The 142825-nt window shown below is 50.2% G+C and overlaps 1 protein-coding gene and 1 non-coding gene across 2 annotated transcripts; one reads left to right on the forward strand and one right to left on the reverse strand.

Moving 5' to 3' along the window:
- The first annotated feature begins 564 nt into the window (after positions 1-564).
- PHF2 (PHD finger protein 2) lies at positions 565-89592 on the forward strand. The gene is given in 24 exon segments (XM_032477428.1): positions 565-835; positions 46002-46087; positions 51519-51568; positions 51570-51634; positions 63689-63849; positions 66651-66792; positions 67601-67787; positions 68862-69024; positions 69974-70061; positions 70508-70614; positions 72138-72229; positions 73427-73516; positions 74133-74492; positions 75413-75532; positions 75982-76002; positions 76004-76101; positions 77875-78053; positions 78196-78266; positions 79083-79243; positions 83335-83609; positions 85189-85284; positions 85810-85919; positions 86501-86906; positions 87590-89592. Coding segments are annotated over 24 exon segments (3315 nt in total). The 5' UTR covers positions 565-737; the 3' UTR covers positions 87679-89592.
- TRNAA-GGC lies at positions 30572-30643 on the reverse strand. Its single transcript has one exon. It is a non-coding gene; the product is annotated as a tRNA-Ala (tRNA).
- Positions 89593-142825: the final 53233 nt, after the last annotated feature.

Raw genomic sequence — 142825 nt, forward strand, 5'->3', positions numbered from 1 at the left:
CAGGGGGTCTCCCAGACCTGTCTTCCCCTTGTACCCTCAGTCCACCTTCTCCTCCGGGGAATCCCTCGGCCCACCTTCTTCCAGGTGAGGGTCTTCCAGCCCACCTTCTTCCCTGGCGGGAGTGCCTAGCCCACCTTCTCCTCTGGAGGGGTCTCGCAGCCCACTTTCTCCCCTGGCACGGTCTCCCCCCGCCCACCTTCTCTCCCTGCAGGTCCCCTGACCCACCTTCTCCTGGAAGGGTCCCCCGGTCCCTCTTCTCCCCCAGCAGGGTTCCCTGGCCCACCTTCTCCCTCGCCGGGGTACCCCGGCCCGCCTTCCCCGCTGTCCCCGGCCCGCCTTCCCGCGGCTGGAGCGGCGGCCCAGGCTGGCGGGCGGAGGCGGCGCCACCCGGGGCGCTGACGTAGAGGCCGCTCGGCGGCCGGGGGTCCCTTCGGTGGGGCCGCGGCTCCCCGCCCGCCGCCCCCGCGCGTCCATTCCCTTTTGTGTCCCGCGCGCGGCCCGTCCCCCGCGCACACTCGCGCCCTGCGCCCCGCGGGCCGGCGGGCGGCTCCCGGCGCGGCCCTGCACCGCGCGCCCTGCTTTGTGTGGACGCGCCGGCCGGGTGCGCGCGGGCTGTCGTGCGCCCCCGGCCCCGTCCCCGGCCCCGGCCCCGGCTCCGGCCCCCGCCCGGCCCGGCCCGCCCGGCCCGACCCGGGAGCGCAGCGCGGGCCGAGGGGCGGGCGGGCGGCGCGGCGAACATGGCGACGGTGCCCGTGTACTGCGTCTGCCGGCTCCCCTACGACGTTACCCGCTTCATGATCGAGTGCGACGCCTGCAAGGACTGGTTCCACGGCAGGTGAGCGCACAGCCGCCCGCCTCCGGCCCCGGCTCGGGCCCCCCAGCTCCCGGCTCCCGGCCCCCCGGGCCCCAGCCCGGCCGGGTGAGCGCCCCGCAGGCCCCCGCCCGCCGCCTCCCGGCGGCCGCGCGCCCTTTTGTGCCCGGGGCGGGGGCTGAGGCCGGGCGGGCGCCCCTCGCCGCCGCCGCGCACAAAGCGGGCCCGCGGGGGCGGCGGGCGGGGGCCGGGCAGGGAAGTTGGGGCGCCGGGGCCGGCCGGGCCGACTGACAGCGGGGCCGCGGAGGCCGGGCTCCCGAGGCCCAGGCCCGGCGCCCGGCGCCTCCCCCGCGAAGTTGCAGGAACTTTCCCCGCGCGGGCCCCGGAGAGGCGCGAGTGGCGGGCTCGGACGCTGGCGGGGCTGGGACGGACGTGGGGCCCGGCCAGGTGGCGGCCGGCGCGCCCACCCTCCGCCGCGGTCCGGAGCTCCGGGACCTCGTCCCGGCGGCCGGGACCCCATCCTGGCCCCCGCGGGGCTCGCGGAGCCAGCCGGCCTGCGCTTCCCCCGGTGGGAGTGTGTGTGACAGAACGGTGTCTGTGTGTGTGTGTGGGTGGGTGGGGGGTGCTGTGGCTTTGCTGCCTCCTCCCTGGCTTTCCCCGCTGCCCTCCTGTCTGTTGCAGACCACAGGCCCACCCGGGTTTTCACTTGACCTTACGCTCTCGGAGGAAGGTGGGGTAGGGGGAGATACAGCTTGGTCTTTGCCCGTGACCATGACCTGGCCCTGCGCCGAGTTTTCAAAAGCCCGAGGCCCCTTCCCACCCAGAAGTAAGTGGAGGAGGAGGAAGAGGAGGTGACACTGGTGCCCAGACTGCTCCAACAGGTTCTCATGTGTTCGGGCCTCAGCAGGACCCGCCAGGGGCTGGCCGGGGCAGTGTGCCCTCCTAGGTTCCAGTCTTAAACGCAGCCGGGCTGGGGGCAAGAGACAGAGGTCTGGGATGGTAGGTGGTCCCTCGTCCCCCAAAGAGGAGAACCTCCCCCTGGTTTTAACTGTGGATGGGCCAGTGGCCCTTAAACGTGGGCTGTGGTGTCTAGTCCTGCCAGTTTACATGTGGGCAGCCAGGCAGCTAGATGTGACAGGGCCGGCTCAGGTTGGCAGCGCCAGGCCTGAGTCCCCGGGGCTCAGTGCCTGTGACAGGGACCCCAGGGGGAAGGGGCTGGGGATGCACGGGGCAGGGACACCCACTGGAATCTCCTGGGCCTCTTGGGCTGCTTTCCTGTGGCTGTCCAGGGCTGCGGAGACCCCAAAGAGCAGCGGTGCCTGGAGCGTGAACCCTAGGCTCTGCCCAGAACAGTGCTGCTATGCACACCCACCAGCTGGCATCCTTTCAGAGTTCATGGCTGGATCAAGGGTGAGAGCTGCTATATGATCTTTCATGGCTCCATGGTTGCAGAGATGCTGAGAAGCTGGCCTTGAGTGCTCTGACAGTGGTGGGGCCTCTCCCTCCTCCCCCACCCCCACCCCGGACCTGCAAGAGCTCCCTAGGTACCCAGGCTGGAGGAGTGTGAGGGCCTGGGGGGACCCTTGTCTGGCTGCTCACGGGTCCTCTCCCCTGGATTGAGAAGGCAAGGCCGGTTCTGAGCTAGACTTTGAGAAGAGGGTAGGGAGTGGGAGGAGTGGAGGGGGTAGAGGGAGTCCCAGGAATGAAGGGCAGGCAGGGGAAGGGGGCTGAGGGCTGGCCTGAGGGTCTGGTGGCATTTGCCGGATTGGCTTAGGCAGAGGCAGGGAGAAGGATGCATCCTGGCACCTTAAAGGGCATGTTTTGGGGAGGTCTTGTTTCCTTGTTTCTTGTTTCTCATGTGAGGTCTTGATCTGGTCTGACACAGGCACAGATCACTTGATCAGCGCAGATTCACGTCCACCTATGTGGGGTCGCTCCGGGGTCTGTGCTTCCCCCCTGCCATGGGGCACATCTTTTCTGCATCTAATCAGGGGTCCCTTGTGGAAATGAGCCTTGAGGCCGGAACGCCTTCTGGAGTCCCTAGTCCCCTGCACGGCTCAGAGGAGGTGCTGTGATGGGGCGACTCAGGGTCAGGGATTGGGACTTTTGTGGGCGAGGCTGGGCAAGGCCACGTGTGGCCCCCACAGCCCTGGGCAGACCCCCCTTGGCTGTGCCAGGAAGGTGTGTGACGTGATCCACATGTTTCCTGACCTCCAGATACTCCCAGATGGATGACCCTTCACTCCAGATCCCTGTACACCAGTATTGTTGTTTACTTCACGTTCAACAGCTCGAGTCACTTTTAAAAAGTTTAAAGACTTTTTATTTTGAGAGATTTTTAGACCTACAGAAGAGTTGCAAAAATGGTATAGTTTCCCTAGACCCCACATCTTCCGTCCCCTGAAGTTAAGGGTCTTATCAAATTATGCTGTAAGCATGGAAACTGAGGCAGAAGCCTTAGCTTAGTGCTGCTAACCAAGCTCTGGGCCTCGGGCAGGCTTGCTTAGTTCCAGGACCCCACGTTGCATTTCACTCTCATGTCTCCTTCCTCTCCTGAATATTTCTTAAAGAAGGAAACTTCGTATCATTCCCTGAAATAGAATATTAGTATAACTTGCCGTAGACAGTACCTGTAAAAATAAACATAGCTGTTAAAGTAACAGGCTCCCTCTTGTGACCCATCACATTCCTCCAGCGCACCTCATTTTGGGGGGATTGGAAGGGGATCTCTGACACTCACAGTGGCCAGGCCTTTGCTGGGAGGACTCCGGCAGCGTCGCCAGCCGAGAACGTGGTTGGGGCAGCCTCTTTCTAGGGGCAGAGCCTGCTCACAGCCTGCGCCCACCTATGCAGGAAGCCTCGGGTACCCTGACCACCCCTCCTTGCGTTCCCCAGGGAGGCCTCTCCGCCGCGCGGCGCTGGAACGCAGTCAGCCAGGTGTTCCTCCCCATCTTGACTGTGGCTGGTCACTCTTGGGGCTGGGGTACCGTGTCAGCCCAGCCTGCCTTCACTGGCACTCGCTACTGCGTTGCCTGGGAATTGCCTTTGACTAGGAAGGGATGGATTTTCTGGCCACTTGTCCTCAGAGCTGTCTCATCTGTGTATTTGGCAGGAAAGTGTGGCACTACTTGGGACTGGGGACTTTCCTCCCCAGTTAGGGTGCCACAAAGCCACACAGGCCAAAAACGAAGTGGCTTCTCATTCCTGTGTCTTCTGCCAGACCCCGTGTGTCCCTCCACCCCTGCCTTCTGCAAGGCGCCTGGCTGTGGACCAGTCACTCTGGGGAATGGTCTGGGCGTCTCGCCTTGTCACCAGCTCTGTCTGTTGTGGGAAACAGGAATGATTCTGTTAAAGGGTCAGATATCCTAAATCTTCCTGGCCCTCTTTAACTTCCTGTTGTATCGAACCTGAAGGGTTTTTGGAAGCATAATCAGTAAAGTTGATTTGAAAAGGTCTGAAAGCTGAAGGTGCTGTGCAAGGCCTTCAGTGGTGGAAGTTTGGTTTATTCTGTGTGGGTGCAGTGCTGGCTGTGGGGGTTCCTGGGGTAATAAGGCGGGTCCCTTGCCTCTTACAGGGTTTTTTTCTATGGGAGTCAGACTTGTGGATGGGGAGCTCCATGCCAGCCTGGGGAGCCCTGTGAGAGCCCTGAGGAAGCAGCGTGTGGGAGCAGGAGGCTGCACCAGGGATGGCCTGCGGGGTGGCCGGGAGGTGAGAGCCACGCTGGGGGCTCAGCAGAGCAGTGGTGGGAGGGCACTGAGGGTTTGACAGGGTCTCTCTGGCTGCTGTGGGCACAGTTGGAGAAGGGAGCGGGGACAGGAGCCACCGTCCAGGAGAGAGGTGACAGGCAGGACCTGGGGGTGAGGACTGGGATGGGGAGAAAGGGTGAAATTCTGCAGGTATTCAGGAGGTGATCTGACAAGCCTTGCCTGGTGTGGATCCCCTCTGATTCCTGTGTGTCCATCCACCCATCCGGGCTCCACCTGCCCTCCCCAGCAGGGCCCTGTCTCTGTGCCCACGTCCCCCAGGACTGGTTGGCCGTTGCTGGCTCTTGCCATGTCTTTCACCACACTCAGCCTTAAGCTTCTTGGGGCAGAGCCTCTTCCCGGGCCCTCGGCCCTCACGGGTGCCCAGTACCACAGAGTGGGACTCATGCATGGCTCTGTTGGCCAGCGGAGTGTGTGCACTTTTGAAGGGGAAGGTGGGACCACCAGGGATCAGGCCTCAACATCACAGTCTGGGTGATCAGATCTGACAACTAAGTCCTCAAGCCTGGATTCCCTGAATACTGCGGGGAGCGCCATTCACATGGAGATGGAGACGTGGCTTGTTTGACGTGTCTCGAAATAACGATTCATCGCTTTTTAATGAAGAATTCTCACTGTGTGAGTTTAAGAAGTTCCAGAGGAGGATGGGGGAATGTCCTGCCAACTTACAGAGGGCAGAGCAGATGTCTCCTGTCCATCGATCCTCTCCAAATGAGATGTCTAAAGGGAAGCGATTTGGAGTCGAACTCATGGTAATCACCAGAATGTTTGCTTTTATTGAAAATTTTGGCCTGGAAATGTACTTGGTGTGAGCCTCTGCACTGCCCACGTTTTGTGGGGGGCTACTTTGGCTCAGGGGCCGTTGCAGATGGTCTGAGATCCGCAAAGGCTTGGGGTGCTTGGCGCGGACCCTGCCACTCCCGGGGGCCCCATCCTCTGGGGCCATCCCCTCGCCTCTGTGCTTGTGGCACCTGGCCATGTGGCAGGGCCTTTTTCCAAAAGAATGAGGAGAGTTGCTGTTGGGAGTGAGTATCGGCCAGAAAATAATGTTCCGTGACGGAGCATGCGAGAAGACTCTAACTCCTAAGATTCCGGTGTGAGTAAAGCAAAGCCATCAGTTGACTTCTGAACGACTGATGTGAGTAATGGCGCTGCAGGGCTCGCGCTCGGGCTGGCCTGTGTGGTGTCAGGATTCACAGCCGTCCTCTTCCCTGCTTCCCACCGTGACCTGGGTGGTGGGCCGGGCGGGCCACCTTGTCCTCCCACTGCTGGCAGAGGTGGACACCCCTCCGCCAGGTGCAGGGGGGAAGTGGTGTCTGGCTTCTTCTGGCTCACAACCAGATGCTGACAACCCCGTTCCTGTCCATGGTTTCGAAATTGCAACGTGAATGGAAACACCTTCTCAGGAGGAAGGTCCCGTCCGGTGCCAAGTAGGGAAGCTGGACCCTCTGCATCTCAGGTGTGCCCAGTGTCCTGCTGGCCTCGCACTTAGAGTTGTGTCTCCATCTCTGTACTTGTCCTTCTCTGTCTCGCTCCATCTCCATTCCGCCACGCTTCTTGGTTCTCAGCTTTATGGCTTGGTGGGAAGTGAGCTTAACCGTGCTCTTTGCAGTGGGGCTTGGCCCTGTGCTTTAGGGTGTAGGGTCTTTTCACTTCCCCCCGAAGTGCGGGTCATCCGTGGAAAAATATCTGTGAAAAGACATAGTTAGAATTTCAGCCACTGACTGGCTTTGACCTCAGAGCGTAAGAACTGAAGGTCCTTGTGGGGTTTGTCCAGGCAAATGGAGAAGCCAGCCTTTCATCTTTTTAAAAAAATTTACATCCCATAAAATTAACCAATTTAACAATCTATAGCATTGAGTGCATTCAGAATGTTTTGCAGCCATCACCTCTGTCTAGCTCCCAGATATTTTTATCACCCTAAAAGTAAACCCATTAAACAACTTTCCCCTCCCTCCTCCCCCGAGCCTTGGACAACCACCCGTCTGTGGACTTACCTATTCTGGACATTTCGTATGAATGGAGCCATACCGTATGTAACCTTTTGTGTCTGGCTTCTTTCACTTAGCATAATGTTTTTTAGGTTCATCCATGTTGTGGCGTGGATGAGAGCTTCACTGATTTTTTATGGCTGAATAATACTCCATTGTAAGGATATATCACAGTTTGTACATCCATTCCTCTGTTTATGGGCGTTTGGGCTTTTTCCAGCTGTGGCTATTTTCATTTGTGCTGGTGTGAACATTTGTGTACAGATGTTTGTTTAAAGACCTGTTTTCAATTTGGGGGGACTTGCTGGGTCATGTGGTCACTCTCTGTGTAACTTTTTGAGTAACCAGCAAACTGTTTTCCACAGCGCTGCACCATTTTACATTCTTCCCACTGATGTGGGAGCAATCTGATTTCTCCTCGTTCTTACCAACACTTGTTACTTTCCGTCTTTTAAATTATGGATGTACTAGTGGGTGGTATCTCATAATGGATTTTGTTTTGCATTTTCCTCATGGCTGACGATGTTGAGTGTGTTTTCATGTGCTTGTTGTCCATTTGTATGTCTTTTTTAACAAATGTCTGTTGAAACAGTGCTCATTTTTAAATTGATCTATTTTTTTATTGTTGAATTGTGAACAGCTCTTTATATATTCTGGACACTAGACCCTTATCAGATACAACATTTCAACATATTGTTTTATGTCTGTGGTAATGCCCATTGATGCACAAACATTTTTAATTTTGATGAAGTCCAATTTATCTTTTTCTTATGTTGCTTGTGCTTTTTGTGTCCTATCTAAGAATCCATTGCCAAATCTGAGGTCGTGAAGATTTACTCCCTTGATTTCTTCTAGGAGTTTTATAATTTTAGCTCTGATATTTAGTGTTTGATTTATTCTCAGTTAATTTTTGTGTATGATTTGAGATGGGGATCCAACTTCTTTTGTCTGCATGTGGATATCCAGTTGTCCTAGCACCATTTGCTGAAAAGACTGTTCTTTCCCTATTGAAAATCGTGGTAGCCTCATTGAAAATCATTTGACCATATACCACAAGGATTTGATTCTGGACTCTATTCCATTCCTTTTGTGGATTTATGTCTATCTTTATGCCAGTGCCGCACTGTTTTGATTACCGTAGCTTTGTAGTAAGCTTTGAAATCAGGAAATGTGAGACCTCCAACCTTGATCTTTTTAAAAAAAAAATGTTGTTTTGACTTTCGGGGGCTCTTTGCAATTCCATGTGAATTTGAAGATTGGCTTCTTCATTTCTGCGATAAGGGCTATTGGCATTTCAGCAGGGATTGTATTGAATCTGTAGATTATTTTGGGTAGTATTGACATCTTAAAATTACATCTTCCGATGCAGGAGCATGAGATGTCTTTCCATTTATTTAGATGTAGGTTTTCCCTGATTTCATTCAACAACGTTTGGTAGTTTTCAGTGTACAGGTTTTTTATTTCTTGATTAAGTTTATTACTCGGTATTTCATTCCTTTGGATGCAATTGTGGGTTGTTTTTGTGATTTCCTTTTTGTATTGTTCATTGCTGGTACTTTTATCCTTTCTATTAAAAAAAGAAAAGATCACCTTTTAACGTGTGGCAGCTGAGTTTCCAGAACCAGACACGTGAGGGGTGCAGGTGTTCATGCCCGTGCGGGATGTCACACACCCAGCTGCAGGCCTGTGGGTGCTCTGTGTCCAGAGTGTGTCTGCAGGCCCGGGGAGGGGGTGCTGCTCTCGTTTTTAATCATCAGTGTTTGCCGAGCCTTGCGTCTGCCACATCCTGGGCTAGGCATTTTCCATACATTGTGTCCGGGGCTCCTTCCTGTATTGTCTCTGTTGCCTTCACCCTGACCATCGAGGAAGCCGCAGTGGAGGAGGTCAGGGCCGGCTGCTGGGCACGTACTGCGTGTGCTCTTACTGACCTTCCCACTGCCCTTGAGGGGCTGGGTGGTGGTGGGCTGTTCTGATCGGGAGGGGAGCAACCTGAGGCTGAGGAGATCAGCTTGCTGAGGTCAACATGACGGACAGGACGGCAGCAGTGTGTTTGTCCTGGGTCTCCCCCGACCTGGCGCCCTTTCATTGATGTGAGTGATGGGGGAGTGGTGCCCAGGGCCCCGGAAGTCAGGCAGGTCATGGCAGATGCGAACCTGCAGGACGGGTCAGCACTACTCCTGAGCTGAGCAGGCGTGAGGGCAGTGGATAAGCCCCTGGGACAGTAGTCCAGGCTGCTGACTAAGCCGCGAGCTGTATGCTGGAGTGGGCCTCATCCCCGGGAAGCTCTGGGCGCAGTCTCTGGCTGTGTGCATCTGGGGCTGGGTCCCTCAAGTGGGGTGCCATTTCATGCTTCACATGGATGTGCGGGCTGGGCCTCATTTCTTCTTGTACCCGACACACCGTGGGCTGCGTGATAAGTGTGCGTGGCTACACAGGCCTTGGGAGTGCCCTGGGGCCAGGTCTGAGCCCACAGAGGCCTCCCCTGGGGCAGCCAGCCTGGGGCTCGGAGCCCTAACCCTCTGTGGCCGGAACCCCAGACTGACGTATGACTAGCCCAGCTGCATGAACTCTGACACCCAAAAAATCTTGTAACTTTTTGACTTTGCCACACATCTTGCCCATCCCGTAGAAACCCTGCCAAAGCAGAGTCTGGGTGTGATTCTCTGGGAAGCTGGGCTGAGGGCGGTGAGAAAGTGCTGTCCCAGGGAGGGCACAGGGGCCCTTCCCTGCCTGGGGCCCGTCTCACCATCCTCCTGGGCTGACTTGCCATTGACTGGAGAGGACACAGATTTGAGGGGTTCAGTCCCTATCTCCTGGAGAAGAGACTGAGGCCTGGGGTCGTGGTGCATGGTGACTGTTAGCATCCTGGAATAATCCAAAGCTGCAGCCTGAGCCGGTCTGCCTCCCAGAGGAGCGAGGCCCAGGGAGGCGTGCAGCAGGGCTTCCTGAGAGCCCCCCAGGCCCTGTGGGGAGGGGGTCCCACAGTGTCCCACGAAGCAACAAGAGGCCGTGCATCGGAGCAGGAGGTGGGTTCTCACCAAACATCCTTCTGCTGATGTTTGCAAACTCCAGGATTAGTTACCATTGGTGCTTGTGGGGTCTCTTCTCTGCAAAGTCTAACACAACTCTGGCTAAGCTCCCAGCTGTTTTTGGAGCTACAGCGTGTAAAAAAAAGGGGCGCGCAGGTGGGTGAGGGGTGTTTGCTGCCATTTGTTTGCTCCCAGCATAAGACACTTTTCTGTCATCCTCTAATTCCTTCAGCAGCTTCCTGAGGGCATCAACAGTCTGGCCCAGAGAGGGCCAGCAGCTGGCCTGGGTCACCCACTAAGTGGCACATGGGGCTTTGCCACTCTGCCCGCCCCTTGGGAAGTTTGGAGTCAGCCGGGCACTGCTTCTTCCCTGAGCTGCGTCCGTGCTGTTGGAGGATGGAAGCGTCAGGTGCTCATTGGCCTCGTTGATTCTCATGGTACCATGTCATCACGGTGACCTTTCGATCCCAGTCTGGGTGCTGGTGTTGCCGGCCCCCACCTGAGCCCAGCACTGCCCACGGGCCTCTCCAGCATCCGCTTCCACAGCCTGGGCCCCCTGTCTGCCAGGGCCCCTCCCACCTGCCCACTGAGCAGGCGCCAGGCATTTGCCTTCTGGTCCCTGGCTCCTATGTGGAGGTGGACGGGTGAGCCTGGGGGTGGCCCCCTAAGTGCAGGCAGGATGTGTGAGGGTGGGGCCGTGTCATATCGTGGGGCCCCCTTCTCTGAGCCGTAGCTAGGTGTGGGACTAGGGCTCTGAGGACCTTTTACTGGAGTTCTGCCTCAAAGGACAGGTACAAATGCTTTTCCCCCGTGTCCTCAGCCCAGTTCTGCCCAGCCTTGTGCCACGTGATCCTCTGCTGGCCTTGCGGTGCCCCTTCCCAACTCCCATAGCCACCTCCCCACCCCCGACTCTCTCAAACCTCTAGGGCCTGAAGGCAGTGCTGGCAGTGGCTGAAGGGATTCAGTTCAGGGAATCCCTCTGGCCATCTGGGCACGGGTGAGGGAGACGCTTTGGAGCAGGGAGCCGTGAAGCCACTTTCCCAGGGTCCCCCATGCTGTGCCCCAGTCCTGCCCATCCGTGCCCTTCTCCAGCTCGCCAGGGCGCGGGGTTCCTTTCCTTTCCTCCACAGACGATGTGACCCTCTAGAATAGAAGGTGGGTGTTGGTGGGACCAGAGAACCCCATGTGGTTCTGCTCCTGCACACACTCGGTGGCCACGCTCCGGAGGTGCAGCCCTGTGTGACTTCCGTCTGCGGAGCAGCCATCCCGGCCTCCAGTGCTGGATTAAAGCTTGGAGAAGGAAGCAGACAGATTTGCATTCAATTTGAGAAAAGACTTTCTAATAATTGAAACTGGCCCCAGACCCGACACGTCTGGGGAAATAGTCTTTACGTTAGATCAGGGTTTCTCAGCCTGGCTCTGTGGACACTGGGGCTAGAAAATTCTTTGCTGTGCGGGATGTGGAGCAGTGTCCCTGGCCTCTGCCTGCTAATCCAGTAGCACCCGCCCCCCCAGCTGTGACAGCAAAAGTGCCTCCAGGCATGGCCAGTGTCCCCTGGGGGGATAGCTGCCCCCAGTTGAGAATAAGAGGTGACTGAACTTCGTGGAAAATGGAGTTTCTGACCCCTTTTCTTTTCTTATATTTATTTATTGTGATAAAGAATAACTGCATTTTATTCACTTGAAAGTGGTTAATTGAATGAATTTGCAAATGGAACACTAGGACATGTTTTTTCAAAAAAGAGCATTAAAGAATATGTAGTGAAAAACTTGTCTTCTCCCTGGAACCAAATCATTTGCAGCGTCTTAAGAAAAACTCCAGAGAGATTTCTGTTTATACAACATTTGTGTCGCACAGCCACCCCCTCTCCCTTTCCCCAGGCGCACGGGAGCGCGCTGCCTGGGACGCGGCCCCCACCCCGGACTCCCTCGTGCGGGTGCCCCGGGGTGCTTCCTCCCGTCTCCTGTCTCCTGGTTGGCGTCTAGCTTGCTCCTCCTCTCGAGCTATGCAGTTTCGCACAGGGAGCACCCTGTTGCATCCAGTTATGTGTGTGTACACGTGACTTTTATCTGGCAGATAAATTCCAAGACACAAAGGTGCCGAGTTGAAGGGGGCAGCATTTCAGGTTTTAAAATTGTCCGCTAGGTTGTACCAATTTCTGAACTTTTTGATCTTTTGTCAGTTCAGTCTGGAAAGTGAAAAGTTGTATCTCACTGTAGTTTTAAGGTGCAGTTTCCATATTATATTGTGTATTATATGTTATTATATCATCATTTCAGTTTGCAGTTGTCTGACTTTTACATCCCTTTCTCCTTACGATGGTAGGATTTGGGAAGCGGTCTGGATGCTTTTCTAATAAAGTCAGAAAGAGCAGGTTGAATCTGAGAAGTGGAAGGAGCAGCTGCCCTCCTCTGAGGCATGGGGGCCGCGGGGGCTTCCCCCCATCCTCCCCGTCCTCCTGCTCCAGCAGCGCTCTGAGCCCCTAAACTTCCAAGGCTGGCAGACGGTGGAAGCTCGTCTGTTTGTTAAATATCCACCCCCACCTTTCTTTTGAGTCCTGTTGTGAGGTCAGGCCTCATTTGCTTTTATTTCCTTCATAGACTTTTATTTTAGACGTGTTTCAGGTTTATGGAAAAGTTGCAGCCATGGTAGCACTGTGCATACTCCTGGCTCAGTTTCTCTGATTGTTACCATCCCACGTCGCTGCCATACCCTGGTCACAGCTACGGAGCCCACGTGGCTTGGTTGGTCCTCCTCCTCTCGGTCCTCCCCACAGAACTAGGCTTCCTGGAGGCCGTGCGTGCGTAGCTATCCAGCTGTGATGGCTTCTCGGACCCCTTTGTCCTGTAATCGTAACACTGAAGTCACTTAAGGGTTTGTATACCTCTGAGGAGCCATGTCTCCAATGCATGTGCCCCCATCCCAGGCACCGTCACGCACCCTGGAGCCTGGGGCCCCAGCCCAGTGTGGGCACCCCGACAGCTCACGGGGCTGCATGTGATCCTCTGAGGGAGCTGGGCACCACTCAGCAGCCCCGAGGTGGTCCCTGAGGCCCAGACACGGGAGTGTTCTCCGCATCGTCCGGACCACGATGCCGTTCCCTTTCGGTTTCTTCTAGATCTCAAACTTGTATTAGATTTCAGACTACTCTTTGGAAAAGAAAGATGTAATTAGACTGGTCTTTGGCACCTTCTCTCTGAAAAGCTGACCAAGAGAGCAGTTTGGGGCACCCCGCGATCTGCCACCATCCACTTAAGTGGCTCTGCCATCTAGACGCACCATTGGAGCAGGATGTGTGAGTGGGGGCTTCTTAGGAGCACTTGGTCTTAGCTCCCCTTTCACAAAAGGGAAATGGAGGCAGCACACCAGTGTCCTCCCGCAGCCTAGAGCTCTTTCCAGAGGTGTTCCCCACAGACGGGCTGGAGCCTTCTCAGTTGGTTCTCCCACCCGGTCCTGAGCAGCACAAACCTGATTGCGGGAAGCCCTGTGCCTCCTGTGACTGGGAGTGATGACTGTGGGCCCCTACTCAGGGCCACCTCGCCGTGTGGCCGGGCTGGGCTGCCCGTCTGCAGCGGGAGGCTGTGACCAGCCGGGCTTGGGGTCCCGGTGTTGAGTGGAGGCGGCCTGACGCCTTCCCTGCCCTGCGGTCGTCCTGCTGGGGCCCCGCCTCCTCGCCTGCCCATTTTCCTTCTCTGCGGGGCACGGGCAGCCTGGCCAGCTCCCTGAGGTCTCTCGTTGGAACTAAGGATCAGGATCCAGCCCATTTTCAGCCCCTCTGAGAGCCACTGGAGGCCTGAGGAGTGGCAAGGCAGGCCTGGTGGTCTCCTTGTCACTTCCCTCCTGACGCTCAGAGATTCCAGGACTCTGGTTCATTCTTAGACTCCCAGGGGGATCCCTGTGCAGACAGTCCCTGTGCTGAGGCCGCTGGTCTGGACGACAGCACGCAGGCGCAGAAGCCCTGTTGGACCGGAGTGTCCTCCTCGGGGAGCGCGCAGTCACCTCCTGCGCTGGCCTGTTGAGCGTGACCTGTGCGCGCTGCCAGTTAGTGAAGGAAGGCTCTTGGCGAAGTCACCCGGCAGCAGTTGGCGGCCTGCCATTCTTACTGGTCGCTTGGCAAGAGAACCCTTCCAGGCCTTTCCGGAAGTGTCCTGACTGTGGGGTGGAACTTACGGGTGAGGAATAATTCTGTGCTTGCTGGTATCTGTCGGTGTGAGTCCCACGGATGGACGGAGGGCCCTGATGTTCCCTGCGTGGTGACATGCCTGGTCTGGGTGAGCCTCTTCTTGTCCTCGGGGCTCGTTCCGTGAGCCAGGCAAGGTCCCTGATTCAGGGAAGGCAGCACTGATGCTCAGTGTTCCTAACACACCGCTAGGTTGGAGGCGGTCCAGCCCAGCCAGTGTCCTTTCACCGTGCTCACTGCCCACTAGCCATGCTGGCTGCTGGTGAAGTGTCCCTTGGGGCCCAGCTTGCACCATCTTAGCCTCATAGTCCCGGTTGCCTCTGAGATAGGGCCCATCAAAAGGCACATCCCTCAGGGGGCCGCGGGGGGGTCTCTGCTTCAGGCCCCACACCTCGCGTCTGTGTCTTCTGGGAGTCTGGGCCAGGGGCCCGCTGGAGCCCATGCACGTTTCCATATCCTGATCTTTGCTTCTCTTGTTCTTTATGGTTAAGAAAAAAAAAAAAGGCAAAGATCAGATACTGGAATGTTCCAGAAGGACAGGACCTCGTATCCGTGAGCCCCTCTCACCTGTAGACACCGCAGCAGTGAGGACCTGAGCCCACCCCTCAGTCTAGGGCTGCCCCCTGGAGGGTCACAGCACAGAGCTGGTCCCCAGGTCCCACCCCTAAACACCCTCCCTGTTGCTGCCCTCAGGCTGGTGGTGGGGGCTGAGGCCAGGGGCCTCACCTCCCTTGGTCTAGAGTTCTACTTCTGTTAACATGACCTTGGACTGCATTTGCTCTCAAGTCAAATTTGTCTTCCCAGCCACCTTGTGAGTCTCTGAGGGCTTTATCCAGATGGAAGGCTGTAATTCCCAGGGCTTCCTGACAGAGGTATTTGCTCTTTATCTGCATACAATTGGTTTCCCTAGAAACTGCTAGAATAAATGTTCCAAAACCTGCTTCTGATTTTTAAAGAGACCATGCCGTGTATCTGGAATATCTGTTAAAAATCCACTGGAACAGGTTTAAAAACATATAAAGAGACATTTTGAATATTCATTTAATACGACAAGGATTGTAGACTCTTAGAGTTGAGGGGATGATTAAGTAAATTATAATGTACTCACAATAGGAAATTATTCAGTCATCAACAGTGATGTTTACGACAAGATTTTAACGATATGGGAAAATGTTTATGCTATAATGCTAAATGGGAGGGAAAAAAAAAAGCAGGATTCTGCATTGTCTATACAGTGCATCAGTTGGTGTGAGGTAGGAGCCAGGCTGGATGCAAATGTGCTGACATGTTAGAGGGTTGAGAGCGTTTTTTCCCTGCTGCTTTCATCCTTCTCTGCACTTTCCAACTTGTTTTCCAGCAGCATAATATTAGTTTTATAATCAGAAATGACGAAGCATGAAAATTAGATTGTCAGAGTGTAGAGGTCACCCTGCCCCCACCTCCCATTTCACAGATTTTGTGGACTATAGATTTTTATAGACACTCAGGCTGGACTGTCTCCCTAGCACCGGGGGGCACAGCTGAGGGATGCCTTCTTTAGGACCCTGACTCTACTACTTAATTATTATTTTTTTATTCTGGGCAGGAAGGTAATTAGGTTTTAAAATTTATTTTTAGAGGAGGTCCTGGGCATTGAACCCAGGACCTCATGCATGCTAAGCACATGCTCTACCACTTGAGCTATACCCTCCCCCTAGGACCCCTGACTCTAAATGCCCTTCCAGCAACCCAGCCCTTCTAAAGAGATGACCCCCGAGGAATGCACGTTAGCCTGGCCTGCAGCCTGTCTGCTGAGAAGGGGCTCTGTCAGCGGCTCAATGGCCCCATCTACCCCAGGGGTCTTTGTGCAGGTGGAGTTTTAAGCCCCATAGGACCCTGCCCTGTCAGAGCCCCCCCTCCTTTGGGGTCATCCCAGGAATGGGGCCTCAGGTTGATGGGTCGGGGTTGGGCCTGCACCTAACTGGGAGCAGTGACTGAGGCCGCGTGACCACTTCCCAGAGCAGCAGGACCATCGTGCCCCCGGCTGCTCCCCTGACGGAATGTCCTACCCTAAGTGGGACCCAAGTGCACGGCCAGTTTTGGAGGACGGAGCCCATAAGGCAGACTCCTCCTGGTCTGTCCTGACATCTCTCTCCTGCAGACTGGCAGCTAAGCCCCTAGTTACCGCACGCCACATGAAGGGAGAGCAGGTGGCGCCTTGGTGCCACAAAATGTGTGGTTTGCAAGGCTGATGCGGGTGTGACCCAAGAGGGGGCCCTTGGGGAGCCCAGCCTTACCAGATGGGCTGAGGGCAGGGGCCAGTCTAGGCTCGTTCCAGTCTGGGAGGCTAAACACTGCTCTGTAAACAGGGAGTCCTCCTGCCTGGGGCTTTAAACCATTACTTACAGATACCAAATGATTACTCATATACTCTCGGATACTTACAGATACTAAGTAATTATTTTCAGATGCTCCACCTGAAGGTGGAGAGTGGAGTAACCTAAGGGCAAAAAATGGGGAGCCTCTTTCCACTGGCTCTGCTTTAGGAGTGGCAGCAAAGCATTGTGAAAATAAAGCATAAGCATTGAGAAATTTAGGGTTTGGTGTTACAGAAAATATTTTCTGACCACATTCACTGTGTGACCATCCACTTTCAAAATGCCCAGTCTGGACTGCCCTGAGAACACGTGCATCTTTGTGTCTACGATGCACAGGATGAACGTTCCTACAGGTGCACCCACGGGGGCACACGTCCTTTACAAACAGGTGTATCCGCACGGCTGCCTTGCACCAAATGTGTGCGTATCCAAACATGCCTTAATTCCTTTTTTCTTACACATTTTAGAAAATTTAGTTTTATTCTTTCCAGCTTTATTGAGTTATAATTAACACAATTGTAATATATTTAAAGTGTACAATGTGATGATTTAATATACGTATACATTGTGGAAAGAGTCCCACAATGGAGTTAATTAACATATCCATCGTCTCACAGAATTAATCTTTGTGTGTGTGTGTGTATGTGAGAGAGAGAACACTTAAACTCTACTCTCTCGGCAAGTTTCAATTATACAATATAGTGTTATGAACTACAGTCGCTGTGTCATATATTGTATCCTCAGACCTTTCTCATCTCACAGCTGAGTTTGTACCCTTTTACCAGCCTCTCTCCATTTCCCTTCCCCCAAAAGATGCCTTGATCTCGGAGGTCAAGCCACATTCCATCAAACAGAAGTTCAGCCTCCCTAAGTTGCCCCACTTCCTCTGCTTCACCAAGCTTCGTATTACTGTTAGTTTTACTCCCGTCTCATAGGCACGAGGTGATGCTGTACTATTTCGGATTTGATAACTAGTCTCTGTTTGAACTATGTCCACAGCAGCCCGCAAGAGTGGACATTTTTCCAGTTGCTCGTTTACCAGCCGTCCATCCTCCTGGCTGGGCTGCCCCTGGCTCTGCCGTTCCTGGCCTTTCTGCTGAGCGGGCTCCTCCTCTCCTGTTGTCTGGATCTGGGGTCCTTGCTGTGACGGCTGCAGGGTGTTTGAAGCAGAAGCAGCAGGACCAGGTGGAGTGGGTTGGCCGTCCTGGGGGGCAGCTCTGAACAGCGGGGGGCTTGGAGAAGTCATGGTTTCCTTGTTTCAGTCAGGACCATGTGCCCAGGGTAGAAGGGGGGGGAAGCTGCATAGAGCACAGGCCAGCAGCCCAGAGGGGCCTTGGGCTGCCCGTTGAGAACCAGCGCGGAGACCAGCCGGTGGAGACCAGCAGCTTTGGTGGGGCCTGCACTCTCCATCCAGGCAGACACAGTGCTGGACCTGGCGGTGCTGGGGCTCTGGGACCGATGAGCAGCGGGGGCTCACAGGCTGCCGGGGTGTGGCTGGGCTTCTGTAGGTGGTGTCTGACAGGTGGCGTCAGGTACTTTTGCAGACCTAAAATCCCCCGCTTCTTGAATATGACTGTCTTCTGTGGTGGGTTGGATTTATCCTGGTGAGAGAGAGGGCTCCTGGCGGGGTCCACGTGGCCTCCAGTGCTTTGAGGGGTTGGCGGGCAGGGCGAATGCGTGGGGTTGTTCTCGCTTCTTGGGGCTTTCTGGTGCCCAGCGGGGCTTCCCGCGCCACCCCCCACCCCCTCTCCCTGCCTGCTGGCCGTGGTCTGAGACAGAGCCCTGGAGGGAGGCGCCGTGGGAAGGAGAGCAGAGGCTGCCAGACCTCGGTTTCTCCACCTGAGGAGCTGGGAGCAGCAGCTTGCTGGGTGCGTGGGGGTTGGTGGACACACAGTGCCCGTGGATGGGTGCGGCTTAACTGCCCCGCCTGTGTCTGGGGTGCAGGAGATGGTCGAGTGTTCTGGGACCTGCTAGGGAAAGGCCCTGTTGTCTCCAGGAGGAAGCTGGCTCACCCTCCCGGGGGTTGGAACCTATCCTGCAGGTGACATTTCAGTCTCCCTGCTGCTGAAGCCCTTTCATTCATCCCCTCCTGCACTTGCGGATTCTTTCAACCTCCCTTTTCACGCAGTGTGGGAAGTATCCGTACCGCTGTGGTTGGGGGTTTTAAAGGACCCCTCTCTTCTTGGCTCTCTGCTTCTCCAATTTTCCAAATCCCTTCCCACCCCAGGAGAGTACCTCGGCCTGGCATCCTCCTCTTCTAGGCACCCAGAAGGGGGGCGTCCTGATGGGGGCAGGGGTCCTCATGAGCATCCCTCCCTGTTTCAGCCCTGCCTGTAGCTCAGCTGACTGGCTTGCGCACTTCGTTTCTCCGGAGGGCCGGCCGTCTGCTCCCGCCGCCTTCAGCTGCTCCACCCTTGGTGAGAGGCCTGGCGCCTGTCTGGTGACCACCAGTCCAGGGGGGCCCAAAAGTCCAGATGCCCCTAAGAGAAGGCAGGAAAGCCTGGCCCACCCCGGGGGCACAGCCCGCTGTGAACCCTGTTTACTCTGACAGGTGAGAACCAGACTGACTGATGATGACACGGACTCCCTGTGAATGTGGCCACACTTTGTGGGAGCTTTGCCACCTTCCTTGTGGCCAGAGCTTTGAGACTTGACTCCCGTCTTACCAGAAAGGCCATGGAGAGGGACACGTGGTGTTTGCAGAGGGTGAGCAGCCAGCAGGGTCCCCAGGGGCTGGGTGGAACTTCCACAGGTGATGGTGGTAAGTGGGGACAGCCCCTGTCCTCAGTGAGAAGTGGCCTCGCCCGAGCTGGTCCTTGCAGCTGTCACCTCTGCAGTAGGGCATGGCCCCGCATCCGGGCACCTCCTGGGAGGCCCACCCACCTCTCAGGCTGCGAGAAGGTCCAACAGGCTGGCCCCGAGGCTCGGGGTGGGGTCCCCTTGGCTGGGGAGATGGGCTGAAGAGGGGCTTGGGAGGCCCCACAGCTGGAAGTCTTGGCTGCCATGTGGTTTTTCAGGTCCCGTTCTTGTTCACGTCCCCAGGAATGGCACCTCCAGTGCTAGCCCATGTGGGCCTGGAACTCTGTGCCTCGGGACTGGCTGTGGGCTCGGGCAGAGCCCAGCGAGGTGTCCTGTTGCCCCCGGGCCCCAGAAAGCACAGTTGGCCTCCAGAGGGGTCTGCCACGGGTGTGCGCTGAGCGTGTCTGGGTGGATCAACCACCTGACCCCAGGAGCGGGTCCAGTGCAGAGGCCCCCGTGCAGGGGGACTGTGACCACCTCCGGGTTCACAGGAAGGCTTGTCCCTGAGAGGCTGCATCCAGTGCCGTCCTGTTGACCTTGCTCTGTTCCCCTGCTTTTGGGGGTCCGGCATGAGCCCCACCTTTCCCACATGTCTGATTCTGTGCTTGGCCCCTCGGAAACTGTGTCGTGTGTGTTCTTCATAAGTCATTTCACTTGTGCCGTTTGTCCTGCAGCCCCTTCTTCCCTTCAGTTCAGGCCTCAGCGGGCCGACTCCATCGGACGTGGGGTTGGAACCAGAGCCCCGAGGGTGAGGTCTGCTCAGACACCTGCCCCCGTGCACCCCGCAGGGGCTCCCAAGGGCAGTTCCAGGGGTGGCTTGTGGGGCCAGGGCTACTCTGGGGGTTAGTTTTAGTGTCCAGCACATTCACCTGCCCGTGGCAGCGACAGGCAGCGGTTAGGCAGTGGTGGCCTGGCCTGAAAGCAGATGGGCTCACGGCTGCAGTGGGCTCACGCCGCGCAGTGACGCCACTGCCCCTCCACGACCCCCGGTTAGCCCTTCTGTTCCATAAGTCCAAGAAGTGAATACCAGAGGGATCAAGGAAGGGATGTGAAACAAAGTCCAAATGAGCAATGGTGGAGGTTATACAAGAAGACAGGGTGCCTGGAGGGTGGAAAACCAAGTAAAGGACTGTGCTGCGTTCATTGTTTGAATGCCAGCGTTTCACAGTGGGACCCAAAGCCAGGAAACAGCGCACGGGGGAGCTGGCCGAACCCCTGCCACGTCCACTCACCCCTGCATTTCTCGTTCCTGGTCTGCGCTAACGCGTGAACTGTCTCAGCTGGGACAGATGGGGTCCAACCCTCATTTCACACAGCTGGAGGATTCAGTGCCGGAAGGGACTTAGAAATGCAGGTAGGGATGCCCGATCAGAAATGGTTTGAATTTCTCTTTATTGGAAATTCAAACTTGACTGGGTGTCCTGTATTTTTACTTGCTAACTCTGGCCACCCTAGGTGCAGCCCAGACCTGCATCTTTGTCAACGAAGATGTTGCAGCCAAGTACGGTGGGACCTCAGCACATCTCAGAGAGGGAATCTGGCTGTTGGGTTGCCCCGTGCCCCCCCAGCTCCAGCCTGCTTTACCAGTGAGAGGAGAGCCCTGCGGTGTGCAGTGTGTGTGTGTGTTGTGGAGTGTAGAGTGTGCATGTATGTGTGTGTGTGTGTGTGTGTGTGTGTGCAGCACAGAGCAGTGGAGGGAGGGTATGGCAGCCTGTGCTCAGCACCCTGAGAATTTGGGGGAGGTCCTTCTAAACTCTCAAGTCCCCAGATGCCTCTCATACTTTCTCCTGAAGGGATGGCAGGTGCAGTAGGAGGAGGAGGCTAGGAATTTTTCAGAATATTACCTGTGTGATTCTCTTAGTCTGAAACCTGTCCTCACCGTGGGAGCCCAAGCTGCCCGGGATGCACGGCTCCCCTGATGCGAGTGCCAGCCTCCCTGCAGTGTGGGGTGGCTTTGCAACTCAGATCCGTGCGGCCACCTTCAGCCACACAGCCTGAGCGGGCCCTCACCTGTCCCCGCCTCTCACCTGTAAAGTGAAAAGGGCAGGGGCCGCTTCGCAGGTTGTCATGCGGAGTGAGTCCCAGGCCAACAGCCGCTCTGTGATCATGCCCTGGTGCGTGTCAAGCTCAGCAGCCCAGGGGGGCCAGGGTCTCAGCCCCACCGCCTGGAGGCCTGTAGCTGGAGGCCCAATGGAGGCCCACTGGCTCAGCAGGAGAAGTTCTAGGGAGCACCGCGTCACCAAGGAGTTTGGTTTTGCTCAAGCCTGAGAGAGGGAAAGGCTGTCCTGACACCACAGCCGTGCTGACCTTGCAGCCAGGCTCTGACTGGTGGAAAACACACGAAGAGGGGTCCAATCTCTCTCTTTTTATTTTTTTTAAATGTTTTTATTTGGTAAAGAATAGAGGAGAAATTAGCCAACTATGGACTTTAAAAATCAGTGTTTGGGATTGCTCGGCATTTCGGGAGAGGCAGCTGTGTGCTGGAAGGACTGGCATCCGGGCTCCACACGTTGTTGTGCCAGGAGGGTGTCCATGGTCCCGGGAGGACCCAGGAGGTAGCTCAGGGCCCAGTGAGAGCCCCGGCCTGGTGGGCACACCAGCAAGGCCCTCAGGAGGGTGGGAGCAAAGCCCAGACATTGTTTCTGGAGGACGAAGGAATCGTTTGCTCCCCGGGACTTCACAGGTGGCGATGCAGCTGCCCCCCACCCCCCAGTGACCATGGTGGCAGCGGTGGGAAGAGGGTCTTGGAGAAGGGGAGGGGGCCCTGGCTAAGGGGTGCAGCCGAGAAGTGGCTTCTCTGCTTCTCCAGCTACTCGTAGTCCCTCCTTTAAGTAGGATGGCTTTGCTCCGGGAGCTGAGCCAGGCCTTCCTCCTGTTCCACCCAGCCCTCAGCCCCCGTCCCTTGCCCTTCCGTCCAGTCTCTCCTTCCCTCCTGGAGCTGTCTTTTCTCTTGTGCTGGACCTCCTCGTTCTCTTCCACGGGCCTTAACTTTGCTATCGCATTTCCCCACGTCTTTTTCTCTCTGGTGACATTCTTGGTAACTCAGTTTACCAGTTCTCTGAACTCGATGGACACATGAAACAAATGTGTCTAATTTGTTGCTGAAACTGTTAATGGAGTTTTAAATTTTAATGTCATTTTTTATTTCTGGAAGTTCTAGTTTTTCAGATTTGTCTGATCATTTTTTTTTTCTCCAGAGTGTGTGTAAGTGTGTGTTTCATGCTTTTGAATCTTTCTTTTCTTCTACAATCATTTAGAATTATTTTATATCTTCTATTAGATGGCTCTATTATTCTATGACGTACTTGGAAGTTAAGTCCTACTTTCCCTCGGGGTAGATCGTCTCCTTATGTTTGGAGATCTATCCTCCTGAGGTCCCAGGGAGCTGCCGTTCCCACCCAGGTCTGTGGTGCACAGCTCGTCCCTGCCCCACGGTGCAGTTTCTAGGGGGTGTTGCAACATCTGAGACAGCCCCCCAGGGGTGCCCCTCTTCCCTGCTCTGTGGGCTCTGGAAACCCTACCCCTGTGCGGCAGCCTTTAGCCAGCTTCTGTCTGATGTCCCGTGGGTCTGGGCTAGCCCTGCACTGATCTGCATATTCAACAAGGCCTTTCAGGGACCAGTGCCGTGGCTGAGCAGAGCAGGGCTGTGAAAGGAGGTGTTGATCAGCAGAGACACCTACAGTGTCATGGGAAAAGTGAGGCCCAGCGGCAGGTCCACCCGCAGGCTGCCACGGACTGTGGCCCTGCTGCTGCTCCCCCAGCCTTCGGGCCCCCCATGCTATTTCCACGTGGCTGGAGACACATCCCGATGTTGTAAACGTGTTTTCCTGCGGCTTCAAATGTGGCTCGCAGTGAGTACCTTGGTTAGTGGTGTCCCTGCCTCAGGCCTCCCTGTGTGGGGCACCCAGAGTATCGGAAACATCTGTTTACGTCTTTGGAATCATGTCTTTGGGGCAGAGTCCCGGCAGTGAATTTATCTGGTCAGAGGACTTGAGGCTGGCCGAATGGCTCCTTTATTGTGATACTGCCCCTCAGGGGTGACTCTACTGCTGTGACAGACTGGCAAGGCTGTGGGGACACAGAGCCTTCCCATTCTCCCAGAGCCTGGGGCCAGCAGCCCTGCCTAGGGGTCTTTCCAGCAGGGAAGGGGTGATGTGGAGCTAAGAGGACCCCGAGTCTCCTGGACCAGTGAGGGCACAGAGGTGGGAAGGAAGCTGCGAGATGGAGCTGGACTCCCGGGTCTGTGGCTGCCCTCCCCAGGGCCCACGGCTACAGAGGCAGCTGGCCCAGATGATGACATGAGCGCTGGGAACCTGGGCCACAGTGCGAGATTGGCACAGGCCTCCCCCGTCCCGGGACCTTTCACCACTTGGTGGGAGCAGCCAAGTTGGGGAAGGAATGGTTGGCTCCTGACTGGGGCTCATATTTCCAGCCGCAGAGCACAGGGCATTCACAGGCGACGGACGCAGCCTGTCCTTGGTTGACTTTGAGGTGCTGTGGGCCCCCAAAAGTACTGCTGGTGCCAGTCTCCCACTGTCTGCACAGCCGGGGTCCCAGCAACCCCCTTCCTGAGGCTACCTCTCACCTCGGCTTCTGGGGTCTTTACAGCTGATATCTGCCTGTAGCTTTTCTGTGCTCAACTCTTCTGCACCTGTTTCCAGAACATTCTCCTGTAGGGCTGACCAGATGGAGCCCAGGACGCCCCCACTGTCTGCAGATTCAAGTGACACCCTCTGCCTGGGTCAGGACGTGCTGGGTGCACCCTGAGTCCCTGCTGGCCTGTCTCAGGCCAGGACCACACGGGCTTCTCGGTGCTGCCCTGCACCTTTGCCCAGTGCACCCCTTATCTGCAAACCTGCTTGTGGAAGGAAGCCTTACTCTTCTTTCAGGGCGGCTTGTCCTGGGTGTTCCCAGAACTCCTGCCCAGCAGCATCCTCATGGGGTTGTGCCTGGGCCTGGCTGGTGGGATGGTGCCCTCACCTTAAATGCTCACCTTGACATTGCCCCATTAGTTAGCCCCTGGAGGCTACCCAGTGGCCACCTCTGGATTCCCCAGCCCTGCTGCCACTTCTGGCCCTGAGGGGCCCAGGGTCCAGGTGTGCCAGCCAGCACCCACTGGACACTGCTGGGCTGTCTGTGGTTGTCCCAGAGCCTGCCGGCCGAGGAAGCATTTCTGCTGTTTGCGGGGGAGACACCCTGGCCTTGATCTGGGAGCATATGTGTGAGCACGAGGAGGCTGGAGGGGGAGACCCCAAGATAAGGAGGCCCCTCCAAGGTGGGAGAAGACAGATGCTGCTCCAGAGATCAGACCAAGAGGCAGGTTGTGGCTGGTGGTGGAGGCCTGTGCTCATGGGGGTGGAGTGGGGTGGGGTGGGGTGGGGGAGCTGAGGGTCAGGCACAGTGGAGGCATCAGCCTGGAGCCCTGAGCGCTGCTCGTGGTGTTAGGGAATCGGGGGAAGAGTGGGCTTGGTGATGGTGAACAGGAGGCCTTGCTTTTAAATTTAGAGAGCTGATTTACATTTGCACTTGTATGGGATTTCAAAATTAAATAGCAGAATGCTTCACGATCTCATTACCCAGCAAGTCAGCATTTAGTCGCTGCTAGTCCTTGCCCATTTGCTTGCTTGTTTTAAACTTATTTTAATATCTGGGAGAGATATTGTTTCTGCAGGTTTTTATTAGTATTTCCCTCATAAGGTGTTTCCATAAGGTCTTGGCAGCTTTTCTCCAGCCTTCTCACCGAATGGCTCCATGTGTCTCTCCAGGAGCCCACAGTAAGCCTGTGGACACACATGGAACTTCTCCTGATTAAAAAAAAAGACTTCTTGAAAGAGTAGTTTCAGATTTACAGAAAGACTGGGTGGAAAGTGCAGAGAACTCCCATGTACCCCTTCGTACCTGCCCCCAGCGCCCCAGTCATTAACATCTTGCATCAGTGTGGAACGTTTGTTATAATTCATGAGCCAATGTTGATACATTATTACTAACTAATTCCATAGTTTACATTCAGGTTGACTCTTGGTGTTGCACATTCTGTGGGTTTGGACAAATGTATAATGACATGTATTCACCATCATAGTGTCATACAAGAGTATTTGCACTGCCTTAAAAACCAGTCCTCTGTGATCCCTCCCCCCATCTCCCCTGGCAACCACCGATTTTTTTTTTTTTATTTGAGTAAAGGTAGATTTATTTAGAGAGATGCATACTGCATAGAGTGTAGGCTGTTTTGAAAGGCAAGAGAAAGGCCACAAGGTGTGGGGGGTGGGTGCTCAGGTTAGAGTAAAAGTAGGTACACACGCCATAGACAGAGTGCCGGCTGTCTCCGAAGATGAGGGAGCGAGAGGCGGCCGCGAGGGATGCTGTTGCCAGTTTTTGCCAGTTTTTAATGGGCTCGATAGCTTCACATGCTAACAAGTGGGAGGACCATTCTAATTAACCTGGGGAAGAGGCTGGGATTCCCAGGAAGTTGGCCATTGCCCACTCTCTGACCTTTTGTGGTTACCCTTGGGACTGTCATGGTGCCTGTGGGCACGTTATTCACCATGCTAATATGTTACAGTGAGCGTATAATGAAGCTCAAGGTCTACTAGAAGTCAAATCTCCCACCATCTTAATCCTCAAGGCCAACTGGGGGTTGGGTCTTCCACCATTTTGATGTTAATTGCTGCGTTACTCCCTGAATGGCTGTGCCCTGCCACCTTCCTTCCTGTCTCACTCCCCGCTCAGAGATTTTACTCCCATAATCTTATGGGGTTGCAGAGGGGTGACCGTACGTCTTCTGAAACTGCTTCCAGGCTGAGTAGGGACGTTGACCCTGCCTATCAGGGCAACCAATAATCTTTTTACTGTCTCCGTCGTTTTGGCTTTTCCAGAATGTCATATAGTTGGAATGATACCGTATGCGGCCAGTTTCAGACTGGCTTCTTTCACTTACTAATGTGCATTTAAGTTCCCCCCATGTCTTTTCATGGCTCGAAAGCTCATTTCTTTTCAGTACTGAGTAATATTCGTTGTCTGGATGTACCACAGCTTATTTATCCACTCAGCTACTAAGGGACATCGTGGTTGCTTCTAAGTTTTGGCAATTATGAATAAAGCTACTATAAATGCCCATGTGCAGGTTTTTGTGTGGACATAATTTTTCAGCTCATTTGAGTAAATACCAAAAGACTGCCATTTCTGGATCAAATGTTAAGAGCACTCTTAGTTTTGTAAGAAACTGGCAAATGGTCTTCGCAAGTGGCTGTACCATTTTACAGCCCCCGTAACAATGAATGAGAGTTCCTGTTGCTTTGCAGACTCATCAGCACTGGTGATGTCAGTGTCCCAGATTTGGGCCATTCTAATAGGTGTGTAGTAGTATCTCATTGTTTTAATTTTCATTTCCTTGATGACATGTGATGTGGAATACCTTTTCATATGCTTCTTTACCAGCTGTGTTATCTTTTTTGATGAGGGGACTGGTAATATCTTTGACTTATTTTTTAATGGATTGTTGGTCTTATTGTTGAGTTTTTAATAGTTCTCTCGATATTTTGGATACTAGTCATTTTTCAGATATATGTTTTGCAAAGATTTTCTTTCAGTCTGTGGCTTATCTTTTCACTCTCTTAAAAGTGTGTTTTGCAGAGCAGAAGTTTTTAATTTAACGAAGTTCAGTTTATCAATTTTTTCTTTTAGGATTGTGCTTTTGGTATTTTATCTAAAAAGTCATAAGCAAACCAAGGTCATCTAGGTTTTCTTATATGTTTTCTTCTAGTAGATTTATAGTTTTACATTTAGGTCTACCCTCCCCCTCCTTTTTTGCATGTGGTTGTCCAGTTGTTCCAGCACCATTTGTTGAAATGACCATCTTTCTCCATTTATTGCCTTTGCTTCTCTATCAAAGACTGGTTGGCCATATTGGTGTGAGTCTATTTCTGGGAGCTCTCGTCTGCTCCATTGGTCTGTTCATCTGGTATTTCACAGATGCCACACTGTCTTGATTACTGTAACTTTATAGTAAGTCTTGAAGTTGGGTAGTGTCAGTCCTCCACCTTCACTCTTCTTCAGTATTGTGTTGGTCATTCTGGGTCTTTACCTCTCCATTTAAACTTTAGAATCAGTGTGTCAATACCAACGAAGTAACTTGCGTCTTTCTGATTGGGATTGCGTTCAATCTATAGATCAAGTTGTGAAGAACTGATATCTTGGCAAAACTGGTTCTTCCTGTCTGTGAATATGCAGTATCTCGCCATTTATTTAGTTCTTTGATTTCATTCATCAGAGTTTTGTGTTTTTCCCATATAGATCTTGTACACATTTTGTTAGATTTAGGTGCTAATATAAATGGTGTTGTGTTTTTAATACCAACACAGTTTTTAATTTTAAATTCTAATTGTTCATTGCTGGTATATAGAAAACAGTTTACCTTTGTATGTTAACCTTGGTGTCCCACAGCCTTGCTATAATCACCTGTAGGTCAGTTCTTTTGTTGATTACTTGGGATTTTCTATGTAGACCAGCATGTCATCTTCAAAAAAAGAGAGTTTTGTTTCATCCTTCCCAATCTGTGTATCTTTTATTTCCTTTTCTTGTCTTATTTTGTTAGCTAGAACCTCCAGTACCATGTTGAATAGGAGTGGTAATAGTGAATATTCTTGCCTTGTTCCTGATCTTAGAGGGAAAACATCTAGTTTCTCATATTAAGTATAAGTTAGCTGTAGGTTTTTATAAGATGTTCTTTATAAAATAGAGGAAATTCCCCTCTATTTCTAGTTTTCTGTGAATTTTTACATGAAGGAGCGTTGGATTTTGTCAGAAACATGTTCTGTATTTATTGATATAATTATATAATTTTTCTTCTTTAGCCTGTTTAGGTGGTAGATTACATTAATTGGCTTTCAAATATTGAACCATCCTTGCTTAGCTGAAATTAATCCCTCTTGTTCTTTTTATACACTGTTGAATTTGATTTGCTAATGTTTTGTAGAAGATTTTTCCATCTATGTTCATGAGAAAGATTGGAACAAAGGTTTCCTTTCTTGTCTTTGTCTGGTTTTCCAGTCTTCCTGTCTATCTGATTTGCCTTTCTCTCTCCTTATCTAGGTTGGTATTAAGGTAATGCTGGCCTCAGAGAATGAGTTAGGAAATATTTCCTCTGCTTCTAATTTCAGGAAGAAACTGTAAAGAATTGTTATAATATTGTCCTTAAATGTTTGGCAGAATATATCAGAGAACCCACATGGGCCTGCTGTTTTCTATTTTGGAAGGTTATTAAATATTGATTCCAGTTATTTAATAGATACAGCCTTAATCAGATTATTTATTTCTCCTTGAATGAGTTCTAGTAGATCGAATCTTTTAAGGAATTGGTTTATTTAATCTAGGTTATCAAATTTAGGAGCATAGAGTTAGTTGTTCATAATATTCCTTTATTATCCCTTTAATGTCCATGGGATGTGTAGTTATGGCCCCTCTTCCATTTCTGACATTAGTAATTTGTGTTTTCTCTCTTTTTCTTTGTTAACCTAGCTAAAGACTTATCGATTGATCTTTCTGAAGAACCATGTTTTGCTTTCACTGATTTTTTTTAATATTTACTGTTTTCAATTGCATTACTTCCTGCTGTAATTTTTATGACTCCCTTCCTTCTCCTTACTTTGGATTTTGTTTTCTCTTTTTCTCTAGTTTTCCTCAGGTGGCAGCAGAAATGACTGCTTTTAGGTCTTCTTTTGTAATGTTTACATTCAATGCTATAAATTTTCCTCTAAGCACTACTTTCGCTGCATCCCATAAATTTTCTAAGTTCTGTTTCATTTTCATTTAGTTAGAAATATTTTAAAATTTCTCCTCAGACTTCACCTGTGTGTTATTTGGAAGTGAGTTATTTAATCTCCAAGTATTTGGGGGTTTCCCAAATATCTTTCTTTGTTGATTTCTAGTGTAATTCCATTGTGGTATGCGAGCATTCTTTGTATGATTTCTATTCTTTTAAATTTGTTAAAGTGTATTTTATTGCCCAGAACGTGATCTCTCTTGGTCAATGTTCTGTGTGAGCTTGAGAACGTTCATTCTGCTTTTGTTGGATGAAGTATTCTATAAAAGTGAATTAGACCCAGCTGATTGATGGTGGTGTTCAGTTCAGCTATGTCCTTACTGATTTTTCTGTCTGTTGGGTACTCAATTATTGATAGAGGATGTGGAAATCTCTAATATGCTAATGGGTTTGTCTGTTTCTCCTTGTGGTCTGTCAGTTTCTGCCTCCTGTATCTTGATGCTCTGTTATTAGGCATAGATACATTCAGGATTGTTCTATCTTCTTGGAAAATGACCCCCTTTATCATTATGTAATGCCTCTATTTGTCCTATGGCTTTTCTTGTTTGGAAGTTTCCTTTATCTGAAATTAATATAGCTGCTCTGGCTTCTTTTGACTAGTATAAACAATGATACATCTTTCTTCAATCCTTTACTTCCCCCTAGCCTAAAAATTTTTATTGTTATTTATTTTCTAACAGAATTTTATGTTTTAGAATAGTTTTAGGTTCACAGCAAAATTGAGCAAAAAGCACAGAGAGTTCCCATACCACCCCTCCTCCCTCCCCACCCCAACAATGTCCCTTTCAATCTGTGACTCTGTATGTAAAGTGAGTTTCTGATACGCAACATGTAGTTTTGTTTTCCCCTGACTCTTACAGTCTCTGTCTTTTAATTTGTGTATTTAGACCATTGATGTTTAAAGTGATTATTGAAAATGTTGGATTAATATTTATTATATTTGCTTCTATTTTCCATTTATTGCATCCTTGTTATTTGTTTTGGGTTTTCTCTTCTACTCTTTTCTGCCTTCTCTGGCTTTAATGGAGCATTTTATATGATTTCATTTTCCTCCTCTCTTAATATATCAATTATACTTCTTTTTAAACTTTTTTTTAGTGATTGCCCTTGAGTTTGCTATATATATTTATATATTTATATAAAAATATATATATATTTGCTATCTATATTGCAATATATATATATTTATATTTATATTTATATTTATATTTATATTTATATTTATATTTATATTTATATTTATATTTATATTTATATTTATATTTATATTTATATTTATATTTATATTTATATTTATACCTAAGCCAGGTCCGCTTTCAAATACACTGTATCACTTGTGGGTACTGCAAGTTCCTTATAAGAGAATGTTCCCTGTTCCTCCCTCCTGTCTCTTATGACATTGCCATCATTTATTTCACCTAATCCTAAGCTATAATCATCTAGTTCATTGTTGCTATTATTATTTTGAATAAATTATCTGTTAGATCAATTAAGAATAAGAAAATTAAAGATTTTACTTTCCTTTAATTTATGCCTTTTCTAATGCTCTTCCTTTATGTAGATCAAAGTGTCTGACTTACTATGTCCTTTTCCTTCTCTCTGAAGCTGTTCTTTTAACATTTCTTGCAAGGCAGGTCTCCTGGTGACAAATTCCCTCAGTTTTTGCTTGTCTGATAAAGTCTTCATTTCTCCTTCACTTCTGAAGGATAATTTTGCAGGATACAAAATTCTAGGTTGGTGGTTTGTCTTTCAGCACTTTTAAGGTTTCACTCTACTTTCTTCATATTTGAATGTTTTCTGTCCCCCCCCCCCCCCTTAATGGAGGCACTGGGGATTGAACCCAGGACCTTGTGCATGCCAAGCACATGCTCTACCACTGAGCTATGCACCCCACCCCCTGAATGGTTTCTAAAGAGAAGTTGGTGTCATTCTTATCTTTGCTATAAATGTTGTCTCCTTCTGGCTTTTGTTTCAAAATATTTTCTTTTTCTTTGTTTCTGTTACAGTGTTTTTGATTTCTAGCATTTCCTTTTATTCCTTTCTTAGGATTTCCATCTCTGCTTACATGGCGCATCTGTTCTCACACATGGTCCACTTTTTCCGTTACAACCCTTAACATATTAATCACAGTTAATTTAGTTCCTTATCTGATAATTCCAACATCCCTGCCATATCTGAGAAAGCATATCTCATGCTTTCTGTCTCTTCAGACTGTTTTTTTGTTTGTTTGTTTTTTAGTATGCCTGTTATTTTGTTGCAAAAAAATATTTTACAGAAAAGGAATCTGTCCCCTTTATACAAAGGTATGCCACCATCCAGAGGTGTTCACTTGTAACCTCTGTAAACACTTGCCTCCTCCCATCTCTTTTCTCTGTGGATGTTGCGATGACTCAGTGTGCTGTTTCCTGTATATGGTATAAACGTGTCCCTGTCAGAGCAAACCTTTGGGTGCATAATGATCTGTTAGGCGAATACTGACTTAGCAGCTCCTCTGTTACTGGATACTTTAGTCTGTGAGTTTTTAAATCTCTCCTGATCTGGGTTTTCTTGCTGTAGTTTATGGACAAGGAGGCTGAGGGAGGCCCAGAGGGGCAGCACCCAGGCCAGCGTCCTTTCTCCTGCTCATCTGATGCTGCTGCAGGCCTGGGTCAGACAGGGATGCCCAGCACTCTGGCATCCTGGCCTTCCAGCGTCCTGTGACCACACACCAGCTATGCTCTTAGTTCTACATGTGGATGTCCCAGAACAGGCCCCGGCCTGGAGTCTCCTAAGACAAATGCGGTCCCCATTGCCGCTGGACTGCCTTTTGGTCAGGATGTGTTGCAGACCCTGTGTTGGTGGGGGAGGAGGGGCTGCTGCCCCAAACATCACCCCAGATGCCAGGTCACAGAGGGAGCACCGAAAGGCCTCAGAGGCTAGTAGGATCTCTCCCAACCCTGACACCGGGCTGTAGAGGCGGGCCTCAGGTGGGCTTAGCTGCCCAGAGCAATGGGGGACATGCTGACCTGGTGACTGAGGGGAGGGGCACAGGCTGCAAAGTGCCCACTGGGCCATAGGTGTGTGCCGGGCTGATGATGATGGTCACACAGGGTTTTCAAAACCAGTTCCATTAGCTGCATCATATAAAATCATGAGATTTCACATAAGGATGTGCATTCCCAGGTTTTCGTGACAAATCGGGAGATCTGACAGAGCCCAGCGCCCATCCACAGGGCGCCCCTGCGGGCCTGCGTGGCCCTGAGCCACGATGTTCTCACCTCCGCTGCTCACTGAGCTGAGAGGGGCCGCCCCTCTGCCTCCTCACGGCTGCCCGCCCCTCCCTGTGGGCCGCGTGCTGCATCCCTGTGCACAGCCCAGGGCCCGTCTGCTGGGCTGTTCTAGGTGACCCTCCGGTGCCTGCCGGGCGGAAACGTGATGGGTGTCTGAGGGCCGGCCGCGTGGGGACCTGTGACTGCCGGGGTGTCTGTGGTTTCCTTGGAGCTGTGTCGGGGAGGGCTGTCCTGTGCGTCGGGCCGCCTGCTTCCCACGTGTCCCAGAGAAACGCTGACCATGATTCGTGGAGAGAATTAAAGTAGGCGGGGCAGGCCCACTGTCCACGCTGGGCCCTAGTGTCCTCGTCTCACAAAAGAGAGGGCTGGACAGGATGGAGGTTCGCTGAGTCCCTTCATTTTTTGATGTTTCCAGAGCCTTCACCTCTTGCCTGCTTGACACTACTCTCAGAAAGTTCCAGCACTTTTACCATAAGCGCTCACCAGCACTTACTTTTGACCTGCATTCTATAAAGATTTATCTTTGAGAGCCAGAAGAATATTTTCGAAAAAGTCTATTTGAATATACTTTAAAAAATTCAAATAGCTCTGAGATGAATCAAATCAGTTTACTGGTATTGTAGTTCTTTATAATTTTTAAAGGGAGACAGCGATATGTACACAGGAAAAAATTCAAGAGTCAAGAATTTGTCTTCTGTGACAAGTCTGTCTCCTTCCTGCTGATCACCAGTCTTCTCCAGAGTTGGCCAGTTGCGTCAGGTTTCTGAGTTGCTCCAGAACGTTCTGATGACAGAGGAGCATGTGTCTGCTTTTCCTTCAATGCGCACAAAAAATGGGTGGGTGCCCTGCCCCCCTTTCCCAACTCCTGTGCTTTGCTGCACGAGACATCCTGGAGGCTGCTGCAGATTGCAAGTGTAGAGTCGGTGCTTCTGGGCATTCCAGACGTTGACCTAAGTGTCCCCTGGACGGACACCTGCTTGCTGCTGCGGGAAACGCCCTGTACACGCCGGCCCCGGTGTAACTGCGCATTCTTGGAAGAGGGCCACGGATGAGCGTGCACGTGTTTTCAGTATCAGCAGCTCCCATCCTGGAGGCTGCGCCAAGGTGTGTCTCCGCAGAGGGCGTGTGAGAGTGCTCGTCTTCCTGCAGCATCACCACACCACGTCCTGCCCGTCCTCCTAGGGCAGTGCCAGCTGACGGGGGAGGTGGCGGGGGAACGTCGCAGTTTTAGTTTGCACGTCTTACTACAAGCACTGTTACACCTCTTTTGGAATATTGAAAACACCACTGTGTCCCTTTCTGTAAATTATTTACTTAAAGCCATGATTTAAATCACTGTTCAGGCAGTTTCATTATGTTTTTTTTTTTTCCCATAAAAAATGTATTCCTACAATTTACTCCATCCTTGACATACGGTTCAGACCTAGACTGAGGTCTCCCTGAGGCACATGAGACTCACAGATGGCAGGTGCTGAGTTGGGTACCTGATATTTTTCACTCCTGGTACTGCTGTTCATTGTTTGGAATCATTTGGATTTTGGTGTCCACAAGGCCAGTGGCAGGGCATGGACCACGAGGAGGTGCCCCCCTCAGCGGCGTCTCTGTGGGGCGTGGGAAGGGCCAGGTCTCCATCGGGGCCTACAGCCTTCCCCGACGTGGCCTTGGTTTCTTAGTGCCATGAGCCTCTGTGTCCCACTTACTTCTCCTCTTCAGCAAACACCTACTTAAACTAAACCTGCAGATGTGGTTTTGTGCTTGAAAATGCTTTAGGGGTAAGATTTTTGGACGGCAACCCTTAGGGGGGCATTGTGTCAGCTAAGTCCACGTGAGCGTCTTGGGACCTAGAGTGCTGTCCTCTGGCCAGTCTCCTGTTCTCGTTTGCTCACGGGTGGCAGGTGTCTGCTCACTTGTGTCCTCTGCTGGGCTCTCTATGCCGTCTAGAAATCAAGGACTTCCCCCTTCCTCTGGGGTGGAGCTGCCTGCAGGTTTCTAGGTCATGGAGCTTTGGTCCCATTGGGGCTGTGGCAATGCGCTGGGCAAAGCAGTTTGCTTAGGGTTGAGTAACGGGACTCATAAAGGGTAAGTGACTTATGTCCCATGTGCAGGGGGCTCTGCTCTGTGGTTTCCGCCAGTCACGCTTGGGGTTTTCCTTCAGCAAACATAGCCCAGAGATGTGCTTGAGCAGTGAATTCCTAGGCAAAGCTGGCACCTGAGCGCAGACGGTGGCCGAGGGCCACGGGTGTTGACCAGAAACAAGCCGGGGACTTGTGCTGTGCATGTGGGCTGCTCCTCTGCAAGGGGCTGTGTGTCCTCCTAAGAAGGGAATTACAGCCCCTTATGGGTCATGGAGACCCCGAGTGAGGCCTGCATGGGGCATAGGCCCTGCCCCCCCGGCTCCCTAAGATAGACCCTTCTATATAGCAGCTCCCAGGTTCCAGCTTGTCTTTGGAAATGGGCCTGATCCAGTAAGTCAGGCGGGGCTGGGAGTCCAGATCTTCAAAACCCTCCCTGAGGCTCTTCGATATAGTCTGGACATATTGCCAAGACAATGTAATTGCCCGGGCATGTTGGTAAGTGGAAGCCCAAGGGCAGTAACTGATTCCAGCTGGATTAGCCCTGCACACTGAGGCCACAGGTCAGAGGTTGTGGGGGCAACAGAGTGACCCCTCACAGAGTCCCTTCTTCATCCGCCGATAGTGGACTTGCACCGGCCAAGAGACCCACGGGACAGAACCCGACCCGAGTCTGTGATCTGCACCAGCACCACCCATGGGGCACTCGGGCCGGAAACGCAGCTCGAGTGCTGTCGTGTGGGAACGCTCGGCAGTGCAGGACGCGGCGTCTGTAGGGGACCACTGGCTTGGAGCCTGCCAAGGACAACGCCAGCGAAGACAAAGAGCGTCCCTTGACCCCATTTAAGGAGCCCAGAGGATGGGCAGCTGGTGCCATGTGTGATCCTGCGTCAAATCTACAAATAGCTAAGAAGGATGTTGTCAAGACAACTGGGAAAATGTGACTATGTAGACACATGCTTGTGGTGTTAACTTTGATGGTGTGGCTATCGTGAAGACAGCCCTGTTCCCGGGAGGCTGCAGGCGGATGAATTAGGGGGCAGGTCCTGCTGTCTGTAACATATTTGCAAGTATTTCAGAAAAAAAATTACAGAGATGTAAAGCAAATGAGAGGAGTTGTTAAGGACTGGAGAACCTGAGTGAAGGGAACACGGCTATTCATTGTAGTAACCTTTCAACATTTTCGGAGGGCTTAAAATTTCAAAATAGGGAAAGTGGATCAGAGAGCCCTCTTAGGTGACGGTGACATTGAGCAGGCAGAGAACTGTCACCTGCCTGCCTCTGCTTTCCTCCCTCAGCTGTGTCCTGCCCGACCGTGCAGGGCACCTGCTGGTAGACTTCCCGTGGCCGCACTTGGCCCCACTCAGGCCCTTCCCAGGGCCCTGTGCTTGCCCCCCACGCCCTGCTCCTCCCTGTTCTGGCAGCCCGCACACTGCCTTTGGGATCCTTTTCCAGATGAAGGAGACGAGGGATGTGCCTCGCCTGCCCCCAGGTGACTGTCAGGAGAGGTGTGTGGACGTTCGGGACCTTGACTTCCACCTCCACTAGAGTGAGCACCATCAGTTTATCCTTGTTTAAACCATTGAACTAGGAGAGAGGAGGAAACCCCATGTGCCCTACAAGGGTACCTCTGTGGTGTCTGCTGCCATCGTAGGTGTGGATGCATGTGCTTCTCTTAGAGATGGTGATAAATTACGATAAATTGGGGAGTTAAAGAAGAACAGGGTCTTTGGGCCCTGCTTTCCTCACCCTGCGAGGGGCTTCATCCAGATTCCTGAGAGTGGTGCTCTCAGGGGTGGCCTGGGGATGGTGGAGGTTCCTCTCCGGAGTGCCTGCCAATGGCTTCCATCCCCCCATGGCTTCCACCCCTCCCCATGACTTCCATCCCCCTCATGGATTCCATTCCCCCAAGGCCTCCGTCCCTCATGGCTGTTTCCTTGTGGCTTCCACCCACCCCATGGATTCTACCCCACCATGGCTTCCATCATCCCATGGCTTCTGTCTCCCCCATGGCTTCCGACTCTCCCATAGCTTCCTTTCCAGGGAGCCCCATCCTGCTGAAAGGAAGTGTGGAGAAGCACAAACAAGAGTGTTACAGCCAGGGAGGAAAAACTTTGGGCAAGATGGCATGAAGCTCAGCTGGTCAGAGGTCACTGGCCCCTCATTATCTCCTTGGAGACAGGGAGGGGCTGGGCTGGAATCCATTTACCTCAGAGTCCTGGAAGAGTGGATATGACACATTTGAGAAGCGGAATAGATATTGACATTCTTTCCATGCAGATTCTGTGTTTCCCTCTGGAGTTTTGCTCTTTCTTATGATGGAAATGAGAGCATGTGTCATGATCCATTAGCTCAGCAGGAGAAAATAATGATGATGACAATGATGATAATGATAGTGATGATCATGGTGGTGACAATTGTAGTGATGATGGTGGTGATGATGGTGATGGTGGTGATGGTGATGATGGTGGTGATGGTGATGATGGTGGTGATGGTGATTGTAGTGGTGATGGTGATGATGGGGATGGTGGTGGTGATGATGGTGATGGTGATAGTGGTGATGACGATGGTGGTGATGGTGATGGTGGTGATGGCTATGACAGCAGTAAATGTCCTGTCAGGCCCCTGCTGTGTGCCCAGCACGGTGCTGGGCATTGTACATACAACCCCTCTTGAGTTCACCTGCCACACTGCCAGGGGCTGGGAGGACAACTGTCCTTTGCATTTTGGAGCCTGTTTTCATCTCTTCTGAGCTTTCTGTCCCTCCCCATAGTCCTAGTTACCTATGGCTGTGTAATGGTCACCCTAAACCTAGTGGCTTCTGAGAGCAACCACGTGGGTTTTTGCCATGAGTCTGCATCTAGACCCAGCAGACAGAACTGACCCCACTGAAATTCTGTCATCGTTCTGTGGCTGGGTTCCCACAAAGGCCTGGTGGAAGCTGCATGGTCTGAATGACCCATGAGGATCCTGATGTACTGAGTCCCCAGGCCGACTGCCCTTCAGGGTTGGGAGTGAGACACTCCTCAGTGGGGCAGTGTCACCTACCACTCCCAGGCCACGTCAGACACCCCCCTACACCCCATGCTCACAGGCGCCCTCCTCCCCAGGTGGGCCGGGCTCCTCCAGCTGGGCCAGGTCTGGCTGTTTCCTCATTCCCCTTTCCTGCTCCTCTTTATGAACTCATCCTGTTAGGGCCCAGCCGCATCAGGGGTCTGATCTTTCTTGTATCTCCTCCACCTCCCGAGGCAGGGTGTTTGTTATCCTGCCCTGCATAGCAAGCCCTTGGCTGGCTGGGAGCTGTGAAGGCTACTGAGCCTGGTGTGCAAGCTGCAGGGTGCAGATAGCCCCAGCTGCCCCTGCCTGTTCTTGACCCCTTCCCACGTGGGCCTGGCAAGTGCCGGCCTCTCCGGGCCTCAGTTTCTCCCTTGTACATCATGCCTGAGGCTCTTAGGGTGAAAGCAGAAATCCATGGGCAGCTGCTGGCCTGGGGGCGTCCTGAGATGAGGACCAGACTTGCTGCCCTTGCTGGTGTTTGAGAAGGGCCGCTCATCCAGCCTGCCTCTCGCCTGCGTGTGGCTCTGAGGGTGTCACCTCCCTTCTCCCACCGTGGATTCTCCCCTGTTGTGTGGAAAAGCTTGTGTGGCTCCTGGACTTGTGGCTGGGCACTTTGTGGTATAGTGATTGTTTGCACGATTATGGTCTCAAGGATCAACTCAAGTTTGACCTGTGGCTGATGGCCATCTTGAAGCTGAGTGGTGACCGAGTTGTAGTCCCCATGGCCATGTCACATGGAAATGTGCCAATGACCAGTTCCTGGGCATCTTCTAGGGACCGCAGGTGGGAATGGGGGAGGAGGAGGGAGGAAGCAGGATGGCTCTGAAGTGGGGTGGGCTTGACATGGGATGACATCACCATGAGGGAAATCACTGAGCAACCCCTGTGCTGCCCCCCCCCCCCCCCGGCCATAACTTCCCTGCAGGGTCTGCCTGTCCTGTCTCTCCCTGTCTCTCCTGCCAGCCTGGCCTCTCCCCTCCACCTGGCTCCATGAGACGGGTGTCCTAGCCTTGCTGCAGGGAGGCCAGCTCAGGAGGGCTTTTCAGTGGGACACCAGGACCCAGAAAAGACAGAAGAAAGTGAGCTGGGAAGGGGCATCATTCGATTTTGAAAATATAGCAGGACTTTGGCTGCTTCATACAAAAGGAATACAAACGCATTTTGGGTGGTTTAGGAAAATACAGAAAAGTACAAAGAGGAGATGAACATGCTCTTACTGGCACCAGCTCAAGGCCCTCCTGTGTCACTGTGTGCCGGAGCTGTAGTTTTAATATCTGCAGATTGCAAAAATGTATAAAGCCAGAGTTTTGATTGCTGCATCATATTCTGCTGTGTGAGTGCAGCATGACCTGGGTATCCGACCTCCTGGCTGGAAAAATTTATTGCTCCGAATTTTTTGCTATTTTAAATAATCCTGGAGTGAACCCTCTTGCATGTGAATCTTACGCGCATTTCTGCTTTTGGCCTTAGTATAGGTTTGTAGTTGTGGAATTACTGGCCTAAAGAATAAAAACCTTTCTAAAGCTCTTGGCACACACGACTGTATTGCAGGAAGCTTCTTCTCACGTTAGTCCCTCCATGGGCAGGAGGAGCGCCCGGTCCCTGCAGCAGCCCCTGCATCATGACCATTATTGACACGTCCACTGTGCCACCTCTGAGCGCCTCGGTGCTGGAGGCTGCGCGGGCTGCCACGTCGGGGAGGTTCTGCCTGTCCCCCTCCCCTCTTGGATCGAAAGGGGCCACTTCCTTTTTTTTGAGGCTCCTCCTATGATTAAAAAAAAATAAATGTCAAAACAGGGTTAGAGCAGTTGTGGTTTACATTAAATCAACACTCTTGACAACACAATAGAAAAAAACCACCATACAGTCTAACTGTGGATTCATGAGAAAATTCTAGCCGTAATTCCCAAAGGCTGAGCAGAGGAATGTGGTGGGGTGCTCAGGCCGGGCTGGGGGCTGGTGCCCTAGGAGCTCCTCTGTCAGGGCTGTCACCACGACGTTGGGTCCCCCATGCTGGGATTCTAGAAAGTCTTGCCAGAAGTGGCCCCGACTGGAGGGGAGAGTTGCTTTTTGTCTCTGTTCCCCTGGTCCTTGGTGTTGTGAGGGTCTGACAGCCAGAGCAGCTCCAAGGGGCAGACTCTGATTTTGCACAAAGAGCGGGGAATCCAGGCTTCCCTGGGAACGGGCATTCCTGGAGGACGGATGGCCACTCGGACAATTCTGATGTGATTTTGCTGCCTTTGCAAATGTCTGAAATCTGTAGCCCCCTGCCCCTCAGTTCCCCCTTTCTTGATCATTTTCTTCAGTGACTTATCCCCCTCCCACCTCTGCCTTTGAAAATTCTGTTGTCTTTCTACTTCCTGGACAGCAAATTAGCTTTAACTTTGGTTGGTGTTGACTTTGTGGCATGCTGGGGTCACTGGTTGCTCAGATCAAACCAGTCATGAGCCCCTGAAAATGCACCTGTGTCCCTCCCTGTTTCTCACCACCTGGCCTCTCCAGTGGCAGGATGAGTGGGGTGGACTGAGTGAGCACACAGACAGGAACACACAGGCACACACCCGTATGCACACACATGTATGTACACATGCAGGAGTGCACACACAGTCATGCACACGCACATGCACCCACACATGCACACTCACCCATAATTTTGTTTTGGGTTTTCTACTAAAAAGAATTATGCTGTACACATTCTCCTGTAACCTACGATTTTTCACTCTGCAGTTACTGTGAGTATCTTTCCATGTCAGGATGTAAAGATCTATTTCATTCTTTTTTTTTTTTTAAGTTAGTTTAGCAGTATCCTGGCCACACAGAGCATTCTGCGTTGTAGATCTGCCTGCGTCGGGCAGGTGGTTTCCAGGTCTCTTTCACGCTGTGAGTCCTGGGTCTGACCTCATCCTGTATCCCACCCTCTCCTTCAGCCGTCACATGAGCAGAGCCGTCCCTGGGCCCCTGGGAGATCTACCAGTTGGTGGGAACATCACTCATTCATTTGTGCCTCTCCTAGGGACCTGCGGTCCTGGGTGCCAGCCGCCTGGGTTCTTTCCAGGGGAGGGAAGGCAGGGTCAGCAGGGTCCATGATGATTTGGCCCTTGAAGCTTTCCGCCCTGCAGGAAGACATGTGGCCTTTGGGGCATTTGGGGGATGGCTGCTCTCACCAGAGCTAATAAAAAGGACAAACTCAACAATTGCCTGGCTGACTGTGTCTTTTTGCCGAGGTGCCAGAGCTGTTGAAGTTGTAGTTCTGTTTTAGAACCGATATCCCGGGTGACTTCTATCCCCATCCAGCCTCTGAGGTCTGTGCGGGGTTCCCCTGCCTTGGCCCCACAACGCGCCTCCCAGCTCCTGGTCTTGCCCCCTGTGCCCTGAGTTACGTGCCTCCGCGCTCTCCCTCTCTCCTTCCCTCTCTGCCTCTCTTCCCCTCTTTCCGTCTCTCACCTGCCTGCTCTCCCCCAGCTTGCACACCACGGTGTGCTCACCTGGCGGCTTAGCCCGAGGCCTGGCTGACCACCCCCCTAGGCTACAGCTGGGACTGCCTTGTGCGGATGTGGTGATCTTGGGGACACGGACGCAGCGGGGCCTGGCCGTGTCTGGGGTCTGGCTCGTGGCTGTTGCCCCGCGTCTTCCTTCTGCCCCTGGACCTTTGGCAGGTAGCTTTGAGCCCCTGCTTGGGCCTGCAGTGTGCGGCAGGTTATAGTGCCTGCTGCCCAGGAGGGCGATGCCGCCTTCCATCCAAAAACCCCTGAGTCTGGGGCCTGCTGCTGTGAGGGCCCTCCTCATCCCTTCTTCGGCTCACTGGGTCCTCACAGAGCCTTCGTCTGCTGCAGTCCTGCAGGGGACAGGGGACAGGGGACAGGCGAGGCCCTCGGGTGCCTTGCCATCGGCCCAGGAGGACTAGAGGATGCCCGGCTGTACTGAGCCCCCCTAGGTCCGTTGGGGGAAGTCCCTGGGTGCCCGGCTCTTGTCCTGTGCTAGCTGTGGTCTCCATGGGGAGGAGACCTTCCAGACCAGGAAAATCTGGCTGCTTGGGCTCAGGTGGCCCTGAGCAGGGTTCCTGCAGAGGGCGTGCCTGTGGGAGTCCACGCCTCGGGCATGTGTGTGTTTGGCATTTTCTTCAGACTGATGTTCGTTAGCCACTTGCCCGCTGTGCTTAGTGAGGGTAGAGTGGGGTTGGTTTACGTTAATGTGAAGTGTGTAACTCTTTTTTAAAGTTTGATCTTTCAAAGTATTTTAAAATAGTGATCCATCACACTGACAGCCGCCGACTAGGTGCTCGTGCATCTCTGTGCTCACTGGGTGGTGCTGATCCCGCGCTCCCGGGTGGTCACTCGGCGTGACCCCTCCATCAGAACATCAGCGTCTTTGCTCCTGGACTTAGGGCAGGGAAGTGCTTCTGCCTTTTCTGTTGCTGTGTTCTCTTCTCAGACTTTTTGATAACTTCCCAAATAATTTCTTAGGGGCACTCAGTAAGCCTTAACTTTCGGATAATGAAATAAATGAGCTGTTTCAAGAAACAGCCCGCCTCGAGGAGATGGCAGTGACCACAATGTGGCCTAACGCTCACTGCCCAGGAGCTGGTACTGAACAGTGGGTCCCTGGACCCTTGAGGCTGCCCCTCTGCTCACAGCATAGCCGGTGGGCTGGTTCTGGGGCCTTAGTTTCCATATGTCAAGTGGCCCCTGTCAGGGCTGTGGGCACAGGCAGCCAAGGCCGCAACATGTGTCCGGTTGTGTGTGGGGGCTGCTGGCACCCATTAGGGGAGGGGCTGGGCCTGCCTGGGGTCACCCCCTGGTGTGTGGCCCAGGCCTTGGGTGGCTTTCCTAGGTGAGGGGCAGCCCTAAGGTGTTCCCAGCAGAACAGGTGCCCACCTCCCTTGCCTCTCTCCCTTTCAGTCTGGGAGCCTTCCTGCACAGTGCAGCTAACAGCCAGACCCATCCTGGCCCAGGCGGGACCTGTGCCCCCCAGGGGGTGGCATTCTAAAGAGGTGGCCCCAAGGGATGGAGTGGAAGTGTCAGCATGCACATGCACAGGGTCATGACGCCTGGGCCTCAGCTTCCCACCTGTCACCTGGGCCCCACCTGTCTTGGACCTTCCATGGTGCACCTGACTCCTGACCTGGTGAAACGGCCTCAAGTCAGTGTCAGAGTTTGGTCATCTGCCTTCAGACCTCCTGGCTGCCTGCAGGTTCAGTGCCAGCACATGGAGGCCTCGCAGCAGAACCTGTCTGTCTGTCTGTCCCTGGGGTGCCTGTGGCCCCGGCACACAGGGATTCCAGACAAGCCACGAGTGTGCATGGCCCCTGCGGGGATGAAGACAGACTCGTCAGGGGAGGCCAGCCACCCTCAGTGTTTGTGTGCTCCAGGGGCCGCCAGTGAGAAGACAGCCTGGAGCCACCGCCCGGTGTGGACGTGCCATGTGCCCTGTTGACCTAAAACTGTAAAACAGCCAGTCATTTTAACAGCAAAATGGGTTTATTCAGATATAGCAAAGAACTGCAAGTTGGGACATGCAATCTCTGGCGAACCACAGGCAAGTTCAGAGAACAAAGAGGAGGGACGTTGTTTTATGAGGAGAAGGGGAAGTTGGGAGGGGCTGTTATAAAGGGTCCATTGGGGGAAACTGGGAATTCAGAGTGTAGTGGCTTTTCATTGGCTGAGCGTGACATTCTCTCGTTGTCTGGGCTGTTGCCGGGCGAGGAGACATTCCTCCTCCTGCTGAGGAGTAAAGTAGTAACCTTCTTCATCTTGGAGATGCAAGGGTACATTCTCTTCCTGTTGGGACTCCAGTTGGCATCGAGTGGTAGGGCGTAAGACTCCTGCCTCCATTCTAAATGAGGTTTCTGCTTATTAATTTTCACAGGACTGCAGGTGTGGACATGAGGTGTAGACCTGGGGTGTGGGTTCTGGGTCCAGTTTCTGGACCTGGCTAATCCTGAACAGTTGCAGGGGTCTTTTGTCTCAGCCCACGGCTCCTGGTGGGTGTGAGCGATGGGGCTCACACATGCCTAGCTCTGCAGTTGCAGTCTTTATCCTTGTGTGATCGCTGGTGTCACTTTATGGATGAGCAAACTGAGGACAGCTGGCTCAGGGCCTGTCATGCAGAGCAGGCCCAGGGTTCAGGACCCTTTCGGTGACCTGATTCTGGGAGGCAGGGATTTGAGGAGGACTAGGAGGGAAGGAGCCGGGTGGGCTAGCCCCGGGGGAGAGTTCAGGTGAGTCAGCCCTTCCTCCTCAGGAGTGGAGAGAGGCTGGCCTCTGCTGCCTGAGCCTCCAGGGCGCGTCCCATACCCGGCAGTGGAGGGAGGGGACAACCTTGGCTACAGACCCGTGGTGAGCTGGCTGTGTTTACTGTCCTCGCTGTGCCTTCACCAGCGTGGAGTGTTACCAGTTTAATGCGTTTCGGGTTTGGTTAATTTGTCAGGTGAAAATCATCGGCATCGTGATTTGAGCTTACCTTTCATGGTGGCCAGTGAGGTGGGGCATCCTTCTCCGCAGGGCTCCGCCTGCTGCTTCTGGGAGGTGCCCTTGGTGTATATTTCATGGAGGAAGGGTAGAAACACTTTGCCATGTGTGCTGTGTACATGCTTTTCATAGTTCGCACTTCAAAGTTTGTCCTCATGATAAGGAGCACTGTCCCTGTCCATCAGTGTCCTCTCCGGTTTCCTTTCCGTGTTTTTGTTTGTTTAGAAAGTCACTTGTGCATCGTGAGAACAAACACGCCCTCACGTTCTGATTTTGATGGCTTTGTCTTTTACACCTGACTTTAGACTGCTTGCACTTTATTTCCGTTTCGTTCTAAAGTGAAGAGCAAACTTTATATTTTCAAAACACTTGCAAAGGTCTTTCTGGGCTTCAGGCTCTGTTCCCGGGGCTGTGGGGCTGGGGCATCTGTGGCAGGCAGTGTCCTGTCCGGGGCCTTGGGGACGTGGTGGCCTGCAGGGAGTCATGCTTATCCTGGGCCAACGCCTGAGGGTGAGGGAGGACTGTCCCCCTGAACAGTGAGGAGACTCTGGGGCTAGGAAGACACCTAACCTCTCTTGCCTGTTTCCTCATTGTACAGCAGTGCTAATGATAATTGTCCCAATTATTGCAGGATTGTTGCAAAAAAAATACATTTAGGGTTACTGATGCTGCCAGATGTAGAGTGAGCACTCAGCCAGCCTTAGTGACGATGGAAATGTGTCACTCTCACAGGGCCAGCTTCTTTTCTTTTTCTTTTTTTATTGAGATAAAATTCACATCACATAAAATTAACCTTGTTAAAGTGAACAATTCAGTGGCATTTAATACAGTCATAGTGTTGTGCAACCATCACCTCCGTCTAGTTCCTGGAACATTTTCATCCCAAGCGGAAGTGCGCTAAACAGTCATTCCCCATTCTCCCCTCCCCCCACCCTCCCAGGTCACCCGTTGATCTGTCTCTCTGCATGTATCTGTTATGGGCATGATCATATAAGTGGACTCGTAATATGCGACCTTTTACGTCTGGTCCCTTCCACTTAGCATGATGGTTTTGAGGTCCGTCATGTCGTCGTGTGTATCGAGTGCTCCATTCCTTTTTAAGGCTGAACACTACTCCGTTGTGTGGCGACACCTGCAGTTTGCTTATCCATTCATCAGTTGACAGACATCTGGGTTACTTCCATCTTTTGGTGACTGTGACTGAAGCTGCTGTGACATTTGTGTACAAGGATTTGTTTGAGAAAGTGTTCTCAGCTCTTTTGGGTCTATCCGTAGGAGCGGAATTGCAGGGTCATGTGGCAATTCTACTGTTTAACATAGAAACTGCACCATTTTGCATACCTACCAGTGATGTAAGAGGGCTCTGGTTTCTTCACATCCTTGTCAGCACTGGCTAGTTTCCTATTTTTTTTCTTTTTTAAGTTGTAGTCATCTTAGTGAGTGTGGAGGGGTATCTCATGGTTTTGATTTGCACTTCAGTGGCATCCAGGTGGCCAAGGATGTTGAGCATCTTTTCATGTGCTTGTTGGCCATTTGTGTATCTTCTTTGGAGAAATATTTATTCAGATCCTTTGACCATTTTTAACTGATTTGTCTTTTCGTTGTTGGGTTGCAAAGTTCTTTATGCATTCTGAGTGATAGACCCTTATCAGGTATATGATTTGTAAATATTTTCTCCCATTCTTGATGATGTCCTTTAATGCAGAAAACTTTCAAATTTTGATGATGTTCAGTTTACCTATTTTTCCTCTTGTTGCTTGTACTTTTGGTGTCATACTTAGGAATCCACGATCAAACCCAAAGTCATGAAGATTCACCCCTGTGTTTCCTTCTAAGAGTGTTGCAGTTTTAGCCCTTATCTTTAGGTTGTTAATGCCTTTTCACTTAATTTTTTGTATATGGCGTGAGGTAGGGGTTTGGCTTCACCTTCTGATATCCAGTTGTCTCGGCACCGTGGTCAGGCCCCTGGGGAAGGTGACTTGCATCTGTCCCCACCATAGGGTCCGGAGGGGCCCTGCCCATGGCTGCAAACTGCCTATAGTGAATTGAGGGGGGTGGCCTGGCTCTGAGACCCACACCCCCAGCATCCCTGGGCTCTGTGGTGACAGGGTAATGATGGCCCACATGGAAGCAAGCTCAAAGGATGACCAGTTCCCTCTGCCCCTCCTGGTCACACCTGGTGAGGCCTTCCTTGACCCTATGTCCCTTTTCGAGTCTCCATCCCATCCCCATGGCCACCTGTCCCCGCGCACACTCTGCCCCGGCTGCGCTCACGCTGCCCGGCCCTTCTTCCTGAAAGGTGAGCGGGAGGTGCTGCAGAGCCCTGCAGGGGAAGCAGCGGAGCAGTTGCTGACTGCTGGTGATGTCTGTGTCTCCTGTTGCAGCTGTGTTGGCGTGGAAGAGGAGGAGGCCCCAGACATCGACATATACCACTGCCCAAACTGCGAGAAAACCCACGGGAAGTCCACCCGTAAGTATGGTCCAACACTGCTGCTCCTTGGATCTGGCCGGGGGGCAGGGTCTCCGCTTGGCCTTGACTCCAACACTGACCTGGCCCCAGCTTGCTGGAGTGAACCACCCATGCAGCCGGGGCACCCTGGTGCCTGGGTACCACCTCTCGCCTTACTTACTGTCCCTTATGGCCCTGCTGGGCCCACTGTGACTCTTCCTGATTGTCTCCTGCCTGTGGATGCAGCTGGGGCCGCTCATGGCCCTGTGCAGAGAGCCCAGCGGACTTTAAAGGCCTGAACAGGGGCCGCAAACTCCATCTGCAGTGATCAGGCAGCCTGAGATGGGGAACTGGCTGGCCCAGCCCAGCCCTGCCCAGCCGGCCACCTCTATGCAGGGCTCTGGGAATGTGCACTGCTGGCGATCTGCTCTCCTTCCCTTTTGTGGTGGCCCCTGCAGGGAATCTTAGCTGATTCTCTTTCTCAAACTTCTGTTTGTGCACCATGAAGACCCCCTTCCTTCTGGTCCTTTGGGGTTGATGGAGCCTGTGGGGCTTCTCAAAGCACAGGTTCATCCAAGGTGGCTCCAAGGGGCCTGACGTCATGGCTGGGAGGCAAGTTCCAGGGCTGAGTCTACGTGAGGGAAGTGCCGTGGTCTGCAGACACTGGACCCCTCCAGCCCTTATGGGCGAGTCCTGTGGATCCAGAGCGTGTAGGGAGAAGCCTGGCCCAGAGTGGAGGCCCACTCCCAGCGCCTCTGTGGGTCAGGGGTTGAGGCTGGCCAAGGGTGCCTTGAGGACTGCAGCCCAGCCCCTTGGGAAGCTGGGTGAAGCGGGGTCTCTCTTTGTGCCTAGCCTGCACCCCATCATCACTGAGTGACCACTGGGGTGGTATTCATTTCAGCTCTTGTGCCCTGCCCTCCAGCACATTGTGGTCTTATGGGGAAATGCTGACAGGTGCATGAGATGGGGGAGAAGAGGAGACCTGATGGCTTCTGAACTTCCCAGACACGAAAGTTCTTAAGTTCCTAACTTAGCCACATACCCCCGGGCGTTGGCAGGTGTTCACAACACATCTGCCCTACATGACCCGACAGTTCTGATAACTGCCTTACAGCAGGTGCAGGAGGAAGACTGTCACCCTGTGGCTTAACCAGCATCTCTGGCACCTCGCGAGCCTCCAGGAAAGCTCAGGGCCTGGGAGATAGGAGCAGGGTCAGACCCAGGGGCTGCACCTGCGGGCCCTGGGGCAGATCAGGGCTGGAGCCAGCAGACTCCCATCCTTCAAGCAGAGCCGAGTGCCCTGGGGAGGCACTGCCCGGGGGGTGCTCGGGGAGGGCGGGGGCAGAGCTGCCCCTGTTTTAGACCAGCAGCAGCGTGGACAGCAGCCTGGCGGGACCTGGCAGCCCTTCCCTGGCTGTGTGTGTGCACACACGTGCGTGCATACGTGCCTCATGAATTCTGTGAATCAGACGTTTCCTGCCGTTATGGAGCCCGCCAGGGACAAAGGCACAGATTCTAGCACCTTCCGCCAGTGGGTGCTCTCAGATTGCCCGTCACCATTCATCTCACACATGTCTGTGCCCTGACTGGAGCCTGTCTGTGACACACTGGTTGGTTTTTGCCACGTCGGCTTTGGTCACACCTTCCAGAGTGAGGCCCTTGGATGCCCCTGTGTGCCTGGGGGACACTCGAGCACGTGGGCCTGCCTCCCTTCCTGGCCCTGGCCTGGTGGCGGGTTGTGGTGAACACAGCAAGGCGAGGACAGGAGGGAGAGGACCAGGATGGGATGGGGGCGGGGTCCCAGAACGAGCTGGACCGAGGCCACATCCCTCCAGCTTTGCCCTGTCTTCATGAGATGGCAGGGTTCTCTCCCCCTGCTGTCGCCACCTGTCCCTACCTGTCCCTTGGACTGATTTTGGCCTGTGACCCGCGGGCCCACAGGTTTATCCAATTCACAGAGATTTGAGGTGGGAACTCGACAAGGTATCCTCATTGGCATGAAGGCGCACGGGAGGCAGGTGACATGGCCCTTAAAGTGGTTCTGAGTGCTAGCGTTGCCTCCTGGTAGCTCTGGGCCTGCTCTGGACGCTACTTCCCTCACTCACTTCTTACCGTCCTCCCCCAGCGGCTGCCGCAGCTGTCTCACCCCATGAGGGTGAGGTGAGCCACGCTTGGAGGCTGGCAGGGCCCTGGTACCAAACGCCTCAGGCACACCTGTTGCCCCCGTGCTCCGGGGGGCCCGCTGAGCCCCCACCAGCCTTCCTGATGGGCAGCCAACTTCAGGGCGCCTTGTCAGAGGGTGCTTTGGGGTACCACAGGCAGGGCAAGGGTCAGCCTCTGGGCTCTGGGGGGGTCATGGGCCCGGGGAGGGAAGGAACCCACCAGCCAGGGCTGCAGGGGGTTTGGAGGTAGCCCTGTGGAGCTTACACCCTGCCCCACAGCTTCATCTCTGGCTGATGCCCCAGCACACCTGCACCAGTCACAGTGTCAGGTGTGTTCCAGCCTCTCCATGAGACTGCTAGGAGCTGCCCAGCCCCAAGTGAGGGCCCAGAAGGCCCACGCCGGCCCAGGACAGGACTGCCCCCGGCCCCTGGTCAGCGTGGCCTTCTCAGGCCCCGCTCTTGGCAGGCACACGGAGGTGCTGCTGGCTTGTCCTGCTGCCCTCTGCTCCCCTGCCTGTTTGCTGTCGCTCGGCTGTCTGCCCCCTCCGAGACTCGGTTTCCCCAGGTGGCCTTCTGGCACCTGGCACTCCACACTGGGAGGGCTGCCTCCTTGGACCTCTGTGTACCTTCCAAGGGGAAGGTAAGGCTGCAGCCTTGGTCTTGTCCCTAGAAGTGGGGCTGCCCTGAAGATCACCCTGCCTCTCAGGAAGGGGCGTGAGGCAGATGCAGGAGCCAGGGCAGGCATCCTCAAGCCAGAGAGCTGTGCTAGATGAGCTCGTGCTAGAGGGAACAGCAGCTGGGGAGGATGTGGGCACCCCCACCCTGCTGACCTTGAGGGCCCATGCACGGTCCCTCCAAAGCACCTCCCTTCCCCCTCGCCCCTCCCTGCCGGCCCCTGCTCTGCACAGGGACTGCCTGTCTCTGTCAGCCTTCCCAGCTGGGTTGTGGCCTCTCCTGTCTGCTTTGTCACAGCTGCCAGAGTGCATCCTGGGCTTCCCTTTTCACCCCCTCCTCAAATCTCTGAATTCATTGGGCCCCCTTGTAAGTGGGACGCCCCACTACAAGCCAGGTTCGCCTCCCACTGGGGACAGTCAGAGAGGCTCCCTGCTTCGTGGACAGCCTGGATCCAAGAAGCTGGACTCGCCAAGTTCCACTCCGACCCCTCCGTGGACACACACAGCTCCCTCCGTTTCCTCGGGCCCTTCTTGGGACGGAGTGGGGCACCTTGTAAACTCTAAAGCCCTTTGCACACATGGTGCCCCAGGGGCACTTGTTCACAGGGCTCAGGTGCCCGTTCCGGACCAGCCGGCTCTTCTCTGCGGGCCCCACTGTGCCCCGCACAGAAGGATTCAGACATGTGCAGCAGCGATACGTGCAACAGAAAGGGTGGCGATGTTGAGGCTGTTTCATCGAGAAGGTTTTCCCCTTCCTCCAGGGCCCTGCGTTGGCCATGGGCACCCCCTTCCCAACCAAGCCAGCTGGGCTCTTTACAAAGCACTTTAAGAATCAGGGATGACCCCCAGGCCACCACCCCCGGCCTTGGTGACCTCTGTGCAGAGCTGAGCTGGTGAGCAAGTGCTTGCAAATTTACAGAAGAACATGCCTGAGATGGAGTAACAGGAGGGCAGTGGGGAGTTTTCCTGCTGGCATTGCCGGTCTCTGTTGGGTATCAAAGGCCATGGGTTGGACTGAGGAACTAGTATGGCACTGGGGAGACACCATCCATCCACAAATGTCCCTCAGTGCCCACTCTGTGCTGGGCATTTCCAGGCAAAGTGGGGCACCTGTGGTCTAGGTAGCCTTGCTATAAGAAAGGGGCCTGAGCTGGTGCAGTGGTGCCTGGCAGAGCTCTGTGGGGCAGGTGGGATACCAAGCGCTCATCTCAGAAGGAGCCCAGGAGGCCAGGATTAGCATTAATAATGAGGCACAGAGATACCCAGTAACTTGCCTAGGGTCACACAGCTACAAGATAGTGGGCAAGAAAGATCTGGGCAGGTGACCCTGAGGCCTTTGGATCTGGATCTGGAAGTCCCAGCTCCAGCCGTCCCTTTGCGGGACCTTGCCAGATTTCCGTAATGTCCACCCACACCTTGGTCTTGGAGACCAGGCATGATTAAATATCCCCTGTTGTAGGAGACAGTCTCAAGGAGTTATGACTTGATGAGACAGGGAAGGGGTGGCAGTTTGGAACCGAGGTCAGCTCAGCCACCAGCCTTCCCCATCCTGCCTTAGGCAGGTCCTGCTCAGGGGTAGCCGTCAGCTTGCTTCATCCCCACAACCGCCAAGACGCAGGAGGACTGCAGTCCCCTCCGTGTTCTTATCCATGAAGGACAGGCACCCTGACGGCACTGCCAGCTCTCCCTCATATCCAGTCTCATCTCTACCCGAGGGTCAGCCTGTTTCAAACCCTGCCCAGCAGCCCCCAGCGATGAGTCCCCACACCTGGCCTGTCCTCACTCACCGAGTGGCCAGTGGCTGCCCTGAATGGGGGCGAGGGCATCGGGGAAATAGCTTCCCTCCCTCCGGGCTCTCACAGTCCAGTAGGGGTGTACGTTAGTGTGCGTGCGTGCTTGTATGCCGTGTGCTAGTGTGCACCTGCCTGTCAGTCTGCGAGGGGCATGTGCACTTGTGTGTGCATGTGCACGTGTGTGTCCTTGTGTATGCACATGTCACAGCCCGGTAGGGGAGGTGTGCATGCCCAGTGCCCTGGGAGCTGGCATGAGAACCGGACAGCCTGAGGGGCGGGCAGGCAGTGGTGGGCAGGGGTGATGGCGAAGAGGGGTGTGAGGAAGACGTGACTTGGGGGTGGGGAGGGCAGCCGGTGCAGCAGGGGGCTCTGGCCTGCCCTGCCTGTGAGCTGTGGGCTGTCAGGGCAGTAAAGGTCCCAGCTGGGAGGGACAGGGTTTGTGCTATTGGAGGGCCCGTCTGAGGGGAGGCCGGGCCGGAGGTGTCCTGAATAGCAAGCCTTGATGGGCCTTCTCAGGAGATGCCTCTGATGAGTTCTCGGCAGACTGAGCGCTCAGTGGGGAGGGGTCCCAGGAGACCCCAGCTTTTGCATGCCATCAACTGAACTGGCAGGTCGGGAGGTGTGGGGCAGGTGGGGGCCGTGACCTGAGGATGGGGAGGGTGGGACCTGACCACGTGACAGGCTCAGGGCCAGGGAGCCCCGAGGACTCTGTCTCTGAGGAGGTCTGAGCCTTGTGGCGCTCATGGTGGCTGTCCTCCCAGCTGGGTCCCGGGAGGCTTGGGGAGGGCTGCGGGTGACGCACTGCCTGCTGTGTCCCCCGCAGTGAAGAAGAAGCGGACCTGGCACAAACATGGCCCAGGGCAGACGCCCGACTGTGAAGCCTGTGCAGAACGGCAGCCAGCTCTTCATCAAGGAGCTGCGGAGTCGGACCTTTCCCAGGTGGGCATGTGGCAGCCGTTCCCTCTCTGGCCTGCCCGCTCCCTCCCAGGCCGGGGCGTGCATCCCCCACGGGGGCTCCAGGGCCCCGGGCTTCCCCCCAGGGGGCCAGCACAGTGGCCAAAACCCCACGTGCTCCCGGCACGGGGGCTGCCCTCTCCCTCCTCAGCGCCTCCGTGGACAGGTGTTGGCGACCCTGTTCCTCTGGGCTCTGGGCTCAGCCCGGGGAGGACAGGACCTACCATCCCCACCTGGTGTGGCCCTTCCCACGGAACCTTCCTGAAGGAGAGGCCACTGTCCCCATTTTATGGATAAGGAGTGGGTATCCAGCCTGACACCACCCTCTGGATGTGGCAGGTGCTGGTGTCAAACTGCTGTGACTTTCATCTGTGCCCATGGCCTGGGGGGGAGTCCCTAGGCCTTCCTAGAATGCCCCCCACCCACCGCACACCCTTGTCCTGCATGAGGGCTGAGGGCAGGATCAGGGCCGTCGGGAGCGGCTTCTGGTGAGACAGGGGCACCCTGACCGCGTGTCTGTGCGGTTGTAGAGACAGCTCCTCCTCACCACCCTTGGCCCTTCATGGCTGCAGGACAATTTTTATTTGACAGAGTCTTTACTTCTTCACTTTTGAAGGGTAATTTGATGGACACAGAATTCTAAGTTGGTGGGGTTTTTTTTTTTTTAACACTTCAAATGTCTCACCCCATTCTCTACTTGAGTGCATGGTTTCTGATGAGAAACTCAATGTAACTCTTGCTCCTCTGTGGGTAAGGTATTTTTCCTCTCTGGCTTCTTTCTCTTTTATTTCCTTTCCCCCATCTTTATTGAGATGTAAGTCAGATACCGTACAATCCATCTATTTAAAGGGTACAATTCAGTGTATTCACAGATCTATGCACCACCGACAGTTAGTTTTAGAACATTTTCATCACCTCAAAAAGAAACCCGTAGCATTATTATTATCCCCATCCCTCTCCCTTCTCTTCTCAGGCCTACTGCTAATCTGCTTTCTGTCACTGTAGATTGGCCTATTTTGAACATTTCATCTAAGTGGAATCATATACTATGTGGCCCTTTTGTGACTGGCTTATTTCACTTAGAATAAAGCCCTCAAGGTTCATCTCTGGTGTAGCAAATCTCAATGCTTTGCTCCTTTTTTATGGCTGAGTAATATTCCATTGTATGGATAGACTGTCAGCTGATAGACACTTGGATTATTTCTGGGTTTTGGCTACTGTGAAGAATTCTACTATAAATGTTCTTGCAAAATGTTTTGTTTGGATGTATATTTTCATTTTTAGGAGTTACTCAATTTCATTGAACAATTGCCAGACTCGTTTCTAAAGTGGGTGTACTACTTTCCATCCTCACCAGCAGCCTCCACGTCCTCACCAGAACTTGTTATTATCCAACTATCTGATGGTTTGATTTCAGCCATCCTTGTAGGTATGAAGTTGCCTCTCACTGTGGTTTTAATTTGAATTTCCCTGATGACTAGTGATGTTGAGCACCTTTTCATGTCCTTATTGGCCATTTGTCCTTTGCCCATTAAAAGTTTTTTCTTATCTTTTTAGTATTGAGTTCTTTATATATTTTAGATATAAGTCCCTTATCAAAGATATGATTTGCAAATACTTTCTCTTGTTTTGTGGGTTGTCTTTTCACTTCCATAGTGTCCTCTGAAGTGTAAAAGGTTTTAATTTTGATGAAGTCTAATTTATTTGTTTTTTTCTTCCATTGCTTGTGCTTTTATTGTCTAATGTAAGAAACCATTGCCAAGGTTAAGGCCACAATTTATGCCCATGTCTAAAAGTTTTAGCTCTTAGATTTAGATCTTTAACCCATTTTCAGTTAATTTTTCTTTATGGTGTGAGGTAAGGCTCCAACTTCTTTTTTTTGTATGTGGATTTCCAGTTGTCCCAGCACCATTTATTGAAATGACTATTCTTTCGCCATTGAATTATCTTGACTCTCTTGATGAAAAGCAATTGACCATAGATGTTTCGGTTTATTTCTGGACATAGTTCTGTTCCACTGATCCATATGTCTCTCTTTATGCCAGTACCACACAGTCTTGATTACTGTAGCTTTGTGAATTTTGAAACTAGGATGTGTCCTCCAACTTTGTTTTTTTTAAAGTCTGTTTTGGTCATCCGAGTGCCTTGCATTTATTTCAGCATTTCAAGTTCAGTATGTCAAGTTTCTGTAAAGTAATCCCCTGGGATTGTGGTAGGAATTCTGTGGAATCTGTAAATCAATTTTCCGTTACTCCTTGAATCCCACTCCTTTCTTCTAGATTTGTTTTCCTTCTTGTTGAATTATATCCTGTAGTGGTACTTTCAGAAAAGGCCTATAAAAATATTCTCTATGTCTGAAAATGTTTTAATTTCGTTCTTATTCTTGCATGATTCTAATTTCCTAAAATGGACCTAAAATTCTAGGGTAAAAGTTACTTTCCTTGAGGTTTTTGGAAATATTTCTTTGTTGTCTTATAACATCTCTTGTTATTGATGAGATTTCTGTTGTCATTTTAGTTGCTAGAGTTTTTGTTCTGTTTTGTTTCGTTTTGGTAAATAATCTGTTTTTTGATCTGAAAGCTTTTGAGCGTGTCTTTTCATTTTTTAAAGCTGAAGTATAGTTGATTTACAATGTTATGTTAGTTTCTGGTATACAGCATATTGATTGAGTTATACATATACATATTTCCTTTCTCATTCTTTATCATTATAAGTTGCAAGATATTGAATATAGTTCCCTGTGCTATACAGTAGACATTTGCTATTTATCTGTTTTATGTATAGTACTGTTTATCTGCAAATCCCAAACCCCTAATTTATATATTGCCCCCTTCCCCTCCAGTAACCATAAGTTTGTTTTCTGTCTGTGAGTCTGTTTCTGCTTTGTAAATAAGTTCTTTTAGATTCTACATGTGAGTGATGTCATATGATTTATCTTTCTCTTTCTGACTTACTTCACTTAGTATGATAATCTTTAGTTCTATCTGTGTTGCTGCAAATGACAGTATTTCATTCTTTTTTTATGGCTGAGCAGTATTCCATTGTGTATATGTGTATATATATGTGTGTGTGTGTGTGTGTGTGTGTGTTTGTGTGTGTATACACAACATCTTCTTTATCCATTCACCCTTCAATGGACATTTAGGTTGCTTCCATGTCTTTATTGTAAATAGTGCTGCTATGAACATTGCGGGGCAGGTGTCTTTTCCAATTAGAGTTTATGCCCAAGAGTGGAATTGCTGGATCATATGGTAAGTCTGTTTTTAGTTTTTTAAGGAATCTCCATACAGTTTTCCATAGTGGCTGCACCAAACTACATTCCCCCCAACAGTGTAGGAGGGTTCCCTTTTCTTCACACTCTCACCAGCATTTATCCTTTGTGGACTTTTTAATGATGGTCATTCTTACCAATATGAGGTGATTTTGTGGTTTTGATTTGCATTTCTCTGATAGTTAGCAATATTGAGCATTTTTTCATGTGCCTATTGGCCATTAGTATGTCTTCATTGGAGAAATGTCTGTTTAGGTCTTTGCCCATTTTTGATTGGGTTGTTTGCTTTTTGTTATTGAGTTGTATGAGCTGTTTGTATATTCTGGAAATTAAGCTTTTGTCAGTTGCATTGTTTGCAAATATTTCCTCTGAGTCCATAGGTTGTCTTTTTGTTTTGTTTACAGTTTCCTTTGCTGTGCAAAAGCTTATAAATTTAATTATGTCCATTTATTTATTTTTGCTTTTTTTAATTGCCTGGTTAGACTGCCCTAGGAGAACATTGCTACAATTTATATCAGGAATGTTTTGTCTATGTTCTATTCTAGGAGGTTTATGGTGTCTTGTCTTATGTTTAAGTCTTTAAGCCATTTTGAGTTTATTTTTGTGTATTGTGTGAGGGAGTGTTCTAACTTCATTGATTTACATGAGGCTGTTCAGTTTTCCCAACACCACTTGCCTAAGAGACTATCTTTTCTCTATTGTATATTTTATCTCCATTGTCGAAGATTAATTGACTGTAGGGGTGTGGGTTTATTTCTGGGCCCTCTATTCTGTTCCATTGTTCCATATGTCTGTTTTTGTGCCAGTACCACATTGTTTCGATTACTGTAGCTCTGTAGTATTGTCTGAAGTCTGGGAGAGTTATGCTTCCAGCTTCCTTAATTTTCTTCAGTATTGCTTGGGCAATTCTGGGTCTTACGTGATTCTATAGAAATTTTAAGATTATTTGTTCTAGTTCTGTGAAAAATGTCCTGGGTAGTTTTATAGGGCTGGCATTAAATTGGTAGATTTTTTGGGGTAATATAGCCATTTTAACAATATTAATTCTTCCAATCCAAGAGCATGGGATATCCCTCCATTTCTATAAGTCATATTTAATTTCCTTTATCAGTGTTTTATAGTTCTCAGCATATAAGTCTTTCACTGCCTTGGTCAGGTTTATCATAAGTATTTTATTTTTTTGATGTGATTTTTAAAGGGATTAGCTTTTTACTTTCCCTTTCTGATATTTTATTATTAGTATAAAGAAATGCAACAGATTTCTGTATGTTAATCCTGCTACCTTGCTGAATTTGTTTATCAGCTCTAGTAGTTTTTGTGTGGTGTCTTCAGGGTTTTCTAGATATAATATCATGTCATTGGCATATAGTGAGCATTTTGTCTCCTCTCTGCCAATTTGAATCCCTTTTATTTCTTTTTCTTGTCTGATTGCTATTGCTGGGACTTCTAATACTATATTGAATAGAAGCGGTGAGAGTAGGCATCCTTATCTTGTTCCAGATTTAACAGGAAAGCTTTCAGGTTTTCACCATTGAGTATTATGTTGGCAGTGGGTTTGTCGTAAATAGCTTTTATTATGTTGAGATATGTTTCCTTCATACCCACTTGTTAAGAGTTTTTATAATGAATGAATGTTGAATTTTATCAAGTGCTTTTTCTGCATCTATTGAGATGATCATGTGGTTTTTGTCCTATCTTTTGTTGATGTGGTGTATCACATTGATTTGTATATGTTGAACCATCTTTGTGACCCTGGGTTGATACCAACTTGATTGTGGTGTATGATCTTATGTGTTGTTGGATTTAATTTGCTAATATTTTGTTGAGAATTTTTGCATCTATGTTTATCATAATATTGGCCTGTCATTTTCATTTTTGGTAGAGTCTTTGTCTGGTTTCTATCAGGTTGTTAGTTGCTTCATAGAATGAGTTTGGGAGTTTTCTCTCCTCTTCAGTATTTTGGAAGATTTTGACAATAATTGGTATAAGTTCTTCTTTGTAAGTTTGGTAGAATTCCCCAGTGAAGCCTTCTGGTCCTGCATTTTTGTTTGCAGGGAATTGTTTTATAATTAAAGATCCTATTTCATTTACAGTGATCAGTCTGTTCAAATGATCTATTTCTTCTTGATTCAGTTTTGGTGGGCTGTGTGTTTCTAGAAACTTGTCCATTTCTTCTAGGTTATCCAATTTATTGGCACATAATTGTTCATAATATCCTTTTATGTTTTTTTTGTATTTCTGTGGTATTGGTTGTCATTTCTCCTCTTTCATTTCTTATTTTGTTTATTTATATCCTCTCTCTTTCCTTCTTGCTGAGCCTGGCCAGAGGTTTGTTGATTTTGTTTATCTTTTCAAAATAAAACTAGAACTTGGTTTTATTTTTATATTGTTTTAAAGTCTCTTATTTATTTCCTCTGTGATCTTTATTTTTTCCTTCCTTCTGCTGAGTTTAGTTTTGCTTCTTCTTTTTCTAATTCTTATAGGTGGTCGGTTATGTTGTTTATTTGAGATATTAAGCCTATATTGCTATGAACTTCCTCTTAGCTTTTGCTGCATCCCATAGATTTTGTGTGGTTGTGCTTTCATTGTCATTTGTTTCAAGGTATTTTTTAATTTCCTCTTTGATTTCATCATTGACCCATTAGTTTTTTTTTTAGTAACTTAAAAAAAATTTTTAATAGCATTTTGTTTAGTCTCCATGCAATCATTTGTTTCTCATTCCTCTTTCTGTGGTTGATTTCTAGTTTCATGCCATTTTGGTCAGAAAAGATGCTTGGAATAATTTCTACCCTCTTAAATTTGCTGAGGCTTGTTTTGTGTCTGAGTTTCTGGTCTATCCTAGAGAATATTCCATGTGCACTTGAAGAGAATGTATATTCTGTTTTTATTTTTGTTTTTGTTTTGTTTTTTGGATGTAATGTCCTGAAAATATCAATTAAATCTGACTGTTCTATTGTGTCATTTAGGATTTCTGTTGCTTTATTGATTTTCTCTCTGGAAGATCTGTCTATTGATGTTAGTGGGGTATTAAAGTCTCCTGCTATTATTGTATTCCCATCAATTTCTCCCTTTGTATCTGTTAGCATTTGTTTTATGTATTTAGATGCTCCTATGCTAGGTGCATATATGTTAAGGAGTATAGTATCCTTTTCTTGTATTGGCCCTTTTGCCATTATATAGTGTCCTTCTTTATGTTTCTTTGTGGCCTTTGTTTTAAAGTCTATTTTGTGATATGAGTATTGCTACCCTTGCTTTCTTGTCATTTCCATTTGCATGTAATATCTTTTTCCATCTCCTCACTTTCAGTGTTTGTACATTCTTCTCCCTAAAGTGGGTTTTTGTAGGCAGCATTTTATAGGTTCTTGTTTTATTATACAATCTACCACTCTCTGTCCTTTGATTGGAGCATTTAGTCCATTGATGTGTAAGGTAGTTATTGATAGATAGGTGCTTACCGCCATTTTTACCTTGTTTTCCAGTTGATTTTGTATTTATTTGTTCCTTTTTCTCTTTGTTTTTCCTTTTGTGGTTTGATGATTTTATTTCATGTCACACTTCGTTTATTTTCTTTTTGGTTTTTATGACTCTGTTGTGTGTTTTTGATTTGTGAGTAGCCTGTTTTTCAAGTATGTTAACCCATTACTCTATCTACTTGTTTTAGAGTGGTAATCATATAGGCTCATACACATTCTAAAAAAACAAAAAAGAAAAAAATCTACATTTTCTTACTCCTCTCTCCACATTTTATGACTTTGATGTCCTCTTTTACTGCTTCATGTTTATTCATCTGCTGTTAATTGTTGTCATTGCATTTCCAAATGTGATCTTCTCTATTCTGTAGATTCTTGCTTCTTTTCTATTTAGAGAAGACCTTTCAATGTTTCTTTTAGAATAGGTTTAGTATTGCTGTATTCTTTTAGTTTTTGCTTGCCTGAGAAATTCTTCATCTCTCCTTTTATTCTAAATGATAATCTTGCTGGGTAGAGTATCCTAAGTTGCAAGTTTTCTCTTTCAGGACTTTGAATATATCTTTCCATTCTCTTCTGGCCTGCAACATTTCTGTAGAAAAATCAGCTGATAGCCTTGTGGGGGGTTTCCTTGTAACTAACTGTTTTTCTCTTGCTGCCTTTAAAATCTTTTCTTAATTTTTAACTTTTACAATTTTAATTATAATATGTCTTGGTGTAGGTCTGTCTGGGTTCATCTTGTTTGGAACCCTCTGTGCTTTCTATACCTGGACATGTTTCCTTCTCTAGTTTTGGGAAGCCATAATTTCTTCAAACATGTTTTCAACCCCCGTTTTTCTTTCTTCTCCTTCTGGGACCCACTGTATGCATAGATTGGCATGCTTTATGTTAGGTCTGTATACCCGTAGGTCTCTTAAATTGCTTTCACTTTTTTTCATTTGTTTTTCTATTTGCTGTTCTGATTGAGTGGTTTCTACTATTGTATCTTCCAGATCACTTATTCGTTTTTCTACATTATTTAGTCTGTGACTTATTGCCGTTAGCTTGGCTTTCATCTTGGCAGATGAGCTGATTTTAATTGGTTCCTCTTTCTAGTTTCTAGTTCCTTTTTTATAGTCATCTGCATTTCTATTGATAGCCTTTCTTAATTTGTTCAGTATTTTTATTATTTTCTTTTTGAACTTGAGGTCTGGTAGACTAGAGAGGTCTGTTTAATTGTCTTTCAGGGGATTTCTCTTGTTATTTTAACTGTGAGTGGTTTCTCTGCTTCTTCATTTTACTTAGATCTCTCTGACTCTGTGGATTTATGAGTAACGGTTATCTACTGTGGTCTTGAAGGGCTGCTTTTATGTGGGTGTGTCCCTGTGTAACCTGCGTGCTTCTAACATTTTTGTTATGAGGGCTGTTTTTAGTATGCACGGCTGCCACGTCTTTCCTCTGTGTGTACTGGCTGTTACCCCCTTGATAGGGGGTGTGATTGGTGTTGTGGTGACCAGAGCCTGCACTGGGGTTTGAAGGGGCCTCTTCTTTGCTTTATGGTTGTCACAGCCCTGTCGGGGTGAGCTCTGCTCCTCAGCTGTTGGAGTAGGGGCCCCCAGATCCATTTTTGAGCTGCTGTGTGAGGTAGGGTGGGATTGGTAGGTGCTGCTCCTGGGACAGGAGCTGCTGGATACTCCTTCACAGGAGTTGCCATGGGGAAGTGCCCTCTGTGGTGCTGCCTGTCACCTACTGTGCGAGCTTGCAACATACACAACATACACTCTTTTTGGTGCTGCCCTCAACCCCGCCTCAGTCATGGGAATGCAGACAGCCTGCCTTAGTGCCCCTCAGGCACTGTGCTCACAAAGTCACCAGGGCAGATCTGTTGAAGTCAGGCACCAAGACCTGCCATAGTCACCTGTAGTTGTGCGCCTGGATCCACCATGGGCAACAGGGTCAGCCCAGACCCCAGCCCTGACTCCATGTGTGCATGGCCACCTGTAATGCAGACCTACCCCAGCTATGCACCAGCTTTCCGCTGGGATGTCCCACAGACACCAAGTCCACAGAGGCACCAGGGCTGTGAATCCTGCCAAAGATGCCCAGGACAGGGCTCAGCCCTCACCTTCATGCGACCCTTGGGAGTAGGCCCAGACCTCAGCTTCTCTTCCACTGGGGATAACCTGTCAGTGACTGTTCCCTGTCACAGCTCCCAGAGATGGAGCCACCCTAGCTGAGGGCAAACCGAGAAAGAGACCACTCTGGCGGGGTCCCACCCCTCCCCTTGCATTTCAGTGGGGCTTTTATGGCAGGACCACACCCTGTGAGCACACTGAGACGGATGCTACTATGGTGGGGTCCTGTCCCTCTGCTCACAAGCAAGCACTAACAGTGGGGCTTTTTATGGCAGACCCAGGCTCCCTTGCACACACTCCCAGTTTCAGCCCACACCCCACTCTAGCTCCTTCAGGCTGTCTCTGCAAAGCCAACCCCAGGTCTGTCGTCTGAAGCCCAGCTTCAGTGCCCAGCTCCAACACACAGCAGCTCGAGTGCTGGGCTGGGGAGCTGCACGGTGGCCTGCACCCTTGGCCCCAGTTTCTCTCTGTTCTGGTCAGTGACGTGGCTGCAGTGGTCTCCTCTGAGCCCCTGAAGCTCCCTTTCTGTCCCAACTAATCTCCCCGCTGATGAAGGGTCTTCCCAGGGTGAGGGAACTCTTCCTCTTTACCGCTCCCTCCTGGGTGCGCAGGTACTGGTCCTGATTCTTCTTTTTCCGTTTTTTTTAAATCTTACCTGGTTACAAGGAGATTTTTTTTTTTTTTTGTAGCTTTGCTAGTGTAAGTTCTTCTGCCAGAGTTCAGTAGGTTTTCTGTGAGAATTATTAGAATTACTCCACAAGTAGATGTATTTTTGATGTTTTTGTGGGAGGAGGTGAGCCCCGCATCCTTTTATTCCACCATCTCGAAGCCCCACTGTCTCCTCACTTTTGATGTAGCACGGGTATGCTGCAGTGCCTCTAACGTGCATTTCTTTTTATATATCCTGGTCAGGACTCAAGGAAGCTCTTTTAATTTGAGATGTCATATTTTATCTCAATTCTGAAAAATGTTCTATTTTCTCTTTTAATAGCACTTCTTTCCCATTCTCTATGTTATTTTTCAAATCAAATACCCAATTTTTTTCAATCAGCTCACATTTAATGTATCTACTGAGTTTTTAAAAAATTCAGTCATTGTATTTTGATTTTCAAAATGCATATTACTTTTCAGTGTTGCCTATTCTTTCCCCCTCCTGCTCTTTTCTTTGCCTTTTCCTCTCATTATCCCTTTGAATGTGTGTAATATATTTGTCTTAAAGTCCCCTTTTCAATTATCCTGTTATCCTCAGCTCTTGGGGTCTACTTTTCTTGGCGGATGAATCTGCAGGCTCCACCCCCGGGCAGTTCACCTCCTCTGTGAGGCGTGACCCTCAAAGGGCATCCTTTCCCAGGGCAGACTGGCTGCCCCCACAGGGTGGTTTTTTTTCTTGCCTCTTGCTAGGTCCTCATGGGTTTCGCAGTTCCAGACCCAACGCATGGGTGTTGTGTGAATTTGGAACTCTCACCAGTGAGATGAGAGCTTGGGGTTCCAGTGTATCAAGGGCGACCTTCTGCCTTTGGCTTCCACAGCTGTCTGCACTGTTCCAATACTCCCAGTGCCTCTCACAGCAGTTGCCTACCACGTTCCTTCTCTTCCTCACCTTCCACTCAGGCCTTCTGGTTTATCCCTAACATTCTGTCACCATGGGGTCAAACCCAAGGATCACTCTCCAGGCCTCGCCTTAACTGACTTGTCAAAATGTAGCAGTGGTGCAGCCCCTCCCTCCTTGCGTCCTGTCCTCCACGGAGACTGTGACTCCATGTCTGCTGGCTCTCCTCTGTCTGCCCAGCCTCCTCCCCTGCTGACTGCTCTCCCTGAGGAACTCTGCTTTCGCTCCCCACCATCTGTTTCCCTGGCTTCATAGATTGTCCCCTGGTCAGCCACTCCTCAGCTTCTTTCTCCAGCCACCAATCTCTCTGAGCTCCTGACCTGTCTGCCCAACTGGTGCATCCACTGGCCAGTCCCACCAAGTGTGTCCCTACTCAGCCCTGGCTCTGTCCCCACCCCCACTCCTGTCCCTCTTCCAGGCCCCAGTCAATGGCTTCTGGCCCTTGGTCACTCAGGCCAGTCCCTCAGCTATTCACCTGTGCCTCCCTCTGTTCTCCTCCCACCCCTGTCTGGTCTTTGGAGTCTGCCATTTCCCTGTCACTGCCACCTTCCAGTCCAGGCACTGCGTGCTGAGCCTCCTCCTCCGTGGTGGCCCTGCCCTGTCCACTGCGCCCTGGCCCTGCTCCTGTCCACTGTCCATCTGCGTAGCAGCCAGATGAACCTCTGATTGTCACTGTCCTGCTCAAGCTGTCTAGTGGTTCCCAGTGCTCTTGGCATGAGGTGGCCTGACCCACCTCCTCACCTTGGGTGCTTGGCGCCGCCCTACCCTTTTGTCCCCCAGCCGCCCAGGCTTCTTCTCATTCCTCACATTTGCCAAATCCTCCTCCCTCCAAGACCTTTGCCGGTACAGTTCTTCTCAGACCCCTGACCCCCATCACGCCTGCTCCCCTGGGCTTCTGCAGGCCCAGTCTGACGCTGTTTCCCGCTGTGTCCACCACAGCACACCCTCAGCTGTGGGTTAATGGCCTTGCGCACTCATCTGATGAAAACCCCTCTCCAGCATCACCACAAGCCCAGGACAGCGTCCAGCACAAAGGGAAGCAGGAAGGCTGCTGACCACCAGCCCACCCAACCCGTGGGTCCTGTGCTCGGCTTGTCTAGAGGGTGGCTTCTCTCTGCAAAGGGGTTTGTGTCCATCTGCTGTGTCCTTAGGTCCTGGACCTGCCCCCGTGTGGGGTCTGATCTCCAAGCACCCATGAGGAACGTTATTGAGTGGGGGGCAAGAGGCGAGCGGCGGGGCGGATGTTGCTCATACCTCTGGAGTCTCCCTCTTCTGTAGTAGGAGGGAAGGACGTGGTGTGTGCCTGTTCTCCGCTCACCACGGCCCTGGGCAGGTGCCTGGGTCTCCCAGACCTCAAGGTTCCTGTCTGTGACAAGTGTGTGGGGCCCTGCCGTGTCTACCCCGGGGCTGCCTTGTGACCCGTGAGCTTGGCGCGGCGGCAGGCCCTCCTCCTGGGGCCGTGGCGGGTGTGTGGCCGGGGCTTGGGCTTCACGTCTCCAGCCCCGAGGCCCTGTCCGGACCTGTCGTAGGGGCTGGGACCAGGCCCGACTTGACCTCGGACTTGTGACCTCCCCGCAGCGCGGAAGATGTGGTGGCCCGCGTGCCGGGCAGCCAGCTCACGCTGGGCTACATGGAAGAGCACGGCTTCACCGAGCCCATCCTCGTCCCCAAGAAAGATGGGCTGGGCCTGGCGGTCCCAGCCCCCACCTTCTACGTCAGCGACGTCGAGAACTACGTGGGTGAGTGCCCTCTCCTTCGTGTGGGTTGTGGGTTTCTAGGGCCTGCTGATGCCAAGCCAGGAGTCCCCGAATACACCGCCTAGGCCCTGACTGTGTCCGGAGACGCGTGAGCCGGTGTGACTCAGGGTCCCCGTGCTCCATTCCTAGTGCTTTTCTTAGAATGAGACCCCAAGGCCCACCAAATGATGGATGACCCAGATTCCCTCCCTTCGCAGTTACTCTGCCTGCAAAATGAGGGATGTTGAGTGGTGGCCTTCATCTGGGCAACCGCAGATTCCATTTCTGTTGGGTGCTGACGAGAGGCGTGCCTGGGAGGGCCCCGGCTGCGTGGGCCACTGCTCCTGTGGTTCGTGCTGTGTCCTCCTCAGCCTCTCCTGGGATCACCCAGGTGGCTGGCCTCCCTGTCTGCCCTGGACATGCCTCCCCATGGCCCCCGGACCACCTCCTTTTCTGGATCCCTCTAGGGTCTAGCTGAGGCTCTTGGCAGTCCTGTCTTGTGTCCCCTGGAAGCTCCCAGCACTGTGGACACCCTCTGTCAGGACACCTCTGGGCAGGAGGGATGTGCTTGTGTGTGCTGGGGTGTCGTCTGGAACAGAGAGGTCAGCATTCCCCTGCAGTGACCTCGGCTCTGAGGCCCTCATGGTTGCTGGGGCTCGGGCTGTGCCCAGGGGTGCCTGGGTGGCCAGTGGGGGAGGAGGAAAGACCCTGAAAAGGCAAGTGCCCAGGCCAGCTCTGGCTGCACACCAGACAGGGGAGTGCACAAGTGCTGACACCCTCAGACAGGTGTTCCATCACTGAACTCCTGACCTGCTGCATCTGTAAAGCCTTTGAGTGGGGAGGAGGTGGTAGGGATTAAACTGAGATCATCTGTACAAGCCATAGCGGAAGCCACTGGCATTCCAGAGAACTAGGTGCACTCCTTCTCTGGAGCCAAGGCTGAGGGTGGCCCCGAGGCCGACCAGCTTGTGGCAGGGAGCGAAAAGGGACTCACTTTTCTAGTCTGGCAGTTACCACCGTCTGGAGCTGCTTCTGCCAGGTTGTGGCCCCTGTCGTAACATCTAGCTGATGGCTAGTGAGTGCCAGCAAGGTACCAGGCATCCTTCTCTTCCCTCAGAGGAGCTAGTCATCCTACTCTCAGCTCTGCCTTCCAGGCCCCAGGCTCAGCCAGCGGCCAAGGATGGGGCCAGGTCTGCCCTGCCTCCCAGCCCTGCAGCTGTGTATCTTGGAGTGGGGAGCAGCTTACCACATAGGGGAGGAGACAGTCCAGAGGTTTCAATTGTAAATGTCTTTCTTTCTTCTCTTAATTTTTCTGTATTATGCAACTTTCACACACATGCACAAAATGAGAGAAGTAACCAGTGAACCCCCATGCACCCAGCACTGGTCACAGAATTCACCAGCTTTTGCTATTTTCCTGTCTCCCCGACTCCCTCTTCCCCCAAGTATTTGAAACCAAATCTCTGGTACATATATTATTTCACCCATGCCAGCTCTGTAACACAGCGCTGACAGATGGCTTTTAAAGTAATGTAATCAGTTCCATTCTGGTACTCTATGATGCGAAAAATAGTTTTTTTAAATCATCTAAGACCCACCTAAATTCTCCCCAGTTGCCTCAAAAACACCTTTTTAAAAAAAATTGAGTTATAGTCAGATTATCATGTTGTGTCAATTTCTGGCATATAGCACAATTTTTCATCATACATGAATATACATATATTCATTTTCATATTCGTTTTTACCATAAGCTTTTACATTTGGCTGTTTGAATCCAAAAAAGATCCACACACTGCATTTGGGTTTTATGTCCCTTCAGTCTCTTTACTTCTGTAACAGCCCCCACTCCCTTTCCGTTCCCTTGCTTTGTTGGAGAAGTGGGCTTGTCCTAGAGGATCTTTCCTATTTGGGATTTGGGAAAAATCTCACACTCAGGATTTGCCTGACAGTGTCCCTGTCAGCCAAACGACAGTGGTGTCGTTTACTGTGTTCCTCGGTCCCCAGTAGTTCCTGTGACAGGTGGTTAGAGGCTGGCTTGGATTTGCATTCAAGTTGTCGGCAGGACTCCTTCCAAGAGTAGAGGTGCTCCCACTCACGTTATTTCAATGGTCAAGGTGGTCCAGCCTCATCTGTGCACAGAAAGCTCCAGCAGCCTTTCGGCTCATTGAGCAGCCAGTGAGGACTGTTGCAAAGGGCGAGTTTTCCAGTTCTGTCCTCTCTCCTCCTATTGTGAGTCTTCTATAAAGAACGTTGCCTCATTAGTTACTTGGTCATCCAGAACTTTCTTTTTCTCATTAACAATTTTTTACCTTGAAATTTTCCTCATCAAATTATAGAAAATGTAGGATAAACATTTTTTCTTTTCTTTACCAATTTTCAGAATAATGCATTGGTGCTCTGGAAATGCGAGAGTATTTTTATTTAAACATTTTTAAAGTATAAGTATGTCCCATGCATTATTTGGAATATACTTACACTAAAAAACATCTTCATTGTTTATCTGAAGTTTAAGTCTACCTGGGTCCTATATTTTTATTTGCTTCTCTGGCTTCGTTAGGTGAGGTTTGTGGCTGTGCCACCTCATGCACCGGGGGTCTCTGTGGTGGCCCATGGGAAGGAGCGGCCAGGGCAGGCGGGGAGTGGGGTGGGGTCAGACGTTAGAGCCGCAGCACTCCGCCCTCCCCTGGGCCACCTTCCAAGGGTGAGTGAGCATCCCCCATGTGCGTCCTGGCCCCTGACCTCAAGGGGTGGGAGCCGCGCCCTCTTCCCTGGGTGTGCCTCACCCCGTCCCTCTGCCTCCTCAGGCCCGGAGCGGAGCGTGGATGTGACGGATGTCACCAAGCAGAAGGACTGCAAGATGAAGCTAAAGGAGTTTGTGGACTATTACTACAGCACCAACCGCAAGCGGGTCCTTAACCTCACCAACCTCGAGTTCTCTGACACCAGGTGAATGGGGCCAGGGCAGGAAGGACAGAGACGGAACCAGTTTGGAACATGCTGCAGGTTTAAAGAGGAGGGCCTGTGACTCAGGCTGTTGAGGTCAAGGTGGCCTGGCCTGGGACTTGTGACAGTCTTGTCCGAATGCACAGATGTACCCAAGGCAGCAAGAACATGGAGACCCCCTTCTCAGCTTGGCGGAATTGTAACCGCACAGGGGCTGCTGAGCTGGGTGTTCCTGATGCAGTGTGCTACCCAGGACAGTGGCATTTAATTGAATCAAAGGCGGCCTTTGCCTTTTCACATCTTCCCAGGAGATGACTTACCTGGTCTGACAGGGGCCTAGAATGGCAGGGAGCTGCAGGCACCCAGGCATCTGCTCGGGAGAGCAGCGGATTTTCCTTAGGTGACACCAGGAAGCACCTGGGCTGTGCGTGAGCAATTGTTTACTCCCAGGGCCCCATCGCGCCCAGTGGCACTAGCCTGGGCCCACCTGAAATTTCTCTCTTTCTGGTTCTTCAGGAAGGACGTTGTCTCTGGGGTAGATGGTTCTCAGGCCTTCTCCGTGCCCATCTTTGGGTGAAGAGAACAGTATTAGATGCCTGCCATGGCCACACCCAGCAGCTGGGCTCATTTCTCCCTCGGTGAACCTCAGTTTGCTCATCTGTAGGATGGGAGCAACGCCATTTAACCCAGGGTGGAGAAGTAGATGTGGGATGCCTGTCTCAGAGCCTCTCCCCTGCCCCGCCCCGGGGGCATGACAGACGTGGCGATGGTTCCCGTCACTGCTGACTGCTCTTCCTGTCCCTGTCTCCAGAATGTCCAGCTTCGTGGAGCCTCCTGACATCGTGAAGAAACTGTCCTGGGTGGAAAACTACTGGCCCGACGACGCGTTGCTGGCCAAGCCCAAGGTGACCAAGTACTGCCTGATCTGCGTGAAGGACAGCTACACCGACTTCCACATCGACTCCGGGGGCGCCTCCGCCTGGTACCACGTGCTCAAGGTGAGCGCTGCGCGGGCCTCTGCCCCCGCCCCCGCCCCGCCCCCGCCCCGCCCCCCGCGGGCCTCCGCCCCGCCCCCTGCGCGGGCCCCAAGCGGCCTCGATGGCAGGGTCCCCTCCTGACCCGGTGCTGTCGGGCTGCGAGCCTGTCTGCGGTCCAGCGTAGGGTGGGGCAGGGACAGACTGTTTCTCCACAGAAGGGATACAGATGCTGGACCCTCGGGAGGTGTGGGGCAGGCAGGGGGAGCACCTCGGGACCAGAGCAGCCCACAGCTGCTGCCTTTTTCTAAAGCTTGAGGTTCATGAATCAGTTGGAGGCTGCCCACTGGAGTGGTGACCACTAGCTTGTGTCCAGGGAAGGGAGAGCAATGCTGGGAAGACTTCCTGGAAGAGGCAACATGGGAGCATGACCTACTGGGAGTATGAGGGTTGGACTGGGGGCTGGGGAGCAGGGCTGCAGTGACATCTGAGTGGCAGAGAGCTGGAACAAAGGAGACCGTAATTCTTGGGCTTACCATCCTGCCCTGGGTCTCCCCAGACCTGCTGGAGCCTGGCTAGGGTGGGCGGCTCAGCTTCTGATCCCAGCCCTGTGAGGCCCTGAGCAAGTCCTCTGCTTGTCTGCCCTGTGAGTGAGGGCCTCCCCATGTCCCTGGTCTAAGCACAGGGCTGAACTGGGACTGGCAGGGGTGCCATCTTTTCATCTCCAACTGGGACTCAAGCCACTTTCAAGAGCAGAGCTTTCCTGTAACTCATCAGACAGCAGAACACAGCATTGTTTCCCTTGGCACCCACGGCACCCACAGTGCTGTGGAGACATGGTGTGTGTTTGTGGAGTGGGGCAGTTGTCCTGAGCACGCTGGGGCTCCTGTACCTAGAACCTTTCTGACACGCAGACTTCTGACTGGAAAGCACCCATGGTCCCAGTGTTCCAGGGCAGGAATGGTGGGCCTGGGTAGGATGGTTCTGAAACCAGGACCCATCCCCAGGGCACGGTAGACTCTCAGCATCCCCAGGGCTGAGTGGGCTCTGCCCACCCCCAGCCTATGACAGGCTCTGCCAATGGCCTCTTGTTGGCAGGGGGAGAAGATCTTCTATCTCATCAAGCCAGCTTCGGCCAACATCTCCCTGTACGAGCGCTGGCAGTCTGCCTCCAACCACAGTGAGATGTTCTTTGCCGATCAGGTGGACAAATGCTATAAGTGCACCCTCAAGCAGGGTCAGACGCTCTTCATCCCCTCAGGTGAGTTCCCTGTCCCTGTGCTGCATCCCCACCACTGAGGTGGGGCCCTGGGGCCAGGCCTGCTCTCTGATCACTTCTGGGGCCACTTTGGGGCCATGAGAGCCCACAGACTCCAGCCTGGCCATTCTCACAGAGGCCAGGCACATGGGATTGTATGCGGGCCCGGCCCCAGGAGCCCGGCCCAGAGAGCCCAGGTACCCTGTCAGAGGCGGTGTTTGCTCATCTCGACATTTCAAACATATGTAGACATGAGCAGGTGAATGCCCTTTAGAGATGTCACGTTGGTTTATCCATAAGTATTTCACCAAATCTGTAAGATTTCCTTTTAAAAATAACGTCATTACAATACTGTCATCATACTTTAAAAATGAACTGTTTCTTCGTATCACCAAATAGCCAAATAGCCAATGTTCAGATTTTCTGATTGTCTTAACATAAGTCCTCACATTTCCATTGATTTATGTTCCTGAGTCCCTCCTGATCAGCCCTCACCCCTGTTTCCTACAATCACAGTTATTTCCTGAAGTCTGGCCCAGGCCCCATCTCTGAGGGTGATGTTGAGACGAGCCCAGCTCTCCTGGGAGGTGTGGCAGCTCTGCCCTGTCTCTTTCTGCCCCTGCACGTGGAGACCAGGGATGCCAGGCCGCCCGACCCTGGCGTGGGTCTGAGCAAGTCCCCTCAACTCCTGGGCCTTGGTTTCCCTGTCGGTACCGTGCAGGGCTGGATTGAACAGACTGGACCAGCTCGGACAGTCTCTTCTTCCGGGAGGGCCCACCCACTTATTACACGGAGGCAGGGGCCAGGGTACCTTCCAGAGGGCCCAGGTGGATGGGGCACGGAGGGCAGGTTGGCAGGAGCCCAAGCCCAAGCAGGCTGGAGTCAGGCCAGGTAGCTGCCGAGAGCCTGGCATGAGAGCTCTGAGGGGGCAGCCACATCCCTGTCTCCCCAGGCTGGATTTACGCCACGCTCACGCCTGTGGACTGCCTGGCCTTCGCGGGACATTTCCTCCACAGCCTGAGTGTGGAGATGCAGATGAGGTAGGACCAGGCCTGAGCCCCTGGCCGGTGTGGTGATACCTCCCCTGAGTCCTGGCTGGGCCCGACCCATGGGTGGCCCTGGCCAGGCCTCTGTGCAGGGGGAGCAAGGAGGAAACGGGCTGTGATCTTACCAGGGTCCCTAGGTGCCTGGTCGCCCGACAGCCTCTGTGGCCCTTTGGCGGGTTTGGGGTGAGCTGAGAGGCCAAGGTGCCTTCTCCTTGGGCACTGACAGAGAGCTCTAGAAGCCGCGGCCCATGGGGCTTACCCTCACGCGAAGTGTTAGTCACGATGTGGTCCCCTGGTCCACTGCGCCACGCATGGCCCAGCAGGGAGCCCAGAGTGGGCATGGCCTGGTGTGGCCTCTGGCTGTGGCGTGGGTTCACCTTCCTTTAGCATTGCCTGCTCAGGGCTTAACGCACTGAATAGTTCTCTGCTGTGGCTTCCAGAGCATATGAAGTGGAAAGAAGGTTGAAACTGGGCAGCCTGACTCAGTTTCCTAACTTCGAAACTGCCTGCTGGTACATGGGGAAGCACCTGCTGGAGGCATTCAAAAGTACGTTCCCTGGTCTGCGTCTCAGCCTGCAGCTCTGGGTGGTTGGTTTGCGTGCGGAGCTCAGGGGCGCTGCGGAGTGGTAACAGTTCCGGGACCCTGGGGACAGTCCCCCCAGCTCCCGGGCCTCAGTTTCCTTGTCTGTGCGGTGTGAGGCTGGACAGGACTCCTGCCTGCAGGGCAGTCTGCTGTTTCAGAAAGAGTTCTGGCCGAGTGTTCCCAGGCCTAGTGTGTGTTCGGCGTGGTGCCCGTGGCCTCGTGTGGTCACTGACTGGGCTCAGTGGGGACATCTCGAGGCCTGGGTGTATGCCTGCCCCCACCAGCTGAGGGACCCCTGCAGCATCCCTGCTGTACTAGGGGTGGGTGTGGTGGCAGGGCCCCTCGTGGAAGGCGTGTGGGGAGGGGTGGCTCCGCTGGGTCTCTGCCCTCTGCAGTCATGGCCCTCCATCCCAGGCCCTGCCGGGGTCATGCCTTTGGGATCAGCGCGTGGCTCTTGGTGGCCACCCTCTGCTCAGGTCTCCAGACTTCCTGCAGCCACGTGGGAGGAGTGTTTGCTTTCACAGAGAGCTTCCTTTTTCAGCAGCGCCTGCCCTTCCTGGAAGCTGCTCTCTTGTGTTCTGATAAGAGCCGCAAGTGGAGGCCACCTTATTAGGACTTAGGCGCTTTGGCTCTAGTTTGAGATGAGAAACCTGGGCTGCCCAGGTTTCACTGAAACTCATCCATCACTCTCTAAATTCGAACCCTGTGCCTCCACCCTGGCAGAGGGCGTGCCCTGCCTGGGGGGCTCCTTGCTGGGGAGGTGGGATGGGGGTCATGCTGGCGGAGCCACACCTTGGGACCTGGGGACAGCCTGGCCAGAGTGACTGCTGGCCAGCCGGGCCTTGCTGGGCTGCCCCCGCCCCTCTGCTTCAGGCCTTCCTCTTTGAAGGGGCTGACATCACAGCAGCCCCAGGGCTGAGGGGACCCAGAGAGTTGCCAGGCAGATAGATGGTCACCGGCTGGTATCAGAGCTCGAGGCTGCTCTGCCTCCGTAGTGTGCTCTTTGCCAGAAGAGGGGACGCTCTGTGCCTTCTATATGGGACTGGCTCTGGCTCCCAAGGGTGTGTTTGAGGTGGTGCTTGCCCTGGGTCACCCCAGTGGGAACCGGATCCTGCCTGGTGTCCCTCAGCTGTGCAGGGTGCAATGTGAGAGTGGGACTCAGGAGGAACCTGGGGATGCTTGCTTTGGGGTGTGACTGTGGCCGCTCGCTGATGCAGGCCAGGGACCAGGTGGAGGGGGGAGTTGGGCTGCCTGCATGAGGGGCCTGGTGGGTGGACAGTGAGGCCAGTCCTGCCCCTTACAGGGTGTCTTGGATGGGTGTCTCCTAGGTTCCAAGAGGAACCGCTGACAGTTGGGCAGGTGGCAGTGGGCAGAGGCCTCTGAAAGGTCCGGCCGTGAGTGCCTCCCACCACCGGGGCTTTAAGTCACCTGCAGGTAGCAGGTGAGGGTGGGCACCCTCCTGAGCAAACCCCTCCATCTTCCCCCAGGTTCTCACAAATCTGGGAAGCAGCTGCCCCCTCATTTAGTCCAAGGAGCTAAAATTCTCAATGGTGCTTTCAGATCATGGACGAAAAAGCAGGTAGGGAGGTGTGCTAGGTGTGACCCAGGGCAGAGGGGACGATGGCAGGTGGGGAGCCGTCCCCAGGGCGCGTTCTTCCTTCAGTGGGAACTAATACGTGTAAATCAGGTGGGTGCCATCTGCCTAGGTCAGACACCTGTTGGTGGGGGGCGGATGCATCATCCAGGGGCCTGGCCTGAGGGGCGGGGGCTGAGTGGCAGGGAGATTCGGTGGGAGGAAGGCAGGTGGTGGAGACAGTGCTGGGTGAACCCAAAAAGCCAGGGAGCACTCAGGCTAGTGGCTGGCTGGATGTTCGGCTGAGATATCCTCTTGGTCCTACCAGCTGGCCCAGGCACCAGCTCAGAAGCTGGTTTTGCTCTGTGCCCCTCTGTCCCCCGCCCACAGTAGCACTGCCCTGTGCCCCTCACGGCTCCCCTGAAGCAGCACTTCTGGGCCCCCCTCATTAGCACCCACGCAGCAGCTGCTTCTCCTAATGGAGACTCCAGAGGAATGGCTTCCCACCTGCCTCGGCATCCTGCCTGGATTGTGGGTGCAGTGGGAAGTGCGGGGCCTGGTCAGCCCTGGGTGCCCTCTGGGGCAGTGTGCACTGCCTGGGGACTCCCTCCCAGTCAGGGGCAGGTCCCACCAGGCCTGCAGGAGGGGAACTCTGTGTACTTCGTGCTGCTCTCGTGGGCGGGCTGGGACGGGTGGCAAGTCCCCTCCCAGGGCCCTTCTTCGGCCACACGTCCCCTGGCCTCAAGGCCCGGAGCAGTGCAGAGTGGCCTCTTATCTCACAGCAGCTGCATGGCCAGGTGGAGCGGCCTCGTGCCCAGGAAGAAGGGATGGCCCCCATCCACCCCACAGCAGAGGCAGTGGCCTTGGGCACCCCTCCTCTCTGGGACTTATGTGTCCGCCTCAGAGTAGGGTCATGGCAGAGCCTTCCCGTCGGGGCAGTGTCTGGCCAGAGTGGGCTAACCCCTTCAGGACCCCATGCAGCCAGTCCACTCCTGTGCAGCCCCGCCCTTGTGCCTGTCTGGGTGGCAGTGGGGCTGGGAGTCCTGGGTGGATAGGTGGGGGACGGTCTGGAGGGACAGAGGGCGTGTGTCAGAAACCACAGAGGCGAGCCTGCTTGGGGTCCCTGTGGGTGGGTGGATGGGTGGGCCTCAGTGCCCAGACCCAGCGGGAGACCCGCTGACCCTGTGTGTGGCTGCCCTGCAGGCTTTGGCAGAGCATGAGGATGAACTCCCAGAGCACTTCAAACCCTCACAGCTCATCAAAGACCTGGCCAAAGAGATCCGGCTCAGTGAGGTAGGGTTGACCTGGGGGGCCAGCTAGCCTCGGTCAAGGGAGATCTCTGCCTGTCTTCCCTCGTTCTCCCCAGGGCTGCCCACCAGGGACGGCCATGGCCGAGGCAGCCCCTCCCCCAGCCCCTGTGGGGTGGGGCTCCCTGCAGGACAGGGGCCCGGACTCCTAGGCCCCGTGGCACACTCCCATCTCCTGGCTGATGGAGGAGGGGACTCCTGCAGGGTGGGGACTCCCTGCAGCTCCCTGCGGGTCTGAGGGAGGACGCTGTGTGAGCCTGGACAGCCCACAGCCTCCCCGTGCCTCAGGGTGGGACAGCAGTCCCCGCCAAGGAGGCGGAGGGGTCACGTGCGGACGCAGACTGATGGCGCCCTGTTTCACAGATGGTGTGGGGTGGGACAGATGTGAACGTGTCACATGGGTGGTGTAGGCGGTGTGACCGTGTTCGCAGGTGGTGGTGATGGATGTGGGCGTGTCCTACAGATGGTGCAGGAGAAATGTGAACGTGTGAGCTGATCGTGTGGTCGGTTGCTCCTTTTCTGCTTGAGTGCCTCCCGCGGCCTGGGGCTGCGACACCCTCCAGCAGAAGGTGGCTGGTCACCTCTCCCTGTCCTTTTCCCAGAATGCCTCCAAGGCCTCCCGACCCGAAGTGACTGCGGCCGTCTCCTCAGACGAGGTCTGTTTTGGGGACCGGGAGAAGGAGGAGCCCCCGTCCCCCATTGAGGCCAGCCCTCCTCGGGCCTTTCTGGAGAAAGTGTCCAAAAAAAAGACTCCCAAAACCATGAAGATGCCCAAGCCGTCCAAAGTCCCCAAGCCCCCGAAGCCCCCCAAGGCTCCCAAGTCGCTGAAGCTCAAGGATGGGGGCAAGAAGAAAGGGAAGAAGGGCAGGGGGTCGGCCTCGCCCACCATCCCCAACCTGGACCTGCTGGAGGCCCACACCAAGGAGGCGCTGACCAAGATTGAGCCCCCCAAGAAGGGCAAGGTGGGTGGCCGCGCCCTCCCCGCCCAGGCCGGCAGGCCTGCGGGCACCTCCGGGCTCCAGGTCCGCGGGGGGTCCTGGGGCTGCGGGGTCTGTGTGCTGGAGATACAGGGCAGCTGGGGTGAGACCCTCCCAATGAAGGCAGTAGAGCTGGTGCTGGATCAGGGTTGCACCACTGAGGGTCACCTGGGGGAACGAGCTGGCTGAGTCTTCCCTCGGGCCCAGGCATTGGCTGGGACCTGAAGGCGAGTGAGGCACCCAGTGGTGGGCAGTGTGGAGGCAGGAGAGGGGCTGGTGATGGGGCTGGCGATGAGGCCGGGTTGCCTTGAGGGCCTGAGCACCTGCAGGCAGTTAGAGAGGCAGGCCTGGCCCTGAGAAGCCACCAGTGTGAGTAAAGAGTCTTAGGTGTGGGCTTTGGGGACCATGAGTCCCTGAGAGCAGGCCACATGGAGTGACTTCCTGGAAATGGGAGCCATTATCCACTTCCCAGGAATTTGGTGGCTAACAGAGCTAGTGTCGCAGGGGCGTAAGTGGGGCACATTGGTTTTCCCTTCCCCAGGCTAGACGGCTTTCTCTTTCTCAAGAAGGTAGATGAATGAATGGATGGATGGGTGGAAGGACGGAGAGAAAGAGAAAGGAAGGGAGGGAGAGGAGGGAGGAGGGAGAGTGGGAGGATGAATGAGTGGGTGTATGGTGGGTGGATGAGTGGGTGAGTGGATGGATAGAAAGATGGTCAGATCCATGGGTGGGTGGTAGTGGGTGGATAGGTGGAGAGGTGGACGAGCAGACTGATGGAAGGTGAGCTGCTGCATGCAGGCCAGCAGGAGGCAGGCTCAGGAAGTGGCTCTCACTTCGCGCAGTAGCCTGATGGGGCCCGGCTGCCCTCCCATGTCCTATACTAGATCATGGCTAGTATTTTCTAGGCCACAAAGAATGTCCTGAGTGTGCCCAACAAGGAGGTGGTCAGCACGCAGAACGATGTGGAGAGGTTGGAAATCCGAGAGCAAACCAAGAGCAAGTCGGAGGCTAAGTGGAAGTACAAGGTGAGGGGGCTGTGTGCAGATGCGCCCACCTCGCGAGTCCGCCCTCGGGGAGGGCGGTGCGAGGGAACACGGGCTCGGTGGTGTGAGCGGAGGTGGGCACCTGTTTGCTGTGAGTGTGTGCTTGTGGAGTGTGTCAGGTGTGTCCACCTGTCCCCAGGTGGGCAGTGCTGAGGGTCTGGTTGTGCACGTGGCCTCTATGGAGCCAGCTTCCAAGGGGTTGTCGTGGGCACATCCCGGCCTAGGACAATGGCTGGTGTGGCCTCCCCTGGTTCAAGCTCATACTCCCTGGAACGGGGCAGCGTCCAAGGGCAGGTCCTGTGGGCCAGGGGCTGCCATGGGCACGGGTCCCCAGGTGACATGGTCAGAGGGAGGAGGCTGGCCAGTCCTGCTGCCTCTCCCCACTGGCCGCCTCTGTGGGGCTCAAGGACAGTCCTGGGTTTGCTTTTCAGAACAGCAAGCCTGACTCCCTAGTTGAAGATGGAGGAGGAACAGAAGTTGGAGAAGTCTCCTCTGTCAGGCAACAAGGACACCAAGTTCTCATTTTCTTTCTCCAACAAGAAGCTCCTAGGGTACGTGAGTGCTCGTGCCAGGAGGGGCTGGTTGCACGTGCCACGTGCCGCACACACACTCTCTGAATGCCCCCCACCCCGGCATCACATGCACACACACACATCCTCTGCTTGTACACACACACACACACACACACACACACCCCCTGGAGGGCTTCGCAGATGAGTTCCCTCCTGAGCTGGCTGGTATCACCAGGCAGACCCCTTCCCTACCTCCTGAGCCAAAGCTCTGGTAGGTGGGGCAGGGGCAGTGGTGTGTGCCAGCAGGAAGGAGGAGAGTGTGATTGGGCGGATATTAGCTGAGTGGCTCTCCTGGGCTGGCACAGAGGACGTGATGGGAGTCAGGGTCCTGGCCTTGGAGCCCAGACGCCAATAGGGAGGGGCTGGTGTTAACCCAGTACTCAATTCACCTAAAATTACGGCTGTGATGGAGGCCAAGGAGGAAGGATTTGTGGGCCCTGGGGTGCTGTGGAGTCCTCGTGTCCCCGAGGGAAGGAGGAGATAGCACTAAGCTGAGAGATGGGGGCACCCGGCCTGGGAGGGCGTGTGTGTGCGAGCTGGCGTGTCTGGGGTGCAGACTGCATGAGGGGTCTCCCCTCATCTGCTGACCAGTGTGTTGGGCTGGCCTGATGGGAGGTGGGTGAACCAGGCACCCCATGCCTGCTGAGACGCGGCCTCGGCCCCACACGCAGTTGTAAGCTGAATCCGGAGGCCAGGGTGGGCACCCAGCAACCAGGAAGCTAACATGTTGCGATGGGACTGGGGCCACTCTTCCGCTGTACGCCCGAGTCTCCTCACCTGCAGGATGGGGGAAGGCCGTTTCAGGTGCTGGGGAGATGGAGCTGGCAGCACCTGGTGCGGGTGCAGGCCTGGCACGGGGGAGCGTGATTCCCGAGAGCTCACGGCAGTGCGCAGGCGGGGCGCGGGCCTGTCGCCCTGACTTCATGGCCTTTGCATGTCCTCGATTTATCTGAAACTCAGCCATGAGGTCCGGGGGGCTTCTGCGCGACACTGACTCTCTGGCTGACCCTCCATGCTATGGGGTTTAGAAATGGAGGAGAGGAAAGCAGACATTCCTCATTCCTTGGTAACCATACCACCCCCGTGTGTGTGCACGTGGGGAGTGTGTGTGTGTGTGTTACAGACCTCATGCCCACGCCCGGCACAGCTCACGCCAGCCACCCTCTGCGTTTCCGTTGCTGGGAATAGGAGCTGTACGCGTTGGCAATTGCAGAGGCCTCTGCCCCGCATGCTGTCCCCTCTGCTGAGTGTGCATTAGTGCCCTGAGCCGACGGGGAGGCGGCGGCTGTAGCATTTGGGGCTCTCCTCATTTGCAGGAGCCCTGTCTGATCCCAGGAGGAAGATGAGTTGCACGTGTGTATGACACTTTTTAGACCATCGTGTCTGCACATCTGCCCTGAATTTATCTTTTCAGAATAGCCATGCAGAAAACGCAGGCCAGGGGGCACTGGCTTGTATCAGGCCCCAGGGCAGGGTGAAGGAGGGCTTTGCTCGCCCAGTGGCTGCAGTTGAGGGGTTAGTGAGGGGCACAACCTTGAGCAGCCAGAGAAAGGGCCAGGCACTGGGGAGGAGGGCCAGGCGTGTACCCCGTACGTTGTGCGCTGTCCTTGCTGGGGTCATGGCACGGGAGGAGCCTGTGGGGTTGGGAAGGGTCCCACCCAGCTCTCGGGCCTCCAAGGCCCATGGTGGGGTGCCGGAGGCTCTGGGCAGGCTGTGCGACGCCCACTGACCAGCCCGCTTCTGCCACCCCAGCTCCAAGGCCCTCAAGCCACAGTCAAGCCCAGGGGTGTTCGGGGCCTTGCAGAACTTCAAGGAGGACAAAGCCCAGCCTGTGCGGGACGAGTATGAGTACGTGTCAGATGACGGGGAGCTCAAGATTGACGAGTTTCCCATCAGGAGGAAGAAAAATGCTCCGAAGAGGGACTTGTCCTGTGAGTTGGGGGGACGTGGGGTGGGGACAGGCCCAGCCTCATAAGGGCGATCCTGGGCATGTGGAGTGGGCATCGGGGGTCGCCGGACCTGGGCTCCCGCTCCTCCGAAGCCACCACTGACCCCCGTCTGCTCTGCTTTCAGTCTTACTGGACAAGAAGGAACCGCTGCCCACGCCCGTGACAAAGCCAAAGCTGGACTCGGCGCTCTGCAAGGTAAGCAGGTGCCTCCTGGGGCCCTGGTCACAGGAGGCCCAGCAAGATGTCCACCCCCGTCTCTGGACGTCCTCAAAGCTATGGCTCGCGTGCCGCTTGGTGGGACATCTCTGACTGAGCTTTCTGGGCGGGGTGCAGAAGGGGCCATGTTCCTGGGGAGGCTGAGCGAGCCCCGGGGCCCTGCACAGGAGGGGCAAAGGCAGATGTGGGGCTTGTGGAAGGTCTGTAGGTGTGTGTGAGTGGTGCGGCCTTGGGAGCCGCTCTCCCGTCAGACCTGCAGTGAGGGTAATGCATCTTGTTGATGCTCAAGGACGGGGGTATGGGGGAAGCGGGGCCAGGCCTGCTGGCTGTTGGGTCTTGTGCTAAGGTGTGGGGGTTAAGTTAGATGCCCTCTAAGGCCATGTCCAACCCAGGATGCAGTGGCCATCTCTGAGGAGGCCAGGTTCCTCGTCAGGGTCACATCCTGCCTGCAGAGCCCAGGATATCCCTGCAGAGCCACCTGCCAGGGGCTCTAAGCAGGGGGTCCCTCAGGCGCTGGCACACGCGCCTGCTCCCAGTCCACCCATGGCAACTCCTCTTGTATCTCTGTTCAGTACCGGGGCGCTTGCATAAGGTCCTGCGAACCAGGGTTCCTCTGGGAAGCAGTGCAGGTGGGGCCCCAAGATCCCAGCACAGAGCTCTGGCAGGTGCTCATTACAAGGACAGGATCTTTAAAAACTTTAAAAAAAAATCTCCTTTTTCTCACTGAAGGGAACCAGTAGTCCCCATCCCCACCGCCAAGGCCCTCTCTGACCCGCTGCTCTGTCCCCACAGCAGAGCGACGACTCCTCTGACGAGGGCTCGCTGCACATAGACACGGACACCAAGCCCGCCCGCAATGCCAAAGTAAAGAAGGACGGTGGGGGCTCGGCCGCGGGCATCCTGGACCTGCTGCAGGCCAGTGAGGAGGTCGGCGCGCTCGAGTACAACCCCAACAGGTAGGCCCGGTGCCCACGGGGCGGGGGGGTGCTTCCACGGAGGTGGGCCAGACGGAGCCCTGAGGATCCACGTCCCGGAGGCCAGGCGGCCAGAGTGCGACCCCTGCCTGGCATAGGTGGTGTCGGGTGGCCAGGGAGGTGAGCAGAGGCTGGCAGTGCAGGCCCTGCGTGTTGCAGAGCTCCCGAGCCAGGGCATGGAGCTCTGAGGACAGACGTCCTGGATGCTGGATGGGAAGGCAGCTGAGGAGCAGCTCCACGTGGGGGCCATGACGGAGGAGTCTGGGGGGGCCACCATACCTGTGGGTCCCCGCGGGGACGCAGTGCCAGGCTGGGCACCTGGAAGGTGTTGGGGTTGCTCCAGGTGGGGACGCCTAGCTGTCTCTGTCTCCTCGCTTCCCAAATGCCACAAAAACAAGAAAAATTCTACTGTGTGCGCCCAGTGTCAAGGTCAAGGGCATTTAACGGGCCTCTCTGGGACCCCATCCTGGCTTCCCTGTGACTAGGGAGATGACGGCTTCAGAGCTTGGGGGTGTGGAGCCCACTCCCTGACTGAGGAGGGGCTGGTTTGGCCAGTTTCCCAGATTACCGCACTGACTGGGGCTGTGTGGGGACCAAGGCGTTGTCCTTGAGACCCGTGGGAGCCCAGGTGTGCGGCCTCAGGAGCCCACTCACTGCGGGTGTGCACGCTGCTCTTCCCTGGAGGCCCCGAGGCTCCGGGCAGTCCGGCAGGCCAGGGCGTGTGTCCGTGCAGCTCCGGCTTGCCCTCCTTGCCTAGGCCTGCCCAGCTGCCATCCTTTGATTTGGAGAAACGGATTAATCCCCTTGGGGCTTTGCATTGGATGAAGGGCCAGGGCTTGTTTTTCTCCTGGTGGTCCCAGTTAAATTCTTTTAATCTCAGTTAACTTTTGTTTTTAAGCATCATGGCCTGTTGTTTTTTTTTTTTTCACACGGAGTTTCCACGAGTTCCACAGACAGAAAACTGAGGGGTTGGGGCTGTTCCCCCTGCAGCCTCCCCATCTGGGGACCTAATCCACTATGGTAGACGGTGGCTCCCCTTCCAGTCCTCGAGTCAACAGCAGATGCCTGCTGCACAGATGGGGAAACTGAGGCTCAGGCCACACTGCCAGGAAGCAGCAGAGACAGGACCAGCATCTCCATCTGCCTGATAACAGGACCCAAGAGCGGGGATCCTGGAAGGTTGACCGTGCTGCTGGCCTGGGGAAGGCAGGGCCCATATGGCCTTCTCAGTGCTCTCGGTTCCCTAGATCTGCCCTCTGCCTGTCCCCGTCTGCCTCTCAGTCCGTGTTTCCAGAATCGAGGTCCCCAAGGCTTCGTGAACCTGGGGAAGCCAGCGTGTCAGCCCCGCCTTGGATAGCGGGGCTCCGGGAGGCAGATGAGTGCTTGATTGAAAAGGGCTCTTGCTAAATTAAATGGTTGTATTCTCTTTCATAAATTGCCAGTTCTTGTGCAGTGTTATGCTCACAGACAGCCGTAGACACCTTCTCTCATGGGAGTGGAGTATGACTGGGGGTTTAAGTGGTGTCTGTTGATGTGCACACCTAAGCCCTTCTATGCAGTGATGCCCTCTGGCCTTTGCTGTGGTGGGACCCTGACCTGAGGCCCCTTTGCCTGGACAGGAGCTGTCTTTGCCTGGAGGGTGCTGGTGCCCGGGGCTGGCCCCTCACCTCTTTGAAGTGCCCTTATTCTAAGGGGAAGAACTGTAACTAGCTGGTACCTCAGTGACTGGTTGACACCAGACCCTGGAGAGGTGCCCTAGATACGCCAGGTCCCCCACGAGGCCCAGGGAGAGGACCCCCGGGATGAGGGCAGATGGCGCTGGTGCCCGAACTCTGCGTGGAGCTGGGACGCAGGCGCTGCGGCTGGGGTTCCTGACAACCTGAGCGCGGTCTGCCAGGAGGAGGGCATCCAGTTTGAGGACGCTCTGTAGGCACGCACGTGTGGCTCACACACGCCCGCACACGTGCACGTGTGCCTGCCGGGGCTGGGCCCCCTCGGCCGCCGCAGGCAGTTCCTTTCCCAAGTCTCCCATTTGGAGTGTAGGTCAGTGTTTGATGGTCCATTTGCTCTGTTTTAAGTATTCGCTGTTTGGAAAAAAAAAAGCAGCTGAAGAAAATGGAGGAAAATATGTTAATTTCTTGTGGATGGTTTGCTTAGTGTTTACCACTGGGGGGAAAGGAGAGGATTTTGGTATGATAATTGGAGGATTAAGGTATTATTTTCCATGCGCACTGGTTAGACTTCGCTCCTTGATTCGCCGGCCCGTGTAGACAGACTGCAGCCCTGGGCTCCGAGGCCCCTCCCTCTCGGGTTGCAGCCAAGCTGGGCTGGGACCACGCGGTCCAGATGGCACAGGCAGGCGGCTGGTTTCCACGCTGGCTCCCGGGGGACCCTCGTGGTGGGTGTCCAGGCCTCCACCCTCCCATCCCTGCCAGAAGCCTGGTGCTTGTCCAGGCCATGAGAGCGGGTGAGGGGGCCCGAGACCTTCAGGGTGGGCCAAGAAGGGCCTCATTCACCTCCTGGAGAGCCTGGTGCAGAGGGTGGATGGCCTGCTCTCAGCTCTTGCTGGCTTTCGTGCTGAGTCGGGGGTCTGGGCCTGCTCAGAGAGCATGAGAGGTGATGCTACAGCAGTGATACAACCGGACGCCACGTGCTCCTGGCTGGGTCTGGGCGGCCCTTTGCCCTCATGGCGTGGGTCGGTGGGGGCTAGGAGGGTGCTGGGGCAGGTGGAAGATCTGATGGAGGGCTCCCAGCTCTCCGTGGCGGTCTGACCATATTTGATTTTCCCATTATTTGCGGCTTTGGAACCGTAATCCGTTCGCTTCCAGCAAAACCCCAAAACACTGCGGTCCAGTGCGTCCCAGGCAGGGCTAGGGGAAGTGGTATGCATGGAGGGCTGCCCAGAGAGGCGCCTGCCCGTCGCCTCCTCCTGGCTTGGGGCAGAGTCCCTGGCCTGGAGCCCAGCAGTACCCCTCACAGGATGGCTTTTGTCCAAACTTGCCTCATTGGGACCCCAGGACCACAGGGGACCACCCTCTGTGTCTGTGTTCCCCGGGGCCAGCTCCATCTCCCTGCACCCTCCAGCTGCAGTCTTGGGAACCTTGTTTCTGAGGAGGGACTCCTGATCCCTTCTTGTTTTAATGTCTTACTAAACGTGCTTCAGACACTTTGGGAGCCGGGGCAGGAAGCGGGCAAGCATGGGAGCGGACAATGCAGAACCACTGGGACCCATGTGGAATGGCACTCTGGGGTGCTGCCTCTGGGTTCTGGCAGCCCTGAGCGTGGGCCCATCCCCCGGGGGCACGTGGGGCAGGCAAGCAGAGCCCGGGATGTCAGCCACACAGGGCAGGACCACCGCCGGGCCTCTTGGGCCTGTGACCAGGGAGGGGGCCTAAGTAGTGTTGCAGCTCCCCCCACCCCATGTCCAGATCCTGGCCCTCCCTTCCAGGGACCCAGAGAGCCTTGAGAGGTGTGGCCGGGCTCCCCATAGGCTGAGAGGGGTCATCCTGTCCCTGGTAGACATAAACCTGGGGTGATGGGCAAGGGCGAGGGTCCAGGTGCAGGTGCCACCTGGGGAGACCGAGTGCCATGGGACGGGGAGGCCAGTGCCTCTCCATCTCAGGTGCTGGTGTGAGGACGCCCTTGAAGACATGGGGGGAGGAGCACCAGGGGCAGGGGTCTAAGGTGGGAGAGCAGTGTGGGGTGGGCCGACGGGTGCACAGAGCCAGCTAGAGTGGGGAGGGGGAAGGAGGATGGCCTGGGTCCTTGGGGGAGTCTGCTCATTGGCTTTATGATGGCAGAGACCAGGAGCAGTGGCACCTCCATCTGCCACCCCCATTCCTCTGCCCCTCCATCTGTCCCCTTCCCTTCCTCCTTCTGTGTCCCCTCTTTATGCCCCTCTCTGTCCCAAGGCCTCCAACCCTCCCTTTGGGGAAAGGTAGGGGAAGGGGGTGGCCGGCCCTTTCCATGGGGGTCATCAGCCACCACCGTCCTCCACCCCAGGCCCTCCGCTGGCTGTTGGGTGGGAGGCTGTGTGGGCTTTGGGCTGAGTGCCTGTCTCTCTGTGCCTCCAGCCAGCCCCCCGCCTCCCCCAGCACACAGGAAGCCATTCAGGGAATGCTGTCCATGGCCAACCTGCAGGCCTCCGACTCCTGCCTGCAGACTGCGTGGGGCCCTGGCCAGGCCAAGGGCAGCTCGCTGGCAGCTCATGGCGCCCGAAAGAACGGGGCTGGTGGTAAGAGCACGGGCAAGCGGCTGCTGAAGAGGGCGGCCAAGAACAGCGTGGACCTGGGCGACTACGAGGAGGACCAGGACCACCTGGATGCCTGCTTCAAGGACTCGGACTATGGTGAGCGCCGCTGTCGGGGAGGGGCGTGCACCCTGGGTGCCGGCAGCCGGGCCCTGTTTTATGAGATGTAATTCACGCACCTTAAAAGTCATCCTTTAAAAGTGTGCAGCTCAGTGGTGCTCCGTGTATTTAGAGGGATAGATGTGCCCCCATCACAACACTCAGTTTGAGAACATTTTATCATCCTAAAAAAAAACCCTGTCCTGTACCTTTAAGAGTCCATATACCCTCCCCTGGCCCCTGGCCACCACTGATTTATGCTGCCTTGTAGATTTTCCTGCTCTGGGTATGTCATGTGAACAGAATGGCACAGTGCCTAGTCTTCTGTGCTGGCTTCATCCACATTATAGCTCATGTCAGCACTCCGTTCCTTTTCATGGCTGAATAATATTCCACCACGTGGACGCACCACATTTGTTTATGCCTTCGTCCCTCCACAGATGCATGGATGGCTTCCACCTCTTGGCGATTTTTGAATAGTGCTACTATGAGCATGGGTGTGCAGGGGATTTTATATGGCCTGTGTCTGTGGTGCCCCTGGGCATATGCCTGGGTCGCTGCCTGTTTCAGCTTCTGAGAAACTGCCTGACTCTCCTCCTTGTGGCCGCACCATTTCACAGACATGCTGAGACCGTGTCACCATCACATGTAGGCAGAGTGGCTCTATGGCCCAAGTCTGTGGTGGGCAGTGAGTTAGTGGCTAGGCTGTGGCCGTGGCTTCTGCTCAGGAGCGTGGCCCCTCACCGCCCACTATAGCCCTTCCAAGCCCTGCACTCCAGCTTCTGACAGGCTCTCAGGGAGCTGCTGTTGGCCACCTGGGAGGGAACTCTGAGCGAGGACCTGCCTCCATGCCTTGGCCCGCTGCCTAGGGGTGTCCCAGCCCCCACAGGGTGCAGAGGGTGCTGGCACAGACCCCTACACCTCGGGGCCAGGGATGTGCTGACCCTGGTAGGGCAGAGCTTGCCTTTAGCGCAGTCCTGATGATCTGACAACTGCCTGTTCACGCTCCTGCCCCTGGAGAGTCCTCCCACGGTGAGGCTGGCCCTGCCCTATCTGGTGGACACTTTGAGGCCTTGCTGTGGGGCCTGCCCTGGTACGACTGACAGTGAACTCCATTTTTTGGGCTCCCCTGGGACACGAGGCAGGCCCCTGGGGTTGAACCAGTAAGGGGGTGGCACCCAGTGAGTCACCAGGGCTGCTGTGTGGTGCTCCGTCCTCCAGAGACTTGCAGAGCCGAGCCCAGGGGCCTCAGAGCCACCTAGTTCCATGGACATCAGGTGTTCTCTTCTCTGATGGCATCAGAGTGGCCCCCAGTGGGTGCTGCGGCCAGGCTGGGGCAGCACTGCTGGTCAGGTGGCCACGGGGTCTGGACAGGACCCCTTGTCTGGGTAGTCCCTGCCCCTGTCTGGACCTCAAGGGGGCCTGGGCTGGACAACTTCAGAGGCCACCTGTGCCGATGTGTGTGGCAGCCACGCCAGGAGGGTTGGCATTATGCAGCCAAAGACAGCCCGGGGGATGCTGGCCACAAGGTCTGCCCGTGGCCACATCAGTAGTTCCGCCCTCCCTCCCCTCGCTCTAGTTTACCCCTCGCTGGAATCCGATGAGGACAGTCCTGTTTTCAAGTCCCGGTCTAAGAAGAGGAAAGGCTCGGATGACGCCCCCTACAGCCCGACAGGTAATGCTGGGGGCTGGGAAGGGAGCTCCGTCCACGCCGAGTGCCAGCAGCCATGTCCCACACTCTCTCACTGGCTCTGTGTGGGGCTCAGACGGAGTGTCGCCTGCCTGCAGGGGCCTGACTGGGGTTCCCCATCCGTCCCAGGACCTCAGCCCAGGTGCTTTTGCAAGCTCACCCAAAGGCGTCCCAGCGCCTGCAAGTAGGGCAGTGCGGTGCCTCCGCGGTGGGTGCCCTTCTGCCAAGCTCCTCTCCAAGGAGCTGGGACAGTTGCCTCTGCACCTGGCCCCCGTCACAGCGGCCAGTGGGGTAGGGTCTTGTTCGCCTTCTACGCGACTCCCTCCCGATCCCTCCTGTCTGCTCGTGTTGGGAGGCCACCCCTCGCTGGGTTGGGGCTCATGCTGACCCTCTTCGAGTTGTGACTTGTCCCTGGGATGCAGGGACAGACTGGGGCAGGATCGGGGGAGCCCAGGAGGGCACACAGGCAGTGGGTGGCCGCTCGAGGCAGGCTGACCTTCTCTTCTGCAGCGAGGGTCGGGCCGTCAGTGCCGAGGCAGGACAGGCCTGTGCGTGAGGGGACCAGAGTGGCCTCCATTGAGACCGGACTGGCAGCCGCCGCGGCCAAACTGTCTCAGCAGGTGAGGAGGGGGCCCCCGCCTGAACTCAGGCTCCCAGACACCCCTGTTCCCCCCACCCTCATGCATGGACCACCCAGGCTGGGGCTGTCACAGGCCTGGGGACATTTGAGTGTTTCTGACCCCTGTTCTTCCAGCTCCCAAGTCCCTGAGAGTGGGGAGTGGGGAAGCCCGGAACTGGTGGCAAGAGTCCCATGGCAGCTCAGAAGGGGAATGGAGGGGTTTGGGGCGACGGGGGGCTCATACCACACACCCACCAGTAGGTCAGCTCAGATTGAGCAAGGTTTTTCTGCTGCAGTTGAGTGCTGGTGCCACATCTCTCACGTCCCTGGGTCCAGGACGGCCCACCTCACAGCAGGGGGTCTGGTGGTTCCTCCACAGGCCCCAGCCCTGCTCTGGGGTGCCCAGCGTGGCTGGAGCTGGGGCTCGGGCATGGCCCAGACCTTTCTGCTCCAGCAGCGCTGGCTTGCTCAGTGCCGGGGAGAGGCCTTGTGCAAGGAGCCTGCTCCCTGGCTACGGCTGCTCCCAGTGTCCGAGGCCTGGCCGGCCCTGCCGGCTGACATGCACACATGTTTTGTTCAAAGGAGGAACAGAAAAGCAGAAAGAAAAAGAACACCAAGAGGAAGCTGGCCCCCAACACCACCTCCCCGTCCACCTCTGCCTCTGCCAGCACCACCTCGGCCGGTACCACCTCGGCCAGCACCACCTCGGCCAGCACCACGTCGGCCTCCACCACCCCGGCCTCCACCACCCCAGCCTCCACCACCCCGGCCTCCACCAGCACGGCCAGCAGCCAGGCCTCCCAGGAGGGCAGCTCGCCTGAGCCCCAGCCAGAGTCACACAGCAGCAGCCTGGTTGACCACGAGTACACGGCAGCCGGCACCTTTGCTGGGGCCCAAGCAGGTCGTGCCTCCCAGCCCATGGCCCCTGGGGTCTTCCTCACCCAGAGGCGGCCCTCCTCGTCATCCCCCAACAACACCGCTGCCAAAGGTACCGCGCCTGCCAGCCCTGACTTGCAGACTGTCCCTGTGGATGCCCACAGGTCTCCTTTGTCCCACTGTAGCCACAAGTGTCTGTGGCCAGGCACTCGGTCAGCCTGTGAGCGAAATGGTCCCTTTCGAGATTGAGAGCTGTGGTTACTCACCCGGGGGTCCTGGTTCTCTCGGAGCGAGGTCCAGCCCTTCAGGCTCCTAGAGCCTTGACCTGGGGCCTGGCTTGGAGTCAGGGCGTGGTTGGCAGTTTACTGAGGGTTCGCTGGGACGGGACTAAGGTGACCCAGGCTCCTCTGAGTGAATTAAGGGTGAGGACTGTCTGGGTCCTATGACATCCCTACTGTCAATCCCAGACACCCTTCACCCTGGCTGTGACATGGGGAACGTGGCTTCAGGTGGCCCTGCTGCCAGGACGTGGGTCAGGGGCCTCGCTTCATAGTGATGCCGTCCCTGGCCTGTCCCTACCCCACTCGCCACGGCCCAGCCCCGTGGGGACATGGCCTCTGGGCTGGGCGTTTGTCTACAACTGATGAATTTGTGGGGATGCGGCACCCCCAGGGCTTGGGTGCGGCAGACCCACTTTACAGACGGGGATAGGGGCTCAAGGAGGGGTTGCAGACCCCCACCCCACACACTGCTCCTCTCACTTATCTGTCTCTTTTGTCTCTTCTCCTCCCTCAGGAAAACGTACAAAAAAGGGCATGGCCACTGCCAAACAGAGGCTTGGGAAAATTTTGAAAATTCATCGGAATGGAAAACTGCTCCTTTAAATTTGGAAAACCAGGATCCTTCTGCTCCGCTCAGGACCCCCGGAGCCCCGCTGGAACATCAGCCCCCAGGAGGGTGGCCTCACTGCCTCATCCCAGGGAGGGCCTGGCCTCCTCCCGGCTACCCCCGCCCCCCACACGAGCGTCTGTTGCTTTAGCAGGCGAAGTTCGCCAGTACGGACAGACGTCTTTTCTCAAGTTGCTTAGAGTGACCAGTTCCCGAAACGAGGCCCTGCCAGTTTGAGGACCATTCCAGTGTCAGGACCGCCTCCAGGCATCCCCGAGCATGGGTGTGATTGCAGTGTCTCTGCAGCTCTGCTGCGAGCAGGAGTCCTTCAAGGAAGGAGGAGTGAGCCAGTGCTCACCAGGCCCGGAGTCTGAGCTGGCCACAGGCTGGTAGCCTCCAGAGGCTTAAAAAAAGGCAAAGAACACTAGAGAGGAAGAGGAGGAGAAATTGGGGTGTGTATGTGCCCCCCTTCTCTTCCCAAGTGATTCTCAGACAAGTGCAGAGGGTGTTCGGCCCTGCCAGGAATGTAGCTTCTGTGCTCCCCCGTCGGTGGGTGGCGGGCCGGATGGCGGGTGGCGTGCCCTGAATGCCTGGGGCATCTCTCGGGGCTGGCTGGGGCCGGCAGCAGGGTCAGTGTGTCAGTGGGGTGGGGGGGAGCCGTCATGGGGTCCCCGGGGAAGGGCACGGGCCCAGCCGCAGTGTGGGGCCCAGGGGGCCCAGGCTAGGCCATGCGATGGGGCCCTGTCCAGCCCGACTGGTTATATCCGAGAAGCACTTCCCAGCCAAGTCACCCTGCTGTGTGCCCGGTGGGACGGACGGCGGCCGGGCGGCCTGAGGACTTGGGGGCCAGGCACTTCTGTCTTGTCACCTGTTGGCGTTTGGTGTCGAGTGCATGGGTGGCTCCTGGACCACGTGTCTGCCCATCGACACGGAGGGGGCTGGATTTGTTTCTCAGGCAATCCTGTATTTTAATTTTAGATGTATTTCCTGAAGCATATTTTTCATAGAATGTAGCGTGTAAATAGCTTTTTAAATGACTTCTTTTTTATAAGAGTAAAAGTATCTTTAGGAGTTTCTTTCTATAGAGCCCTTCATTAACATTTATACAACTTTTTTGCCGAGTATGATGGACAGTTGGGTTTCCGATGCTTTTCCTTCTTCCTCCTTTCTTTGTATTATTATGGTTATTATTATTATTTTTTCTTTTAGGACCTAAGGTATTGCCTGAAAAACAAGTGATGTCTGTGCAGCCTTATAATCTGTCTTTACAGAAGCAAACAGTACACAAAAGATCTATTTCAGACACACGTGAAGAAGGATCTTCACCTCGAATACCAGCTCTTTCTTTCCTTCTTGCTGATGAAGGGGGTGGGGGTACAATTATTTTACTAGCACCTTGTGAAGTGTTTCTGTGTTTTGTGATGCTGTAATTTATTAATGTTTGTAGCTTTTTATATTTGTACATTTCTTATGAGCTTTGTTTATATGCCCATCCCTGGGTGTTCTGTCCACGAGGAGAGGCAGCTTCACGCAGGCCTTGCCACCCTTGCTTGTCCTGTTTGGGGGCGCGCAGCCCCCCCCCCCCCCGGGGCCCGGAGGCTGGGAGGGGCAAGCCTCACGGGGCCCTGACTATCAGACCCAGCGTTTTGAAGGTTTCCTTTCCTTGTCCGTGTTGAACATTTATAGAATCTAACCTGGCCATCGAGCTGCTCCCTCTCTTCCTCTTTCTTTTATTTTTTTAATTTTATTATTATTATTTTGGCAACATGTACATTTCTAACAAAGTTTATTGTGGCTATTAAAGTGTTTTATTTCCCAATTCATATTACTCTTGTATCGAGTCCATGAGGTCTAAGGTAACTTAGATCAAAGTTTTAAAAGAGTAAAAATATTTCAGGTTTTGTACAGAACCACGTCTGTGTCGTTTCTGCCTTGTTTGCCGTCGTCCACCCTGGTAGTGAGGACGGTGAGGGTCCTTGACGTTGGAGAGGGGAGGCACTATGGGTCACTGGGCTGGGTGTGAGGGCGGGGAGTCAGGCCAGGCCCCCCACACAGGGGGACGCTCCTTGGAAGGCCCTTGGATTGCCCACAGGGCGTATATACTGCCCTGCACCCCAGAGCCGCAGCACCCTGGACCGGCCTGCGGGAGCAGGCAAAAGAGACCCTTGGTCAGGGTGGGCAGCCTTTGAGACCCTGGAAATCCCAGCCCCGAGCACCCTTAGGGACATCTAGGGCCTTGTTAGGGTTCACAGGTGTGTAGTTTAGCTGAGTCCAGTCAGGAACATGTACAAGATTTCAATCTAAATCTGACGTTATTCACAACAAACAAAAGCAGAATGCCACACCCCCTGCTCCCCCAACATCCACACAGATGCACAATGCAGGGCACGGTGAGGATCGAGGTTTAGAGGGAAAGAAAGACAGGCTGGCTGGAGGGGGCTGCCATGGAGGAGAACCTGGGCCCAAGCTAGGGCCACCCCAGCTGCCAGGCATCTCAGGCATTGCTGGGCCCTGGGATGCAGCATTCAGTCTGGGCACAGCTTGAGTCCGTTGGCTGGACCTCGCAAGAGGGGCCCTTGCACACCCCCGTGTTGGGCACTCACCCTGCTTACAGCCGTCCTGTCCCTGCCCAGATCCAGCCAGATTCTGCCCTGTGACTCCTCCCAGGGGTCCCCACACCCTCACCCCACAGCCACTGGCAGAGTGTGCCCAGTCCTGGGCTGCTCTGTGCAGCACCCCTAAGCCTGGCTCTGGACACCCCCATGCACCGGCTGCCCAGGCCCTGAGCTTGATTCCTTGAGGCCGACCTATCTGGGTGCTCTTGGGTGCTTCCGGACACGTGGCTTTTGCGACTGGGGCTTCAGAGGGCCATCTGGAAGCTGGGGCCCTGGGCGTGGGGAGGGCCTCCTAGCTGGTGCCCAGAGTCTCTCCCCGAGCCCCAGGCCTTGTCCTGGGCTGTACCCACACCGTCCTGGTGCTGCATGGCCCAGTCACACCCTGGGCCCTCACTGTGGCCCCAGCAGCCCACGTGTCCAGGCGTGTCATCTGTAAATGGACCTGGGACGCCATCTCTGGGTGTGCCCGTAGCAGGAGCAGCAAGGGGCCTGTGTCGCTCCATGCTTGGTGCTGGCCCTTCAGGGATCTCCCTCTCGCCATGCAGGGCCAGTCGCCCTGAGACAGTGAGCTGGGAGGGGAGGGGCTGAGCAAGTGCCCTGTCTGGCCCCACGGACCCAGCCCCTCACTTGACAGGTGGATAACCTGAGGCCCAGAATGAAGCCCTTGGTGGATGAGACTTGAGTGCTCCGGGACTGTCCCTTGCTCACCGTAACTTCTCAGCCTCCTGGCAGCGGGTGGCCGGCTGCGTAACTGAAACACCACCATCCTATTGAGGCAGCTCCGGGGGTGCCACGGGATGCCAGCAGCAGGGTCCTGGAGTTCCTGCTCGGAGACCCACCTGACCAGCAACAAACTTTGCAAGAGGAAATGCAAAGCGTTGCATGTGAGGCCTCCGAGATCTTGGAGCTGTTTGTTACTGCAGACTACCCTGGCCTTGTCTGACTGAGACTCACATGCAGCTGGTGCCCTGTGCGCTGAACATGGCATAAATAAACAGATTGCCCCTTAACTGGGCTCCCAAAGTGCAGCTGGATTTTATCACCATTTCCTGAGCACCTATTATGTGCCAGGCTCCGTGTTGAGAACCTCCTGGAGCCTTCATACGGACCAAGCCTGGGGCGAGGGGAGTGGCTTGCTGCTCCTCTTGGGGAGCCCAGATCTTGCTAGCTCTGGGGCCCACACTGTCCCCTGCCCCCTGTACAGTAGGACAGGCCGTGGTGAAACACGTCCATGGTGTCCTCTTACACTCCAGGTAAAAGGGGGGAGTCCGGGAGATTCCCTGAAGCTGCCCATGAAATGACAATGTTTCCAGCAACATGAGCGAAGGTCCCCAGGGCAGGTGGCCAGATAGACCTCAGGGTGGTCAGATGGTGAGAGGTGGGGCTGGAGCTGGCTCGGAGGGGCCGAGGGTGTTCACACGGTGGGGGATGTGGCAGGCCCCGGGGAGCCCCTGCAGGTTAGTGAGCAGGTGCAGTGGGCTCTCCAGGAGAGCAGCCTGCTGTGGGGTAGGCTGAGGACAAGGGGCTCATCCCACCCCCAGGATTCCCTCTTCCAGGGGCTCCCTCTTCCCTCAAAGGCTCCCCCTCCCCTAAGGGACTCCCCCTCTGCCCCTGGTCTTGTGCCCATCAAGCACACGTTCCCATCGTCTCTGTGCAGGTGGGGAGCTCAGCACCGCGGGCAGCCCAGTCTGCTTTTCATGGGCCTGCCTGGGTGCCCAGAGACTTGGACAGACCCAGAGCCCATACCCAAACTTGCAGGAAAAGGACCCACCTGGTGCCTTGGGGCAATACTGAGAGTGACCACCAGGGGGCAGGGGAGGGCCAGGAACGAACAGTCCTCTGGCAAAGGCGAAAGCATCTTGTTTAGTGCCTGGTGTCCTGCGGCCAAGACCTTGGTGCTAATGGCCAAGGGGATAGCAATGGGCAAAGGAAAGTGAAGTTACCAGTGTGCTGTGAGTGTTGGAAATGAGAGGATGATCATCAGATCAGCTTGGTCCTGAACTATGTAAGCGCTGAGAGTGAGACCTGTTTACATCTCTGGCACATATTTGCGCAACCACATTTCACAACCGCCCCCTGAAGGAGGTCCTATGACTCTTACCGAAGCCGAGGCAGAGACTCTGCTGGGGTTACATCCAGGCAGGACGATTACAGAGCCCTTGAGCCCATGAGAGACACCCTCCCGCAGATGTTGGCCAGCAGATGTCTGCCCTGCTCCCCAAGGCCCCAGGAAGAAGAGCTATGCCAGAACAGGGAGAAAGGAGCTACCGTTCAAAGGCCCTGGGGTGGGAACAGGTGAGGTGCTGTCTTTGAGGCCAGCTGGAGTGAGGGGTTAAGCACAGGAGAGGGGGCAGCAGGATGGGCCATCCCTCACCCGACTTGCCCTTCCGTCACGGGGTCTCCCTCTTTCCCAGGCTGCACAGAGACCTTCAAGCCCACCCCGCCCCCAACCGCACTTCCCCTATGGACCCTGCCCACCCCTCTGTGCACATCCCTGAACAAGGAGCCCTCTTTTTTTGCAGATGGGACACGGCGGCAGGTCTTGTGTTGGACTCATGGCTGCAGGGGGTCTCTGCCCCTCTTGTCCACAGTACTGAGGCTGGACGGTGTGAGGGAGGAAGACTGAAGAGGGCTCACTCTCCAGAGTTTAAAGAAAAAGATGCTGCTTGTCCCCAGCTCTAGGAAAGCCATTTTTAACAATAATTATAATGAAGTGTAAGATTCATATCAAAGACATTAGACGCCAGTGCTCAGTTCCACAGGTTTCATATAGTGATTATGCTGCTGGAGTGGCTCCATTTCCTGAGTGCCTACTGTGTGCTGGGCAGGGGGCAAGGCTAATTACTCATCACTGCCCCTATATCTCGGCCTGCAGAGAAGATGAGGCTTGAGTCTTGAGGTCAGGAGGCCTCTCTGAGGAGGTGACCTTTGAGTAGAACCCCAATAGCATGGGGGAAGAGTACTGGGACCAAGGGAACAGTCGAGCAAAGGCCCTGGGGCAGGAGCAAGCTTCACGAAGAATAATGGGGGCCGTGTGGATGGAGAGCTCGGCAGGGCCAGGGTTCCAGAAAGGCTTTGTCTGCTCCTGGGCTTGGCCCAGGCTGTGTCCCCTGATGTGAGTGGCTATACCGCTGGCCCAAGGAGCCCATGGTGGGCCCTGTCCAGCCTGGCTATGGAACCTGGGGGCTGGCCCCAACTTCCTCATCTGCAGAGTGGCTGATGGCTCAACTGCACACAGAGGTGCTGCAGGACCAACTTCTCCCCAAAGGCCTGACTTCTCCCCAACAGGTCCGCCATTCCCACCTGGCCCTCTGCTGGGGCCTGCCCCGAGGGCCTGTTAGCTGTGTGATCTCAGGCAGATCACTTCCCCTCTCTGGGCCTCTTCTTCTATTGGCCTTCCTGATGAGGAGGAGGAGGATGGCGCGGGGAGCCGGAGCTGAGGGAGCGGGGTGTCCCCACCTGGTCTGCCCTACATCCTCTCTGCCATGGGGACTGCCAGCGCAGGAGGCAGGTTGCATCAGGACACGGGCCACAGAGCGGCCTCAGGGCTGAGAGGTCAGCCGATGGACACAGCGCATCCTGACCTGCAGAGGCGTGAGGTGCGGGGTGGAGGCTGCACCCCGGGCTGGGTGTGAACCCAGACAGTTGTGTTGATGCTCCGTTAAACGTGTCCTCACTCCCAGTTTGCAGCCTCCTTCTCAAACTTTGGAATGGATCCTTACTTTTTACGACTCACAGTTTTGCGTCCCCAGAGCCCAGTAGATGGAGGGACGCTGGGTGGGGCGGCGGGACTGAGGAAGGGTGGTGGCGGGAGGGGGACGCTGCGGGCTGTCGGGCAGCCTGACAAATGGCCTCCCCGCTTAGCCGCCAGCCCGCCTTTCCCAGGCCGAGTCCCACCGGCCGCCTCATCCAAACATCCCAGGGGATGCCACCTCGGCAGAAAAATGATGCTGTTCCATTAACATCTGACACGGATTTGCAGGCCCCAAACAGACGAGCGTGCATGTAAACACCCGGCCTAGCTGGGCCCTCGCCCGGCTCAAAGTGGGATCCTCGTAATTAATTGTCCTCCTGCCGGCCCGCGGCCTAAACCCACACTCCAGCCGGTGTTATTTCAAGATTGCAACCCCTCACCCTCCAAACTCCATTTACCAAACAGCGGATGTGCTGGAGCTTGGAGGAAGGAGCAGGAGAGAGGGTCGCGGCTCTGCGGGCCTCGACTTCCTTCCTGTAAAATGGAGCCATCGGCCTGGCCTTTGAGATGGGCAGGAGAAGCCGGCACACAGGCTGGCTCGGGCTGGGCCAGAGCTTCTGCACACCCTGAAACATGCTGCCCCGGGTTGCCGGGCCCAAACGGGTCAGGGGCTGAGGCGATGCAGCCTCACAGGCTGGGGGGGGTGGTCTCAGCACCCCTGCTGTGGGCCCAGCTCGGCTGGCACTACTCGTTTGGGCTGATTTAGTAAGTGTGTAAAGCCTTATGGGGTCCAACACGTGTCTACCTTGGAAAGCCAGGATTTTTGTAGAATGCTGTTCTAGAAAGTTATCTGGAATCAGCGATGCTGTGTGTGCATGTGTGTACCAATAACAACTTTTCTGCTGTTCAAAGGGAAATCTTATTTAAGCGGGCCACAATTTTGGACACATTTTGTAGAGTAAACCTTGGTCTGCCACATTTGTATTTGCTGCCTTCCTTTGCGGGTTCATTTCTTTTAGCGTTTAGGAGAATCGCATGCCTTGGCTTGCAGTGGGCCCCCAGGAGTCTGTCTTCCTGCTCTGCACGCCCAGCTGGCGGGAAGGCCACCTCTGTGAGCTATGGCATGGGGACAGTAGTTAACCTTCGACAGGATCGTAGGGACAAACCAATGCCAGGCTCACAGACGGGTCCCTGCAATGAGTACTGGGCTCAGTACCTTTGCTCAAAGCCATTTATTTCACTTTTAAGTCTGGGGCAAAAAACAAAACAAAACAAAAAGTCCTTTAAAAATATTTTACTTATTTGTTATTGTATTATTTAATTATTTTATTTTTGTGGTGGTGGGGAGAGGTAATTAGATTTATTCATTCTTAGAGGAGGTACTGGGTACTGAACCTAGGGTCTGGGGCATGCTGAGCTATCCCCGCCCCTCAGTTTTACTTTCTTATCCTTTACTTTTTAAATCACCTGTGACCCTCCCCTACTCCCGGGGGGTGCACTGTAATTCCTGGCTGAGAGCAGGGATCCCGTGTTTGTCCTCCATCAGCCTCCAGGTATTTGTGGTCCACGTCCCACAGACATTTGTTGGTGGGTTTCTCTTGGTGGCCGTGGATTGAGCTCAGGTAACGTTTATTGGTGCCCACACTCTGCTTTGCCCCGGGAGCTTCCAGGAGCAGTGTCCGCAGTGCCTGCTTAGCAGCTCCAAACCCTCACTCCTGGGTGCCTCGGGCCTCAGGGACCCTTCCTATCTGTCCTTCCTCCGACAGGCTTGGAGGGCTTGGCTCCGGCTTCATTTGATCTCACCCTCCCGCCAGCCCCACTTAGCCTTCCCCCAGGACTGCTTACGTCAGCCCTGCCCTGGTTCTGTTTCCCTGATTCCCTTCTTCGTGGTCTCCAAATTCAGCCCCAAACTCTGCCTCCTCTGGTTGTTCTTCAGCTTAGCCACCTTCCATGGCTCCCCATTAATTACCTGTGGGATACCCACATTCCAGACTTCCCGTTCTTTTGTGCCTCAACTCTGGCAGCCCCAGTAGGGCATCCTCCGGGTGGTCACACGGACCCCCTCCTGGCCCATTTCACCCCTGAGGACAGGCTGTGTCTTCCATGTGGGCACTGGAGCCTTGGGAAGCCCCTGGTTCAGGGTAAGCAAGGGCACCAGTGGCTGGTGGCTGGTGGCTGGTGGGAGAGCAAGGTGGACTGAAGGACCAGGGCCTCCAGAGGAGGGAGGGAACAGAAGGATGGGAGGGGGACAAGGGGAACTTCGAGAAGAGGGCTGTCCAAGTGGAGGGAGGGAGTCTGTGCTAAAGGGGGCTCCGGGCAGAGGAATATGTTTGGAGCAGGAACTGAGGGGAGGGTATGTTGATCCCTGCCCTGCAGGGGTGGATTATGACAGACAAGCATCCAGGGTGGCCCTTCTGGGGCCTGGGGTTATCATCTGCTTCCTCTTATGAGGCTGCTGATGATTCATGGCCTGAGGGCTGATGGGCAGGCGGTCAGGGGCATGGCTAGGCCAGCAGGGAGGGGGTGTGGCCACTCTTACTATGAGGGGCCGGGCTGACCTGTGCAGGCAGGCCCCGGCTTTTGGGAGACCAGGTGACAGAGTGCAAGACTCCAGATCCCAAAACCACAGCCTCGGAGTCCATTCCAGCATTCCAGACAAGTGCTGTCTGGCCCTCAACCCCACACACCCCTGATACCTTTGATGGAGTGTTTATAAACTGCTACATGCTCTGTCTCACTCTTAAACTCAGCTGGACTCAGAGATCTAGAACCTGCCTTCCTGGGCCAGCTTTGTAGGGCCTGGAGAGAAGGTTCCCCTGGGATTGGCTCTGGGGCTTAGGCCATAAACCAGGTCCAAGAGATGGGGTCATGCAGCTCTGGGGTTGGTGGCATTTCTCCTGTCCCCATTTTCTAGTAGGATGACTGATGCCAAGTAAGACAAGTGACATGGATGTTTTTGGTGGCTCGTTCAAAAGTAGGAGTTGCTCTCAGCAAACATGGCTATGCGGGGGATAGATCGTCCCCCTCTGGGAAGTCCTATGGGGGCCCAGGTAATGGGAGCATTGCTATTTGAGCAGGGTGGTGTAGGGGCAGATCATTAAGTTGGAAGCTTCCTCTGGAAACAGACGTAAAGAACAGACGGTTGGGGCTGAAGAGGAGGCAGAGGGACCAGGAAGAAGGGAGGTGGCCATAAGGCCTGAGCTGGGGCCAAGACCAGGGTCATAAAGAGGACAGGATGGATTTGAGAGCCACCTGGACCTTGCATGACCTCCAAGAAGCCTAGAGAAAATGCCTACCTAAGAGAGATGAGACCAGTTGAGAAACAGATCTCTCACACTCCGGAACAAGGGTTGACCAATAAATTATTTGCAATAATGAAAATGTTCATAGAGTGTAACTGAGCACTTGAAATTTGGCTATTGTGGCTGAATTTTGAATTCTTAATTTTATTTACTTTTAATTATTTTAAATGTAAATAGCCACATGAAACAGTCAATGAAACAAAAAACAGAAAAATAGAGAAAAATCAATGAACCCCAAAATTAGTTCTTTGGAAAAATCGATAACATTGATAAACCTCTAGCTTGACAGATAAAAAAAAAAAAAAAATGAAGATGGTAAACATTCCTAATATAACAAATGAAAGAGTGGTCATTACTGCTGATTGCAGACATTTAAGAAAACAAAAGAATATTATGATCAACTTCATGCAAATAAGTTTGACAACTGAAATAACATGGACAAATTCCTTGAAAGACACAAATCACCAAAACGGATGCAAGAAGAAACAGAAAATCTGGTTAGCTTTCTACATACAATTTTTTTAAAATTAATATTTTAAAAGTTCTCTCCCTACACACTCAAAACTCCAGGCCCAGATTGCTTTACTGGTGAATTCTCATAGACATTTTATAAAGATATAAACTCTTTCAGAAAATACTGGATGCAGCAACATTTCTTATTTTATGAGTGAGCATTACACTGATTTCAAAACTAGAAATATTAGGGGAAAAAAAAAACTATAAACCCATATCCCTTATGAGTACAAACATAAGATTCTCCATAACATATTAGCAATCAAATCCAGTAATATAAAAAGGGATCATCATATTTAAGCGGGGTTTATCTTAGGAAGGCAAGGTTTGTTCAACATTCTCAAATTAACATAATTCACCATATTAAGAGAATAAAGAAGAAAACCATATGATCATTTTGATAGACTAAAACAAAAAACAAACCCACCCATTTAGCGCCCATTCAAGACAAATCTTTCAGGGAACTGGAAATAGAAAGGAATGTCTTCAACTTGATAAAAGTAATCTGTTTTGTGAGAAGACTAGATACATTCCCCCCAAAACAGAACTGAGGTAAGGAAATCCACTCTTAGCACTTCTATTCAATAGTGCAATAAAGCAATAAGGCAAGGAAGAGAAATGCAAGTCCTAAATATTAGAAGACACTCACAGATGCTGTTACTGTATGTAGGAATCCCTAAGGAATCCATAAAAGAGCTATCAGAACCGATTTGAGCAAAGACTTGGAGCATAAATCAGTTTAATGTATAATGAACAAAGAAGTAGAGAGAGAGAAAAAAGGGTTAAGACTAGAGAGATTGGCAAAAGCCAGTTTGTCAAGGTCACAAGATATAAGATCAGAATTTAAAAATCAACTGTATTTCTATATGCTAGCAATGAACAACTGGAAATGAAATTATAAAGTGATACTTTTCACAATAGCATAAAAACACAGAATGCTTAGGGATAAATTGAACAAAAATATTTACAAGACTTATACACTAAAAACTAGTGACAGAAAAAACTGCTGAGAGAAATTAAAGACAAAAATGAAGAGATAAATTGTATTTATTGCCTAGAAGAATAGATATCTTTAAGATGTCAATTTGTTCAAAACTGACCTACACATTTATTGGAATTCCAATCTTAGCAAGATTTTTGGTAGAAATTGACATAGAAATGCAAAGGACCTGAAATATCCAAAACAAACAATTTTAAAAGAACAACATTGGACTTAGATTGGTTGGTTTCAAGATGACATAAAATTACAAAGGCTTGTTCTTAAGCTAAGTAAACAAAACAATGCGGTAGATACAAAAAAATAAAACTAGATGGAATGCCCAGAAATTCATCCACATGTATATGGTCTATTGATTTCCAGCAAAGACACTGAGGCAATTCATTATGGAAAGAAAATTCTTTTCAACTAATGGTACTGGAAAAACTAGATATTTGCCCAGCAGTGGGTGGGGACCACCTTGGCCCTTACCTCATTCATACACAAGAGTGAAGGTAAAAATGATCAGAGACCTTAAAAGCCAAAACTATACATCTGCGAGAAGAAAACATAGAAGAAAATCTTTATGAACTTTTTAGGCAAAGATTTCTTAGAATGGACAAAAAAAGAACAAAACATAAAATTAAAAATTGGCAAATTGAACTTCATCAAAATAAAAATATTTTGCTTTTTGTAAGTTTCTATTAAAAAAATAAAAAGCAAGCCACATGAAAGACGAAGACCTCCAGATTCAGGAAGCTGAATGATTCCAAACAAGATAAATCCAATGAAATCCACACCAACCATGACACATCAGAGTCAAAACTTGTGAGAAGACAAAGAAAAAAAAATTCTTTTTAATTTAGAAAGAAATGGCACATCATCTACAAAGAAGCACCAGTTCGAGTGACAGCAGATCTGTCATTGAAGCCATGGAGTTTGGAAGGAAGTAGCACAATGATTTTCAAGTGAGGAAAGAGAAGTCATTAACCTCACATCCCATATTCAGTGAAATGATCCTTCGTGACTGAGGGGAAGAATGATCACTCTCAGACAATCAATCACTAACAGAACTTGTGGCTAGCACACCTACTTTAAAAAAAAAGCTAACAGAAGCTCTCCAATATAAAGGAAACAAAAACAGAAGAAGACTGGTACCTTCAGAAAGGAGAGAAAAACAACAGAATAGGTAAAAACAGAAGAAGGAATTGGTAAAAATATAAGTTAAAAAATAGGTAAAAATAGAAGTAAAATAGAAGTAATATCAAGAGTTTCTTTAGCGGATGCACAGTGTCAAGGCCTGCATGCCAGGCTGCAGGAGCAGCCGCAGTGGCCAAGCCACATGGGAAGAAGCGACCTGGGCTCAGCCCCTAGCACAGGTTGTGCAAGGTAGCCCTCTGGCCAGGCCAAGAGTGGGAGCTGGAGGGCACTGAGACAGCTGTTGACCAAGCACTGGCTGTAGTTGCCACAAGGGCTCAGGAGGCGGGCCCCATGGTGCCGCCAGAGCTGCTGCTGCACCTGCCTTCACCTGCGGCACCCTTGGCAGAAGAGCTGGATCTGAGTGACCAGCAGGAGCACTGGGAGACGTTGCAGAAGCCGCAGAGGCTCAGCTTTGAGGGCGCTGCCAAGCTGCTGCTGGACACCTAGGAATACCAGGGCCTGGTGAAATACGCAGGAGGCTGCCACTGTGGAGTGGTTCAATTTGAAGTTTGAGTCTTGGCAAGCCTGCATATCCTTGCAACTGCAGCATTTGTAAGAAGAAGCAGAAGAGACACTTCATTGTTCTGGCCTCCCGCTTCAAGTTCCTGAAGGGAGCTGAGAGCATCACCCCCATACACGTTCAACACCCACAAGGTGTGGTACACCTTGTGTAAGAGATGCAGAATTCAGAGCTTTTACTCTCCCCACTCCAACCCTGGAGACTTCAGAATCTCACACCCTCCCACCCCCAGCTGCCAGGACGATAGCACTTTGAAGAGTGTGATCACTGAGGAGTTTTGTTTTGTTTTGTTTTGAGAGTTTCTTTAATCAGATTTTGTGGTTGAAACAAAAGTAGTATCACTCTTATGATGTGGTTCTCAAGATGTGTAGAAGAAATAATTAGGAAAATTTTGTTTCAAAATTTGGGAGGGTAAAGAAAGTGTAGAGGGAAGTACGGTTTCTTAACTCATTCAAACTGGTAAAACATCTACACCACTGGCTGTGATAAATAATGTCTGTGTGTGGTAACACCTACAGCAACCATTAAGGAAACTATATGTACCAATAGATTCAAAATTTTTATAAATAAGTCAAAAAAGGAATCTCAGAAGCATTCAAATAACCCACAGGAAGGCAAGAAAAAAAGAAACAGAGGAATAGATACAAAAGGAACAAACAGAAAACAACAATACAATGGCAGACTTAAGTCCTAATGTGCCATTAATTGCTTTAGATGTAAATGATATAAATACATCAATTAAAAGACAGATTGGAAAAGTGGGTTTAAATAATGTTTCAATTATAAGCTGTCATTAGGAAACTTACTTCAAACGTAATGGCAGAGATAGATTGAAAGTGAAAGAATGGGAAAAGATACATGCATTCCAAGTATTAATTTTAAAAAGGATATGTGGGTATATTAATAGCACATAAAGTAGAATTTAGAGAAAAAACAATTACTCGGGACAAAGAGGAACATTACATAATGACAGAAGCATCAATCCACCAAGAAGATATAACAATCCTATATGTTATGCTCTGAATAACAGCCTTTTCAAGTACGTGAAGCAAAAATTGATAGAGCTGAAATAGACGAAGAAATAGATAAAGCCATAATTATGTTTGGGACTTCAACACCCTACTCTCAGCAGGTGAGAGAACACAGAACACACCAAACAACACCAGAGTACACAATCTTTTCAAACAACCATGGGGACATTTACCAAGATAGGCTATAACCTAGGCCATAAAACAAACCTCAACAAATTTAGAAGAATTGAAATCATACATAGAAATCAATAAGATAAAGACAAAAGGAGCATCTCCAAACACTTGGGAAGTAGTCATCAACACATTTCTAAATAATCCATGAGACAAAAAGAGAGTTTCAAAGACAATACAATAATAAATAGAACTGGCTAAAAAATAAAAACATGGCATATCAAAAATTGTGGGATACAGCAAAATCCATGCTGAGAGGGAAATTTATAGCCCTACATGCTTATATTAGGAGTGAGAAAAGTCATCAAAGCAATAATACATGTTCTTACCTCAAGAAATTAGAAAAGAAGAGCAAAATATATCCAAAGCAATATGAGAGAAGGAAAGAATAAAGATAAGAGCAGAAATCTATGACATTGAAAAGAGGAAAACAATACAGAAAATTAATTAAAAATTGCATTAAAGTTGATAATATTTTAGCAAGACTAAGAGAGAAGACCCAAATCACCACTATCAATGATGAAACAGCGGTATTACAGGAGAGTCTGCAGCCACTGAAAATGTAGTAAGGGAATACTGTAGTAAACTCTATGAGAATCAACCTGACAACTTAGAAGAAATGGACCAATGTCTCCAACACCACAACCAACCAAAAGTCAAGCAAAAATGAGACACATTGAATAGTAATAAAACCATTAAATAAATTGCATTGATGATTTTAAAACTCCTGAAAAAGAAATTGGTGGGCCAAAATGATGTCACTGAAGAACTCTAACAAAAATTTAAAGAATTAGCACCAGTTCTGCACAATCTAGCTCAGAAAATACAAAAGAGGGAACACTCCTCAACTTATTTTATGGAGCTAGTATTACCCTGATACTAAAACCAGACAGAGAGGGGGAGGGAGAGGAGGAAGAGAGGCAACTAAAGACCAGTATCTTCCATGAATCTAGAGGCAAAAATCGTCAACAAAATATGAGTAAATTAAATCTAGGAGTATAAAGCAAAAAAACATACACTCATAGTGGGATTTATTTCAGGAATGCAAGGCTGGTTCAATGTTTTAAGATCAATCAACTAGTCAAAGATGAAAAATACAATTATATCCATGAATGCAGAAAAAGAATTTGACAAATCCAACAGCCATTTATTGTTTTTTAAAGCTTCAACAAACTAGAAATAAAGAGGTCAATTCCCTCAACTTGCTAAAGAACATCTACTAAAAAACCTATAGCTAACATCATACTTAATGGTGAGGGGCTAAATCCTTTGCTTCTGAGTTTGGGAACAAAAGAGAGATGTTTGTTCTTACCACCGTTATTTCACACAGTCCTGGATGTTCTAGCCACTGTGATAAGGAAAGGGGAAAAAAGCTGCACAGATTGTAAAGGAGGAAATTAAACTGTCCCTAGTTGCAGATGACATGACAGTTTATTTATCAATTTTTTTTTCAGAAAATCCAAAGGAATTTACAAAACATACAAACAAATGAACAAACTCCTAAAGGTAATAAGTGAGTTCAACAAGGTTGAAAGATAAAAGATCAAAATACAGAAGCCTATTTTGTTTCTTTATACTAACAATAAACATTTGAAAAGTGACATTAAAAGCATAATATCATTTACACTTACTCCAAAGAAAATAAACACTTAAGTGTAAGTGTAGCAAAACATGTACAGGATCCAAATAGCTGACAGTTACAAAATGTTGGTGAAAGAAATCAAAGGAGATCTAAATAAACAGCAAGCCATACCATGTTCATGAATTGGAAGACTCAACATGGTAAAGAAGTCAGCTCTCCCCCTACTGATCTATAGGTTTAATGTAATTCTTATCAAAACTCCAAGAAGGTTTTGGGTGGGCATAGACAAGCTCATTCTAAAATTTATATTAAAAAGCACAGGCTTTATGATCCAGCAATTCCACTCCTGGTCATGTATCTGGAGGGAACTCTGATTTGAAAAGATACATGCACCCCAATGTTCCTAGCAGCACTATTTACAACAGCCAAGACATGGAAACAACCTAAATGTCCATTGACAGATGACTGCATAAAGAAGTTGTGGTATATTTATACAATGGAATACTACTCAGCCATAAAAAAGAATGAAATAATGCCATTTGCAGCAACATAGGTGGACCTAGAGATTGTCATTCTAAATGAAGTAAGCCAGAAAGAGAAAGAAGAATACCGTATGATATCACTTATATGTGGAATCTAAAAAAGAAAAAAGAGGACACTAATGAAATCATCTACAAAAGAAACAGACTCACAGACATAGTAAACGATCTTATGGTAACCTGGGGAAGAGGGTGGGAAGGGATAAATTTTGGAGTCTGAGATTTGCAAATGTTAACCACTATATATAAAAATAGATAAAAAGCAAATTTTTTCTGTATAGCACAGGAAGCTATATTCAGTATCTTGTAATAACCTTTAATAAAAAAAGAATATGAAAACAAATATAGGTATATATATGTATGACTGAGACATTATGCTGTATACCAGAAATTGACACATTGTAACTGACTATACATCAATTAAAAAAAAAGAAGGTACAGGCTTTAAAATAGTATTATGGGTTGAATTGTGTTCCCCAAGACTCATAAACTGACATCCCAACCCCCATACCTCAGAACGTGCCCTTATTTGGAGATGGAGTCTTAACAGAGGTAATCAAGTCAGAATGAGTGAGGCCTGGTCCAACATGACTTGGAGATGGACACGTTTACAGGGAGAATGCCTTGTGAAGATGAAGATGGCTGTGTACAAGCCAAGGGGAAAGGCCCAGAGCAGAGTCTCCCTCACTGCCTCCGCAGGAACCAAACTTGATCTTGGACTTCAGCCTCCAGAACTATGAGAGAACAAATTCCTCTTGGTTAAGCCTCCAGGTTGGGGGGCTTTGTTACAGCAATCTGAGCAAACTAATACAAACAGCCAAAGCAATTCTGACAAAGAAGAGTGAAGTGGGAGGAGTCACTCTTTTAATATTACAGCTACTTCTGTAGCCACAGTAAAGAAGACAGTGTGGAGCTGGTGGAGAGGGACACAGAAGTCAGTGGGAAAGAACAGAGGACTCAGAAAGAGACCCGCGAAGAACAGCCAGCTGGCTTTGGACAAAGATACAAAATTGATTCACCAGAAGGACAGCCGTTCAATAAACGGTGATGGAGTAACCAGACATCATAGCCAAAGCAACGAATCTCGGTCTAAATGTCCGACCTTACACAAATAGGAACTCAAAATGGATCATGGATTTAAATGTAAAACTAAATGAATTTTAGAAAAAAAATAGGACACAATTTTCTGAATCTAGACTAGGCAAAGAGTTCTTAGACTTGCTATCAAAAGAATAATCCATAAAAATAAAATGAATCAAAGATAAGAACTTTTGTTCCTCTGTGAAAGACGTTTATGTGAAAGGATGAAAAGATCCCCTTAATAAACTATAGACTGGGAGAAAAATGTTTGCAAGCCACACATATAACAAAATACTAGTCTCTACAATACACAAAGACCTCTTAAAATCTAACAGTGAGAAACAAACAGTTCCATTGGGAATCGGGCAAAATGCATAAACAGACGTTTCACCAAAGATGATTCACAGATGGCAAACAAGCTCACGAAAAGATGCTCAAAAGCAGTAGCCATTAGGGAAATATGATATTATTACACGCCAATGAGAGCAGCTAAAACAAACAGAAAAACGTGACAACACCAAACGCGGTGGGAGTGCAGAGGAACTGGATCCCTCAGACGTTCCCGATTGGAATGTAGTGTGCAGCCACTCTGCAAAATCCTTGGGCAGTTCGTTTTAAATCAACTACTGAAATGACTAGAACACATCGCAGTTGTACTCTTGGGCATTTATCCCTGAAAATGAAAACGTATTTTCACATAGAGATTTGGACAGGAATGTTCTGATCAACTTTATTTGTAACGGCTAAAATCTGGAGCTGATCCGGTGTCCTTCGATGAACGAATGTGGGAACACTGTGGTACATCCGTACCGCGGAGCGCTTCTCAGCAAGAAAAAGGAAAGAATATCGACACACACAGAAATGTGGATGAATCTCTAAGGGAACTAGGCTGAGTGAAAAAAAAAAAAGCCAATTTCAAAAGGATACATACTGTGGATTCCTTTTATATAACATTTATTAAATAATATGATAATAGAAATGGAGAAGAGATTACTGGTTGCCTGGAGGTGGGGATGGGATGGGAGTGGCTACAGTGGAGCAGTGTGAGGGAGTCTTGTGGATCATCTTGATCCTGGTGAAAGTTACATTAAACTACATGTGATAGATCTGCATAGAGCTAGACACACAGACGCTTGCACAAGCACACCTATAACTGGAGTAATTTCAGTAAGCTCCATGGACCATGTCAGTGTGACTCTCCTGGTTTCGATATCACACTGTTGTCACACAATATGTCAGACTTGGGGGGAGGGAGGATGAAGGGTGTATAGGACCTCCTCATATATTGTTTTGCAACTTGCTTTAAATCTACAGTTATTTCAAAATTTAAAAAAAAAAAAAGGTAAAATAGAAAAGCAAGCCAGAATTCAGAGGGGGGAATAAAATCTAGAATTTGTACATCTGAAACACATAAAGAACTCTTACACTAATAAGACAAACATAGCCAAAAAAATGGGTCAAAGAGTTGAAAGACCTTTTTCAAAAGAAGGTATTCTGATGGCTAGAAGCACATGGAATGTGCTTAATATTTATTCATTGGCAAAATGCAAATTGCAACTGTAATGAGCTATCACTCGCTAAATATCTATTTGAACGCTGACATTACTCTGATCAGCCATACCGCGTGTTGAAGAAAACGCGGAGCGTGTTGGAACTCGTATACGCTGCAGATAGCAGGACCAAATGGGCCCCACTGGGTGAAACATCTTGGCAGTTTTTTTGTTTTGAAAGTTAAACACATGGTTACCCTCAGACCCAATACCTCCAGAAGGTTGGCTTAAGAACATCTTCTGTATCTCCCCTCATCTGAGGCTGAAGCCCTGCCCCTTTGACAATGCCCAGCAGCCCAGCTTGGCTGAACCGGCTTGCCATTTACTTCTGAATGGAATCCTCCACCTGCAAGCATTTTCCCTCTTGTCTCCTTTGGGTACCTACAGACAAGGCACTGACCGTCCTCGGACTGGGTCTGCCTGCTCTCAGGGCGCTCCCCTCCCACAGGGTTTCCTTCCCTCCTGGTCTGTCCCCTCCTACTGTATCCTTCCTGTGTCTGGTTCAAGTAGCTCTTTCTTCCAGAAGCTGTATCTGATTCCCCAGGCTGAGCCAGGCCTCCTGTGGGCCCCCCAGTGTCTCCGTGGTGTCACAGTACTGACTGGCTGCTTTGCGCCCCGCCCTGTCCCCTGGATGTCCTCTAGGCCAAGCCCTCCATCTCTGGCTGGCACAGGGTTCTCGCAGCCTTGCTGCTGGGCACTTGAGACCTGCCTCCTGCCCCAGGCCCGTCCTGAAGGACAATGGGGACTTCTGCTCCGTGCAGGGGACGGAGACCTGCAGCCAATCTCCTGAGCGCCCATACCTGTGTTTGGAAATGCAAGCTTGACAGGTGGGCTGGGCCTGGAGCTCGAGTTCAGGGCTGATTCGTTAAAAGGTTTTATGAAAGCATGCTAAATAGACCGTGCAATTGTGAGAGTAAGTCCTTCCCTGGTGGAAATTACTCAGCCATTTGGTTTTTATTTTTGCAAACGCGGCTCGGCCCTTTTGAACACTTACTTGAACTGCCAAAGCAACAGGAAGATATGCTTTGAATTCTCTGTAAAACCCCCATGTAAACACCAGGCTTACGGGTAATTGCAACAGAGCACCGGCCTCGCTCCGGGAGCCTTCACATGGTCTGCCTTCCCCGACTACTGCGGGTAAACACACAGTTCCTTTGGGAGCCCCTGCCCACCCTACAACATCCACCCTCCAAAGCTTCAAGGGTCGGAAACGAGCCAGTCGGGCCCCCACCCCAGACCAAGAGGCAGGGCTTCTGGACGGGTTCTGTCTGTAGGGAAAGGGGGCCCCCACTTCCTGGAGTCTCTGGCCTTGGGATGCACTGTCCTCCGCCTCTCCTGGTTAGCTCTGGTCATCCCTTCCTCTCGGATCCACAAAGTCTAGTCCTGGGGAGGCGTCCCTGACTTGGCTCAGGTCTGAGTGGCTCCTGCCCAGCCCAGCCCAGCTCCCCACCCAATGGTGACCAGACTCCAGACTCGTTCCGACGGGCCCATGATGACAGGCCTGTCCCTTCGTGCAACACGGACTGGCCTCAGCTCTGAGCATTCTCCAGCCCTGTGCTCCCATGGAGCAGAAATGCCCAGCCTGCCTGGCTCACATTGTCTGGCTCCTGGGGAGCCTTCACCTGGGACAGGCTATTTGCATTTCTAGTCAATGCTTACCTCCTGCTGCAACTCAGAGCAGCCTTTCCGGAACTCCCAGCTGCACAACTTTCTCTTGCTTCACAACTTTCTTGAATCTTCTAGGGTGATGTGTGTGGTTTTCAACTGCACTGCACTGGACTGGACCATCTCCTGGCTCTGGGTTGACCCGTGCCTACCTGGGAAGCCTTGACCAGGGTGCAGGATTCATAACTGGAAGTTTCAGCCAAAGTCCCCTGATAGCAGTAGATGGAATGTCCCAAAGGCAGTCGTGGAATTCCTGCAACTCTGCCCAGTGGGGTCCAGGAAAAGGGGTCAGGGCTCTGTGGACTTCCTTGTCTCTGCCTCTGAGAGACCCCTAGCCTGGAGGAGCAGAGGGGACCACCAAGCACTGCTGGACAAAGCCTTATCTCCAGGCCGAGGATGGCGACTGGCACAGGGACCACACTCAGTCTCCTGGAGCCCATGCCACTCTCTGGGCGGGCCTGATGGCTGCCCCTGCCACTGACCCTGTGCCCAGAGTAGAAATGAGAGTGACCATAGGGTGGCTTGTCCCCTTGGGACCTGGAGAAGTGTGAATGGGTCAATGTCCATCCCAGGCAGGCACGGGGGCCCATGGAACATCTGTAAAGGGATGCAGGAGACAAGTGTACCTGTGCAAGACGGCCCCTTGGGAACTGTCTCATCACACCCCTATATACGCTCTGAAGAGCTGGATGCCTGGGCCCGTTCCTTCACCTCACTCATTCATTCGCTTGTCACTCTCCTAGCAGCTGCTGGCCACTGGGCATTACTCTGACCCAGTGTGAGTCCTGGAGGGGCCCAGGCCGGTGGGGAGGCTGACACGGTAACACACAGGACTGTACAGGCTGCACGGAGAAGAGGCCAGGGTGGGGCTTCAGAGCCCAGAGGAGCCCCTGGCCAGCCCGGGGGAGGCCCTGGAGCAGGGCTGGCCGGGTGGAGGATAGTGTGGTGGGTGATAATGTGCTCCAGGTGGGGGACAACACGAAGGCCTGGGGATGACAATGGTGCGGCTGGGGATGCTGCACAAGACATGGGGAGGGGCCTCTGAACTGGTTCTCCCCCCTGTGGCACAGAGGCCCACTGAACTCGGCGGTCAGAGGCCTGGAGGCCCCCTTGTCTAGCCCCCGCCCAAGACTGGAATCTTCTGTCCTGCCCTGGCACGGCCTGCTCGTGTGCCAGCGGTGGGTCCTCCCTCCTCCTGGGCATCTCCCCTCATCCTGGCTGAGCCCCCAGCGGTCGGACGTGCCTCTCACAGCACCACTGGGGGTCTGAACTGGGCGGAGCTTGGGGTGAGTGAGAGGTGGTGCAGAGGCGGGTCTTTGTGGGGCAGAAAAGGAGCTGCCACTACTTGGGTGTCAGGCCTCTCTGTGGCCTCGGGGATCACAGTGGACTCGGACAGTCCCTCGAACTCATGCCTCAGTTTCGTCATCTATAAAAAGATGGGGCTGTTCGTCTCAAACTTGGAGGGCAGTGGTGAGCGTTAAGTATAACGTGTGAAATTCTTAGCTCCTCTGAGCATGTGATGGATGTAAGTTATTGCCACAATTGTTGGTTCCAGAAATGCCCTCTGTACTCTTGAGCCAGGGCCCTGCCTGTCAGGTCAGCCCTGGGTTGGGGGCCTTTTTGAATAGCCATGGGCACAGCCAACCAAGGGCATTAGTCTGGGTGACACCCAGCCTGAGATGCAGGGGCTCACCCCCACTCTCAGAGACCCAGAGACCCTGACCTGCCTGTTGTCCCTGGACAAGCCCCACCATAAGAGACCCTGGGATTCTAGTTCTGAGATCTTTGCAGCCCGGGACAGATAGGAACTTCGGGAGCAGACTTGACTCCATTTTGGGGAACCCCAGTCATCCCATTTTTGTTATAAATGTTGCCAAGAGCAAAACACAAGACAGCTACACGGTCATGCTGGGGGAGGAACGGTGGATCTCCCAGCCATGTGGAGGAGACTTGGCTGTGGCAGTCCGTTTCCTTCACCTTGGCTGACAGACATCCCATTACTTTGTCACGATCTACAACTGTCCCTCATCCCAGCGAGGAGATGGAAACCCAGAGGGGCAGGCGCCTCCTCAAGCAGACGGGAGTCAAGGGTCCCACTGCAGCTGTGAGCGGGAGGGTCCCCAGGAGAAGCCAGGAGGTGGGGAAGGAGTGAAGTGGGGAGGGGGGAGCCCAGCAAAGTGTGTGTCACCTGGCCAGTCACCCTTGTGGGCGTCCGCGTAGAACTCAAACCTCAGCATCCCCTCCTGAGGGAGCTGGGGCATCAACCCACCACTCCTGTCAGCAAAGGGGGAGCTGATCCTGGCACACTCCCCCTGCCAGGTACAGGGGTCCCAGGTTGAATGCGAGTGGCTGATGCAGTGAAGGCTGGCAAGCGTGGGTGCGCAGTGGGAGGGTCCGTGCAGGGACACAGGGAGTCCACCTCTCCGGGACACAGAGAGTCTGGTTCCCCGTCGCACCTCCATGCCCAGCACTTGGCTTGGCCCAGAGACGGGGTCCAAGTGGGGCCTGGCTTGGGAGACTCGAATGGTCTGGCTGGGGACTTCCAGAACAGGCCCGGCACATCCAAGGGGAGACCTCGCTCCCTGACAGACCACCGGCAGATCTGCAGTCACGTTGAACACCAGCGGCTGGCGTGCCGGATGCCGGCCTGGAAGCTCTGCCGGCTTAATGCTGCTGCCCCCCGGCCAGAACCCGGGAGGAGGCAGGTGGGCTGTGCAGGCAGGATTTAGCCTGGATTTCCTCCCGGGCTCCAGACCCCAGCCCCTCTTTTGTAAACCACCGAACTTTGTTCTTGCATGAAAAACGTCTTCATTCTGTCAGCAAGTGTTTACTGAGTTCTAGTCACTGAGACCAAGCTGGACGTGGCCCCTGTCTCCTGAAGCTTGAGCATGGGCCTCAAAAGACAAGCAACCAGCAAGAACACACCAGGCTTGGGTGGAGCGAGATGAGAGCACAGCGAAGAGGGTCTTGAGACAAGGAAAATAAGGGAAAGCGACTCTGAGAGAGTGACTTTCCATCTGGGATGGCAGTGGAGAGAAAGCCTGAGGTGAGTGGAAACTGGGCAAGCGCCCTGCAGGCATTGGGGACAGCTTGTGCAAAGGCCCTGGGGTACGACTGAGCTGGGAGTGTCTGAAGGCCAAAAGGAATGACCCAGGACGAGAGGGAGAGGGTATGAGCACAGAGGTCACCTGGAGCTGTCAGGAGAGCCTGGCAAGTCTTGAGTCTTGGGGAGGAAATGGGAAAAATAAATGAACCGTCCAAGAAAGAAGGCCACCTCAACCCACTGTCCCCTCCGTCACCACCCCCAGGCCACAAGCGAGGTCTGCAGGCTGGATCCCTAGGGGAACCTTGGACATCAGTGCCGAGACCAGCCCCTTGGCCAGCCTCACTCCTCCCCCTCCAGCTCTCACCCTCTGCTGCAGGATCCCCATCAGGGAGCAGGCCTCGGGGCGGTGTGGATCAAAAGGCCCCCCCACCGGGGCTCAGCCTTGCCCATCAGGGAAACATCACATTGCTCTGGAATGAGGTGATTTCGAGCAGCCGATGCGAGGAAATGGGTATTTATGTAACGGTGGGCATGGTTTTTATTTTCCCTAATTTTCAGATTACTTTCGATTAGGCCTCTTCGGAGTGGAAAAGGCTTGAAGTGAAATGGATCCTGCCTAAATCATTATGGCCCGCCCGGCCCCAGGCTGCCTCTGCAGACAATTACCCCGGACCCTGGGGTTAGGGGGCAAACTCCAGGCCAGGGCACTTCCTCGGTGCTCACCGGGCTGGGCAAGTGCAGGGCTCGGCCGCACGCCTTTTGTGCCGCGTGGACACACAGCGACCATTGATTCCGACGTCCCTCCAGCCAGAGGGGCTTGGGGGAGGGAGACAAGAGAACTTAATTCTCACCAACATCTGGACTCTATCTCTCCTCCCCACCCCCAGCTCAGGACAAGGCAGGGGAGGGGGAGAGGGAAAAAGGAAAAAAAAAAATGCCCAGGCCAAATTCAAATGCTTTCATAAATTTTGCACCAGAAATGTTTTGACGTGAATATTTTTGTCAGTCTCCAGCGTTTGCCAAAAGAAACTCAACTCCACACGACAGCTCAAATATATTCTCTAGATGACTCTGGAACCGCTGGGAGGCCAGGCGGGCTGATCCCCCAGCACCTGTGAGGCACGCGGGGGCCTGGCGCCTGGCCTGGGGTGGGCAGACGGGCAGGCACTGGGGACCCGCGGCCCTGTGGGCATGTGACCTCAAGGAGCACCGGCCTTTGTTGAGGAAAGGCCTGGTGTGGCATCCCGTGGCCCAAGTCCTCTTTCCAACGTCCACCCACAAGGTAGGCCCATCACTGGTCCAGCCGAGCTGAGGACAAGTGGCTGCAAAGGGCAGCTGACAGGCGGGTGAACGGAGGGGAGCTTTGGAAAGATGGTGCCCCCTCTATTAACACCATACACATGTTCATAGTGGGTTTCGTCTGCAAAATTGAAAAAAAAAAGTCATTTTTGGCTTTCTTTTTTTCTTGACTATAGTTTTTCCACTTTACTACAATATAAATGACCAAAAGTGTCCCTTAAAAATATATCTCAAACAATAAGTATAGAATTGTCATATGATCTAATAATTCCACTTCTGGTTTTATACCCTCCAAAACTGAAAAGCAGGGTCTTGAAGAGATATTTGCACACCCAGGTTCACAGCAGCATTGTTCACAACAGCCAAAAGGAGGAAGCAATCCATCGACGTATGAATGGATAAGCAAAATGTGGTATGCCCATACAGCGGGGTACTTATTCAGGCTTCAAAAGGAGGTTCTGACACAACGTAAAACCTGGATGAGTCTTAAGGACATTCTGCTAAGGGACATAAAGCAGTCACAAAAGGACAGGTACCACACGACTCCACTTACGCGAGGTTTTCAGAGCAGTCAGACTCCCAGAGACGGAAAGTAGACTGGTGGGTGCCAGGGGCGGGGGGAGGAGGGCGTGGGGAGTTAGTGCTTCTTAAGGGCAGTGTTTCAGTTTTGCAAGATGAAGAAGTTCCGGAGATGGCTGGCAGCGATGTTTCCACAGCCCTGTGAATGTACCTAATGCCACTCAACTGTCATTCAAACACGGTTAAAATGGTAAATTTTATCTTATGTCTATGGTATCACAATTTTAAAAATCTAACAGATTTGTGTCCTTCTCTTTGCCAAATCAGTTGTCCCCTCTGAGGCAGTGGCTCTACACCCAAAGTCATCCCTGTGGGGCTGCGGTCTGGCTGGAATGTGGCCCTGACGCTTGCCATCCCTGTGGCCTCGGTTTTTCTCATCTGTAGACTGTGACACGCTGCCTCTTCCCAGCAGGAGGCTATAGGAACGATGCCCCAGCAGGTGTCCAGGCTCAGCTTGAGGGTGCTAGGGGCCGAGCTGGGTGGACACTCTCTTGGGACCGGCCTGGCTTTCAGGAGCTGGATTCCTCCTGTTGTCACCCAGGGCACCGGGAGCTTTCAAGATGGAGGAGACTGAATCCCAAGTGGGATTCTGAGCCTGGAGGTGGGAGGGGCATGGCCCCCAGTTGTGGACACAGTCCACCACGCGCAGACCAGCCAGGCCCCCTCCCCACTCAGGGTGCTCCGGTGGCTGTGGGGAGACGGAGGAGGTGGTGGCTAAAGGCAAGTTCCTAACTTTCCCATGCCTCAGTCTCCCCATCTGTAGCCTGGGGTGATGGTGGGCTGCAGTAAGGAGTGAAGGAGAGCAGTTTCTGCTACACAGGAAGCACCCAGTACCCAGTACCCAGTACTGTGTTATTATGTCAGTACTTGTCTCAGTCCTCGCCATGTGCAAATGGGCATCAATATTGGCTGAGATAATTTTTATATGAAAAATGAGGGTCCCATGTCCTCATTCGTTGTTTCTTCCAAACTTCTCTGCTGAGTACCCATCTTGTGGGCCCGGAACTGGGACGAGGCTGGCCCTTCCTGGGGGCTGCAGGCTGTGGAGGGGACAGTGGCAATGGGATGATACTAGACAGAAAGGTCAGAAGGCAGGAGAGAGGCTGCTGAGAACCCATACTTGCGGGCCTGGAGGGCAGGGGTCTCTGGAGAGATACCACTTCAGAGAAGAGGGAGAATGGAGTGGGCAGTGTGGCGATGCCATTCACCAGTCCCCGCACACGCCAGTGTTTGGCTCTCTGCTGCGTCTGGTCTTCAGCATCTCTCTGTACTAGCTCATGGTCCCAGGACACAGCCCAGGGAGCCTGGGGCCACATCCCACCTGCAGATGGGTTCTGTGTGGCCTGCAGGCTGATGCCAACCTTGACTGAGCAGGAGAGAGGGTGGCTGACTGTGTAGTTGGCTGGGACCTTCTTCTTGGTGTAGAGACATCTGGGCTGCTCTTCTGGCCAGCATTGAATTGGACCAGGCCCCTAAACCCTCTCAGTGAGTCACACAGGGCCAAAATCACGGTAAATGATGGTGATCAGAGGCCCCTGCAGACTACGTGGGACAGAGACAAGGAACAGAGCAAGAAAAAAAAAAAAACTGTTGTTTCCAGCCACTGGGCTTTGGATGTGTTTGTTACTGCAGCAGAACCAAGACAGTCTTGACTGCTACAGACATTTTACATAATTATCTGGATCTCTGGATTTTCTAGAAAAAAACTGGGAGCTCTGGCCACACGAGGCCTGAGTTCCCACAAGGCAACAAGTGGATGGGCAGCTTTATTTGGGGGCAAGACTGTCCCACTTTGCCTCAGTTTCCCCTTTACTCACTCATGCTACCACTGCGGCATGGGTGGTTGCTGCCCACAGAGTCCTCTCAGGGCCTCTGTCACTCTGAGTCTCCCCACAACTGTGAACTCCTGCTCCAAGGAGAGGCTCTGAGGCTCTCAGCCAACCTGACGTGTGAGGGACATTTGCATCCAACGCTTGGCAGCTTGGGGCAGTCGGTGTTCATAATGCATTTGCTGACTAAAATTTTCACACTCAAGGAATGACATAATCACTGGGTGGGTGCTGCCATCACATGGAATTCTGGCCACACTCACGGCCATCTACTCCAGGCAGGGAAGATGCTAACCTCAGGGCTCAGAAGACACCGGGTAGGCACCTGGAGGAAGCGGCTCACAGAGGGGAGGTGACCCAATCAGTCACACAGCCAGTGTGGGGAGGATGTGGCTGGCCTGAGCCAGCGCTTATGTTTCCTCACACGACTTCCTTGTGCAGCTCTCCGGGAGAGCACAAAGCTCTCTTGCTTCTCCATCTACTTTCCTCGAAGGTCACCAGGCTTCCTAAGGTCTTCAAAAGGCACCCAGTCTCACTCCTTTCCAGGGGAGAAATCACCTCTGTATGCTGCCACCAAGTGGCTGCCTGTCCAGCTACCCACGAGTCCCTTTCTTGCCTTCCCTCATGGGGGTTCAGTCTACTTTTGGGAGCCTATTTCACTACACTTCCTTCTTAACTTTTCTGGAAGAAAAATATATCAGACCAAGAGAATGTACCTGTGTCAAGATACCCACCTCCAGCACATGGAAGGAATCAAGCCAGCCACCAATAAATCTCCCCCAAAGTAGTCACATGGGCTAAACATCATGGTGACTCAAGCACTCACCTCAAGCAGAGCTCAGTCAGCAACAAGCCCCTGTGAGGCGGAGACTCTGATCCTCCTTTTACTGATGAGAAAAACAAGGCACAGAAAGACAGAATGACTGGACCAAAGCCATACTGTGAGTGGGGGCAGAGATTGAAGCTAAACCTTCTGCTTCTGAATCCAGACTTTCTCTGAACTCTGACCTGATAAATTCTCCTTTTATTCCTAAAAACCAGGCAAAGGATTCAGGCAGACTTAGATTTTATCCTAGACTCTTCCGTGTATTATAACTATGAGATCTGGGGCAAATTCCGGTGCCTCTCTGAGCCTAGGATTCTTCGTTGGTAACATGGGGGCAAGGGCACCCCATTCATGATATGGGGCGGGGGTTAGTTACAACTGCGTGAGGCTCATCCGTGGTTAGCTATGACTAGCCACTCACAGCCCTGGTCATTTCTAGAGCTACTCCACTTAAAAAGAAGATTCCCCCTTGAGAAATGCCAGGATTCCCGTCTGGAAATAGAACGAGCATTTCGCCTTCACCTGAAGAATTAAGACTGAAAATAGGAGAAAGCTTCCCCCTCCTTTAACTTTCTTCTTTGGGGATTAAAATATCCTTCTGTTTAGTTTGGAAGTATACATACCCAGCCTGGAGGATGGTCTGGGTGGAGGCTGGATCAGGAAAGACGAAAGTCCGATCAACTGGATAACAGCCAGGCTGGCCGGGATATCGACCTTGCTTCCTTCCTTTCTTCCTTCCTCCCTCCCTCCCTTTCTTTTTCTGATTTTTTTTTTATTGTGACAAAATACATATAACATAAAATTTATCCTTTTAAGCATTTTTAAGCGTACAATTCAGTGATGAAATTAAATCCATTCACAGTATTGTGTAGCCATCACCATTATCCATCCCCAGAATTTTTCGTCATCTCAGACAGAAACTCTTTAACCTTTAAGCAATAACTTCCCATCCCCCCTTCTGCAAACCCCTGGTAACCATCTTTCTACTCTCTGAATTTGCCTACTCTAGGTATCTCATGTAAGTAGAATCATACACTATGTGCCCTTCTGTGTCTGGCTAATTTCACTTAGCATAATGTCTTCAAGTTTCATCCACGTTGTAGCAGGAATCAGAATTTCATTCCTTTTATTGGCTGAATAATATTCCATTGTATGTATATATCACATTTTGTTTACCCATTCATCTGTTGGTGAAGACTTGGGTTGTTTCCACCGTTTGGCTGTTGTGAACAATGCCTCTGTGAACATGAGTGTACAAGTATATGAGCCTTTGCTTTCAATTTTTTGGGTATATGCTTAGAAATGGGAATGCTGCATCATATGGTAATTCTATGTTTAAATTTTTGAAGAATTATGCTGTTTTCCACCGTGGCTAGGTCATTTCACATTTCGATTAGTAATGTGTGATATTTGCAATTTCTTCACATTCTCACCAATACTTGTTACTTTCCTTTTATTTTTTTCTTTCACAATTGCTGTCTTAGTAGGTATGAGGTGGTATCTAATTGTGGTTTTTGACTTGCATTTACCTAATGACTAATGATTTTGAGCATCTTTTCATGTGCTTGTTTGGCCGTTTGCATGGCTTTAAAAATATATCTAGTCAACTCTTGGCTCATTTATCAGTTGGAGTATTTGATTTTTGTGGTTGTGTGGTGGGAGAGCATTATATATTTTGGGTATTAATCCCAGATAGATGTATGATTAGCAAATATTTTCTCACATTCTGTGGGTTTTCTTTTCACACTCTGGATTGTGTTCTTTGATGCACAAAAGTTTTCAATTTTGGTGAAGCCAATTCATATATTTTTCTGTTGTTGCTTCTGCTTTTGGTGTCATGTCCAAGAAATCATTGCCAAATCCAATGTCATGGAGGTTACCTCCTGTGTATCCTACTATGAGTTTTATAGTTTTAACTCTATGTTTAGGTCTTGATCTATTTCGAGATAATTTCTGTATATGGGGTAAAGTAAGGGTACAAATTCATTATTTTGCATGTGGATATGCAGTTTTCTCAGTACTACTTGTTGAAAAAACTGTCTTTTCGCCAGTGAATTGTCTTGGCAACCGTTTGGAAAATCATTTGACCATATATGTGAGGGTTTATTTCTACAGTCTTCATTGTATTCCACTGATCTATATGTCTCTCCTTATGCCAAATCACACTGTTTAGATTATTGTAGGGTTTTTTTTTTAAAGTAAGTCTTGAAAGTAGGAAGTGCGAATCCTCCAACTTTGCTCCTTGTCTTCCAGATTCTTTTGGCTATGTGGGCTTACTCGAGATTCTATATAAATTATAGGGATTTTTTTCTGGTTTTGCAAGAAATGCTGTAGAGATTTTGATACGGACTGCATTGAATCTGTAGTTCCCTTTCTGCAGTTTCGTGATCTTGACAATATTAAGTCTTCCAATTCATTAACATGGGATGCCTTTATATCTATGTCTTCTTTAATTCCTTTCACCAATGTTTTGTAGTTTTCAGGGTACAGCTCTTTTGTATACTTTGTTAAGTTGATTCCTAAGTATTTTATTCTTTTTTGATGCTATTGTAAATAGAATTGTTTTCTTAATTCCTTTTTCATTGTTAGTGTATAGAAATGCCTATTGATTTGGTATCCTGCAACTTTGCTGAATTCATTGATAAGCTCTGACAGCTTTTAAAAAATTTTTTTAGTGAAGTGAAGGCAAGTTTATAGAAAGATACACGCTCCATAGACAGAGTGCAGTCTGTCTCAATCAGAAGGGTGAGTAGCTTAGGAGATACACACTCCATGAGCAGAATGTGGGCCATCTCTGAAGGGGAGAGGGAGAGAGGCCGAGAGGTGCAGGGAAGTTTAGTTTAAAGTAAAAGTAGATACACACTCCATAGACAGAGTGTGGGCCATCTCAGAAGGTGAGAGAGAGAGCGACCATGAGGTATGGGGTTGTTAGTTTTCAATGGGCTTGGTAATTTCATATGTTAATGACTGGAAGGATTATGCCAACTATGTTGGAGAAGGGGCAAGGAGTTCCAGAAGTTGGGCCCCCGCCAATTTTTGACCTTTTATGGTCAGCCTAGGAACTGTCATGGCACCTGCGAGTGTCCCATGAGTCCCAATGTCTACTGGAAGTCGAATCTTCTGTCATCTTGGTTCTAACCAGTTTGTCCTGTCCTCGATGGCTGTGTCATTCCTTCAATGCTTGTGCCTTGACCCCTTCCCTCCTGTCTCAATTCCCCCCTCAGAAATTTTACTCCCATAATCTTATGGGGAGCAGAGGGGCAATGATCTGTCTTCTGCAGCTGCTTCAGAGATGAGTAGGGGTATTGACCTTATCTGTCTGGCAGCTTTATTTGTGTGTAGAATTTTTAGTTTTTCTGCATATAATATCATGTTGCATTGGAGTAGAAATAATATTACTTCTTCCTTTCTGAATTGGATACTGTTTCTTTTTCTTGCCTAATTGCTCTGACTAGAATTGCCATGTTTGTTGTTATAGTTTTTATTGAAGAATAGATAACATGTAGTATTATATAAGTTTCAGGTGTACAACCTAGTGATTCAACATTTATATACATTACAAATTGATCACCACAATAAGTCTAGTAACCTTCTGTCACCATACCAAATTATTAAAATATCACTGACTGTTCCGTATACTGCACATTATAACCTCATGGCATTTATTTTATAGCTTCAAGTTTGTTCCTCTTAATCCCCTGACTCAAACCCCATTTACCTCCTCTCTGGTGACAACCAGCGTGTTCTCTGTAGCTATAGATCTGTTTCTGGTTTCTTTTGTTTGTCTATTTGTTTTGTTTTTTAATTTTTACATAAAAGTGATATCATACAGGATTCATCTTTCTCTGTCTCATTTGTTTTGTAATACCCTCCATGTCTATCTGTGTTGCTGCAAATGGCAAGATTTGATTCTTTTTTATGGCTGAATAGTATTCATATGTGTGTGTGTATATATATGTATATAAATGTTTTATTTATCCATTCATCTATCAGCGGACGCAAGTTGCTTTCTGTCTTGGCTATTATAAATAATGCTGTGATAAAAATAGGGATGCATGTATCTTTTCTAATTAGTGTTTTTGTTTTCTCTGGATAAATACCCAAAAGTGGAATTGCTGGATCACGTGGTAGTTCTATTTTTGATTTTTTGAGGGACTTCTATACTGTTTCCCACAGTGGCTGCAGCAGTTTACACTCCCACCCACAGCGCATGAAGGTTCCCTTTTCTCCTTACCCAACATTGTTATTCATTGTCTTTTTGATAATGCCATTCTGAAAGATATGAGGCGATATCACATATAGCTATGGTTTTGATTTGTATTTGGCTGATGATTGGTGATTCTGAGCATTCTTTCACGTGTCTGTTGGCCATCTATATGCCTTCCTTAGAAAAATATCTATTTGGGTCCTCTATTTTTTGAGTAGATTGTTTTTTGATATTGAGTTGTGTGAGTTCTTTATATATTTTGGATATTAACCCCTTATCATATATATGATTTGCAAATATTTTTCCCACTCAGTAAGTTGTCTTTTCATTTTGTTGATTATTTCCTTTGCTGTACAGAGGCTTTTAGGTTGATGTAGTCCCATTTGTTTATTTTTGCTTTTGTTGCCCTTGCCTGAGGGCACAGATTCAAAAACATATTGCTAAGACCAGTGTCAAAGAGTGTACTGCCTATGTTTTCGGCTAGGAGTTTTATGGTTTTAGGTCTTACATTTAGGGCTTTAATCCACTTTGAGTTTATTTTTGTATATGTTGTAAGAAAGTGGCCCAGTTTCATTCTTTTGCATGTAGCTGACTAGTCTTCCCAATGCCATTTATTGAAGTGACTGTCTTTTTCCTACTTTATGCTCTTGGCTCCTTTGCTATAAATTGGTTGACCGTAGAAGTGTGGCTCTCTATTTTGTCCCACTGATCTATGTGTCTGCTTTTGTGTGAGTAACATACAGTTTTTATTACTATTCCTTTGTAGTATAGTTTGAAATCAGGGTGCATGGTATCTCCAGTTTTGTTCTTTTTTGCTTTGGCTCTTCGGGGTCTTTTGTGGTTCTATACAAATTTTAGAATTATTTGTTCCAGTTTTGAGGAAAATGTCATTGTTATTTTGATAAAGATTGCATCGAATCTACAGTACCTTTTTCTATCCCTTCACTGTCAGTCTGTGTGTGTCTTTAGATTGGAGATGAGTCTCTTGTAGGCAGCATATATTTGGTCTTACTCTTTAAAAAAAAATCAATTCAGCCACCCTATGTCTTTTGATTTACACTTAAAGCAACTATTGATAGGTTATGTATTTATTGCCATTTTGTTAATTGTTTTCTAGTTATTTTTGTGGTTCTTCCTGGTTCCTTTCTTCTTCTTTTGCTGTCTTTTGTGTTTTGATGATTTTTAAAAATATTACGTTTGTATTTCTTTCTATTATTTTTGTGTGTGTCTGTAATAGATTTTTGGTTTGTGGTTACCATGAGGTTCATATATAATAATCTTTGTACTTGGATTTGATGGGCACTTAATATGGGGCTCATTCTAGAAGCATTACATTTTTACTACTCCCTCCCCCACATTTTATGTTTCAGACATCATATTTTACTTCTTTTAATTTTTTTGTATTACTTAAACAATTACTTTAAACACAGGTGATTTTTACTTTTGTCTTTTAACTTTTGTGCTAGCTTCATCAATGGTTGATCCATTACCTTTACCATATGTTTGCCTTTACCTGTGATAATTTTTCTTTCATAATTTTCTTGTTTCTATTTATGATCTTTTCTTTTCCATTTAAAGAAGTCCCTTTGGCATTTCTTTAAGGCCAAGTTAGCAGTGATGAACTCCTTTGGATTTTTCTTGTCTGGGAAACTCCAGCTCTCCTTCAATTCTGAATCATAACTGCTTAGGTAGAGTATTCTGGTTTTAAGTTTTCTGTTAAGTACTTCAAATATATTGTGTTAGTCCCTTCTGGCCTGTAAAGTTGGTTCCCTTTTATGTAACCAGTTGTTTTTTCGCTTTCTACTCTTAAGAGTCTCTCCTTATCTTTAACTTTTGAAATTTTAACTAGAATGTGTCTTGGTGTGGGGCTCTCTTTGTGTTCATTTTGTTTGGGACTTTCTGTGCTTCCTGGACTTGGATGTCTATTTCCCTCATCAGATTAGGGACGTTTCCAGCCATTATTTTTTCAAATAGATTTTCTGTCCTTTTCTCTCTCTCTTTCTTCCCTCTGAGACTCCCATAATGGCTATTGTATATAGTGCTGCTATAAACACTGGGGTGCATGTAGCTTTTTCAAATTAGAGTTCCCTCTGGATATATGCCCAGGAGTGGGATTGCTGGATCATATGGTAAAACTATTTTTAGTTTTTTAAGGAAACCCCATAGTTTTTTCCAAGTGGCTGCATCAATTTACATTCCCCCCAAATAGAGTAGGAAGGTTCTCTTTTCTCCACACCCTTTCCAGCATTTATAATTTATGGACTTTTTAATGATGGCCATTCTGACTGTTGTGAGATGATATCTCATTGTAGTTCTTATTTGCATTTCTCTGATAATTAGTGATATTGAACATTTTTTCATGTGCCTATTGGCCATTTGTATGTCTTCATTGCAGAATTACTTGTTTAGGTCTTCTGCCCATTTTTGGATTGGATTGTTTGTTTTTTTGTTATTAAGTTGCATGGGAATTGTTTATATATGCTGGAAATTAAACCTTTGTCAGTCACATCATTTGCAAATATTTTCTCCCATTCTGTAGGTTGTCATTTTGTTTTGCTTACGGTTTCTTTTGCTGTGCAAAAGTTTATGAGTTTAATTAGGTCCCATTTGTTAATTTTTGCTTTTATTTCTATTGCCTGGGTAGACTGCTCTAGGAGAACATTTCTAAGAGTTATGTCAGAGAATGTTTTGCCTGTGTTTTCTTCTAGGAGGTTTATAGTGTCTTGTCTTATATCTATGTCTTTAAGCCATTTTGAGTTTATTTTTGTGTTTGGTGTGAGGGAGTGTTCTAACTTCATTGATTTACATGCTGCTGTCCAGTTGTTGCCTGTTTGTGTTTGTTGCCTAAAGCCCCCATATGACTTAGTGTCCATGCAGAGCTCAGAAGAGCAGTGCAACTCTTAGGGATTCTGGGCTGGTTTCTACCCCTGATGAAGCCATGGCTTCTCTCTTTAAAGAAGAGAGAAGCATAGACCTATCTCGGTGAGGACCTCCTACTCCATGGGGTGCAGTTCAGACAGGCCCAGCAGCCTGTCTGGATTAGCCTGGATTCTTCTCATGGTTTTCTCTGTGTGCTGTCTTCTAGCCCCACAGCTCTGGCCGCAGAGTCAGGGTGCAGGACAGCTCAGACATGGACTTCCTGATCTGAAGCCCAAATCTCTAAGCAGTGTCACTCGCATTGCCCATTCCACTCTACTACGGGCCGTGGGGGCTGCCTGCATGCCCTGGGTTGTGGCACCTCACATTGCTGTTGCTGTCCAGCACCTTCCTCCCTGGAGGGGCACTTCTCCGAGCGCCGCTCTGCCCATCGCTGCCTCAGCTGTGAAGCGGCTCCTGATCCTCAGTGTGTGGAAGGTTCATGAGTGTGTGTGTGTGTGCGCGCGCGCGTGTGCGTGCGCACGCATGCTCACAAATGTTCATTGTTCTGGCATTGGAACCAGAGCACCATCATATTTTCACAGAGGTCTGTGAGCCCCAGGCATTTAGCTCCCATTCCCATCAGGGTTCAGGCTCAGAGCAGCCTTGACCCATCCCCTCCCCAGGGCTCACATCATGAGCAGCTTTGACCCCCACAGCCATCACCCTGTCTGTGTGTGGGATCTGTTTTCTAGGGTGTTAGAGACCTGAGGGCAAGTGCTCATGGTTATCTCCTTAGTGTACCCAAGTGACAACCTCAGCCTGATTGTTTAAGCAGATTCTACTGCTTTCCTGGGGCCAGCTTCCTAATAGGCATTTTGTTTTGTGTTTCTTTTTTCTAATTGAAATATATTTAATACATAAAGTGTATAAATTTAAGGTCTTCAACATGTTAATTTGATACATTTATACACTGTATTATGATTGCCACTGTAGCGATAATTAGCACCTGTAGCACATCACATAATTGTCATTTCTTTTTAGTTATTTGAATAATTAAGATCGAATCTCCTAGCAAGTTTGATGATATAATACAGTATTATTGTCTGTATTTACTACACTGTAGGTTAAATCTCCAGGGCTTATTTATTAACTTGTTGCAAATTTGTACCCTTAAACAACATCTGCCGTCTCCCCTTCCCCCTCATCCCCTGGTAGCCATCAATTTACTCTCCATTTTTATAAGTTTGGCTTTTGCTAGATTGCACATGTGATATCATACAGTATTTATTTTTCTCTGTCAGACTCACCTCACTTAGTGTAAGGTCCTCAAGTTCCATCCATGTTGTCACAAATGGCAAGATTTTCTTCTTTATCGTGGCTGAATAATATTCCATCGTGTGTGTGCGCGTGCGTGTGTGCGTACGCGCACGTGCGTGCGTGTGTGTATAGCCTCTTCTTTACTCATTCATCCATTGATGGGCACTGCACTTCATATTCTATAAATTTCACAGTAAACTATTTTAGCTGTATCCCACAATTCTGAATATGCCATATTTTAATTTTATTTACTTACATGTATTTTTTAAACATTTTTTATTGATTTATAATCATTTTACAATGTTGTGTCAAATTCCAGTGTTCAGCACAATTTTTCAGTCATTCATGGATATATACACACTCATTGTCACATTTTTTTCTCTCTGAGTTATCATAACATTTTGCGTATATTTCCCTGTGCTATACAGTGTAATCTTGTTTATCTATTCTACAATTTTGAAATCCCAGTCTATCCCTTCCCACCCTCCACCCCCCTACTTACATGTATTTTTGAATCTCCTTTGAGACTTTCTTTGTGTCCCATGGATTATTTACAGGTGTATTGCTTCATTTTTAAGTATTTAGATATTTAGATATTTTTCTGAGGTCTTTCTCTAGTTGATTTTTAGTTTATCCTATTGTGGTGAGAGAACACACTCTATGATATTAATTTAAAAAAATTTTTGAGGGCTGTTTTATGGCCCAGGATATAGTCAGTCTTTCTTGGTGAATGTCTTATGGATGCTTGAAAATAATATGTGCTTTGCTGCTGTTGAGTGAAGTAGCCTATAACTTTTGATTAGATCATGTTGGTTGATTTTATTGGTAAATTCTTCTGTATTCTTGTGGATTTTTTGTCTAGAAGTCTATCAATTGCTGAGTCAAGGTTGTTGAAGTTCCCAGCTATAATTCTAGATTTTTCCATTTCTCTTTTCGCATCTGCTGGGTTTTGCTTCATGTATTTTGAGGTTCTGTTGGTTTGTGCATGCACATTTAAGGTCATTATGGCTGCATGGTAGATCAATACATTAATCATTATGTAATGCCCCTCTTTCTCTTTAGTATTTTTCTTTGCTCTGACATCTATTTTAGCTAATATTGGAATAGCCACTCCTTCATTTAGAAAATAATAGTTTCACGGTCCATCTAGTTCTATTCTTTAATTTACAACTTGTCTAAATTTTTATATTTGTGTTAAGCTTCTTGTATGTAGCATACTATTGGAATCACAGTTTTATTAACTCTAACAGTTTGTCTTTTAATTATTATATTTAGATCATTTACATTTAAGTTAATTACTGATAATGTTATGACTAAAGTCTGACACTTTATTATGTTTTCTGTTTGTTTATTTTATTTCTCTGTCCCCTGTTTCTCTTTTAATATCTTTCTGTAGATTATTTCAACATTTTTGAGTATTCTCTTTTGATTTTTGCTTTTTAATATACTGTGAAGTATAGAAAACTTAATTTCCTCTTAGATTCTTTACCTTCCCCATTAAAAAAATATCTTTAGTATTTCTTCTTCATGCACTGAGCACCACATCAGATTATATTAAATTTTTTGCTTCAATTATCAAATAGGATTTAAAAACTCATGACAAGTAAGACAGACTATTTTATTTACTCCTATTTTTACCCATGTCAGTGTTGTTCTTTGCTTTCCAAACTGACATTCCGAACTTTTTTCTTTCATCACTTTCTGTTTATAGAACTTTCTTTAGCCATCATTTAAGAGACTGTCTTATAACAATAAAATTAATTCCCCTAAATTTCTTTTGTCAATCTTAATTTCTTCTTCATTACTAAAGAATGGTTTCACTGGATTTGGTATTCATGGTTGACAGTTCTTTCAGGACTTGGAAAATATTGTGCCTACATAGTTCCTGATGAGAAATTTGCTGTAATTCAAAGTTATGTTTCCATATAAAGAATGTGTCTTTTCTCTCTGGCGGTTTTCAAGATTTTTTTCTATGTCTCTAGTTTTCAGAATGTTAAGTATGTTGTGTCTTACAGTGGATTTCCTTAGGGTTATTCTATTTAACATTTGCTCACCTTGAATCTGCAGGTTGACATCTTTGACTAAGTTTAGTAGGCTTTTGGCCATTTAGTTATTAAAATATTTTTCCAGTCTCAGGCTCTTGCTTCTTCCTTTTTAAGACTATGGAGAAAATGAACATTAACTCTTCTCTCTTTTCCCTACAGGGCCTTGAGGCTGTGCTCAATTGTTTTATCCTGTCCATTTTCTCTCTGTTCCTCAGATTGCATAAATCTTCTTCCTCTGGTCTCAAGTTTACTGATTCTGTCATCTGCCATCTCCACTCTACCATTGAGCCCCTAAAGTGAGTTTTTATTTTTATTTTTAATTTTTTTTATTTCTTGACTTTTTAAAAATTTCTTAGTTTTTACATTTTTTTATTGAGTTATAGTCAGTGTACAATGTTGTGTCGATTTCCAGTGTAGAGCACAAGTTTTTCAGTTATACATGAACATACATATATTCATCGTTGCATTCTTTTTCTCTGTGAGCTACCAGAAGATCTTGTATATATTTCCCTGTGCTATACGGTATAATCTTGTTTATCTATTCTACATATGCCTGTCAATATCTACAAATTTCGAACTCCCAGTCTGTCCCTTCCATTGTACTTGTCTATTCTATCATTACCATTTGGTCTTTACTCATAATTTCTACTTCTTGGATGATATTTTTTATTTTTAAAATTAGTTTCAAAAGAATTTGTAATTACTTGTTGAAGCATTTTTTTTTTAAAAAAATGATGGCTGCTTTAAATCCTTGTCAGATAATTTCAATATCTGAATCATCTCAGTGTTGATGTATGTTTATTGTTTTTTTTTTCCATTTATGTTGTGATTTTCCTGGATCTTGAAATGACAAGTGATTTTTTTATTGCATTGTAAACAGTTTGCATATTATAATATGACTCTGGATTCTATTTCATCATCTTCCTTTTCAGTCAGATGGTCCTCCTTTTCATTTCTAGCACAAGGGCCAGGTAGGCGTGTATGTGTAGTTCCCCGCTGGATCCCACTGATGGTTTTTCAGCTGAGATGTGGTACCGATCAAAGCACTCTTTGTCTCCAAGTAAAGATATAGAATCCACTCCCTGCTGGGCCCTTTGATCCTAGGGAGGGAGACGTAGAGGGCTGGCTCACCCTTCTTTTTTGCTGCAGGGTGGGAGGTTGGTCTCACCAACACCAAGAATTGGAGGGAAGTAAAGTGTTTATTTGACCTGAATTGCACTGCCTTCTTCAGTCTTATTGATGCTGTGAGGGGTGAAGGCTCAGCTGGCTGGCCCACATTTGTGGGAGCATCAAAGCACTGCCTGCCTCTACTGGCAGGAGATGGAAGATAACTTCCTCTGAGTCCTACTGAAACCACGGAGGTGGGGTGGGTGCAAGCTTCCTTTTCGTCTTTGGCTGGAGTAGGGTGGGTATTACCAAAAAGGATTCATATTGTTAGGCCATTCTTTTCTTTTCTTTTTCCTAGGAAGAACAGGCTTTTACATTAAAAAAATATTTTATATTTTTAATTGTGGTAAAATCACACATTAGTGATGTTTAGCACATTCACAATGTTGCACAACCATCACAACTTCCAAATTCTAAAACATTCCCATCACCCTAAAAGGAGATCCCCACATCTATTAAGCAGTTACTCCCTACTCAGTCCTCCTTTGCCCTGGCAATCATTAATCTGCTTTCTGTCTCTCTGGATTTGCCATATTCTAGATGTTTCATATAAATTGAATAATACCATATGTACCCTTTTGTGTGGCTTCTTTCATTTAGCTTAGTGTTTTCAAGGTTCATCCATGTTATAGCATGGGCCAGTATTTTATTCCTTTTTATGGTCAAATAGTATTCCACTGTATGGATATGGCACATCTATTTATCCATTCATTGGTTGACAGACATTTGAGGTGTTTCCCTTTTGGGCTTTTGTGAATAGTGTTGTTATGAACATTTGTGTACAAGTTTTTGTTTGGGCATCTGTTTTGAGTTCTGGGTATTAACCTAACAGTGGACTTGCTGGGTCACATGGAGATTCTATAATTTATTGAGGAAACACCGAACTATTTTCCATAGTGGCTATACAACTTTACATTCCAGTAGTAATATACACCATTTCAATATTTCTCTACTTTTGCTACCACTTTTTAGTTTCTGTTTACAAGTTTGACTTGTGTTTCCCTAATTACTACTGATGTTGAGCATATTTTCATGAGCTTTTTGGCCATCTGTTTATTTTCTTTGAAAAAATGTTTACTCAGAACCTTTGCCCATTTTAAATTAGGGTATCTTTTTGTTATAGAGTTGTAGGAGTTCTTTATTTATAGTAGATACTAGGCCCTTATTAGATATATGATTTGCAAATACTATTTCCCATTCTGTGGAATGCTTCTTCACTTTCTTGTTCTGGTTTCCAGGCTGCTGCACAAGAGCATTTTATGTATAAAAAACATCTATCTTACTTTAGGAAACCAATGAGGACTATTAAAAAACTCAGGTATGTCACAGCAATGCAACAAACTATTATGCTATATAAAGGTCTCAGCCTAGAAATTTCACAGCTGGTACCCACCCACTAACATTTAAGACACAGGAATACTTTCTTGGAAGTACATTTTTAGTGCGACTAAATTATCAAATTTCATTCAAATCAAAATCCAAATAGGTTTAATTCTCCAAAGGAGAAACAGACCATTAAGGTGTTCATGAAAACTGGCTTAAACAAAACAAAACTGGGGGAGATTGGTCAAGATGGCAGAGTAGAGTGACCCTGAACTTTCTTCCTCTCACAAGCACACCAAACTATCTGCAGAACAACCACCAGTGAAAAAGACCAAACATATCAGAAAAAATCTACAACTAAAGACATAGAGAAGGACCCACAATGAGATGGGTAGGAGTGGGTGAACTCATGATGTAATAAGTCCCATACCCACAAACTGGAGAATAATTATAGTGCAAAGCTTCTCCCACATTAGTGAGAGTTCTGAGCCCCATGTTGGGCTTCCTAGCCCAAGGGTTCTGCACCAGTAAGAAATGCCCCCGGAGCATTTGACTTTGAGGGTCAGGGGGGCTTTATCTGGGGAGTCCCAAAGGACTGTGGGAAATAGAGACTTCACTTTTAAAGGGTGCACACAGTCTCAGTGTGCTCTGGGATGCAGGACAAAAGAAGTAATTTGATAGGAACCTGGTGCAGAACTTCTGCTGGACTGGAGAAGTGCTGGTGGGGGCCAGCTGGGGCTAACACTGGGGACAGAGACACTGGCAGCAGCCGTACTTGGGAGCATGTTCTACCGCATGGAAGCTGGTTCAGGAGAGCACCATCATGGGATCCTTCCTCTAGCTCATTAGCACCAAGACCCGGCCCCACCCAACAGCTTATAGTCACAAAGCTGGGACACCTCAGGCCAAATTATTAACTGGGTGGAGACACAGTACCATCCAACGGCAGACATACTACCTAAAAACTTCCTAAGCCCACAGCCCACCTCTACACATGGCACTGCCCACCAGATGGCCAAAATCCAGCTCCACCTACCAGTGGGCAGGCACTGGCCCTGCCCTCCAGGAAGCCTGGTCAGCCTCCCTAGCTAGGAAGTGAGCCTAGATCAGACTCACTCACCAGTGGGCAGACATCAGACCCATGAAAATCAATCCTGCAGCCTGTGGACCCAGCCTGCCCACAGCAGACCAGACACTAACCTGGAACCAGCTGGGTCTCAGCCCTGCTTACTAGTAGCCCAACACAAACTTTGGGTCTCCCCAGGCCCCGTATACAACTGTGTCAGAAACTAAACACCCTCATTCCTCAGTGATATGATACCAGCTCTGGAATCCCTGGGCCCTGCAGCCAGGCTCCACAACCCAGCTCTGCCTGCGAGTAGTCTGGCACTAACCCCAGGACCTGGCTTCACCTGCAAGTGTGGAACACAGCCCTGGAGTCATCTGGACCCTAATTCCTCTTACCAATGAGACAGCACTATCCCCAGCCCCTCTGTGGTTCTCCCTGAGTCAACCACCTCATGAACAGACCGCATTAACCAGCAGCCAGCAGCATCTATACAAGGCAGGGCCTGGCAAAATACTGGGCTAGGGGCCAGTCAGGTCTACCAGATTGCCCACAGGTTCAGCCTGGTCATGACAGAAAGACCCACACAGCCCTCTTGGGGGACTCTCTAGAGCATATAGCTTGGGTGATGAGGGGAGTTGCACTGCTGGGACACACAGGGCTTCTCCTATAGAATGCCATGTCTCCAAGTCGAGAAACGTCACTAACCTATCACATACATAAAAATACAAATAGCAACTTAGACAAAATGAGGCAGCAGAGGAACATGCTCCAGACAAAGGAAGACAATAAACGCCCAGAAGAACTAAATGAAGTGGAGATAGGCAGTCTTCCAGAGGAGGAGTTCATAGTAATGATCATAAAGGTGATGAAAGAACTCAGGAGAAGACTGGATGCACAGAACAAGAAGTTAGAACTTTTAAACAAAGAGTTAGAAAATATAAAACAACCAGAGGTGAAGAATACAATAACTGATCCTCAGCAAAACATTAGCAAACCAAATCTAGCAATAAATTAAAAGGACCATACACCATGATCAAGTGGGATTTTCAATATCTGAATATCAATCAGTGTGATACACCACATTAACAAATTGATGAATAAAAACCATTTGATCATCCCAGTAGATGTAGAAAAGGCTTTTGACAAAATTCACCTTTCATTTATGATAAAAGCTCTCCAGAAAGTGGGTGTAGAGGGAACACACCTTAACACAGTGAAACCCACATATGACAAGCCCACAGGTAACATCAGACTCAATGGTGAAAAGCTGAAAGCATTTCCTATAAGACCAGGAATAAGACAAGGGTGCCCACTCTCACCACCTTTATTCAACATAGTTTTGGAAGTCCTAGCCACAGTAATCAGACAACAAAAAGAAATAAAAGGAATCCAAATTGGCTTGGAGCTAGTTAAACTGTCACTATTTGCAGCTGACATAGAAAATTTTAAATACACTACCAAAAAACTACTAGAGCTCATCAATGAAGTTGATCTGCTGCATTTCTGTATATTAACAACAAACTATCAGAGAGAAAAATTAAGAAAACAATTCCATTTACCATTGCATCATAAAGAATAAAATACCTAGGAATGAACCTACCTGAGGAGGTAAAATACCTGTACTTGGAATGCTATAAGACACTGATGAAAGAACTGAAGATGACACAAAAAGCTGGAAAGATATACCATGTTTTTGGATTGGAAAAATTAATATTTTAAAATGACTATACTACCCAGGACTATCTATAAATTCAATACAATCCCTATCAAAATACTAATTGTCTTCTCACAGAATTTAAAATTTGTATGGAAATACAAAAGACCTTGAATAACCAAAACAATCTTGAAAAAGAAGAACTGAGCTGAAGGATTCACTCTCCCTGACTTCACATTGTACCACAAAGCTACTGTAATCAAAACAGTATGGTACTGAAACAAAAACAGACATAGATAAATGGAATAGAATAGACAGCCAAGAAATAAACCCACACAATTATGGTCAATTAATCTGTGACAAAGGAGGCAAGAATATGCAATGGAGAGAATACTCTCTTCAATTAGTGTTTCTTGGAAAATGGACAGCTACATGTAAAAGAAAGAAATTAGAACATTTTCCTACAGCATATACAAAAACAAACCCCAAATGGACTAAAGACCTAAACGTAAGACTGGATACCATAAAATTCCAAGAGAAAACATAGGCAGAATACTCTGATATAAACCATAGCAATATTCTTTTGAATCCATCTCCTAAAACCAAGGAAATAAAAACAAAAATAAACAAACGGGACCTAATTATACTCAAAGAGCTTTTGCACAGCAAAGGAAACCATTGACAAAATGAGACAACAACCTTCTAAATGGGAGAAAATATTTGCAAATGATATGACCAATAAGGGGTTAATATCCAACATATATAAACAGCTCATACAACTCTTAAAAAAAAACAACCCCAAAAAAGTCAATTTAAAAATGGGCAAAAGAACAGAATAGACATTTTCCCAAAGAGGAAATGCTGATGGCCAACAGGCACATGAAAAGATGCTCAACATCACTAATCATCAGGGACATGCAAATCAAAACCACAATGAGATATCACTTCACACCTGTCAGAATAGCTATCATCAAAAAGAACAAAAATAACAAGTGTTGGCAAGGAGATGGAGAAAAGGGAAGACTTGTACACTGTTGATGGGAATGTAAATGGGTGCAGCCACTGTGGAAAACATCATGGCAGTTTCTCATAAAACTAAAATTAGAAACTACCATATGACCCAGCAATTCCATTGCTAAATATATATCTGAAAAAAAAAACCCAGTAATTCAAAACAATGCATACACCCCAATGTTCATAGCAGAGTTATTTACAATTGCCAAGATATGGAAACAACCTAAGTGTCCATCAGCAGTGCTGCCTGCCCCTCTCACTCCAGTCCAACTACTTTACCCTGTCCATTTCATATGTATCTTTTCAGAATGTCTTCATGCACAGGTGAGCATTTTGTCTATATATTATTTAATTTTTATCTATCTGTACAAATCCTTGTACTTTTGTTTTTCCCTTACTGCTACATCTTGGAGAGAATCTTCATAAGCATAAGGCAAGCCCTGATTCTTTCTTTTGAATCACTTTCACCTTCTCTCCTCTTGCTTCCCATCCTTGTCACAAGATCTTGAAAGACAGGGCAGAGGACAGAGGGCCCACCAGCCTTATCACCCAACTGAGGCTCCAAGAGCATGACTTTTTTGGGAAGCTCTGGGGAAGCCTTGAGTCCTCTCAAGATGTTGACCCCACCCTTTCTTGTGGGACGGAGTTGGGCACAACAGGGAGAGAAGAAGGAAGGACAGCCCAGCCCGTGACAGGAATTACAACTTCTGTCCTACCTTTGGCAACCCCACTGGAGGAGCCAAGATTCCACCCAAGGGTGCTTGGGAAAGACTCCTGTGACCTCCTACAGCCCCCTGAGGGAGGGAGGGAATGTTCCTGCACCTGGCAGGTAAGGAAATAGTTGTAGGGAGGAACGAAACCTGGCCCTTGTGCTCAAACTGGCAAGTGACCTGCTCCCTTATAAGAACTGCCAGATACACTTGTCTATTTTCATCTCTCTTAAGAGAACATCAATCCAGTTCATCTGCTGAGCCCAGACTTTGGAGTCAGATGGCCCTCACTAGAGTCCTGACCCAACCCCTTGGCAGAGGTGCATCCCTGGGCACATTCTTTGATCTTCCTGGGTTCCTTGGGTCACACCTGGGTAAAATTCTGCAGGTCAGGGACCTGAAGGCTACTGGACAATTCTCGATTAACAGGGGATTCCCTCTGACTGGGCTGAGTGCTCCATCTCACACATTAATGGGATGCAGCCCTCCTCCTCCCGCCCTTGGACTATGGGCTTTCCAGAAGGTACAGAGGTCCCCAGTTTGCTCTTCTCAGGATTCTGGTCAATATCCTGTGGCCATTTGAAAATTTGGCATAGGAGTGTGATCTCAGGTGACTTCAGGTAGGTTTGTATCATTTGCCTCTCCTGGGTATTGACTCTGAGTGTAGAGCTGGAGTGCTGTCAAACTCAGTTGAAGCCACCAGGTCCCAATGCAGAGGAGGCTGTGGGATGGTCCCATTGAGGAGCTCTAGAACCCACCCCAACCTGCAAGAGGGCAGGAGGATGACAGCACTGGCAGTCCTGTGTCTAGACCTGGATATGCCTGGTCAGTGAGATGTATAGGGCAGTGGGCACCTGTTTCTGCTGCCTACCCTCTATCCCACTGTCTCCTCTTTTACTTTGAAGGCCCACATCTTTTTCCTTTGCTGGTCGAGGTGGTTTAAGTGGAGACAAACCTGTGATCCATTCTTGGCCAGTTAGACCATGGCATTCTACTGGGCCATGATCAGCTCAAAGTGGGCATGTGGCCAGGTCAGAGCTTGGCAAAATGATTATAAAACCATCACCCAACTTTGTGCTGTTTATAAAAACTTCACTTTAAATTCAATGATACAGGTAAGTTGAAAGTAAAAGATTGGAAAAGATATGCCACACAAATGTTAATTTTTAATAATAAAGTAAGAATGCCTACATAAATATCAGATAAAATGAACTTCAAAGCAAAGAAAAGTACTAGAGACAAAGAGAGACATTACATAATGAGAAAAAGATCAACCTACCAGGAAGGCTAACAGTCTTAACCAAACCATAGACCCTCAATATGCATGAAGGAAAAACTGGTACAGCTGAAAGGAGAAATACACAGATCCACAGTTGTATTTGGAGACCTCAGTCCCCATCTCAGCAACTGATAGAACCATGAAGCAGCAAAACAGCAATGCTTAGAAGAGTTGAACAAACCAATATACCAAGTGAATCTAATTGACATTTTTAGAACACTCCACCCAATAACAGCAGAACGCACCTTTTTTTCAAGTGCTTATGGAACATTCATTAAGAAAGACCATATCCTAGGCCATAAAGCAACCAACACATTTTTTAAAAATTGAACTCAGACAAGTGTGTTCTCTCACCACAATGGAATCAAACTAAAAATCAATAGAGAAAGACAAGAGGAATCAATAGAGAAGTAACAAGTATCTTTTGAGAGATTTGAAAATTAAGCAATACACTTGTAAATAATCTACGGGTCAAAGAGGAAGTCTCAGAGGGAAAAGAAATCTAAATATGTGAGATTCAGCTCAACAGTGCTGAGAGGGAACTTTACAGCACTTAAATGCTTACATTAGAAAGGAAGAAAGGTCTGAAATAAATCGTTTCTGTGTCAAGATATTAAAAAGAAGAGAAAAATAAACCAGAAGGAAGTAAAATGTAGAAAGGAAATAATATATAAAAATAAAAGCAGAAATTCATGAAATTGAAACTATTTTAAAAATCAGACAATGTCAATAAAACAGAAATCTGGTTTAAAAAAATCAGTAAAACTGATAAACCTGTAGCAAGAATGACAAAAATAAAGAGAGAATTCAAATCATCACTATTAAGAATGAAATAGGGAACATCTGGTGACTATAAAGGAATACATTGAACACCTTTATGCTCATAAGTTCAGCAGTTTAGAAGAAATGGGCCAATTTCTCAAACACCACAAGCTATGAAAACTTAACCAAGATTAAACAGATAATATCAACACTTACAACTATTAAAGACATTTCATTTGAATTAAAAATCTCACAAGCTAGAAATTTCTAAGCTCAGATGGTCTCAGCTGGAGAATTCTACCAAACATTTAAAGAAATAACACCAATATTACATAATTTCTTCTGGAAAATAGAAGAGGACAGAATACTTCCCAACTCATTTTATGAGGTCTTCCACAAGTGAATGTTTAAACAAACTGTAGCAGTAAGGCATACCATGGAATCATACTCAGCAATGAAAGTGACTGAACTGTTTTTTCCTTCCAGTTTTATTGAGCTATAAGCAACACATAGCACTGTATAAGTTTAGGGCATATGACACAATGATTTGACTTAGAAATACCATAAAACAATTACACAACAAGTTTAGTAAACATCCATCATCTCATATAGAGATGATGGGAGTGAACTATTGACATACCCAACAACTTGGATAAATCTCCAGGAAATTACGTTGAGCAAAAAAAGCCAATCCCCAAAGATCGATGACTATATGATTACATTTACGTTACATTAAAAATTTTTTTATTTTGCTGTTTATTTAATTAAAAGAAATTTTCTTTTTGCCTTTTTCCCTTTAACAGAGGCACTGGGGTTTGAACCTAGGACCTCGTGCACACCAAGCATGTGCTCTATCACTGAACTATAACCCCACCCACTCCCTTATGTAATGTTCTTGAAAATTATAGAAATAAGGAACAGATTAGTAGTTGCCAGGGATTAAAGAACAGGTTAGGGGTGGGAGGTGAATGTGATTATAAAAGGACAAGAGGAAGAATCCTTGTAGTGATGGAATGTTCTGTAACATAACTGTGCTTGTGGATCGATAAACCCACACACAATAAAATTGTATACAACTAAACACACACACACACAAACTGAACAAAGGGTACACAAGATGTCTGTGTTAGTTCTTATAATTGCATGTTAATCTACAATGATCTCAATAAAATCTTCAATTAAAAATAATAACAGTACTTCAGGAGAATTTTGACAAAGAGAACAAAGCCACAAATGATACTTTATCCAAATAGATAGAAATATTGACCATTCAGGCATGTAGAAAGGAAAATAAAAATTCCTACAATAATAACTGTGCATAAATAACCGTGTGTTAGTTGTCTGCTAGCCTCCACAAAGACCTCCTTTTGACGGAGGGTGACTGTCACTGTGTCTGTCTTTGCCCTAAGATAATTTCTGGCAGATACCAGTTTTAAAACTGAGGATCTAATTATTTAGCAGTATGTCTTTATTTCACATTGCCCTGTTGGTGTGTTTTTCTCTCCACTCTTTGCTTTGGCTGTGGCATTTCCATTATGGCTCATTCAGACAGAAGACCAAAACTTAGAACTTTATAACCACTCCACATGTATAATACAGGGTCTTTTTCTGTGTTTGAACCCTGGCTGATACAAATGTCCACAATGTAAGTGGCTCCAGAGAAATAGACTCTTATGGATGAGTTCTCTGTATTGGCTCTGGGTTTCTGGAACTTATTCTCTAATCTTCCTAGGTTTAAAGGCACGAATGATCCTGCTTTTAGTGGTAAAGAAGACAGTGGCAGTCTGTGTGGCAAAAAAGTTACTCAGATGATTGCTGTTAGACATTTGTAATCAAGCACAGATGGCAAGAGTCTGGGTAGTCACATATTTGCTACCTTAGAACATTTTAGTCAAAATAAGGTGTACAACAGCATTGGGTGGTTGCTCCTAAATGTGCTAAAGAAAGTGGGGAAGGAAGAAGACGAGCTCAAGCTGCAAATTCCCAGCTTAAACTCTGCATTGATGACATGATGTCTTCTGCATCCGCCCTGAGACGCTTATCTCCTATAGCCACAGGGCTGGGATGTCTGTAAACCAAGCATAAAACATCATCCTGTGAATGGCTGAATCATAAAGCAAACTGAAGTCTTAATCCTGCATGGTGTTTGCTGTTAAAGTGAGGGCATCGATGGGGAAGGAATGGGATCCTGAAATTCAGAAAGAGCCCACATGGAAAGACACGAACGAAAGTGGGAACATTGAGCTCCTAAATTCTGCTGAGTCATCTTGACCAGGAGAAGCAGCTCTCCCATCCCTGCCTAAGAAGTTATCTGAAGAACATATATTGCCCTCCTCTCCCACCATGTAGCCTTTGCAAGACATTGCTGATTTCCTCAGGTTGCACCTCTACCCACCACCCCTCTTTGCTTGTAGATGTATGACTAGATTCAAGTCCAAATAGATCCCAAAAGACGAGGTACAATGTGTGACTCGTGAGGAAGTGCAACGCCCCCCCCCCCCAAAAAACTGATGTGATTTTTCCAAGTTATACAGACTGAAATCCAGAGAATGTGTAGGAATGAATATTTAGGGTGTAGAATAATAACAGAAGAAACATAAAGTTGAATCAGGATGACTTTATTGACATAAGCTCACTAAACAGAGATTCTGGATTTAATGTTGCAGCTTGAGGGGAGAGAAGGGGCTCGAACAGTTCATTTGGTTACTTGGCTAAAACATCAACCAAAAGGTGGGCACAGTAGATGAGGTTGAGATGCCAGAGCTGCCTTGTTTTACTGTGGAGGAAGGGATCCAAAGGCATAGGAAATTGGAGTATTAGAGTGGGTTTGTCATTTAAGATCTGCTCACCACCCTTTGCTGGATGCATCTTTCACTACAAGACAGATCCTTTTAGGAAGGACTCCATCTTTCACTACAACCCACACGTGTGTGTTCATGGATCCACAAACACAGTCAAGTTACAGAACATTCCATCACTACAAGGATTCTTCCTATTGTCCTTGTGAGAAGTCAGTTTGTGAGGGGAGTCCCAGAATCCTTGAAGAGCTCCATGATTGTTCTTCTCTGAAGGTCAGAAGTTACAGTGAGAACTTCTGTCACCAACTTGAGAAACGTAAATGCAATGAGGATAATTGGATCCTGGGGTGACGGAGGCCAAGTGGCAGCTCTTAGTCACCCGAATGCAAGGTGGGCTTGGTTGCAATGATGGACAGTAGAATCAAAGGAACCACCAGAATAGTCTGACTTGCAGAGACCTATGTGTTGACCAATGTTCATGGTTTTCCCAGAAGTGAAATGGGCAGTCTATCAAATATTTGCTTGATCTGTATGAGCCAAAAAGTTCTATGTCATTAAAATTCTAACCTGAATCATAAAAGCAGAGAGTCACAGCCCTAAATCGATTGCCAGACTTGAGTCAGTTTACAGACCCAGAACCCTCTGAATGAAAAGGAAGACAGATCCTTTTAGGAAGGACTCCATTACACTCTGGAAACTTTAACGGTTAATCTTTTGACCAGCCTTCTTGAAAAGGACCTACGGCTATTCACCAGGATGACTGTGCATTAGGGAAAAGGGAATAATCAGACTTTTAAGGGATTTACGGACACCAGCTCTGGACTGACTAATTCCAGGAGACCCCGAACATCACTGGGGTCCACCAGTCACAGAAGGGGCTTATGGAGGTCAGGTGATCCATGGAGTTTTAGCTAAGGTCTGTCTCACAGCGGGGTCAGTGATTCCCTGAACCCATCCTGTGGTTACTGCCTCAGTTGTGACATGCATGGTTGGAATAGACATACTCAGTAGCTGGTAGAATCCCCATATTCATTTCCTGACCTGTGAAGTCGGCTATTTTGATGGGGAAGTTCAAGTTGAAGCCACCAAAATTGATTGCCTCTACCTACAAAATAGTAAACCAAAAGCATTTCTTTGAGATATTGCAGAGATTAGCACTACCATCGAAAGACTTGAAAGATGCAGGGGTGGTGATTCCTACCACATCCCCAGTTAACTCTCCTATTTGTCATATGCGGAAGATAGATGGGTCTTGGAGAATGCCAGTGGATTATCAAAAGCTTAAACAGGTTGTGACTCCAATTGCATGCAACTGCTGCACCAGATGTGATTTCCCTGCTTGAGCAATTAACACATCCTCTGGAACGTGGTATGCAGCTATTGATTTGGTAAATGCCTTTTTCTCCGTCCCTGTCCATGAGGTCCACCAGAAGCAGGCTGCTTTCATATGGTAAGGCCAGCAATATACCTTTGCGGTCTCACCTCAGGGGTATAACAACTCTCCTGCCCTATGACACAACTCAGTTCAGAGGCATTTTGATCACCTTTCTCTTCCGCAAGACATCCCACTGGTCCATTATATTTATGTCATTATGCTGATTGGACCTAGCAAGTAAGAAGGAGCAATCACTGTAGACTTATTGGTAAGACATCTGAAAGTCAAAGGATGAGAAATACACCAAACTAAAATTTAGGGGCATTCTACCTCAGTAAAATCACTGGGGCTCAAGTGTTGGGAAGCATGTCAAGATATGCTTTCTAAGGTGGAAGATAAGTTTCTGCATCTGGCTCCCTTACAACCAAAAAAGGGGCATAATGCCTAATGGGCCTTTTTGGATTTGGGGGGCAGCATATTTCTCATTCAGGTGTTTTACTCTGGCTCTTTTATTCCGTGACCCCAAAAACTGCTAGTTTTGAGTGGGTCCAAAACAAGAGAAGACTTACAACAGGTCCAGGCTGCCATGCAAGCTGCTCTGCTACTTGGGGCAAATGATCCAGCAGATCCAATGATGCTTGACATGCTCATGGCACACAGAGGTGCAGTTCAGAGCTTTCGGCAGGCTGATGCAGCTAACCCAGAGTCACAGTGCAGGCCTTTAGGATTTTGAAGCAAGACCCTGTTATCATCCACAGGTAATTACTCTTCTTTTGAGAAACAGCACTTGACTTGCTACTGAGCCTTAGTAGAGATTAAATGCTTAACCATGGGTCACTAAGCTGTCATGTGACTTGTACCGCCCATCATGAACTGGGTGTTACCTGACCCACCATGCCATAAAGCTGGGTGTGCACAGCAGCACACCTCCATCAAATGGAAATGGTATATACATCAGACCCAAGCAGCCCTGAAGGCATAAGGAAGTTACATTAAAAAGTGGCCCAAATGCCCATGGTCCCCACTCCTGCTACACTGCCTTCTCTCTCCCAGCCTTGACCTACGGTCTCACTCCTTAAGACCAGTTGACAGAGGAAGAGAAGACTTGGGCCTGATTCACAGGTGTTTCTTCTTGGCATTCAGGAACCATCTCAATGTGGAGAGCTGCAGCCCTGCAGCCCCTTCCTAGGACATCACTGGAGGATAATGGCAAAGGGAAATCCTCCCAGCAGGCAGAACTCAAAGCTCACTGCTCAGAAGGAGAAATAGCCAGATGTGCAACTGTATACTGACTCGTGGGCTTTGGACAATGGTTTAGACAGATGGTCAGAGACTTGGAAGGAACATGACTGGAAAGTTGGTGACAAAGAAATCTGAAGGAAGAAGTGTGTGGGTAGCCTTCTCTAAATGGGCAAAAAATGTAAAGATATTTGTGTCCCATGTGAATGTTCATCAAAAGGTGACCTCAGAAGAGGAGAGTTTTAATAATCAAGTGGATGGAATTACGTTTTCTGTGGTTACCAGCAGCATCTTTCCTCAGCCACCCTGTCATATCTTAATGCGGTCACAGACAAAGGGGCACGAACACAGTGGCAGTGATGGACGTGATGCATGGGCTCAGCAGCATGACCCTTCCATCACCTTGGCTGGCTGGAGTCCCCAGTATGGACTATTACCTGGGGTGATCAGCCAGTTACCTGGTGGCAGGTTGATTACATCGGACCACTCCCATCATAGAAGGAGCAAGATTTTGTTCTTACTGGAATAAAACACTTACTCAGGATATGACTTTGCCTTCCTCACATGCAATGCTTCTGCTAGAACTACTATCCACGGACTTATGGAACGCCTTATCCACGATCATCGTATTCCACGTGGCATTGCTTCAGATCAAGAAACTCACTTCACGGCAAAAGAAGGGCTACAGTGGGCCCGTGCTTGTGGAACTCCCCGGACTCCCCACGCTCCCTGTCATCCTGAAGTAACTGGTCTGATAGATCGATGGAATGACGTTCCGAAAACTCAGTTACAGTGCCGACTGGGTGGCAATACCTTGTAGGACTGGAGCGAGATTCTCCAAAAGGCTGTCTACAGCCTGAGTCAGTGCCCAGTATGTGGTCTTTCTCCCATAGCTGGGATTCACGGGTCCAGAAGCCAAGGGGTGGAAATGAGAGTGGCAACACTCACCCCTAGTGACCCACTGGCAAGATTTTTGCTTCTTGTTCCCATAACTTTATATTCTGCTGGCCTAGAGGTCTTAGATTTAGAATAAGGAGTGCTTCCATGAGGAGACACAACAACGATTCCACTGAACTAGAGGTGAAGACTGCCGCCTGGCCACTTTGGGCTCCTCACGCCTCTGAATCACTCTGAATCAATAAGCAAAAGGAGGGGCACTGTTTTGGCTGGGGTGACTGGTCTTAATTACCAAGAGAAAACTGGGCTACTATTAGATAACTGAGGTAGGGAAGGGGATGTCTGGAACAGAGGAGATTCCCAGGGCATCTGCCATGCCCTGTGGTTAAGGTCAATGTAGAACTACAAAAACCAATGGCTCAGACCCTTCAGGAATAAAGGTTTGGGACACTCCACCATGTAAAGAGCCATGACCAGTTGAGATACTTGCTGAAGACAAAGGGAATGTGCAGTGGGCAGTGGAAGAAGGTAGGGATAAGCGCCAGCTACACCATATGACTAGTTACAGAAATGAGGAGCACAGAAATGAGAGATACAGAATGAGAGAGAGTGGAGTATTTCTTCCTTATGTTGACATCAGTATATTTATATACATAAAATAACCAAATTAAAAAACTTTTTCTCTCTCTTATGCCCTTATCATCTAATATAAGATGTATCGATAGTAGTTAGCTCTACATCTAGTACTTAAGTTCCAGGATATCAAAAACAGAAGTGAACATCACCCAAGGATTTTTCATCTTCTTTTGGGGGAAAGAATTAGTGCAATTTTGGCTGTATGCAAAATAATACAGCAGGATAATTCTATCATGTTAGATGAAAGTGTGACTTTGTTATTTTTTTATTTGAAGATTAACCTAGTTTATGGAGATGTGTATGGGTGCCATTATGGATGGGCCATAACGACTTCTTTAATGTGTCAGCTTGACTAGGCTATGGCCCCCAGTTATTCAATCAAACACTAACCCAGATGTTGCTGTGAAGTTATTCTTCAGATGTAATTAAAGCTCCTAATCAGTTGACTTTAAGCACTGGAGAATATCCTGGATAATCTGGGTGGGCCTGACTTAATCAGTTGGGGGGGGGCCCTTAAAAGCAGGGCTGCGTCTTCCCCAAAAGAGAGAAGAAACACCACCTGTGGACCACAGCTTCAGCCCATGCCTGGGGGTTTCAGTCTCCTCATGGTCTTCCTTCCTAATGGCCTACTTTATGAATTTCGGACTTGCTTAACTAGCCCCCATTATTACATAAGCCAACTCTAACTCCTTGTAATAAGTCATATATATATATATACTGGCTCTGTTCCTGAGTTTGACCCCTGATACACCTAACCTGCCCAGGATGCTTGAGG

This window comes from Camelus ferus, chromosome 4, assembly GCF_009834535.1.
Source record: "Camelus ferus isolate YT-003-E chromosome 4, BCGSAC_Cfer_1.0, whole genome shotgun sequence".
Lineage (NCBI taxonomy): Eukaryota > Metazoa > Chordata > Mammalia > Artiodactyla > Camelidae > Camelus > Camelus ferus.